Source organism: Malaya genurostris, chromosome 3, assembly GCF_030247185.1.
Source record: "Malaya genurostris strain Urasoe2022 chromosome 3, Malgen_1.1, whole genome shotgun sequence".
In the NCBI taxonomy this organism is placed as follows: Eukaryota; Metazoa; Arthropoda; class Insecta; order Diptera; family Culicidae; genus Malaya; species Malaya genurostris.
The window spans coordinates 197,974,303-198,096,198 of record NC_080572.1 but is presented as its reverse complement, the minus strand read 5'-3'; the positions used below and the strand labels follow the sequence as shown (position 1 = coordinate 198,096,198).

Sequence of the window (121,896 nt, the reverse complement as noted above, 5' to 3'; positions counted from 1 at the left end):
CTCTTGTCCAGTAACTCCTATCCCTACCCCAGCGCGGTGCCGGCTGGGGTACGAGCAACCATAGGAAAGATCGGGTAACCAACCCCGGTGGGACCTTGGTCGTATGCTGACAGGGAAGGGGGGGCTTGCCTTCTCTCTACAGAGAGCGAGCCTACCTGAGCGTCTGTTCCCCTTGTTAGGGCGGCTCGAAACAGCGTCTGTTCTCCATGTTAGGAGCGGCTGATTACCGTCCTTGTGTCAGTGTGGGACTCTAAACAGTGCTGACACGATGGCCCTCCGGCGAGACAGGAGGTTGGTGCAGGCCTAACAAGCCGCCCGGAAAACATATGTTACGAACGATCAAGAAGGAAATACGACTCGGAATAATCGGCAAAGACCTACGCAACGAACAAAGGACTACGATTGGAAGCTTGGCACATGGAACTGCAAATCGCTTGGCTTCCCAGGATACGACCGAATGCTGCATGATGAGCTTCTAATCCGCGGCTTCGATGTCGTAGCACTGCGGGAACTTTTCGACGGGACAGAAGGTGTGGAAAAGTGGGCATCGAGCGGCTACCTTCTACCAACAACCTGTGGCTGTGGCACAACCAACGTTCTAGGAACGGGATTTGTAGTGTTGGGTAAGATGCGCCAGCGCGTGATTGGGTGGCAGCCAATCAGTGATAGAATGTGAGTATTGAAGATCAAGGGCCGTTTCTTCAATTACAGCATCATCAACGTGCACTGCCCACATGAGACGAGACCCGATGACGAGAAGTAAGCATTCTATGCGCAGCTGGAACGAACCCACGACAGCTGTCCACGGCGGGATGTAAAACTCGTCATCGGCGACATGAATGCTCAGGTAGGCCGGGAGGCAATGTACAGGCCCGTGATCGGGCTGGAGAGCCTGCACGAGGTATCAAACGACAACGGCCAACGATGCGTAAACTTTGCAGCCTCCCGAGGAATGGTAGTTCGAAGCACCTTCTTCCCCCGCAAAGATATCCACAAAGCCACCTGGAGATCACCTGATCAATATACGGAAAATCAAATCGACCACGTTCTCATCGACGGGCGATTCTTCTCCGACGTCATCAATGTCCGCATTTACCACAGTGCCAATATTGATTCTGACCACTACCTTGTCGCGGTTTGTATGCGCTCAAAACTATCGACGGTGCACAACACTCGTCGCACAGGAACGGTAGCATTCGTACTGCAGAGGAATACGCGCAACAACTGGAGTTAGTGGTACCAACGGAAGAGCAGCTTGGCGCGGCGACTCTTGAAGACGGCTGGAGGAACATAAGGTCTGCCGTGAGTAGCGGCAGTGAGTGAGTGAGGTTATCGAATCGAGAAAATGACTGGTTTGACGGCGAATGTCAGCAGTTGGTCGAAGAGAAGAATGCAGCAAGGGCGAGGATGCTGCAACACCGAACGAGGGCGAACGAGGAACGATACAGACAGGCACGGAACAGACAGAACACTGTTTTCCGGAGGAAAAAGCGCCACCAGGAAGACCAAGATCGCGAAGCGATGGAACAGCTGTACCGCGCAAATGACACACGGAAGTTCTATGAGAAGATGAACCGCTCACGTAGAGGCTACACGCCACAGGCCGAAATATGCAGAGATACCAGTGGTAACCTTCTCACGAACGAACGTGAGGTGATCGACAGGTGGAAGCAGTACTATGACGAGCATCTTAATGGCGAAGCACAAGATACAGAGAACGGTACAGGAATCAATTTGGGTGCACGCTCAGCCGACGACAGATTCCCAGCCCCTGATCTGTCGGAGATAAGTGAGGAGATAAGTGAGGAGATCGGCAAGCTGAGGAACAACAAAGCCGCGGGCAATGACCAGTTGCCAGGCGAGCTGCTCAGACATGGAGGAGAGGCACTGGCTAGAGCGCTGCACTGGATGATTTCTAGGATTTGGGAGGAGGAGATTCTACCGCAGGAATGGATGGATGGAGTGGTATGTCCCGTCTACAAAAAGGGCGATAAGCTAGACTGTTGCAATTACCGCGCAATCACATTGCTGAACGCCGCCTACAGGGTACTCTCCCAAATCCTTTGCCGTCGTCTATCACCATTAGCTAAGGAATTCGTAGGGCCGTACCAAGCGGGATGTACTGGAGCCCGCGCCACTACGGATCACATATTCGCGATAAGACAAGTACTCCAGAAGTGTCGTGAATAAAACGTACCCACGCATCACGTATTCATTGACTTCAAAGCGGCATACGACACAATCGATCGGGAACAGCTATGGCAGATAATGCACGAATACGGTTTCCCGGATAAACTGACGCGATTGGTCAAAGCAACGATGGATGGAGTGATGTGCTACGTCCGAGTATCTGGGACGCTCTCGAGTCCCTTCGAATCTCGGAGAGGGCTACGTCAAGGAGATGGACTTTCTTGTAATTTATTCAATATTGCCCTGGAAGGTGTGATTCGAAGAGCGAGGATCGACACGAGTGGCACGATCTTCCAAAAGTCCGCACAACTTTTTGGCTTCGCTGACGATATTGATATTGTGACACGTAACCTTGAGAAGATGATGGAAACCTACATCGGGCTGAAAGCTGAAGCTAGGCGTATCGGACTGGCCATAAATGCGTCGAAAACAAAATACATGAGAGAAAGAGGCTCTAGAGAAGCAACACGACAGAGGACCAACGCGCCCTCAGTGTTTTCGAAAGAAAGGTACTGAGGACCATCTATGGCGGAGTGCAGATGGAAGACGGAACGTGGAGACGGCGTATGAATAACGAATTGCAACAGCTGCTAGGAGAACCACCCATCGTACGGACAGCGAAAATCGGACGTCTACGATGGGCTGGGCATGTCATAAGGATTTCGGACGACAGCCCAGTGAAAATTGTTCTTGAATCTAATCCGACTGGTACATGAAGAAGAGGAGCGCAGCGAGCGAGTGATCGACCAAGTGGAGGGTGATATCAGAAGCATCCGTGCCTTGAGTGGCTGGCGACGAGCAGCCATGGACCGAGTTATGTGGAGACGTATGCTTGATACAGCAAAGGACGCCCCAGGCCTATAGCAGTTAGGTAAAGTAAGTAGATTTTATATAGTCGATAACCAAATAAACTTATTTCAGTTTTAGCTGTATTCAGTTTTCGATATTGAAGGTACCCAAAAATTGAATCCGCGCTACGATTTCTCAAAGATGTCTACACTGATTTTCAAACATTTTGAATCCAATGTAAACTATACAGCTCTTCCGGTGAATTTAACTGACCTCGGCTACACCGATTTTCGAATTCCGGTTCCAGTATCGAATCGTTTCTCAAAGCTCAATCGTTTTCTCAAAAAAGACCAAATCGAATTTCAAAAACAAAAATTCAAATTAATAGATTTATGGTCCCATACAAAATTAATGAATTTTATACGATTCTGACTTCCGATTTTTGAATTACAGTGAGATGAGTTTTTAAAATTCAAACCGATATAGAAGATGACAATCCCAAAGGGCTTCAAAGTTTGACTACAAACCAATGCAATTTATTCGTCATATAAATATATACATGATATATGATTCTATGAATTGTTTTGGGTTATGCTGATTTTTGAATTGGATTCAAATTCCATCCGATTTGCAGTTTCGACATTACAGGGTATTGAGTGATTAAATTCTCAATCTGCCGCTTAAAACGACGGTCATTAAAATAATATGAGAACTAAAACATCGAAGAATATTGATGCAAATAACACATGCGGATTGACAAAACAAAGGTATCATCTCACTGCTAGGTGGATTTAGCACGTTTTTTACCAACCGGCAGATAGAGAATCGACAACATAAAGATGATGAACAGAGGATTGATATCATAAAATACTAAGCACGCCTTTCATTTTACATACATCAACGTTACAATTTGTATGAATATATCTGAATGCATTGATATATATTTCATTTGCCTGTTGTTAGTATATTCCGAGAGCTAGCAAAAACCGAAAAACCGATTATGAATTTGAAACAACATTGCCTTCTTCGACCACTTTGTACCAACACAGGCTGTATTGAACGATTTATTCTGCGATATTAGCCAAATTTTGACAAAAGTTTGCTTTTGTGATGCTCCATTCATGCGTGTTTTTTCATGCAGTTCGTTTAAGCGAATTCTCAAACACAAAATCAAAACCGGAGCAATGAACGCAAGTTAACGCGTTATGTCAAGCAGTGCAATGGTGTTCACGATACATATCGATTCTCTTTAGCTAAGATCCCAATGAAAAATCTTAAAATCCCACAAGAAGTTCTTCAATTTTATATCGATCATGTTTAATCCGGTTACGGAATCACGGAGTGATGAGCGTTTAAAAATTTTGAGTCATATATATATTTAATATGCCATTGGCAAAAATTTCTCTTTATTGGTCTCAAAAAAAAAAAACTTCTCTTCATTGATCTCAAAACTATTCCAATAGGTCATGAATGTCGCTGGCCACACGAACTGATTTTGGCTATACCGGTCTCCGGTTCCCAGTTCCAGAGGTACTGGTCAATAACTCCAAAATTGAACGCACTCCGATATCATTGTCATTGTCATGTCATTGTCATTTCACCAACTTAAATTCAAATGACGAATTTTATGATTCCTTACAAAATCACTGAATTTTTTCTTGACCCGCGATATTTGACAGTAGAACTGTTCGAATAAATAAAACTAAAACGGTTTGCTGGGGATACGTTTGTTTCAGTTTGAATTATATTATAGACCTCCCATATGAATCATGCAGCTACTGAATTTGCTCTAAGCGATTTACCACCAGTTACCATTTATTGAACAGCCCCTTTTTAATAACAAAAGAAAATTTTTCGAGCAACACTATCATGTTGCTTAGAGTGACTATAATCAGAGTGGCGACAGCTGTTCGTTTGGAATGACAGCTCCCAGTTCCAAACGAGCAAACGACCTGTCAATTCAATGTAAAGCTAATGGAATGTTTTGAATTGTTGCCAAAATTACGGATGAGATGTCGTCACTCTGGTTATAGGCACTCTAATGTTGCTATGAGCTAGTTACCAAGATACCTTAACAAAACAAAAACAAATTTTAATATGCAGCTCATTGCGAATATAGAAAGTGATTAGTACAGAAAGCTTCAGCAAACTGTAGTATATTTATTCAATAAGTTATTTTCTTGACCGGATTTAAGGAAATGAAATGTAGATACGATGATTGGAACACGAATAAAACTACTAGATCTCAATATTCATCGCTCTAATGAAACTATATTTTCCAGGTCTAACAATAGCCGATTGGCTTTAAATATCGGAATCACTAGCTCATGAAGAAGATTCGAGATTAAACGAAAACAGAAAAATATCAACACGATTTCAACAATATTTTCATTAATTCTCAGCCTGATTACTAGCGATAGACAACATCAATAACTCTCAACGGGTAGAAAGTCAAGAAATTTTCTAAATGGTGTAGAGGTCCTAATTTTATATCAAAATTATATTAAACTAAATAAATATGTTTGTAATATTGAATAGTTTATGAAAAATCCCAAAAACCCTGAATGATACGAAGTCTAATCTAAGATTTATTGGGAACCTCATTATCAAAACTAACGGGTGTTCTCTAATTCTTTCAAATGAAATACAATCGGATCCTCGATTAGTGGATAAATATGATCCGCTAAATCGCATGTTTTGTTTTGGAGTAGGATATATTTCTAGCTCTAATTATAACATGCTACACGGTTTCTTTCTTCTTTCTTAACATTTTACATTATAGAAAATTTCAAAAACTAACATATTTCAATACAATGAATAAATGAGAATTGAAGGAAACGCTTAAAAATCATTTACTAATTTCATACTATTACGTACATTAAACTATCTGAGGAGAATGACAAATACAGTGACGAATAAAAACAAAAGGATTTTCCCTAGTGAGTCCAAGCTTCTGCAGTACATTCGATCATTTCAATATCAGTGTAGTTTTTTGTATGTCCGTTTCCTTCAAGTAGATTTCATTTGAGGTATCATTATTTCTCGTTAGTAGCATGGCATAATTATTTTGAATGCCAAGCCCGTGTATTCTTTTCAAATACAGTAGTACTTTCTAGTCGTACCCATTGGCTAATTTCAAGCCACAAATGTGGCCAGAATTACTACACCAAGACCGACTCAATGATCCACTGCTCTAACAGCTAATGATGCTGGAGAACTTGTAACTGCATAAAACGGATCTTCCACTTGAATCCATACTAATTTTTTCGTAATAATATACCCGTTTTGCAGTTTCATTTGTTTACATTTCTTAAATCTTCAATATACAGTAACCAAGGCTATGGTAACTGTTATTCAAAATCAATAAAATATCAACTTGTGTTGCCAGTTTGAATATTTTTCCAAGCAATTTCTTTTTGACATTACGAGTTACTGAGGGGTAGTTAAATTTGCGATACAGTTTTAATAGACGAGTGTCAGGTCGTGTCGTCGTTAAAATTGTCGAGCGAAATTTAATTCTAGTTAAATGTTTTTTAATGTGCCTTCAAATGAACTTTGTTTGTAGTAATATTAAACTTAACCCATCTTATTTGGGATTAATGCGAATCTCAAAACGAGCATCGGAAATATATTAACTTTTTCATGATTACACAAAATTATTGTTACCGTAAATCTAGTCAGAAATATTTTCAAGCTCTACAAAAAACATCAATTGGGTGACTAAATCGTGATATCACTGTGTTGGCTATAGTATTACATAATCTTGTGTCCTACGAAAACGATATAAGAATAGGAGAGCCACAATTGAAAACAAAAAATATGCTCAGTCATCGTTAGTAATGGGTGATTTGTTTGCCATTCTCTTTCGATTTTGCCAAAATTCCAAGTGTTGTCAATCCATAATTTTCATACATGGAATATTAAAAATCCAAAGAAATGTTTATAAGACAAAATGCGACAACTCGCTTTAAGATGGTATTGGCATTAGTTTATTTATTTATTTATTTCGTCAAGCAAATGTAGACTACATATAAACGGTTTACAATGTTTACTTAGATACTACGCATTATATCTACGACTAAGCTGTAATTTCATTTCATTTTTGGACATACCAAGGTCAAGATGTTCGCAATATTGATTGTAGTGGCGCATTATTCGATTGATTGGGCTATATTTTGCATAATTTGTTCTAGTGTTTCTTTCTAAGAATAATTTCCTGGTTCGTAATTGACGGCTAGGTGTATAAAAATTTAATTGCGATAATAAAGAAGGTGATTGAATGCGTTGAGAAATAATGTCGCTGATAAAATAAAGCATTGCAAGGTCGCGGCGTTCTTTAGGTGTTTGAATATTGATGAGCATGCAGCGTGGTTCATATGATGGTAAAGGAAATGCTGTTCAGTTTAATTTACGAAGTGCATATAAAAGAAATTGTTTTTGAATAGATTCGATGCGTTCTTCGTGAATAATATTGTATGGATTCCATACTAGGCTGCAATATTCCAAAATAGGTCTGACATATGTACTGTATAATAATTTAATTGTGTATCGGTCCTGAAAGTTATGACTGAAGCGTTTAATAAAGCCCAGCATGCTATTTGCTTTATTGATTATGGTATTATAGTGTTCCACAAAAGTGAGCTAGGAGTCTAATACCGTTTTCGTTTTAGAATCTACACGCAGGCGACTCTGACTCCGAGTAAAACGAACACGTGGTACGCGCCCTAAACAACAACTCACATAAAAAATAAAAAATAAACAAACTCGCATGGATGCGTGGTGCGACCCGAGAAAATTTTCAGAGCGAAACTACGCGATTTGAGTCCGATCTAGAGCGACCCCAGGTTGCTAAAAACAAACTCATCAAAAGTCTCGGGCTGCTCTGATCAATAAACAGAAACGGTATAAGATTACGCCTAAATCTCGTACAATTTTACATTTTTCTACAAGTTGGTTTCCTAGATGTATGTTTATAGATATAGTTTCATTTTTCCTGCTGAAAGTTATTGAGTTACATTTTTTTACATTGAGTTGGAGTAGACTTTTGCAGCACCAAATGTGGAATAGATTGATTTCGTTCGGGAATATTACAGCGTCGCTGATATTTTTAATTTCCATGAAGAGTTTCATGGCGTCTGCATATATAAGCACTTTCAGATTGTTGAGTATGAAGGAAATGTTGTTTATATGTAAAATGAAAAGGAGAGGCCCTAAGTGAGAACCCTGAGGTACGCCAGAAGTTACATTAATTGGTTCAGACAGTATGTTTTGGAAGCGGACTACCTGTACACGATTCGTTAAGTATGATTTGAGCCATTCCAGAAGGTTATGCTCTATGCCATATTTTTGTAGTTTGTGTAGAAGTAATGGTATGTCAATACGGTCGAAAGCTTTGCTACAGTCAGTGTAAAGAGTTTCTACGTAGCTGCCAGCGTCCATTGCATTCAGAGTGAATGTCATGAATTCTAAGAGATTTGTTGTAGTTGAGTGGCCTTTAAAAAAGCCATGTTGTTTGTTTGTTAATACATTTTTAAGTTAATGAAAAAGTTTTTCGTTCACAATTTTTTCAAATAGTTTTGGAATGCATCGTCGGCTACCAGATTTAAATATTGGTACAAGAAAGGAAGATTTCCATGCTTTAGGAAATGTACATTTATTAAGTGATAAGTTAAAAAGTAGTTCCAGCGGCAAGGATGGCTTTTATCGTATCAAAGAACACTCACTGGCAACTCTTCATACGATTGAATCAGTGCCATCAAAGAGAGACGCATATCATCGCAACAACAAAAATCCGGCATGGCTCATTTAACATAGAATTGACAAATCACCATGCGCGAAATACATGTATTTCTCGGGCAATAGATTATACAAAAAGTTATTCAAAATTGGTGAAAGACCAACTTCTCAGATAGGATGTTTATTGATGCCATTCGAATTTCAATTGAGAGCAACGCAAAACAATCATTCGTTCCTTTGCCCCTGCGGATGCCGAATTGTGTATCTGAAAGTAAGCCATTAGTCTCGACCCAATTGTCTAGACGAAACAGAATCATTTTTTCGAACAATTTCCGGATACAGAAAAGCATAGCAATCGGCCGATACGAACGGATCGGCCGATTGCTATGCTGTGATCGGAGGCTGGTTTCCCTGGTTTTTGAATGGCAATAACTCTTACTTGTCTCCAGTCATGTGGGACAATATTATTCTCAAGAAGCTCATTAAATAAATTCAATAAACGTCTATTGGCAGAGTCAGGCAATTCTTTCAACAAGTTGAATTTGATTTTCTCTAACCCCTGAGCTTTATTGTTACACGATAAGAGCGCAAGTGAGAACTCTACCATCGAAAACGGTGTTTCGTTTGTATTTGACGTCACGACGCGGGAGATCCTCTGGTCCGGAGCAGATTCTGGGCATACTTTTTTAGCGAAATCGAATATCCAGCGGCAAGGATGGCTTTTATCGTATCAAAGAACGCTCACCGGCAACTCTTCACACGATTGAATCAGTGCCATCAAAGAGAGACGGATATCATCACAACAACAAAAACCCGGCATGGCTCATTTAACATAGAATCGACACCAGTGCGAGAGCAAATTTCTCTCGATGACATTTCTAGGAATCAAAGGTTAGCACGCTGCTGTGGAGATCCTCTCTGAAGCAACAAACGGTCGCTTATTCTCGTTTCGCGATCCGATTCTATACAGGCAGTTGATAATTGTATAGAATCATTTTACTATTGCCGCTTATTCTAACTATGTGCATATAACCCTTGTATAAGTTGTGTCTATGAAAATGTCTGTGAATGCTCCACACAAGGGTTTTGATATATTGCAACCTAGTATGAGAATCATCAAGTTGAATCATCGATTCGATTTTCTGCGATAATTGTCAACTTGCGATTCCCTCTTGGGTAATTCCACACAGCAACGATCATTATCAGACTGTAAAATTTTTTAAGGGCCGTGAAATACTCAGAGTATGAAGTGGAACGAAGAAATGTAGAAAAATTCTCTCGCGGTTCATGCATTGAGATACTCGAGTTCTGGTAGCATCTTCCTGGCCCGTGTGCAGGAATCATCGATGGGGTGGGTTTCAAGGGAAGAGGGGTGTCCAAAAAGGCGAAAAGGCGCCTCATCCACTATATTGACAATGTAAAACGAATTCTGACAGGCTCGTGCGCAGAAATCATTAAAGGGGGGGGGGGGGGGGGGGGGGGTGGTTAATAAGTACTCCATTGTTCATGAAAGGATAATAAGTACTCCATTGTTCATGAAACTTAATTTTAAAAAAATTCTTCATGGCCAAAACCCCCCCCTGCACGGGCCTGCTCTTAATCGTCTTCAAAATCTTACCACGCAGTTTCCGGTCGACAGTTACACTCCGATGATTGGCTTGAGGCTTTCGAATCGTCGTCAATGTTTCCTTATACCGTTTGATAACGCGCCATACGATATTTCTGGACAATTTTAGATGTTTAGCTAGCCTAGATGCAGACCACAATGAAATCCAAATAACTGTGCATAATTTTTTCCCTTCTTTCGGCTTCCATGTTAATTGTTTACAGAGTACAGTCGATTTGCGGAAGGTCAAAAATCATTCGTGAAGCTGACAAAATTCCCGACACGTGGGCGCCAAGAACTTCCAAATCCGTCCACCAGGAGCACCACAATATGAGCAAAAGTTTGTTCCAATTCTAAATGAAACAATCTTTACGCTTGGTTTGATAGATATAGTCGAATATGTGACATAAATGCTGAAGCATGCTTTTGTGAACTACCCGAATCAATCTGAATTGGGTGTCAAAAGTGAGTTCAAACTAGTGCCATGTTAATATTAATAAGAAGGTAAACAATGATGATTTTCATGAGACTGTGTCAATGATCGCGATAAGGATTGAATTATAAATTGCCGAGTCACGTGTAATCTAGCATAGAAGCGATTTTTATTGGTGTATGAAATAATAATCGCAAAAACTAATCTTGAAGAAAGGGGCTGTTTTATCGATGCTGATTTTAATTTAGAATACAACAACCTATTCTTAATCCACCTAGGGGTGTAATGGTGACTTTCTCATTTAACACCTGTTTTTATAAATATTAAAAAGGGATTCTTCAAAAATCTTTTCTTTGTATATTGAATACGAACAAAAAAGTTTGTTTGGGAATGAGCTAGAATAAACTTTCCTATTTATAAAAAGTTTGTAGCTAAGTTTAGAGGAACTCATCGGTTTTTGCACTGTCGCTCTAAATGACGGTCTGAAATTTCAAACTCACGTCATCATGTTGTTCTGGAACCGACAGTCGGATGCGAACAAAAGTCAATAGTAGTCTACCTTTAATTTGAGTCTAAGATTGGGAAAACCAACTTGGCCATCTCCGAGAAAATGAAGAAAGTTTTGATTTCGAGTTTTTTGACCACTATCTCCGGTTCTTCCGGAATCGGGAACTGGGAACTGGTATAGCAGAAATCGGTTCGATTGGCCAGCAACTATCATAACCTCACTAAAAGTACTGTTGTTGTACCGTTTAATTCCACTATGTCACGTCATTACACTCTCACAAAGTCACTATTTTCACGTAAGTGCATCAAACGTTATAATACAGATACGTATTTCGGAATGATATTTACATCCTTCTTCAGTGTATTGGTTTTATAAGTTTATTGAAAGAATACTGCAGTGAAGTTCCTTTTATACAAACCTAAGTACTGTTTTGTTTGTGTAGTATGATTTTTGCATAAAGCCAATTTGAAAGTTTTCTATGTTTGTTTTTATCTGGAAAATCCAAGAAGATCTATTCCCTTGGTCTCGGTTTAATAAAGAGATGGAGTTATTTTTGAATATTTCTAAACTTTCTGCTGAATCTAATTTCCATGGATTGGAAATTTGCCTTAAGATTTTTAATACATGGGTCAATAAGTCCCGAGACTAAAGCAAAGATGGCGCTCGTAGTAAACCAGTAACCACGTCTTTCTAGAGTACTAACCTTTGCTTGAAACAGGTCAAAATTTTAAGTCGATCCGACCAGAAACAGCTGAGTTATCGAGGTTGGAGTAAAGTCGTTTTGTAGTTTGTTTAAAAAATGGAAAAAACCGAGTTTCGTGTTTTGATAAAACATTGTTTTTTAATGGGTAAAAACACCGTGCAAGCAAAACAATGGATTGAAAAATGTTATCCGAACTCTTGTCCATCAAAAGCAACGATTTGTCGGTGGTTCGCCGAGTTTAAACGTGGTCGTACCGACACAAATGACGCGGAACGCTCGGGTAGACCTGTGGAAGCCGTTACACCGGAAAATGTGAGTGAAGTGACAAAAATTATAATGAAAGATCGAAAAGTGAAGCTCCGTGAGATTACTGAGATGGCACAGATATCATATGGAAGTGTATTTACTATCCTTCATGAAAAATTGAGCACGAAAAAGGTTTTTTCGAAGTGGGTGCGGCGATTGCTTTCGATGGAACAAAATGCACCCTGCCACAAGTCGATGAAAACAATGGCGAAATTGAACGAATTGGGCTTTGATCTGCTTCCCCACCCCCCATACTCGCCAGATTTAGCCCCCAGTGACTACTGGCTCTTTGCTGATCTTAAAAAAATGCTCCAGGGGAAAAGATTTGGCTCAAATGAGGAGGTCATCGCTGAAACTGAAGCTTATTTTGAAGCGAAAGATAATTTTTTTTTTAAACATGGTATTGAAAAATTGGAAAAACGTTGGAGCCATTGTATCACCCTAAAAGGTGATTATGTTGATGAATAAAAAAAAAATTTGCAAAAAAAAAATATTGTTTCCATTGTTAGTCTCGGGACTTATTGATCCATGTGTTAAGTCATTAGTAGTGAGTTCATGATCTTCAAAAAAGGCATGTTCTGCTACTTTTGACTTGAAGTGGTGTGGTAGTCCCTTTTCCAACTCTTGGAATGAATGCTTTCGCTATTTCTGAGATATGTGCCTTGAAACGAATGTCTAGTGTTCTCTTTGTTTGTCCGATGTATATTTTATCGCAATGAGAACACGAGATTTTGTATACCCCACACATTTTCAAATTCTCTGTACGATCTTTTGTAGGAACTAGTAAAGTTTTCAATTGGTAGTTCATACTGCTGAACACTAAATCTAAACAAATTTTTTTTAGTTTTGATTTTAATGGGTGTGAAATATTTCGATTGAAGTCCACCGATATTCTTTTAAAATTTTCAGAAGTTGTAAGTGATTGTTTTTTCAACAGTCTTAATTTTTTATCGAAGAAGTTTGATAAATCGTTTCGTTTGATGATGCAAAATATATCATCTACGTATCTCCACCAGCGATTAGGTAATAATCCCTGCTTTTTTAAAAGTTCTTGAAGGTTTGCCATAAATAATTCACATAAAAACGGGAAGAGTGGATTACCCATTGGTGCCCCTTGTAATTGTTTATAAAATTCCCCTCTGAATGTATATATATATATATATATATATATATATATATATATATATATATATATATATATATATATATATATATATATATATATATATATATATATATATATATATATATATATATATATATATATATATATATATATATATATATATATATATATATATATATATAAATGCAGAGATTATTCTTTGTAAACGCATCACGTAAGAAAGGATGGACGGATTTATATGATTCTGTTTTTGTTTGATCAGTTTTTACACCCACCGGACAACAAGTTCCAACGAGTGTTTGGCCATCGAAGAAAAGAATACTAGATCGTTGAAAAAATCGTTCGACGCGCTACGAGTTGTTTTGTGTGAAGATTTCACATACATACTTGATGTGATTTGATTCGTCATTATGTCGAACTACGTGCTTAATTGGGTATCAAAATTGTTGCTTGCCAAATGACTTAAGGGCTGAGGACAGTACCGTAAAGTGGTAGGTTTTTTGCTATTTTCCCGTTTCAAATTAAATTTTCTTGGAAACGGTACAGAATATAGAAAAACCCACCTGACAATGTCTTCGAAATATAGTTGAGAATATTCTGTGAAATTTTCAGAATGATTCATTGAGTTTAGTGGTCGTGTTGTATTTTTTTCTGACTGAAGAACTGCTGAAAATAGGAACGCTCGGAAATGCATACCTCTACTTGTTCATCGAATATCTCGGCTTTGAAGGTTTGTATCATAGATCTACCGTGACAAAGTCTAGATAATTTAGTTTAGATGCGATTAGTACATAAAAACATATATGTTATCGCGATAAAAATAAAGTCTTGTATTTTTCTGTGAAACAAAGTCAGTTTCAATGCATCCACCATTTTTTTTTTTCGCTTTGGTTTCCTGATAGCATTCTGAAAAAGGAGAGAGAAATAAAATATGCTCGACAAGGCTGCCAAACACACAGATTCAATCTTTGTGAAAGTTGAATATTTTTTAATTGTTCATTGGAATCCATGTTATGTCCAACCATACAATAGATTAATATGATAAAACTTCTCATCAAAATAATAAAATGTATGCTGGCAACCCGGTACAGTTTGCTCATATACGAGAGAGTACAAGAGAAATACGATGCGCAAAGAGAATTGAGCGAGCCACGTGGTCGATTTAAAACTCAACACGTGGCCCTGTGTCCTCGGACCTTAATGACGGAATGCTATGCCATATGTCCTAGAAAACCGCTGTAGACAGGAGAAAAAGTCCTAATATCATTTACCTGTTGATAAATTGGGTGTTCAATGGAGTCAGATCAATAGTATTGGTCATCGCGGGGGCAAGATAACAAATCAGAAATTTTTTTAATGAATGTAGAAGCGCTAAGGTCAAACTAAGAGATTTTCCTTGCCTTTTTTTCTTTCTAATGATTTAGATTAGACTATGCGCACACAGTTAGTGACTATTAGATATAAATGTTCAAGATGATTACCATAAAGAATATTGAGACTGTCATTTAATATTGCGTATTTTGTGAAGAATGATCGAACTGGTAAGATCAATATGAAATTAAAATTTAAGCGTCGTCTCCAAGCAATCAAAAGTTCCGCAGTACCTGAAAATATCCTCTAAATATTAGAGCTCTAAAGCACGCATGGTACGCTTTTTGATAACTTGAACGTACAGAACAGATTCTGAGAAAACTTCCTCGCTGCTTAAAAACTGTACACACAGAATTATTTTTTTTACGGATGTCGGTACAGTTTTACTGACTTTCAAACAGCTGGACACATTCGGTAATTTGTTCAGTAAAAGTTTTATTTGCTGAATGAGAGAGTAGAGTTCCACTGAACTTCGATCTGTCATAATTCTACTGACTTCTTCATCATTCAATACTGACGTTCGGCGAAATTTACAAAACAATCCTAACTCCTATGTAAACGTCTTGACCCGTAAAGTATTACTGTTTTTGGTAAATTTAGTTTTGTAGATCTGTGAAAGGAAGGAGCAATTTTGTTTTCAAAACATGTTTTTATCCGATTAATTAATTTATTTGAGTGTGATGAATGAATTGAATTATATTTGCTCTCCAGAAATAATTTATGCAAATAAATCGAATCAAATATCTTTCGGATGCTCAATGCATGTAGAAGTAGGATCACCCATCATATTTTTAGAATCCGGAAATTAAAAAGTTGAAGAAGGTTTTTTGAATATATTCACTCAATGAAAACTTACCGCCAGGAATCAGTATTATCTATTTTGTGCACAGAAATCAATTTGCACCATATTTTTTTGATGATGTTATTTGACAGATCTGTATTTCTGCTGAATATTTTAGTGATAATTACTGAAATTCTTCATTATTTTTTATTAATTTTCCGAATATTGGTAAAACGTCGTCAACTGAGTTCATCAAGAGAAATGACATTTCACACAGTTCACCGTGTCAGTAAATGTATCGTAACTTTCACATAGGATTTTCCGATATTCAGTAGTTCCGTAGATATATGACCGTAAGTTGGATGAATTTTACGTATCTTTCAGTAAAAATAATATTTTACAGATCGTTGCCGCAAAAATTATTACCGAACACAAAAATAGATTTTTTTTTTGTGAATAAGAAACTGCCTCAAAGTTTGTTGTTCTGTCGGGTGAATATTCACGTATGAGTGCCTGTTCCTAAAAAAAACGGACTGTTCAGAATAGAAATCTGAGAATTTGTTCAATTTTTGCTTAACAGAAGAATTTCACACTATTTTTTGTGATATTTCCTGTTTTGGGCTAAAGCGAATGTGTGCCGAATTTCGTTGATAGTAGGTTAAGTAATTAGAAAAATAATGGAGAAAAACGTTAACCACATAGTCATGAGTTGACAATTCTGCTATCCAAAACCATAAATTCGAACAATTCATTTTTTGACGAGACGAAGTTCAGCTAGTTTGAAATAATTTACATCCATGCAAAGCCGGGTTAGAGTAAGATAAGACCGTACTTTGCATTTCCATGAACTACTACTATTTTGTTGAAGTAACCAATCTTCAAACAGATTGATTGAGTCCTTCACTGGGACACTTGGGAATAAGGCGGTTACATCGAAAGATACCATCATTTCGTCTGAATTCTGAAGTTGAGTAGCGAATACCTGCGTGTGTTAGGAACTGATTTACTGAAGAATTTTTTTGGCATAGATTGGAATTCTTTTACTAGCCATTTGGAGATTTTTTGAGTTGGGGCCCCTACTGAAGAAATGATTTCCCTTATTTCGTTACCACGTTTATGAACCTTTGGTAGTCCTTTTTTTTGGATAAAGAGGGGTTAGAAACTTTGAGACTACTGAGATTGATATCGAAGTTTGGGTTGCATTCATGTAGAGTTATATCTACTTTTTTAATAATATCTGGAAGGGGGTCGGCTCTTTGTTTCCTATAAGGGACGTCATTGATTGTTTGGGTTATCAGATTGTCATAATCTTCTTCGTCCTTAATTATCACTTTGTTTCCCTTATCAGCCTTAACAAAAAATACAGGCTTTTCCCGCAATTGTTTCACTAGTTCTTTATCACCCATATTTTGTTGATTTTTCAATAAAGTATTTTCAATGATATCAACTACAATAGTTCTAGCATCATTAATTTGAGAAAAAGAAAGATTACAGTTATTTAGGCCTGTTTCTACGTCTATAATAACTTGTCCGAGGTTTACTTTAGAAGAAATTGCATAATTTAACCCAAGATTGAGAAGTTTTGTTTGTTCGTTGGTAAAATTCTGAGAAGAACGATTGACTAGAAAGTCTTCTGAAAACTGTATCGGAGGTTTTGGGGTCGGCGTGTGGAAGTTTTGAAACGTAAATTTTAGAATTTCTTGTGAAGAAGAATTCGTTTGCGTTCAGATTCGCAATATTCTGCAAATTTAACTTTGCTTTGGAAAATTTCGAAACCTTGAGGATATTGTTTCGCTAATTTTAAATGAAGATTATAACATTCCAAAGTTTTCACGTTCAGAATGCTAAACAATTTTTTAGTTTTCACTTTCAGAATTTCGTGTTGAATTTTATTTTGAATATTTTTAGAAAAAGATCTCCCACCCTTTACCTTGCAGCATGTGAGAGTGATTTTGTATCATAACCTGTAAATTGAAATAGTTCTGCGCCAAATTTAGAAGAATTTTTCCGTTTTTGCAATATCCCTTTAAAAGACGGGTTGCAATTTCATACACATTTCACCCTTTATTTCCGTAACCGGAAGCCGGATCTGAACAAAATTCTTGTTTTTAGTAATAATTCAATTGAAATTAACAAGACAGGACTTTTTTGACAGTTTGAAACAGGTGATTAAAAATTCATGAACATTTTCACTATAAAACAAAAAGATTTTTGCGATTCATTATTGATCAATAAATCATATGTTTGATGATAGCAAAGGAGTTTTATTGTTGTCAGGTCCAGTTCTCCGTGTACCCTAGAAAGTTTCTCCAACCGGTTTTATTGTCAACTCGTGAATTTGCACACGCGGCGGTGTTCCGAGTACATACAAAACACCATCGGCTATATCTTCTGCCTCAAGCAAAGGCATTCCCGTGGAAACGATTTCCGCTGGTAGTATTTCTGTCTTGACGGCACCAGGGCTTATGCTCTGCCATTTGAAGAAAAAAAAAGGCTGATCAAAAATGCAGCTAATCATATTGCGGCATTACTCACCGTAACTTTCACTTTACTTCCTTCCGTTCTTAGCTCATGACGCATGGTTTCCGTTATGGCGGTCACAGCGAACTTAGAAGCCGGATAGATGTTGAGATTTGGAAAATTTGGTACGGAATGTCCTGCAATGCTGTTGATGTGCACAATATGTCCATCCACTGAACGCTTCTTCATTAATTTGAACGCCTCTCGACTGCACAAAACCAATCCCATAACATTCGTGTCTAACACTTCTCGCAATTTCTGTGTCTCAGCTTCAATCAAAGAAGTTTCGCGCAAAACTCCAGCATTATTGATCAATACATCAACACCTCCGAATTTGTCCTCAACTAGTTTGAATGTTTTTAGAATTTCTTCTTCTTTCGAAACATCGCACTTGATCGCATGTAGACGATTGTGGTCCGCCGGCCTCAAATGGGATTTCAAACCTTCAACGCGTTCTACTCGACGGGCCAATCCGACAACAACCATTCCAGCGTTGACCAATGCCTTCGCTATAGCGGCACCGATCCCGGAACTGGCTCCAGTGACTACGGCTACTTTACCCACCCAACGATCCATTCTGATGATGCGGGAGAGGCACTATTCTGGCACGTCTGACTATTAGCAAGTTTGATTCTTGAATGTTTCTTTTTGCTGCTTTGCTCGATGGAGCTGCGCGTGTGATTCGTTTACTCATCCTCCAACTTTTGTATGTGTTAACACCGGTAAACGATTGAATTGAATTTAACTGTGACCAAGCAGTTTTTGTTATGCGATGTGTCTGGCTCCACACCTTCATATACCATATTCAGTCAGATGGACAATGATAACGCACAATTTTGACTACAGTGATGGAACGATTTTCTGCTGAATCTTTGCGGAAAAAATCGAACGTTTAAAATTATATGTTAATCAATGAAATTTTGTTAAGTAACTTTTTTGCAACATTACATTCGATTACAATCAATAATCAAAAAGTTCGCGGAATCACTACCGTGAGGCGCTCTCAGTCACCCGATTAGATTTTTTTAAGTCTGTCATTCATATTCTATCAAATTTTTAGATTGATACCCTGGGCATTTGTAAACGTTTCGCTGTAATGAGTACATCCGACGACACGACCAGGCACTCTGAATAAATATTGAAATTAAAAGTGTATCTTAACGAATCACCATCGGTTACCGAATATTGAATGACCCCTTGGTAATAAACAAAAATAAATTCTCGAGTAACACTGTTTTGGTTGCTATACAAAGTAGTCGTCAGGTTACCGCAGCCAAACAAACAAACAGATCCATTGGTATACCAATTAAAATACGGAACTTTTTTTTATAATTTCGCTAGATTAAGAAGTATTAAAAATAAATAACAGAAAAAAACCGCTAAAAGAAATGAAGAATCATTCGTCAAATAGTTTGGAATAATTCTTGTACTACTTATTTGTCTTTAAAATAAAACCATAGTTTTCGTTGCGGCCTTATTTGAAAAAGAAAATATTGGGGACATATCTACTTCCATGTTTAACATATTGCTACAGTGTTCCTGATAAAGGTTAGCTTGTTGGATTCTCATAATATGGAACGTTGAAAATACACTTCAATTACTGATTGTTGCTGACTTTGATATATGATTTAAATATTACAGAGAAATTTCTCTGGAAGCATTTTGCAGCCGTACGAACACAACGAAAGTAGTTTTCATCAATCTATATTTCTGCATATAATAAGGATTAACAAATGAAATTGAAAATTATATTGCTTGTTAACATAACTTCCCCGGAAATGCATAATCTATTAGTTCCAATATTGTTTTATTTTAAAGTTTATGAGAATCCAACAATTTATTATCTAAAGTACACAACATGTAAAAATAGTAAAAACACAAAATATTTATGGATTTATCGTCTATTGAATATTGTGAGAATTTCATGTACTTTAAAAATTATTACTGTGGCGGCACACCATAAACATTCGAGGTCGGAAGCATTCACTTGAGCGTTGCGATGAGAGACGGAGACGACGACATTTTTCCGTCCGCTGAGCATCACACCGTATCCTGTTTAAGAGGTCGTACTCGATATGGAGAGATGCTTTGACAGGCTGAGGAACAACGTAATGTACATCGAAGTAGGGTTGGTACTCGGAATGCAAAGTATCGATACCTAGGGTATCGGGATACCGAAATTTTGGGTACCGATACAAGGTATCAAAAGGCAATAAAGTATCGATATCTGTAAGTATCAATTGATACTTGCGCAGCAATCATTTCTAAATAAAATAAAATTGTCGACTGTGGCGTTATTTTATGATGTACAGAAAGGTTTTTCCATAATTTTTTTATGCCAACAAAATAAGCATATTTCTTGCCACATATATTGCACTTCGCCTTTCGCGACTCTTGATCCACGTCAAAGAATTTCCACGAATTTTGCCACGTCTAAGAATTTCCGCATGCCGCAAGCGCAACTTTTTTTCAAAAATTTTCATGTCATAACCTTTATGTCGATACACGAATACTACACTTAAAGGCAATTCCTATTGAACATTTAGGGGTTCTGTTGGTTTGTGCAAAAATCACATATTTTGTTTCTATTTCTTCGCGTTTTGCCTTCGACTGATCAGTGCTAAGCTAGTGGTTTAAATTGAACTGCTAGGCGCGAGATGGGAGTTCAACTGCTTTAAGCACTGATGAGCCGAAGGCGAAACGCGAAGAAATAGAAACAATTCCTGTTGCTATTACTACGGGACCAGGGACGGACGGAACGGAAGCACCAGGCTTGTGCATGTATTGGTATGACGTGGACTAGCCGTCGTTGAAATTCGTTCTCTACAATCTTGCGTCGTCCCATAGGCGCACTGAGAGAGAGTATAATGAGTGTGAAAAATTTAAATGATTGAATCCTCTGATAGTATAGCCTTTATGTGCGTGTTTTGTTGATGGTTTTCTCTCAGTGCACTTGTGGAACGAAGCGAGATTGTCGAGAACGAATTTCAACAACGGCTAGTCCACGTTATACCAATCCATGCACGAGCCTGGGACTTCATCGAAGCCGAAGAAAAAAAAAGTTCTTCTGGGGACTGATATAGTGTGCCCACCTGGGTTCGATTCGCAGTGCTCTTCTGTGAGTGACGATGAAACAACGAGCACTCCCATTGTGCATATTCCACCGCTCACTCTTTCGTTGGCCAACTCATTGACGTGCACACTCTTACTGAAGCTGTCCCCCATAGATAGTCGCACTTCTGCTCCCACTCGTACTCTCATACCGTATTTGGTTTTGATCCAATGCTCGGAGGATTAATATGCAATCTGATCAAGCTCGAAGCATGTTTCATACAACAGTTTCAACAATATTTACACTATTTACTTGAATTTCATACACAAAAGTAACAGGAGCGCAGTACTTGGCTAGAGCGAACATAAACAAACGTTCAAACTCGTCCTGTGGTAAGAATTGAGCGTTCTTTCAAGTGCTATTGTAGCCAACATCTCGGACGTTCGGTGAGTGAGTGCTCAAAAATGGTAAACAAGATTTCGAGCATTAATCGAATGAAGCCTTTATTTCTTGATCGTAGTAAATATATTCTGATCGATAATTTGTGAGAAAAAGGTACTGAAGGAATATTAAGTTAGTAATGACAAGTTTTTGTTAGTTATTCTTCTTAGTTGCTTCGTTTTTTGAAGAAAGATGCTTGTCACAGTTACATGTTACTTCTATAAATCAAATTCATGTTTGATCGGTTTTAATCTAAATAGATCATAAGAGTAAATCAACCCTGGAATTAAAACAAACTCTTTTGTCTCCATAATCAATATTAAGAAAATATTACTTTTTCGTTGAATTTGCATTGCATATTGCTATTGCGTATTGGACTTCCGACTTTTAAATATCATCATCTGCCAATGAACATCGCTGCATGACTGATAATCGTGAAAATGATCATTCAAAATGATGTGTGAATTTAGTACAACTATACAGCAAACTGCCATTTCAAACTCAAGTCTCAATTTAGGTTAAAAAGCTCAAGAGAGGCATTTTTTGCAAAGCAGGTGTAAAGATTGCATTACTACTAGAACATCTAGAATAAAATTTATTCCTTTCTTTCGTCATTGGCAATTTTGAGGATGATAATTTTTAACGGTACCATGAGCCCATGTCAGATTCAGCACAAGTTATGCATTAGAACTTTGTTTAGCAGCTAAATGTTGGTACAATCGGATCGGGCAGGATTGGGTTTACTTATATTCCAAATATTGCGTGATTACTATCATACAGAAGAAAACATTACTCGATGAACATTAGAAAAGGTCCCAAGAGCAAATTACAGTTCTCTTTCAATTATTACGGCAGATTTCAGTAATTCCCAAACAATTCTACAATGCATATCGAAAGTTGAAGGTTTTTGTCATTATCCTTTGTGAAGTGTTAAATGGGGATTGCTCTATGCATCCTCTCTCGGTAGCGGTCTATTATATATTTTCGAAGGATCAGCCATACTTGCGCGGCTATCATGATGCTACTATACACTTCGATTTACTAAAATGAAAACTAACCTGTGCACCACACTGCTAGCGTACAGAAGCAGTGCTTCTATTCCGTGTATATTGATGGGGCTCTCTTTTGAAGTGAGTACGGACATGATCTGAAATAGAGCGAGCTGACTCGCAGCAGTAACCAACTAGCAGTTAGTGTTTACTCCTACTGACTCCCACTCATCGTACCCAAGGAAAAAACAACACTCATGTTTAAAATGCACCTTTTTGTGAGTGACTCATAAGCGTGCGCGGAGGAGTGCGTGTAGTATAGACTCGTTCGCGGCACTTGCTCGAGAATGTGCTTCATGCGCTGGGTTCTCGCTCTAATAGCAGCACTGGGAATTGACTTTAATCTGTTGCGATACTGTAAGTATCGAGACCAAAAGTATCGATACTAATAGTATCCCACTTAGAAAAAAACGTTCAACGGTGGTCCTTCATTGGTCCAATACGTTGGATCATTGGTCCAATGAAAGTCCAATCAATCGTTCAACGGGAGGCAAACACGGGACCTTCGTTTGCCGATTTTGAAACAGACCGTTGAACCGAATGCCATTTTTTTCGTTCAACAAACCCGGCAGACAGAGGTCCATTGTTGAGCCATTTTTAACATGAGGAGTTGGAGCCCCGTTGGACTAGTTTTACTGCAGAATTTCTGAAGTTTTTTTCCACTTATTTGTTTAAACTAACAATACATACCTGCACAATACTTCTACTTCACGTAGAATAACAACAAATTTTCTTTCTATGGAAAGGTAACACTTAATTTTCACACTATTTTTGCAAGAGAAAAAACAACAACAAACCGTTCCAGCAAATTGAACGAATATTTCGTGCAATATATCGTTCAACAAGCGCTCAAAAAGCAACAAAATTGAACGGTCTGCTGAGAGGGATCGCTCTGATGTGATATCGATACCAAAAATACCCGATTCTTGAAAGAAAGTATCGATACCTCAAAGTATCGACTCGGTATCGCACATCCCTACATCGAAGCAATATTCAGCGTTGAACCGAGCAAAGCAGCAATAGAACAGCAGGTTACCACCAGGACCTAGATCGACTGTTCTTTAGCCGTAACAAGATAAATAAATGTAACTAGGGTTACGGCGCTGTTGTTCCTAAAACAACAATTCCTAAGACTGCGTTGCCAGTTTACACCATTTTTGAAAGATTTCATTTTGACATTTCGAGTTACTGAGGGGTAGTAAAATTTACGGTACAGTTTTGAATAGTGAGTGGCACGTCGTGTCGTCGGTACATCTGCGATTGTGTGTCCTAAATTTTCGAATTGGAATTGAATTTGCAACAACGAGTTTGCATTAAATTTTGCGTTAAAAACGGTTTCAATGGCGTGATGAATGTCAAATGCTAGAAGTGTGTTGTGTTGTGTATCATGAATTCCTTCCACAAGGCCAGACCTTCAACAAGGAGAGCGTTATGAGACGTTTGCGTGAAGAAATTGACCGAAAACGGACCAGATTTGTGGGAAAACAAATTCGTGGATCTTGCACAATGTCATCGTTATCCGTGAACTTTTGGCTAAAAACGAAACGAATACCATTCAGCAACCACCGAATTCACCTAATTTGGCTCACTGCGACTTTTTTCTATTCGTCGACTCGAGGAACCGCTCCGTGGAACGCGTTTTAGCACCCGAGATGAGATTATGGAAAAAAACGCAGATGGCTCTGATGGTCATACCGAAAACTGAATATAAAAATCTGTTTTAATCTACCTAGTGGTGTAAGGATGCCTTTCTCATATCAATCATACTGTGGTATCCTTCAAAATAATTTTCTTCGATTCCTGAAGGAATAACCGGAAGCGCTTTGTTTGACCGTCTACTGATAATGATTACCGATTGAAAAAGCAAAGTCTTGGCATTACATTCCTTTTGTGGAATTTTGCCTTTCTGTTTCAACAGACTTCGCAGCCGATTCTTAGTGTACAGAATCATTGCATGGCCATTACTATGGATCCTACTGACACTAAGAATCCTTCCAGGTCAGGGCTCGAACATACGACAACTGGCTTGTAAGACCAGCGTCCTATGCATTGAACCGCCAACCCGGGACAACGATTGAAGCAGATGGTATAAAATTTTAAACACACTGCACCCTATAATTCCGGAACCGGAAGTCGGATCCGAATAAAATTCAGGAATTCCATTTGGGACCTTTCATTTGAATCTAGGTATGTGGAAATCGGTCAAACCGTCGCTGAGAAAAGTAAGTGAGATCGATTTGGGAAAATATGACCACTATTTCCGGTGCATCCGGAATCGGAAACCGGGAACTATGACAGCCGTCTACTAATAATGACTATCGAATGGAGTGGTTTTGAGACCAGTTTTGAAAATTTTTCAAGTGCTTGTTTCGTCCATTTAAGTCATGGTATAAAATTTTTAGCACACTTCACTCCATAATTCCGAAACCGGAAGTCGGATCCAGAAGCAATTCAGAAGTTCTATATATATTCATAAGACCTGTAATATTAATCTAAATTTAAATAAATCGGCCACGCCATCTTTAAGAAAAATTAGCACATATATTTTTTATTATTTTGCACATATTACCCCATCACTCCGGAACCGGAAGTCCTATCCAAACAAAATTAAAAAATCTTGTATGTGACCTTTCATTTGGATCTAAGGATATGAAAACCGGTTCAGCCGTTTCTAAGAGATTGGAGTGATTTCCGGTTTGGAGTACACGATCACCTATTTTCGATACTTCCGGAATCTGGAACGAAGATCCGGTATACCCAAAATCAATGTATTTGGTCATCAACTAACCAAATCTGTCCAATTCAAGAATTATACGGCTATTTGAATGTATTTGATTGAATTTCTCGTTTCATATATAAAAACACGTTCCTGAAAATGCAATTTTTATACCTATTTGTCTGTAATTCCCGAACCGGAAGTTGTATTATGACGAAATTTAGTAGGATTATATGGGGTAGTTTTAAGTTCATTTTGCACATTTTACCCTGTAACTCCCGAAACATTATTCCGATCCGGGTAAAATTCAATAGCACCCTATGGGATCAAGAGACCTTTCATTTGAATTTAAGTTTGTGAAAATTGATCTAGCCATCTCCGAGAAAATCGAGTGCCCATTTTTGTTACAATGATTCTGTACGTTATGAATCGGCTGCGAAGTCTGTTGAAACAGAAAGGCCAAATTCCACCAAAGGAATGTAATGCCGTAATTGTCGAGAAAAAGGCGATTAAAATTTTATTCACGACTTTTTTGTGCTACAAAACGCTTAATCTTGGTTCTATTGAATGTATAATAAACAAATAAACAAATATATTCAGGTGCTTCAAAATATGAAAATTTCGAATATGAATGTTATTGAATGGTGTGTATTTTTGCGTGACTAACTGTTCACACTTGTATTATGTTATACGCATGACATTTCGTTTGTTATTGAGTTTGTTTATAAACAAAATGTTTATATTATGGTTTCAAATGTTTATATCACGTTAGTTGTCAACGTTTCGAAGGGTATTTGCATCGAAACTTTGGCCATTAACGTGAAATAAATATTTTTAGCAATAAATGACAAAAAAAGTCATGTCTTCAAACAAAAAAACAAGCATGGTTGTACAATAGGGTGGGACAAAAAATTGATATCAGCTCCACCAAACTTTTCGTGTTCCTTTTGGGTCCCATAAGCATCATGCAAAATTTTAGCTCGATCGGAGAAACTATATTTTCGCGCCCACGGTTTAAAGTTTGTATGGGATTTAGTATGGAGAAATTCACTTTTAACAAAAAAATCGGCTGGAGATCAACCTATGAACTCTAAAAATCAACGCATAGAATATTTTCGTAGGAAATTTATCGAGGAAGAAAACTTTAAAAGACAGCAAAACAATACGACATTTGTAGAAAAAGTTATTAAAGGAAAACCGACTCAAGGTCCGAACAATGGCTCACTCCTTAATATATCTAGCACCACTGCTGCTAGTGGTGGTAATATGATTGTGCTTTCTTTTATTATACTATAACGGTTGATTTTAGTTGTTTGATGTCTTCACAAAAGTTTCTCAGCTGAGTATGAGGACTATTTTTAAGTGACAAGTCATGCTCCAAAACTCACTGTAAAGACACTAAAAAGTCTAACTTGTTAATTTGAAAAAATAGGTTTTTGGAATCTTTTACAATATTTTAGATAAACTCAAATCCAAAAACTTTGCGGAATATATAAACTCTCTATCTCTTATAGTTTAGAAGATATAGATGGTACTATTTTATGCAAACAAAAACACAATTTGCATGACGTTTTGTGTCTTTACTGTAAGGTTTGCAGCATGGTTTGTCACTTAAAAATAATCTTTATACTCTGCTGAGTAACTATCGTGAAGACATCAAACAAAACGGATCAACCGTTATAGCACATTAAAGGGAAGTCACATCATGTTACTTTCACTAGCAACAGTGGTGCTAGATATATTAAGGAATGAGCCATTGTTCAGACCTTGTATCGGTTTTTCTTTAATAACTTTTTCTACAAATGTCGGATTGTTTTGCGGTCTTCTAAAGTTTTCTTCCTCGTTAAATTTCCTACGAAATATCATATGCGCTGATTTTTAGAGTTCATAGGTTGATCTCCAGCCGATTTTTTTTGTTAAAAGTGAATTTCTCCATACTAAATCCCATACAAACTTTAAACCGTGGGCGCGAAAATATAGTTTCTCCGTTCGGGCTAACATTTTGCATGGTGCTTTAGGGACCCAAAAGGAAAACGAAAAGTTCGATGGAGCGAGAAAATAAACATTTTCATCTTTTTCCCATACAACCTTGTCCCACCCTATTGTACAAGTTTCCTGTTCTGTTTTGTCATGGCTACTCTGATGGAAAACTGTTTCGATAAAAGCTTGTCAATTGACCCTGTCGAAAAATGACGGGAAATGCTAGCAGGGTTGTGCTTGACTGATCATTACATCATGTTATTTTGGGAAAACATGTTTTAATGTGACGTTTCTGAATATGGAATAACACGGAAAAAACATGTTATTTCGCTTAAAACATGAAATCAGAGTTAAAACTCGTTTTAACTCGTAGTGTAAACGTGGTATTAGCTTACATTTCTAATGCCATGAGTTCGAATAGTAAAATAGTGATAAGAACATAGCGAATTTCTTGAAAAGATTAAGTTCAATTCAAATCATCAGAATAATTTAAATATTACAATAAAAAACTGCATTTTTGCCTTTTTCATATAAAAAGACTATGCAATCGCTGTGAAAACCGACTTTACAACCGAGGCCGAGTGTCATATACCATTCGACTCAGGTCTTCGAGATCACAAAATGTGTATGGATGAGACATCATCATCTAGTTGCCGAATTTAGTCATCATCTAGTTGCCGAATTTAGTTGGTTCGAGGATACATAAACCTTCTTTGGGGCTACTAGTCCCCGGTTTTCGGTGCCGAAAGCACCAATAACAGTGAAGAAACATTCCAACTCACTCACTTCGATTACTCAGCAACGGTTGAACTGATTCTCACAAATCTTGATTCAAATTAAAGCCATCATTGGCTTAAAATATACTATGCACTTTTATCCAGATTCGAATTCCGCTCTTGAGATTATAGGGCGATGATTTTGTATGATTCAAACCATCATACAAAATGACGATCCATAACCGGTACGCATCGGTATGTGCTGGTACGGGAGAAGAAAACACTATCGCTTTTGCGAACGTAGCACGCGGCGTGTTTTGTTCAATTTCGTATAACGTGTAATCATTATCTTTTATGATGTAAATTCTCTGTCAGTCGGTGGATTAAAAAACCATAATCAATTTCAAATTATTTAATGAATATTTATCAGAATAAAGTAAACATTTTGAGTAGCTCTTGTTTTTGAATGTCTGGGTTTTGAACTGCAGGCAAACTGTTGCAAATAAAGTATTAATTCTAACACCAGACGATAGAGAAAACTTTTCTTCTTCATTTACTGTTATGGTACTCTTAGCGAGTACCGAATTCTTTAGCATTCGTCTTTAAAGTGAATGTGATAAAAGAACGTGACACATTATTCTTCTATTCAGAAGGTTCAAAGTGGTATTCTGGCAGTAAACTGGAGTAACCAGTTTTTAATTAAATACACTCCTTATTTTCTGGTTATGCACACGATTTAGATTCTTTTGATTATAAAGTCATGACCAATTATCAAGACTTCACGAGAAGATAACAGATCGGCTGAAAAGTTCGTATCGTTTCTATGAGAGGGCGCCACTAGAATTAAATCCATACCATTTTCAGTTAGTACCAACCTTCAAAAGATACGTGTATAAATTTGACAGCTGTCTGATTATTAGTTTGTGAGATTTTGCATTTTGAGTGAAGCTACTTTTGTTATTGTGAAAAAAATGGAAAAAAGGAATTTCGTGTGTTGATGAAACACTACTTTTTGATGAAAACAAGTGCCGACGATACCAAAAAATGGCTTGATGAGTTTTATCCAGACTCTGCACCGGGCGAAGCAACAATTCGTAAGTGGTTTGCAAAATTTCGTACTGGTCATATTAGCACCGAAGACGATGAACGCAGTGGACGTCCAAAAGAGGCTGTTACCGATGAAAACGTGAAAAAAAATCCACAAAATGATTTTCAATGACCGTAAAGTGAAGTTGATCGAGATAGCTGACACCCTAAAGATATCAAAGGAACGTGTTGGACATATTATTCACGAATATTTGGATATGAGAAAGCTTTGTGCAAAATGGGTGCCGCGTGAGCTCACAATCGATCAAAAACAACAACGAAAAACCATGCTGAAATTGAACGAATTGGGCTTCGAATTGCTCCCTCATCCACCGTATTCTCCAGATTTGGCCCCCAGTGACTTTTTCCTGTTCTCAGACCTCAAGAGAATGCTCGCTGGTAAAAAATTTAGAAGCAATGAAGAGGTAATCGCTGAAACTAAGGGCTATTTTGAGGCAAAGGACAAATCGTACTACAAAAATGGTATCGAAAAGTTTGAAGATCGCTATAATCGCTGTATCGCCTCTGATGGCAATTATGTTGAATAATAAAAACGAATTTTGGCAAAAAAATGTGTGTTTCTATTAAACGATACGAACTTTTCTGCCGAACTGTTAGAATGATTGGTTTCATGACTTTTTAATCACGGAAACAGTATCAAATTTCTTTCCGTGTAGGGTCAGGATGGTGTCTAATCCGAGAGACCAATGACAATTATGTATGGTTGAAACCTCTTTAATCGAGTTAAAAAATCTGTTTGTAAAAACATTGAATGCAAATACCGGATAAATACATTTGTTTTGGAAGAACCGGTTACGTTTTTGTCCGGTTTTTGCATTTTTACAGTTTTCACAAACAGACTTTTTAACTCGATTATAGAGGTTTCAACCATACCATAATTGTCATTGGTCCGAAAAAGATGTTTTTAAACGATTCTTGCATTGCAAAATCCATGTCCGGTTTTTGCTGTCAATGTTTTTATCCGGATTTTGCATTCAAAAATACTTAAACGGGTTTTCCAAACTAAATTGCACTTACCCGATTTTTGCTTTCAGCGGTTCATATCAGATTTGTTCAAACCCCCGTTGCTAAGTGCGAAACCAACACAGTTTCGTGAAAATTATTTGTTTGGTGAAAGTGCCCTGGGTCAGTTTCAGTTTTCTCAAGCGAAGACGACATTAGTAAGTATAATCGTAAAGAAAAACATCACGCGAAACAATTTTTTTGGGTACATTATAAAATTTATTTATTTACCAGTGATACGAACGTAATTTTGGACACATGCTTTATGCAGTGATTTCCGTGTCAAAAAACAACCTTTTTTAATCCACCTAGTGGTGTGTGGTGATGGTTTTCTCATTACTGTAATTGTAGAGTATAGATAAGCTTATGTGAGAAGTACGTAAGTAACAATTCGAATGCCTTATTGTTTCGATTATAATTTATAGGAGTGTTGTAATTGACTCTTCAATCATTACCAGTTTAATGACAACTATAATAAGTGTCACTTTTGACAAGTAACATAATAGTTTTAAAAACCTTTTACCCGGACTAACAACTGAACTAAAAATAAAACAACTTGTATTAAAATGAAACTTTTTGCCTTTCTCATATACAGGGTCCGGCACTCGAAGTGTAACCAATTGAAAAGGCCATAAATTCAGTTTGGAAAATTACTTTTACTTAATTCAAAGTACAAAATGTGTAAAAATAATACAAAATTCAGAATCCATTCACTTTTGCTCGATATGACCACCTTTTGCCTTGACTATGGCCTTGAGACGGTCAAAAAACGAATCGCAAGCTGCCGAATGTGACTTGCAGGTATTTTGGCCCACTCGCGGACAATAACTTTTTTCAGCGCCTCGAGACTGGTGTATCTTTTAGTTCGGACTTTGCTCTACAAAATGGCCCAAAGAGAATAATCCATTGGATTCGCATCTGGTGAATTCGAGAGCCATTGTGTGGACGTGATGAAGTTCGGAACGTTGTTTTTCAGCCATTCTCGGTTCACTCGAGCTTTGTGAGACGGTGCCGAGTCCTGCTGAAACAATACAACTCCGAACTGTCATTTAGCAAATTTCTAGAGAGCTGATGCCCGTGCGTCAGCTGCGCGAGCGGTCTGAAGTTGGTTACACTTCGAGTGCCGGACCCTGTAGAAAGGTGATGCAATCACTTGAAAAACCGACTAGTAAAAATTGGCCCGGAGGGCCAAGTGTCATATACCATTCGACTCAGTTCATCGCTAAACAGCGTGTGTGTGTGTGTGTGTGTGTGTGTGTGTGCGTGTGTCAAATAATCTCATTAGGTTTTCACGGATATGGCTGAAACGATTCTTACAAACTTAGATTCTAATGAAAGGTCTAATGGCCCCATACCCCCCTGAATTTCATTCGAATCCGACTTCCGGTTCCGGAGTTATAGGGTAAAGTGTGTTCAATATTGTACACCGTCACTTAAACCGGCGAAACAAAAAACGTAAAAAAAATTCTACACTGGTCTCAAAACTACACAAATCGATAGTCATTATCAGTAGGCAACTAAACAAACCGATTCCAGCTATCCTGGTTCCAGGTATCCGGTTCCGGAAGCACCGGAAATAGTGGTCATACTACCAAAATATCACTCACTTTTCTCAGCGATGGTTTGACCGATTTTCACAAACTTAGATGCAAATGAAAGGTCTTCCGGTTCCATACGGAATTTCTGATTTCTGGATCCGATTTCCGGTTGAGAGGTTATAGTGTGTGTTGAACATTGTACACCATCACTTAAACTGGCGAAACAAAAAATGTAAAAATGTTGTAAACTGGACGCAAAACCGTTATTCCCAATCTTAGACTCAAATGAAAGGTTTTATGGTCCTTCCAAAATTTACTGCATATTTTCGGATACAACAAACATTTAAATCGTCATTTAGAGTGTGATGGTAAAATTGTATAAAATCTTCAAAATTTGAATAAAAACTAGTAGCGTTTGTACGTCATGTTAGTTGGTGACCATACGAACCGACTTCGATTATACCGGTTCTCGGCTTCCGGTTTCGGAAATGCATATAAGAGTGAACCAACTTCATTTTCTTAAGGATGACCTACGCGAGCATAGCACTGTTTCGTTCTGTATTTCATACTAGTAAATGCACAAGCAATTTCTTCTTTTCTTTCAAAAATCGAAGAAAAAATTTTTGAATGGAATACCACAATATTATACATGAGAAAGGCATTATTACACCACTAGGTGGATTAAAACAGGTTTTAAATATTGCTTCCAAACATTAACTTTAAAACATTTAATCGGTGCAGCAACGACAAAAGCACTGGTCAATGCCGGAATGACCGTTGTTGGGTTGGCCCGACGTGTAGAGCGCGTGGAAGCGTTGAAGTCTGAATTGAAGGACACGGTTCAGCATCGTTTGAACGCCGTCAAATGCGATGTGTCGAAGGAAGAAGATATTCTGAAGACCTTCAAGTGGATTGAAGAGAAGTTCGGGGGTGTTGATGTGTTGATCAATAATGCTGGAATTTTCAGAAAAACCAAACTTGTAGAGCCTAGCAACACCGTCATGTTAAAGGAGGTAATAGACACCAATGTGATGGGATTGGTCCTGTGCACCCGAGAAGCCTTTCAATCGATGAAGAAACGATCATTCGATGGCCATGTTATTCACATAAACAGCGTCGCAGGACATAATGCTCATCTGCCAAATACGAATATATACTCGGCGTCGAAATTTGCCGTCACCGCAAACTATGCGTTTAGAGTTTAAACGGAAACTATGCGTTTAGAGTTTAAAAACGAAGGCACAAATGTTAAGATTACGGTAAGATAACGATGAAAAGCATTGTTTTTTATCAATCACAACTGGCATTGGTTTTAATTTCAGAGTATTAGTCCCGGCGCCGTGAGAACTGAGATTCTACCACAAGAAATGCTCACACAAGGTTTTCCATTGTTGGAAGCAGAGGACATTGCTGATGCTATCCTGTATGTGCTGGGAACGCCACCCAGAGTTCAAATTCATGAATTAACAGTCAAGCCTGTTGGTGAAGCTTTCTGATATGTTGGTTTTAATAAAAACTTTGTAAATTTGATTTAAGTCGTATTTTTCGTGAAGGAACGATGTTGAATTGAGTTACTAACTGAAAACTCGACTCGAAAAACATACGACACTTTCTAGTTAGATATGATAGAACTTTTGACACATATATAATGAACATTTAGGGTTTTTTTTGTTTGTACAGAAAAGCACATATTTTATTTCAGTTTTTTTCACGTTCCGCCTTCGGCTCATCAGTGCTTAAAGCAGTTCAAATTGATCTACCGTCTCCACCTAACAGTTCAATTTGAACCGCTAAGCAGACGCAAAGTTTACACTATTTATGTAACGATTTTTTGGATATTGCACCGAGATGCAATATCCTTTCTGATGGCTAGAACAAAAACGAGTGACGACTGACTACTGGCCATCAGAAAGGATATTGCATCTCGGTGCAATATCCAAAAAGTCGTTACATAAATAGTGTAAACTTTGCGTCTGCTTAGCGGTTCAAATTGAACTGTTAGGTGGAGATGGTAGTTCAATTTGAACTGCTTTAAGCACTGGTGAGCCGAAGGCGAAACGTGAAGAAAGCTGACAATTTTTTTTCATACCTGAAGAAGAAGGTGGGTTGGTAATATTTCAGACATAACTGGAGGACGTGAACTATTTCTGATATGTTTCTTTTCTATATAAAAGAGTCATTTTTCAAGAGGTATAGAATTCGATTTTCAAAAAAAAAAGTCCCTTGTCCTCCTAGCAGTGAGATGATAAGGGAAGGTGTTCAGTTGCCGGTACCCCACCGTAACTTTTGACAAAAAAGCAGATAGCGTCAATCCGACACATGTCATGTGTGTGTAATAGCAGCACGTTCTTTTTGTGCCGAATTGCGAAGCAAACAGTCACTTGTATTTTTTGCTGCGTTCAAAATAACTTTTTATTACGTGAATATCAACACAAAAGTTTTTCCTGACTTTTTTTTAGAGTATCATGAATTGAAGAGCATCAATCGAAAAGGTGAGTGGATTGAATATTTATGAGGTGAAATAGATCTGTTTCATGATTTAATACCGGATGCTATCAAAATTTTCGAAACCAAAGATTTTTTTTGTAATTTTCAAAATGTCTACCAATTTTGGTTACCTCCATCCCATTTTTTTCTACAAATCGTGAAAAATTGTCAGTGATATGCAAGCTGCTGTCGAGACAAACATCTAGCTGCTCATTAGGGTAGGACAAAATATTGATTTCAGCTCCACTAAACTTTTCGTGTTCCTTTTGGGTTCCATAAGCACCATGCAAAATTTTAGCTCGATAGGAGAAACTATATTTTCGCGCCCGCGGTTCAAAGTTTGTATGGGATTTAGTATGGGAAAACTAACTTTTAACAAAAAAATCATCTGGAGGTCACCCTACATACTCAAAAAATCAGCGGGCATGTAATTTTTGTAGGAAATTTAATGAGGAAGAAAACCTTCGAAGACTGTAACATAATCCGACATCTGTGAAAAATGTTATTAAAGAAAAACCGACACAAGGTCCGAACGATGGCTCATTCCTTAATGTATCTAGCACCACTGCTGCTAGTGGTGGTAATGTGAGTTTGCTTTCTTTTATTATGCTACAACGGTTGATCTGAGTTGTTTGATGTCTTCATAATAGTTGCTCGGTGTAGTTTGAAGATTTTTTTAAACTTAAAAACTATGTTCCAAAACTCACTGTAAAGACACACAAAAAACTAACTTTTTTTTTGAAAAAAATACAATTTTGAAGTCTTCAACAATATTGTAGATAAACTCAAATACTATAACATAAACCATCTGCCTCATATGGTTTAGAAGATATGGATGATTTCATTCAATACTATGAAAAAAAATATTGATTCCAAGTTTTTCTTTTTTTTTATTTTTCTATCGTCCATATCTTCTAAACCTTATGAGATAGATGATTTATGTCTTTGACAAAGTTACAGAATTTGAGTTTATCTACAATATTGTTGAAGACTTCAAAATTGTATTTCTTAAAAAAAAGTTAGTTTTTTGTGTGTCTTTACAGTGAGTTTTGGAACATGGTTTTTAAGTTTAAAAAAATCTTCAAACTACACCGAGCAACTATTGTGACGACATCAAACAACTCAGATCAACCGTTGTAGCATAATAAAAGAAAGCAAACTCACATTACCACCACTAGCAGCAGTGGTGCTAGATACATTAAGGAATGAGCCATCGTTCGGACCTTGTGTCGGTTTTTCTTTAATAACATTTTTCACAGATGTCGGATTATGTTACAGTCTTCGAAGGTTTTCTTCCTCATTAAATTTCCTACTAAAATTACATGCCCGCTGACTTTTTGAGTATATAGGGTGACCTCCAGACGATTTTTTTGTTAAAAGTTAGTTTTCCTATACTAAATCCCATACAAACTTTGAACCGCGGGCGCGAAAATATAGTTTCTCCTATCGAGCTAAAATTTTACATAGTTTCTATGGGACCCAAAACGAACACGAAAAGTTTGGTGGAGCGAGAAAATATTTTTTCCCATACAACCTTGTCCCACCCTACTGCTCATACAGCAGATGCTCCGGCTAAGAAAAAACGTTAAAATAATATCAAAGGCGCCACCATCCAAATATTCGACCAAGAGAGCCAAGGCGAAATCACAATCAGACAATAAAGACTTTTGTCAAAAACGTTTCCAAAAAGAATAAATTCAGGTTTTTTTTTTATAGCTGCAGTCTTTACTTATATTTTTCCATTTTTAATGAAATTTCTTGGGGTGCCGGTAACCGAACACCTTTTTTAAAATGGCCAAAATTTATAGCTTTACTAAATTGATAACAATTTTTTCCAATCAAATGAATCAACTTAGTTTCTTAATCAATTGTTACCCAGGGACTTTAGCTTTCCATTGATGTATAGATGTCCGCATAATGTGCACTAAGTCAGATGTTATGAGCTAAAAAGAAAAGGGTACCGGTAACCGAACACTCTCCCTTGCCTGTTTTTATCAATCCGCATGTGTTTTTTGCATGAATATTCTTCGGTGTGTTTAGAATTCATGAAATTGTTTTTATGATCGTCGTTTCAAATGACAGTTTGAAATTTCAATCACTCATTGCCCTGTAATTTTGGTATTGCAAGTCGGATCGAAAAGCAATGGAATCATAAAATTATTTCTGTGAATCTGAACGTGTGAAAATCGATTAAGAATTCCATGAGATGTCGCAGTGACTTCCACTGTTTTTTTGGTCATTTTAGTGAGGGTTTTTGGTAATTAATTACGGTACTTCCAGAACCGGAATTCAGGGACCAAAAATTACATTCCTTTTGTAGAATTTATTGAATTGCTAGTACAACGATCCTACTTACACTAAGAATCCTTTCAGAATTAGTCAAAACGGTTCGTATGGCCATGAATTATCACGTCGATAATAGTTTTGAGCTCAAGCGGTTCGAATTAAAAAAATCTCATCACCCTGTAATTCCAGAATTGGCAGTCGGAATTGGATAAAATTCATCAATTTTGTATGGAGCCATAAGTCTTTAAAATGGATTTTTTGTTTATGAAAATGATATGGTCTTATTTGAGAAAACAATTGAGCTATTCCCGAAGCTTTTGTTTTCGGGATTCGGAAATCTGTGTAGACCAGTGGCGTATCTAGAGGGAGGTGAAGGGGTGACTCGCCCCGGGTTCAGCTTGTATTTGCTTACTAATCCAACGATGGGGGCAGCAATTCTCATTTTGCCCCGGGCGCCATATTTCCTCGGTACGCCACTGCATAGTGGTTTGAATCGACAAAAACGTGAACTTAATTCTCTAGCTGCTAAACCGTTGATCCAATATACATAGTTCCTTTGAAGAACTCATTCACAAAAATATACCTCCCGATTTGATCACAATAAAACATGTGCAAAGCCTACTACGATAAAAGTTCATTTCAACAACTTTTTTCTTTTAAGAGATAGAGAAACGATGTCTTCTACAAAGTTTTAGAGCTTCTAACGAGAAAAAATTTTGCCGAAGAAACTAAAGGTCTAACTCATATAGTTTCTGATATATGAAGCATTTTCTTTAGAAACCACTTAAAATCAATTTTTTGTGCATAACTTTTTTCGCAATTATTTTCAGTGTCTACTATGTTCGAGACAATGACTAAAAACGTAAAATTACACATTTTTGTTGAAAACTGTGCACAGTTTGGCCTTTTCCCTAAAAGTTATTTAACATTTAAACTTTTATATACACTAACTTTAACTACTAATAGGAAGCAGGTTTGCAGACAAAAAAGCTAATACATATACTTTTTGGAAAGCTTAAATCAAGTAATATAAAGTTACAAAGTGCGTAGGGTGGCCTTTTTAAATTGTGTGAATGAGACTACAAAATATAGAGTGCTTTTTTGACCATTTTCTTAGGAAAAACGTACATTAATAAAATTGTTTTTCTTCATATCACGCGTTATTTGTGATATCGACCAATAAGTTACCTTTAGGCAAAAACTTGTGCAAGAAATTGCAGTCGAAGTATAAAAAAATAGAGCATTAGTTTTAACACCAGACGGAAGAGAAGACTTTTCACTATAGCTTATTATTATGACTTACTCTCAGCGGGTACCGAGTCTGTCGGAATTCCTCTTCAAAGTGAATGTTGATAGGTGTCTTATTGACCGTTATCACAAAAAAATCGCGAGATATTACCGACTTCAGTAGAAAATGTAATAGAATTGCAGTAAGGCAACGATTAGTTATAAATTTCCTAAAACCAAACAAACTTTTTTTTGTGAATTATTATTCTTTATTCTTAGTCTGTGCACGTTTTTATACTCGAGTTCAGGCATTTCTCTTTTAAAAAAATGTCTAGACTCATAATTTACATAATTTGATTTGATACTTTACCGTGTACGCCTGTATGTAACGTTATATTATCATTGACCAAATGCTCCAGCATTTGTATTATCAACCAACTCTTTTGTGTTCTTAAAAATAATATGCAGTGCTGCTCTCACCAACACCAACAGTGCATATTTGGAGCAGGAAATTTAATATAAAGTTACTTCACTGTGCTTCATTTTTCAATATACTTTAAAAGTAAAACTAAGCGTCAATATAAATAAACGGTCCAATTCATTGAAATTAATGTATTCCAATTTAGTTTTACATCGAGGATGGTTTTGAATCGAATTTTTTATTCAACTGATGTCCATTTCATAGTACTATTTATTTAAAAATGTGTGAATTTAATTTTTTTTAAGTGTATGGCTCAATTCATAAGAACATATTTCGTAGAATGACATGATTTTACAAAAAGGATTCAGCCTTTCAAGCAGGCTACACTTACACATTTCAACACATAAAAATTAATCTCAGAAGACTTAAATTTAAAATATGTTTTTGAGCGTACTGGTAATGGTGTAAGATATCAAATTATATTCAATCATAACACCATTGCACCAAAGCTACACTAACGACCGATTCCAATTTTTGAACATTTCCTAAAAAGCTCTTTTTAATTAACCAAAAATAGTCGTTTTAGTAAATGTTTTTGCTAAGAAAATGGTCAAAAAACCACTCTATGTTTTGTTATCTTATTTACACAATTTAAAAAGGCCACGTTACTCACTACGTATCTTTGTATTATTTGATTTAAGCTGTCCAAAAAGTATATGTATGTGCCTTTTTGTCTGCGACCCTGCTTCCTATTAGTAGTTAAAATTAGTGTATATAAAAGTTTTAATGTTAAATACCTTTTTAAGGAAAAGTCTAAACCGTGCACAGTCTTCAACAAAAATGGGTAATTTTACGGTTTAAGTAATTGTCTTGAACATAGTAGACACTGAAAATAATGCGAAAAAAGTTATGTACAAAAAATTGATTATAAGTGGTTTCAAACGAAAATGCTTCATATATTCGAAACTATATGTGTTAGACTTATAGGGAAAAAAGAGAATAAGTTTATTTGGTCATCGACTATTAAAATCTGTAAACCCGTTAAACCCGATTATTTATGTTAAATAAGGATTTTTACACTTTTCACCCTGTATTTCTGGAGCCAGAAGTAGAATCTGAATGCTGTTCACTGTCTTTCAGGTGCTCTACACAGTTTTTCAAGTACATATTAAAATCGTTTTTCACTTTGCTACCAAACATGGATTTATCATGAAACGCAAAACTCCTTCTACTGGGATAGAGAGGAAAAGTCATTCACACACAGCTGAATCGATTGGTATATGACAATCGGCCCTCCGAGCCTTGAAAAAATTTTTCTAAGTTTTAGCGATTTCTATAGGGGAAGATGTTCGGTTGCCGACACCCCACCGTAACTTTTGACAGAAAGCAGATTTTTGCTGCGCTCAAAACAAATTTTAATTGCGTGAAAATCAACACAAAAGTTTTTTATGAGTTTTTTATAGTATTATAAATATAGTATAGCATCAATCGAAAAGCTGAGTGGATTGAACATTTATGAGGTGAAATCGATCTATTTCGTGATTTAATAACGGATGTCTTCCAATTTCGGTTACCGGCACCCCATTTTTTTCGACAAATCGTGAAAAATTGTCAGTGATATGCAGAGATGCCAAGTCTGCAATTTTTCTGTAAATTGTCAAATTTCTTAGTTAACATGTAAACCTTTTTTCGTCTAAAAACTTTTTACAGATTTCTGAAACTTCGATTGTTTGAAGTCATTCGTTAGAATTTGCAGACTTTTGAGTTTCGGCGCGATTTTTTGTTTGTTTTTGCTAGCTAAACTTATTGTATTGCTTGGCATCTCTAGTGATATCCAACACGTGGATAAATTGACAGCTTCAATACATTCGTCATATGAGTAAAAACTTTGGTTCTCTAATTCTGTTAGCCATGGCAACTCCAAACAAATCTTCAAAGTCAAGAAAAATGAACTTTAATGCACTGAATAATGCGTTGCTTAGTGGAAAAAAGCCAATAAATTCGACTGCAGCAACGTATTCAATCCCGCGAAGCCGGTGGAAGACCGACCAAATCAACACCAAAGGCGCCACCATCCAAATCTTTGGCCAAGAGATCCAAGGCGAAGTCACCATCAGATAATGAAGACTTTTGTTCGGTACGCCTCCGTTTTTTCTTTGATTAATTGCAGTTTTTACTTATATTTTTTCGGAATTTCTTGGGGGGCCGGTAACCGAACATTTATTTTGAAATGGCCAAAATTTATCACTTTACTAAATTGATAATAAAATTTTTCAATCGATTGAATCAACATATTTTCTTCATCAGTTGTTAGCTAGGGACTTCAGCTTTCCATTGATGTTTATATGTCTGCATAATGTGCACTTAGTTAGAAGTCATAAACTCAAAAGAAAAGGGTGCCGGTAACCGAGCACTCTCCCCTATCTATTTTTTATGTATATAAAAATGTTAAACAACACAAATTTTTTCAGAAAATTGATAAAATCTTCATTGGAACCGATAGAACGATCAATATAATTTAATGTTTGAAGATGATCCAATTTTTGGACACTCTCTCCATCTCACCGGCCGGTATTTCACGAATAAATGCTTCAATAATGCCTTTGAAAAAGTACGGCCCGATGATGCCACCGGTCTATAATCCACACCAAACAGTGACTTTTTTTGGGACGCATTGGTAGCTTTACTTGTTGACGTACCAACCAGAAATGAGTTTCGTCGCTGAACACAATTTTTCGTTAAAAAAAAGTGAATCTTCCTCCAACTTTGCCAATAAATTATAGACCAAATTGAACAATCTTGACAATGACACAAGACACGAATCATGCGTGATCTGTCAAAAACAGTATTGCCAAAGAGGTACCAGCAAAAATCACTTTTATCGCTTGTATTAATAGATTGTAAGAAACTTCTATTGCTTTGCTTCCAGAATTGTAACGGTGAATCTATACTAAAGAATGACTTATTGGCGGCAAACATCCATACCATACAATGAAATAAAGTGGAACGAATACATTAGATTTAGATGCTTCAGTAGAGGTATTCCATTGGATTTAAAAGAAACCGATTTACGGAATTTATCCAATGTTTAGAACCGTTGAGTCTTTTTTGCCAACATTTATTTTTCTACACCAGAACTAAAAATCTGAGCCAGGACTGAATTCTGGAGCTGTATTCAAGAGCTAAATTCGAAATCTGGATCAAGCTTAGGATTCAGTTTCAAAATTCAGGTTCGGAGCTCAGGTCGAACATTTAGGTCCAGAATCCAGATCTAAAATACATATCCAGAATTTTGTTCATGGATTCTGAAGTTGAAATCCTACATTTGAATTCTGGATTCGAATCCCATACATAAATTAAGGAACTAATTCAGTCCACCGTGCAGTGAGTAGAAGTGATTTGCAACCCAATTACAAATTTTATTATTAAAACGAAACTTCTCAAATTGAAATAAGAATTAAAAATATGAAAAATCATAGCAAAGTCTGCATAAACAAAAAGCAATGAAATATAAAACTCTGACATTGTAATATCAAAGCAAGAACAACATATTTATAGAAGACGAATGTTTCAGTTAATTGGTATTCTAGCATTCAGAATAGAATAATATCATAATAATTTATCTTATCTGATTCGGATGCATATTCTTCAATAGTATATTATTTGAAGATAGAACTACAGGATTGATTGAACTCAATAAAATTGGAATAACTCACCAATAACGAAATGAGAGATAATAACTAATTTGGATGCTAAACAGATATTGTACAATTTCTTGATTCCTTAGATGAAATATCACTATGACAGCACAGAAACATCAAGACAAGATATGACAGCAAAATTAGTTATTATTTTGGGCTTTGTTTGCTGTTTACATTTTCTCGTTTAGGTGGTAATATCAGACCCGTACGCAGGAGTTATTCAAAGGGGGGCGTTCAAACTTTCAAAAATTGGCTGCATTTTCAGTAACACTTGACAGAAGGTGGGGAAGGCGCTAAAATTGATTTTTGCTGTGTGAAGAGGCTGTGCACACTCATTGAAAATATACGAAACTGTTGTCGACGTTTGGGGAGCCATGATAATGGGTTGATAAATAGGGAAAATATATATGAGAAAGATAGATTGTTTGTTATTATTTAAAGTTTCGACCACCAATTTTCTAAAACATATAGTCATACCTACTCAAATCGATGCGTAGAAATATTTTCAAGCTGTAGCTGTAATGATTTCGAAAATCTGTTTAAAATTGGTTAAGCTGTAGAAGTTCGAAACCTGATTACTGTTTGTACGGTTTCATTTTCCGTATTTACGTCAAAAACCTGAATTTCAACTGAATACTGAAAACAATACAAGCTTTTGAAAGCATAAAGTAGAAAATGAATATTGTGCCGCTAATTCGAACAATGAAATTTGAATAAACTGAATTCTTCATCTGAAATTTGCAACTGAATTCTATAATCTCCGCTTTGGTGGTGTGAGGAATGGATTTATGCCATATTTAGTAATAAAGTACGTAATACACATACATAACACATGGATCAATAAGTCCCGAGACTAAAGCATAGATGGCGCTCGTAGTAAACCAATAACCACGTCTTTCTAGAGTACTAACCTTTGCTTGAAACGGGTCAAAATTTTAAGTCGATCCGACCAGAAACAGCTGAGTTATCGAGGTTGGAGTAAAGTCGTTTTGTAGTTTGTTTAAAGATGAAAAAAACCGAGTTTCGTGTTTTGATAAAACATTGTTTTTTAATGGGTAAAAACACCGTGCAAGCGAAACAATGGATTGAAAAATGTTATCCGGACTCTTGTCCATCAAAAGCAACGATTTGTCGGTGGTTCGCCGAGTTTAAACGTGATCGTACCGACACAAATGACGCGGAACGCTTGGGTAGACCTGTGGAAGCCGTTACACCGGAAAATGTGAGTGAAGTGACAAAAATTATAATGAAAGATCGTAAAGTGAAGCTCCGTGAGATTGCTGAGATGACACAGATATCATATGGAAGTGTATTTACTATCCTTTATGAAAAATTGAGCATGAAAAAGGCTTTTTCCAAGTAGGTGCCGCGATTGCTTTCGATGGAACAAAATGCACCCTGCCACAAGTCGATGAAAACAATGGCGAAATTGAACGAATTGGGCTTTGATCTGCTTCCCCACCCCCCATACTCGCCAGATTTAGCCCCCAGTGACTACTGGCTCTTTGCTGATCTTAAAAAAATGCTCCAGGGGAAAAGATTTGGCTCAAATGAGGAGGTCATCGCTGAAACTGAAGCTTATTTTGAAGCGAAAGATAATTTTTTTTATAAACATGGTATTGAAAAATTGGAAAAACGTTGGAACCATTGTATCACCCTAAAAGGTGATTATGTTGATGAATAAAACAAAAATTTGCAAAAAAAATGTTGTTTCCATTGTTAGTCTCGGGACTTATTGATCCATGTGTTACACATACATAATTTCGAACACCAAAAAAATTGGTTTGTATTTGAACCTTACCTAATAGACTATTCACACCTTTCCGATCAGGTTCAGTGCTGGCATAGTTCCGTATACGGGTGGTAATATTTTTTCACACTTGTCCGGCTCAGTGCCGACACGAAACGGTGCTGGAAAAGTGTGGAAACACGCATTGAAGCGTGTGAAAGAATACCACCGTTCGTGCACGGAACTGTGCCGGCTCTGAACCTGATCGGAAAGGTGTGAATAGTAAAGGACTATTCACACATATCCTATCCGGTTCACTGCCGGCACGACACCGTGCACGTACACTGATATTATTTCATTCTATGCGCGCATTCACACCTATCCGGCACGGTTCCGTTTCAGTGCAGCTCGCCGTCAGTGTAGCGTCCGCCGGCAAACTCAAATTCATCGTCACCGTTTTTTTTTAGTTTCACTGAAGTCGATCTGTCACTGCCTTTGCTGTGCCGAAGCGAAATCTTTATTTTCTATATAGGAGTGCAAATCAGAAACTCAAGGAAAAATAGACGTAGAAATGTGGTCAGGTTTTAAACACTTGCAGCTCAGTCTATTTTGTATCTGTTGTATCTTGACAGCAGAGAACTGTATTTGCGTGTCCTTACAGACAAGTAATAAATAGACACATTTTAAAACTGAACTACTATACTTTAATACTTAATAAAGACATGTTACACAAGACACAATAAAAGAAGTTGTCTTTACTGTAGACAACTGTTCTGAATCTCTCTCTAGCCGGACTGGCGGAAATCTAATGACAGCAACATATGCGTCAACGCAGTGGCAGTATACACTCAAATAAGAATTCACGTTCGATTCACTTGAAAAATCACGTAAAATGGTTTCAAGTGTCAAACTGAATATTTTACGTTACGAAAATGAATGTTATACGAACATCCCCTAAAATGAATAGAGTCATCACATAAGGTTTACGTGAATTGACCAAACGTCAAACAATCTACGTGAATTTCCAGTGTGAAAAACTCGATTTTGAAAATGGCGAGCCGTGGCCCTCGAAGTGTAAGTAGTGTAAATATTTGCGAGAAAAGTTATTCAATTACAATTTTTACTCCATCGACCGGACCATTCCAGTATGAAAGTTTACATGTATTCAACTGGACCGAGCGCCTGCGTGAGTCCGGAAGTTTACCCGCTCCTGCCGAATGCTTCAAACAGGCCGTCGGTATGAAGCTAGAGACACTGGAACCATGTAATGCGACTTCAACCTGCATCGGTAATGTTGTGGGATGTTCTTGGATCTCGGCTTCGGCTTCGGTTGGATGGCAGTGACAACAAAAACGATTTCTGGAGGCTTGTCGATTTGAGATACCACGACGTTATTAGCTGCTTTTTAAGCCATTGGAATTATATGACAATTTTCTGAAATAAATGTTTTATATTTCATGGCATTTTTCATTTCATAGATTCATATAAAAATCTGAAATCTCCCTTTTGACTTCAACCAATATATGAAATAGTAATTTTCTGGTATATAAATTTGATATGAACTGATAGATAAATGTGATATGAACAGTACATTACATTTTACCTAAGAAACACGTAACTTTTACTGGATTATGCGTTAAACAGCTTTTAAATGCCAGTCCATTAAAACCTACGTGGAAAGTGGGGTGGAAAATATTCACATAACTTTTCACGTAACTATAATATGATTATTATTTTGAGTGTAACTGTCACTCGAGAGCATAATGGCAGTGTAGCCAGTATTGCCGTTTGGTTGGCTGCAACATCTCCCCTCTTAATAAAGGTGGTACGGGTCGAACCATTGTGGCCGACTTCTGGTCCGGGTGGAACGACGCGGTAAAGTCTCCACCAGGTCTGCTTCGGTCGCTGACTCGAACTCCGTTGATGCTGCTGTAGATGAAGATAATGACGAGGACGACGGACTTGCCACTAGCTGAGGTAGTGGAACACTTGTGGGAGTAGAAGACAAACGTGTCGGTGTCATCGGCTGTAACGTCGGCGATTGTGAGCTGTGCGTAACCAAAGACTGCGGTGAGCCAACGGATGATACTGCGGATGTACTGTCTGAAAGCTTCGGTAGATCCCAGGCACCAAGAAGGACGTCGAGTGGCAACAATTTAGTACTACTGCTGGCTGACGATAAAGGACCGGTGTTGGGTGAAACAGTCTCAGTACGACATCGTAACTGGTTGATATGGGAACGCAGAACTCGACGATCAACCAAAACGTTGTACATCACATCACCTATCTTCTCCAGAATAACACCAGGAGCCCACTTCCAAGTGTTTCTGTGATGAACCTTTGCGAAAACCAGTTCGTTTCGATTGAACGATCTTCGCTGTTGATCTTGCTGAACATGCGGTGTCATTGGTAAAATTGCTGATGATGGGCGAAGTAGCTCCAGACAAGTCCGTATACGACGACCAAACATAACCTCAGACGGTGATTTACCTTCAGGCGCAGTGCGGTTGAGCATGCTTCTGTAGGTTAGCAGGAAGGTGTCTAGAGCTTCAGCAATGGATCCTCTCCCCTCAGGAATTTTTTTGACGGCCCGCTTGAAGGTGTCAACGAACCTTTCAACTTGGCCGTTAGACTGGGGATGGAACGGGGCGTTGTGACATGCTCGATACCGTTGAGAGCACAGAAGTTGGCAAATTCCACACTCGTAAACTGAGTACCGTTATCCGATACTAGCATTACAGGCATACCGAGCCTTGCAAATAGACTTCGAAGAATACTGATGGTTGCTACTGCAGTGATTCGTCGGGTTTGCACAATCTCCGGCCACTTGGAGAAGGAGTCGACCGCTAGCAAATAGTACTCACCGTCGATGGGACCGGCGAAGTCTACGTGAACACGATGCCAAGGTCCCGATGCCTTCGGCCATGGCACTGGGACGGCGTGAGGCGGTGACTTGGCAGTCGCTGCACAATGCCGACATGTTTTCACATAACCGGCGATGTCTTCGTCGATGGATGGCCAATAGACGTAGCTCCTGGCGATGGCCTTCATACGCTGTGTACCAGGATGACCATTGTGAAGCTGATCTAAGCAACGCTTGCGGTACTGAGTTGGGATGACGAGCCGATCAGCGAACAGTATGCATCCACCGGTAGTGAGGGATTCCTGTCTGACTTGGAATCGTTTTAGCTCCGGATCGATTGCTTTCGTTTGAGGCCAACCGTCGGTTATAAAACGGTAGACCTTCCGGAGAACTGGATCAGCTTGGGTACTTCGAGCGACGTTTCTGAAAGTAAGAGGCAACGCATCTACTGTATCAACTGCTACTGACCTAACATCCTGCTCGAGAATTATGCTGGCGATGACGTAGTCTTCATCTGGTCGCGCGTGTCGGTTTATCAACCGGGACAGCACGTCGGCGTTACCGAACTTATCAGTGGGAACGTACTCGATGGTGAAATCGTACAGCAGTAGAGTGAGGGCAAAGCGCTGTAACCGGTTGGCTGTGTATACCGGTATGCCCTTCTTGGACCCGAAGATTCGGAGCAGCGGAGCGTGGTCAGTTTGCAGCAAGAAGCGCCGTCCGAAGATCATTTTGTGAAACTTGGTGACGGCAAAGATGATAGCTAGACCTTCACGATCCGGTTGACTGTAGTTCTGCTCTGCCTTCGTAAGTGCTCTGGAAGCATGCTGTACTATTTTGATGGAGCCATCTGGGAACCTGTGACTGATTGTGGCTCCAACACCAACTGAGGATGCGTCAGCAGAAACGATGATCTCCTTTTTCGGATCGTAGTGCGTTAGTAGAAGATCTGAGGTGAGAATCTGCTTGAAACGCTCGAATGCCTGCTGGCACTCCGTTGTCCACTGGAATTTCGACTGCGATTTCAGCAGATTCTCCAGCGGGAAGCGAAGCATTCGCATGTTCGGGACAAACTTTCCGTAATAATTGATCGCCCCGAGGAAGGAACGTACACCGTGAACGTCAGTGGGAGGCGGAAGCTGCACTATTGCCTCGATTTTGGCTGGATCTGGACGCAGACCTCGATGGTCAACAATGTAGCCCAGATACGGTATCTGCTTCTTGCCGAAGGTACATTTTTCGGCTCGAATGGTGAACCCAAAATCCTGGATTCGCTGAAGAACTGCTTTCAGATTGCGGTTGTGAGCTGCTTCGTCTTCACCGCCAACGATAACGTCATCGAGATAACCGGAAACTTTTTCCAACCCGGCTAGCATGGTGTCTATGAGCTGCTGGAAGATACCCGGTGCTACCTTTACACCAGGTGGAAGACGATTGTAATGAAACAAACCACGGTACGTGTTGATGGTGAGCAGATGACGAAACTGCTCGTCGACCTCAACTTGCAAAAATGCATCCGAAAGATCGATCTGACTGAAAACTTTGCAGTTAGCCAGCTTAGCGAAGATGTCTTCCGGAAGAGGAAGCGGGTATTGGTGAGGCTGAAGAGCGGAGTTGAGTCCTGTAGAATAATCTCCGCAAACACGAATGGCACCATTTGCTTTGCGCACTACGACGATTGGTGCTGCCCACTCCGAGTAGTCGACCGGTGTAATGATGTTCAGCTGCTGTAACCGGTCCAACTCTTGATCGACTGCGTTGTACATAGAGTACGCAACCGGGCGTTTGGGACAGAAAATGGGCTTGCACTGATCCTTTACGTCTAACTTCACCTGTACCTTATTGCAGAGCCCAAGTTTCTCACTGAAAACTTCTGGAAATGCAGAACTAAGCGCTGCGCTGGAAGTCGAAGAACTAGATACCTGACAGCAAAAAGTATCCATTGGCACGGACCATAGATCGAAGCTATCGACCAAATCAGATCCGAGAAGTTGCAGCTGCTTTTCAGTTACACGGATAATTTCGCTGCGAGTGTTTCCGCCGATGGTGACGTCACATCGAAATTCACCTTCGAGTGGCAAAATGTTCCCAGATGCTGTTTTCGCCTTCACCGTAGATGGTGATAATCTTGGACTACCGACCTTTCGCCAGATCGGTTTGCTGATGACCGTGATGTCGGACGCTGTGTCTAACTGAAGATGGATGTGAGTTCCATTTAGCACAACGGAGACAAATTTCCGCCGCCTCTGCACGTTGCACATGTTGACAACGACAACCCTGCTGGCAACCGAACGTTTTCCACCTCTCTTCTTCTTCTTGGAACTTGCACAGTATCCTTGACGATGACCGTACCGACTACAATCGGGACATTGACGGTTTTTGTACGGGCAGTCACGAACATAATGGAACGCACCACAATACCAGCATGGAGTATCGGGTTTCCGTTTTGTGTTGTTCGCATCTGACCTGGGAGACAGCTGACGTCTGTTACGATTACTGTCATATTTCTGCTTGAGCTGATTAACCTGATCGAAAGATGCAGCAGATTCGATCATAGCATTATCGTGTTTGAGATTGATGAGACGCTGACATTCATTCGATAATTGCTCCAACGTGAGGTTATCGTTCTCCTCAATCCGTGATAGAAGTCGGGTCCGAGTCTCTGAATCACGCTCAGACTTTAGTCCACATACGAACATCAAGCACTTGAACTGTTGCTCTGACAACTTTCCCAGCTCGAACTCGACGCAGAGCTTATTCACCCGGCAGGCGTAGGCGATGTGGTCTTCGGTCGGTTGTTTAGCGATCTGAAGGGTTCTTTATCGCCTGCTGATCACCGACTCTTTCGCCCCGAACAAACTTTTCAATTTTGCGACCGTGTCTGCAAAAGTATGTTCTTTCGGTGTTCTCGGCAGAATAAAAGAGACGTACCTTTCGTGTTCAGATGTTCCCAGCTTTCTGAGCAGTAATCTGACCTTCGCTTGGTCGTCCAACCGAGCAGCATCCTTTTCGAACAGCTCGTCGTACCTCGTGAACCAGGCTGCAAACGTGATGCTACTGTCCGCGTCGTAGCGGAACTCCTTGATATTCCCAGCAAGGGAATCGAGAATTTGTTCCGGACTGGGTGCTGCGCCCGCATGCACTTCCGAAACGACTTGCCTGATGAAGTTCTCTTGTGACTGCTGACTGTTCTGCTGTTGCTGGAGAACTTGTGTCATCAGGTGCAAACACTGACGAAGGAGCTCATCCGTAGCTGGAGGAACTTGCTGCTGTTGGCCTTGTTGCTGCAGAAAGGCATGCTGCTGTCCATTCGGGATACTCATCCTTTTGTCTTGTTGCACGTGGGTGAGGTGAAAGTGAGGTTAGCTTTTATCACTTTTCCACTGGACTCGTCGCCACTGTTGTATCTTGTGTGTGTGGTTGGACAGCAGAGAACTGTATTTGCGTGTCCTTACAGACAAGTAATAAATAGACACATTTTAAAACTGAACTACTATACTTTAATACTTAATAAAGACATGTTACACAAGACACAATAAAAGAAGTTGTCTGTACTGTAGACAACTGTTCTGAATCTCTCTCTAGCCGGACTGGCGGAAATCTAATGACAGCAACATATGCGTCAACGCAGTGGCAGTATAACTGTCACTCGAGAGCATAATGGCAGTGTAGCCAGTATTGCCGTTTGGTTGGCTGCAACAGTATCAATTATTAATATTATTTCATTATTTGATTGGAAATTTTTCTAAGATTCGACTTGAATTTATCAAGCCACGTATTTTCAATTATAAATGATTTAAACTTTGATTAGTAGCGATCAGTATCTTATTTTGTCTGCTAAAAATCTCCGGCATATCGGATTTCCCTGCCACAGATGACGGTTTTGAAGGAGTAAGCGATATATCAAAGGAAAAGCATCGCTCTGATTGGTCAATCGATGGAAAATGCGATGCTGTTGGAAGCACGCGAATCTATAAATAGAAGCAAAATTATAGCTAACGTTTCAGTCCTACGCGTAGCATGCTAGAGGTAGGTTGTTGCTAGAATGCAAAACAAAAAGTGCCATAAAACGATTTGAAGCTTCAATTGTTATGCTCTGATCTTGTGTCATGCAAGCTAGGTTGAAATTCCATGTTATGTCGTTTCGCATGAGAAAATGACAACTACCCTAGGGTAAATTTTAAGTGCTTAAGATTAATTTCTAATTTATATAAGATGAACGCGATTGATAATGAGAAAATGTTTATCACTTCAACCGAAATATTCGTTAAATTTGCTGGAACGGTTTGCTGTTGTTTTTTCTCTTACAAAAATAGTGTGAAAATTAAGTGTTACCTTTACATAGAAAAAAAAATTTGTTGTTATTCTACGAGAAGTAGAAGTATTGTGCAGGTATGTATTGTTAGTTTAAACAAATAAGTGGAAAAAACTTCAGAAATTCTTCAGTAAAACTAGTCCAACGGGGTTCCAACTCCTCATGTTAAAAATGGCTCAACAATAGACCTCTGTCTGCCGGGTTTGTTGAACAAAAAAATGGCATTCGGTTCAACGATCTGTTTCAAAGTCGGCAAACGAAGGTCCCGTGTTGGCCTCCCGTTGAACGATCGTTCGGTGCTGGTTCCTAATCAAGATCAATCTAAGCAGACTCTTGTGCAATTGTGGATTCAAAAGTGTGACGATTGATTGAACTGTTTGATTGTAGATCATTAGAAATTTTAATTGTCTTGTTCCACATCAATGACTCGAAAACCTGATGGGGCTGATCCTTGTAGTTTTTTCCTCATCGGCGATGACTGAGTTGCCGTCGTGTGCATGTATTGAAATGCCGGATCCGGCATAAAATCCATTTAGTTGCCACCGATATTCCTCGACGAGTTGTTCGCACCGGGAAAAACTCGGTGAGGAATATCGGTGGCAACCAAATGGATTTTATGCCGGATCCGGCATTCCAATACGCCGGCAGCTCAATTATCCTCGATGAGGAAAAAACACGTCCCGGATAGTCTCGGATCGGCCGTCCCGGCATGATGCGAATGGATTTTTAATCTGCGAAAATTGACATCTGAACGTAAGACCTTGTTTTTTGCCATTAATACTCACTCAGAGGAATACAAAAAAAAACACACGTATACTGTTTTCATCAATTCGTATGTATTACTCAAAAAGGTACACTTATTACATTAACTAAGAATATGACCAACTTACGACCAAACTAGAATACCAAAATTAATCAGGATATTGTGAGTACCGAAGTTTTATAGGGTATAAAACGAAAGTTCAGGGGAAAAAAAACTAAAAATTTGCAGTTAAGTACCAACGAGTAAATTAAGTGTTCCAACAAAGTTCAAAGACAACGTTATGAATATTTTGTTGATAATATCTATGATAGAACTTTCTTCTTTTTATTACGGTTGTACAAATTTGACTACACTTATTTCTACAGCAGTCCTTTCAGCATCAGACTTACGTACGAGACATACATACATTTGGTAAATCATCAGCGTCAACTTTACTGGCTGAAAATTCACACTGTTTTGTACTTGGAACACTTGAGTTAACTTTTAAAGCACGTGTGTTTAAATTTACTCTTACGATTACTAGTGGCTGTTTTAAGTAGCACTTGTGATGAGGTACGATTAAATTCCGTTTGAATCAAACGTTTCAGTAACATCCACAATACTAATAGCTATTAGTGATACTATCTGGTGAGGATCGGCCATAATGAGATGAAATGTGTGCAGCTTCTTGGTACTTGAGATACAACCAAACTACATAGCGGCTTCCTTGCTAGTTCTGTCGTGTTTTCGGTTGTGAGCCTGTAGTATAAGAAATTCTCTCATTATTCTATCTTCCACTTAGTTTAAAGAAACATTCTGTTGTAAACCTTAAAGTTAGTCTCGCAAAATTAAACGATTGCGTTACACGTACCTCTTTGGCAACTTTTAGTAAATTTTCAAAGGCACTTTTTCCCGATTGTTTGACCATTCCGTGGAATATACGTGGTCCGTCAGTGGTCGTCATCAATTCGTACGGTGTTCCAAACTCAATACAACGTCCAGCGTCCATTACCAATACCTAAAAGAGGAATGTATTTCTATAATATCTCCACTTTTCGGAATGTACGGGAATTGTAGCGAACCTTATCCGAATCCATCACCGTGTTCAGTCTGTGTGCTATCGTTAACACAGTACATGCGTTGAATTTTTCTCTAATTGTTTCCTGAATTAGTTTGTCCGTTTGAGGATCTACATTTGCCGTTGCTTCGTCCATCACCAAAATTTTGTTCTCCCTCAGAATAGCACGGGCAAGGCAAACTAGTTGTCGCTGACCTACACTGAAATTGCTGCCGCCTTCGTTGATTTTGGAGGATAGACCAGATGGCAACTCATTGACAGCACTCTCCAGTTTTACTTCCTTAAGTGCACGCCACAATTTTTCATCCGGGTATTCGTCGAACGGATCCAAGTTGTAACGTAATGTTCCGGAGAATAGCACTGGTTCTTGTGGGATGATGGAAAGTTTGCCACGCAGATCGTGCAGACCCATTTCGTGAATATTGCGAGCATCAATCACAATCGAGCCCTCGTTGTAGGACAATCTGAACAGCGCACTTATCAACGAGGACTTGCCAGCACCAGTGCGACCAACTATGCCCACTTTTTCGCACGGTTGAATTTCAAATTCCAATTCCTTCAGAACGTAATCCGTACCGGGATCCGGATGATAACGCAGTGATAATTTATCGAACTTAACTCGACCTTCCTGTGGCCATTCCTTCGGTGGTTTCTTGTCGCCCTCCGCTTCCAGTGCCGGCTCTGGATCAACCGTGTCATACTCGACTACTCTTTCAACAGATGTCATTGTGTTTTCTAATTCGGCCGATTGACGCATACCCCACTGAACCATTCCGGTCATACCGAGAGCTTGGGTAATTGCCAATCCAACGTTTCCGCCGCTGTCACCCTTAACGAAGAATGTCAACGTTACTATAGCGATGTAGATTACACAGAATACATCCAGATAGAATCCGAAAGCTCGCGACGTAGAGATGAACAAGTAGAACGATGAACTGTGCAAATCTTGGTGACTGTCGAATTCCCGGACGAGAACTTTTTCCGCTCCGAAGGCACGTATGGTGGACAGTCCCGAGAGGGAAGCCGACAGATGTGAGTAGATTGGCGATCGTGCTGTTGATAGATAGATAGAAAAAGTTTGAATCGTACAAGTTTTTAATATTAAATATGTTGATTCGATCCGACGAATCCCTTAGATTTAAGAAATTCGACACTTTAGATGGGAATTGAATCAGACGTGCGAAGGACCATTGTCTCAATCATCACGCTATCAATGTTCGGGTGATGCAGAAACCATAGGTTACTAACATTGCTAATAAAAAAAGGCGGGTGGGTAATGTCAGAGACATAACCGGATTGACGCGAATACATTTGCTCAAGAGATATAATAAATAGATCGTTACGCAGAACTTGGCGGTCCATGCATCTAACTGAGTTACTCAGAGGGAGTACAGCAAACAAGGTACATCAACTAACTAAAAGGTTTATTAACTTCTTCTTGTTGGTCCTAGATGTTGACGACGAGTGACCATGACCTGAGTAGTTTAGAGTTTTCTGCTTATGCAGCTTAAACTGATTACTAAGAAAAATAAAGGAGAATAATAAGTTACCTTCAATTTGGGATTCTTAGGTTTCCCAAAATGTAATAACCAAATTAGAAACTAGTTTCTTAACCATCAGATTCTCTTTTCTTTTCCCGCTTTCAGTCATTTATTACATGACCATTGTTGGTGATTGCCGATAATTTCTCAGAGAGCAGCTCTATATTTCTCTACATTGTATACAACATCCTCATTCTGGTAGATGATGCTATAAGAACTTGCTGCCTCTCAATGCATGATTCCTTCCACCTCATACTCTGAGTATTTCACGGCCCTTACCAAAATAGATACAGTTTTGCAATGATCGGCGCTGTGTGTAATTTACCAAGAGAGAATCGCAAATTGACAATTATCACAGAAAATCGAATCGATGATTCGACTTTGTGATTCTCACACTAGGTTAAAATATTTCAAAACCTTAGTGTGGAGCATTCACAGACATTTTCATATACACAACTTATACAAAGGTTATATGCACATCAGCACTGAATGTCTTTTTTTTGCTCGGTTGGTTCTGTCCGGGGCCCTCTTAGACCGTGGGCCCGGGGCGCTTGCCCCCACTGAACCTATGTAAATATGCACATGGTTAGAATAAGCGGCAATAGTAAAATGACTATCGCAATTATCCATTACCCATATAGAATCGGATCGCAAAACGAGAATGAGCAACCGTTTGTTGTTTCGGAGCGAATCCCCACAGCAGCGTGCTAACCCGTGATTCTCAGACGGGTGCTAGAGAGCGTTCTTTGATACGATAAAAGCCATCCTTGCTTCTAACATGTGTTGTAAAATATGTGATTTTTAGCATAGGATCGGGATCATAGGAATTCTACACAGCGCCGATCATTGCAAAACTGTATCTTTTTCGGTAAGGGCCGTGAAATACTGAAAGTATGAGGTGGAACGAAGAAATGTAGAGAAATTCTCTCACGGCAGAAATTCTCCTGAGAGGCAGCAAGTTCTTATAGAATCATCTACCAGCATGAGGATGTTGTATACAATGTAGAGAAATATCGAACCGCTCTCTGCCAAATTATCGGCAATCACCAACACTGGTTAGAAATCATGTAATAAATGGTAGAAAGCGGGAAAAGAGAATCTGATGGTTTAGCATAGGATCGGGATCGGAATCAAAGGACAAGGTCCAAGTCTGTACATAAAGATTGACCCAGAAGAGAAGGGCGCAGTTTCAAACCAAAAAAAGCTAAAAGCTGCCATTTTGCAATAATGAAGAATCTGTTAATTTTTATGGCTGTTGTTTACATTTTCCTCTCATCACATGAGCAGTCGTTAACTTGTTTCAACCAGTTTGTTTCAAAATGCGCACACTTTCAGTAGAACAACATCAAAAAATTGTGTACAAATAGCTCACAGAACCCGGACTGTCACAGAAAAATTTAAGGAAGCCGTGCGAAGAGCCGAAGATAACCCGAAAACGAGTCCCAAAAAAGGTCCTTCTAACTCTGGTTTGGATAATCGTTTGGATCACGCTATAACCGTCCCCAATATGGGAAATTGTTCCATTTAACGAAGCGTTGCATACGATAGTTTTCTTAAATTGATGGTTACAAATCATATGAGTTATTTGTGGAAATTATGAATGTTAGAAACCGTCGTAAGGGTTAGATTTTTGCGGTAAACGAGTCACGACGCGTTATTTTTAAGAAAGCAATTGGTGTTAGAAAGCGTTACATGCGTTACTTTTTAGTAAGTTAGAAACATTACGAAGCGTTACATGCATTACTTTTTCGTAAGTTATAGGCGTTACGAAGCGTTACATGTTTTACTTTTTTGTAAGTGGTAGTTGCGTTACGAAGCATTACTTGCGTCATTTTTTAGTAAGTGACAGGCTTTATGAAGCGTTACAAACGTTACTGTTTTGTAAGTTATAGGTGTTACGAAGCGAAAAATGCGTTACTTATTTGTAAGTTATACGCGTTACGAAACGCTAATACGTTACTTTTTCGTGAGTTATAGACGTTACGAATGCGTTACTTTTTAGTAAGTTATGAGCGTTACGAAGCGTTGCTTTTTAGTAAGTTACAGACTTTACGAAGCGTTATAAACGTTACTGTTTTGTTACGAAGCGTTACTTTTTATTAAGTTATAAGCGTTACGAAACGTTACATGCGTTATTTTTTTGAATCAGACGCCATGAAGCGTTACATATATCACTTTTGATGAGTTATAGGAGTAAGGAAGCGTTACAAGCGTTACGATGCGTTACTATTTAGTAAGTTCTAAGTGTAAGTTTTTGTAAAACATAGGCGTTACGAAACGTTACATACGATAATGAATCATAGATGTTACGAAGCGTTACATGCGTTACTTTTCAGTAAGTTATAGGCGTTTCGAAGCGACACATGCGTTACTTTTTACTAAATTACAGGTGCTACAAAGCGTTACAAATGTTAAAATATAGGCGTTACAAAGCGTTACATGCGTTACTATTTTGTGTCATAGGCGTTGCGAAGTGTAACATGCGATACCTTTAGTAAGTTATAGGCGTTACATGTCATTTTCTAAATGATAGTTGTTACGAAGCGATACATGAGTTACTTTTTGTAAGTTATAGGCGTTACGAAGTGTTACATGTGTTACTTTTGGGCAAATTACAGGTGGTACATAACGGTTCTAACGTTACTGTTCTGTAAGTTATAAGCGTTACGAAGCGTTACATGCATTACTTTTTATAAGTTATAGGCCTTACGAAGCGTTACATGTGTTACTTTTTCGTGAGCTATAGACGTTACGAAGCGTTACATTTTATGAGTTATAAGAGTTAGAAAGCGTAACAAGCGTTACTCGTTTGTAAGTTACAAGTGTTATGATGCGTTACTATTTAGTAAGTCTTAGGCGTTACGAAACGTTACCCGTTGTAAGTTACGAGCGTTACGAAACGTGATATGCGTTACTTTGTTGACTTTTTTGTTAGGTTGCAAAGCGTTACATTTCTTACTTTAAATAAGTTTTAGCCGTTACAAAACATTGCATGCGTTACTCTTTAGTAAATTATAGGCGTTACGAATCGTTACATGCGTAACTTTTTTTTTGTTAATTTCAGGTGTTACAAAACGCTACATGTGTTACATTTTTAAAAGGTATAAACGTTACGAGGTTTTACATCCGTTACTTTTTTTGTAAGTTTTGTGTGTTACGAAGCGTTATATGTGTTAGTTTTTGTAAGTTAAGTTGTTGTTAAAAAGCGTTACAAGTGTTTTGGAATTCCAATTTTAAAATATTTAACAGCTTATCGAAACAAAAATTTGTATCTAATTTTGAAAGAAAATGAACATGAATATTATTCAAGAGAATTAATTGTTCTATTCCATCCGTAAAGAAATCATTAGTTCTTTTCTTGATATAAGTGTATTCAATAAATTGAAATGTTATTTCACATGATTCAACGGTTTCAATATTTTAAAAGTTACCGACAGCCACGTACCCAGAGGGAGGGCCCGAAGCCCCTTCAAAAATTAGAAACATAAACGAAAAAAAAGTTTGAGCAATATTATGGGGCTGTTGATCTTGTAGATTACATCGGAGGATAGATTTTGAGAGTTTTGTGATGGTCAAAACTCCACTGCCGATAAAACACGTAGCGGCAGGCCCTATGAAGCAGAATATAGTCAAAACCACATAAAATGGAGGATGAAAGCGGGGTAAAATAAATGACAATAATAATAATATATAAAATTGTACTGATATCCTGCCGCTGGATCCTGCACATACTTATTTAGGGCTAGAAGGACGAACGCAAGCGCACATCGAGTACATGTTTGGCTGAATCTATTATTATATACGGCAGAGAACAGAATGATTACCCGATAATAGACTGAAATTAACAAGAGTGTTTCGAAACGGTACGAGTGTCTCAAAGGGCGTTTCAATGGGACGGAAGGATCACAATGTCGTTTTTCTGGGATCGGTATAGTATACCTTTGAAGGACTACATCAAATCAGAAAAAAGCCAGTATTAGCGCGCATTATTGAAGCGATTGCAGACCAAAATCGCTGTTAAATGGCCTTACATGAAGCACATGAACATCGCTACCATGGTTAAAATCAACGGTTCAGGTTTCTATCACTTGTGCTAAAACGTTAATTTATCTCTGAAAAATTTATGTGAGTTTCGTTTCGAAATTTAAGACCACTGCTTTCAGAACCTGAATCCGAAACCAGTATAGCCAAAGTAAATTTGTATGACCATCTACTAATATGACCTATAAATTTAGAAGATGTTTTCCGTTCTCTACGAATCGGCTGTGCTACTTTAAGCAGTGAGTTGACGTCATTCAAAGTAGGAAATGATCGCAGAATATATGGCATCATCACAAGTCTTGTGGGTTGTTGTGCTATATACATATTTAGAGGGTCTTCGATATGCGATACAGAAAAAAACATGACAGTAAAGGAATGTAATACCTTCTCTCGGACACAGTCACAAATTTCATTTGAATACTCTATAGTGACAGTTCCAGTGGAAAAGTTTTTGTAGAGTGTCTGTTAGAAACACCGGTAGAAGGCACACCGAGAATTAGGTACATAAGTAATCTTCAGTGACATTATTTTTTATCTGAAGGTCCCTCCCGAAACGAAACCCTCACCATATTTACCGGCCCCGACTACTTCTCTTGTGCAGGCCTCAAGAAATGCTCCAAGGAAGAAGATTCTACTCCACCGAGGAACTCTTATCTCGAGGCAAATGTGAAATTGTTCTACAAGAAAGGTATTGAAATGTTCGAGAAGAGCTGGACTGGATGGGATAAAAATTTGTCAGACCGAGACTTGTTGATCCACTTGTTCTTATATTAATCGTACTTACTTGTAGCTTCCACGCGTTTCACGTTGCGGGATGTATGCAGGTACAGCTCACGCATGAAGTAGAAGATTATGCCAATGACCACCGTGGGAATCAGGTTATACGGATTTACGATAGCAACCACCACCACAATACCGAGAAGTGACAGGAAAATTTGTATAACATCCACTGCAACCGATGGCAGGTACTCGTCAATTTGTCCCATATCTTTGGAAAAACGGTTCAAAATTCGACCTGTCGGGTTGGTGTTGAAGAAATACATGGTGGCTCGAGTTACACCGTTGAACATAGCGTCATGTAGTTTACGAGAGGCTCGCATCGCCGACTGAAATAATGGAATTGGTTGAAAACCCTGTTGGGCATGATAGTAACTAAATCAAACCCACCTTGAAAAACAGAATACTTCTACCGAGTGTTATTATGATGGTCGCCAAGGTTAACCCAGTGAAGATGTAGATATCAACATATCTATCGTCATCATCCGAGCCGGTAAACTGTCTAAAAGTGTGCAACAGATCCGTGAAAAACCCGGTTGTTTTATTAGATTCCAGTTCAAATGCATCTTTCACTTCAGTGCCGTTGTCAATAGTATTTACTACAGGGTTTATTCTTGATTCCTCTTTGTTTACCCAATACGTCAGGAAGTAGTCTCCACCGGAAGCAGACAGTTGCGACAGTATGAATGTTACAAAAAGGAAAAATACAATAGTATAACCTCCACTGGCTTTGCAGTACGCCTTGTATACCCCGTATCCAATCGAACCTTCCTTTCGTTTTTCTTGTTCCATCATTGGCTCGGTATTTTCGCCTTCAACGGTGCTGGAGTCTATGCTGGACTCGCTGCTTTGTCTTCTGTAGCTAGTTGATCTTTTTAGAGATTCGTTATCAGTGCTGTCGTCGTCTTCTTTCCCGCTTGGTGCTGCCAGTAGCTGTGCAAAGTCCAGACCGGTGTTACGCAAGCTATCATAGCTTCCCACGGCTTCTACTTTTCCATGCTTCAAAATAACTATTTGATCAGCGTTTTGCAAATACTGAAGCTGGTGTGTAACGAGAATGACTATCTTTCCTTTCAAGTACCCTCGCATACAATAATCGAACAAATGCCGCCCAACGTGGGCATCAACCGCACTGAGTGGATCGTCAAGAAGGTAAACTTCAGCATTCCTGTACACAGCCCGCGCCAAACTAATCCGAGCTTTCTGTCCCCCGGATAGCGAAACGCCTCTTTCCCCTACAATTGTTTTATCACCATTGGCAAATAGCTGGAAGTCTCTTTCCAGGGCACAGGTTTTCACTACCCTTCGATATCGGTCTTTGTCCATCGGTAATCCGAAAAGAATATTTTGTCGAACCGTTGCCGAAAATAGCCAGGGTTCCTGAGAGGCGTATGAAATTTCGCCGCTAACTTTGATACTACCACCTTCCAGCGGAAGTTCCCCTAGTATCGCATGAATTAAACTCGACTTGCCCGCACCAACCGGTCCAATGACAGCAACCAGAGTTCCCGGTTGCACGTGCATATTTATACCTTCCAAAGTATACTCCGTCGCCTTCGGATCCCACCGAGCTGAAGCTGAATCTACTACCACACCCGCTTCCGAAAGATGCGGGTTCAAACCGGGCTCGGAGTCCGATTTAGGGATCATTTGATTAGTAGGATCTGTTGGAACTTTTTTATCCATCCCATTAGCCCAATCAACGCTACTGCTCTGTGGTGAAGAGTCATCCAAATTCTTCTCTGGATCGGTCATCGATACGCCTAGTGCAGATTCCACTTCTTCGTAGGACATGAATTTTTGAATTCGGCCGACGGATACAACGGCTTCCGCAAACTGAGCGATTCCTTGCGGAAAGAAGATGGTCATCGTAGCTCGTAGGATGTTGTAGTATGCCGTTATAACAAATGCTTTCTCCGCTGTTACGAAGTTACCCAGCAGTGCGTATGCAATCAAACTGATAAAGATTGATACACGGGTGGTGAACATAATGAACGAAAGCAGGATACCCTTGATATATGAAACGTAGCGGATGACTTTGATTTCCTTCCTTGAAAAGACATGAAAAAATATTTTAGAAATAGTCGCAGTATTCGGGGGTAAACAATAATACTATGAATAAAGGAGCATAGGCATCAGCATATATAATGGAAGAGAAAAACAAACGACCCAATATCCATTGTTCTCAGAATATATAGTGAAAGACATACGTTTAGCCGAGTAGCAAACATTTCCTATTTTCCTGCCAAGATTTTTTTTTAAACTTGAATTAAATTAGAAACTATTTTTTGGTATAAACTAGCATAACCTTTTCAATTTGTAAACAGTTATGTCAAGTTAATATGATTTTTTCGTTATTTCACATCGTCGCACTAAATGACGGTTTGAAATACCCTATAGTTCCGGAACCAGAAGTCGGACCTATGAAAACCGGAACCAGAAGTCGGACCTATAAACCCTATGAGACTTCGACACCTTTTATTGGAGCCAAAGTTTGTGAGAATCGGTCGAGCCATTTCCGAAAAAATTGAGTGAGTTTATTAAGTAACTAATATGGCCTACAAATTAAATCAGTTTTGAGACAAATTTAGAAGAATTTTACCCTCTTTTGTATCGTCGCTCTAAATGACGATGTGCAATTTTAAACACACTTTACCCTATAACTTCGGAAGCGGAAGTCGGATCCGGATGTAATTCAATAACAACTAAGAGACCTTTTATTTGAGCCTAAGTTTGCGAAAATCTTAATTTGGTGGGTACAAATTAAATAGAAGAGAATATCAAGCATGCAAAATTTCTTCTGATAGGATGGAAAAATGGTGGACTTGGTTATAATGTAAGATAGTAATAAATGCCTGGGACAGGTCCCCGCAGTCCGCCTGGGTTCGATTTCCAACTCCGCACATAGGGTTATAGCAAAGACATCATATTAATAAGATATCCAGCTCTCACATTTCCCGAACAAATCATTGGCAACATTCTTTTTTGCCAACATGGCGCCCTCGGTCGAGTCCGCATCGAATCTCGTACATAGAAGTAGGGGAGAGAAATGTCAAATTCGTGCGCGTCAAAATAGCAGCACTTAGCACCCATACAATTGACATGATACGTTGAATGTGATGCCGTGCGATGGCGTTGCTGAACTGAAGATTGATTTCGCTCTAAGCTGACAAGGTCTGGCTATAGGGACCATTCGAATCAGTTCGTCGAAATCAGCAAATGTATGTAACATTTTTGTTCACCCAATTTTCTCAGATATGATGAAAAATAATAACTAGATAAAGAGTAAAGATTAGGAGACCCATTATCTTCTATAATCTATCGTTATCGTATCGGTCGAGATTAAAAGGCGAAAATTCCCCTCAAAGCTGAATCTCCTTAAACTTCGATCCTCTACTGCCAAGTAGAAAGTTTTGACAGTACTTAGGATTGATTATCAGATTCTTCCAAGCCAAAGAGCATACTATTCTTTACGTTTCGATTTCAACTCGTCAGCGCGGAGCAGTTGAACTTGAATTACTTGCACATTTAAACAGTTCAAATTAATCCGATAAGCAGACGTAGAGTTAACACTATTTGCAAATCGGACAAGTTATGGATATCACAAACCACAAAATTGTATCCGCTATACGAAGACTTCTGTAACATTTATGTATATATTCTATTTGTGTTTGTATGAACTTTTCATTATTAACAACGACAATTATGTATGTATTATGCATCAATTTTAGCGTAATTGGAAATAACAGTAGTTTTATGCCTCTTTGAGAATATTGCCTTTGTGCTGGTACACTCAAATGGGATTTTCCCACTCAAATCATTCAGACTAAAATGTCCGTTGATAATAAATGAATAAATAAATAAATAAATATTACGAAACATTTTTTTCAATGACGTCCCGAAGGAAACGAAAAGGCGACTTAAACTAGTCGGCCCACGTATTTTGGTGATTCAGTAGTTTGGCTAAAAGCCGTTTTTGTGCTAAGGACACATAACCGTGTTCACGATTCATTACGTTTGTGTTTGCACCAAACAGTTGAATTTGAACTATTCCGCACTGACGAGTCGAAGACTCTTTGTTTTCCTATATAGGAATGAAAATTCAAAATACGAAATATAAAATCGTGGAAACAATGGTCACGTCGCTTCGATTTGAGTAAATAAAACTATATATTTGAGATGATTAGTGGTTGGAATTTCAATTGATAACGAGCAAAGTATAATTTTTATTACTATCTTTACGTTTCGTCTTAGACTCGTCAGTGCATAACAGTTTATGTTGTGCTGTTTGGCGACCTGCAGTTCAACTTAAACCACTAGGCGGGAGTAAGTCCTTCCTGACGTTTCGAACGAAAACAAGTTTCAGCTAATACTAATATTAATATGTAATGACATAGATGACTACTGCCATGCAAGTCACATTAGGAAGGGAAGCAATGTTATTTCAACACTTGTTCCTACTAGTGACCGAGGAATTCTAGGCCTTACCAAAAGTGTCACAGGCAAATGATCGATATTTGAAGAGTGAGAAAATGATCAGAATTTATCGCTCATCTCCGATCACGAATAAAAAATATAAATTAATTATTTCAAGTTGGATGGCAATTTGCCAATAATATTATAAATGAATGAAATTCAAAATTTAACAATGATGTTAAATAATTATTTGAATATTTTAATTTGCAATGTTCGATATTTAAAATCGAGTGAAGATGCATTTTATAATTTTTTCAGTTTTTTTTTCTTCATCGATATATTTAATGAAGCACACTGCCTTAGCTCTAAGATGCCGACGACTTTTTTTTTGCAAAGTTTATAAAGTTCATATTGCTATTGTGACTAAAACATTTCTTAAACTAAATGTCAAATTGATAAGCAACCCACATTATGTGGATCATCGATTTGACAGGTTCACTTCAATGGTCGGTGGAGCTGCCATTTTTGTCCAACGGCAAATCAAACATCGAATTTTATCTTCTTTCAATACTAAAATGATCGAAAGCTGTGGAATCGGAAATGAAACCATTCATGGAATATATTTTATAGAGTATAGCTGTAGTATATTTGCCATTATATGGTGAACACATAATCGCTCTCAATTTTTTGTAACAGGGGACCTTGTACAATTCCAGAATCGGAAGTCAGAATTGGAAAAAATTGGATTTATTTTAATTTGAAATTTTGTTTCTGAAATTCGATTTGGCTTTTTTGAGAAAACAATTGAGCTTTGAGAAACGATTCGATACTGGAACCGGAATTCGAAATTCGGCATAGTCGAAGCCAGACAAATGCAGAGAATGTTCGATGGAATTGTGGGCAAAATAACCGGAATAGAAAATATACATCATAATCAAACTTTTCAGTTCTATATCCCACTAGTACTACTTATTTATCTTCCTAGAGAAACCACTCTACAATTCTAACAAATCAAAATCTAATTTGTAGTGAACTCATTATTCATGCTGACTTTGATTCAGATCATCTTCCTGTAACATTCCGAGTTTCCTGTAATATCCAGAGCTACAATTAATCCATTGATTTCTATATTCAACTATCATAGAGCTAATTGGCTTGAATACAGATCTGACATTGTAAATCATGTCAATCATGAAATTATTTTAAGAAAATTTTATGCACGTTGACGCAGCAAAAGATCATTTTAATCATAAAATTATCGAAACTAGGAATATTGCAGTTTCCAAAGCTCAAACTAAATTAAATTATCCTATATTTGCGAAGCGAAAATTTCGCTAAAAAAGTTGACCAAATTGAATTTAATTTTTTTACCAGAGTAGTTTGGATTTCGTCATGAACATTCAACTACTCACCAACTTGTAAGAGTAACGAACATGATAACAGCAAATAAATCTTCTGGGTTATCCACTGGAGTTGCTCTTCTAGACATAGAAAAAGACATTCGACAGTGTTTGGCACAAAGGTTTAATAGCAAAAATGTCTGATTTCCAGTTTCCTATTTATTTGATCAAAATGATACAAAATTATTTAACTGATCGTACTCTTCAGGTTAGCTATCAGAATTGTAAATCTGAATTGCTACCCGTACGAGCCGGTGTTCCGCAGGGTTCGAGTGTAGCTCCAATCTTGTATAATATTTTCACTTCTGATCTTCCAAATCTACCCGTTGGTTGTCAGAAATCGCTATTCTGTGACGACACAAGTCTGTTAGCCATAGGTAGAAATCTAAGAGTGATCTGCAGTCGCCTACAAAGAAGTTTAAATGTTTTCAGTGATTATCTGTCAAAATGGAAAATTAAACCAAATGCAGCAAAAACGCAATTAATTATCTTTCCTCATAAGCCAAGAGCTTCTTTTCTTAAACCAAACAATAATCACATTCTCAAATTGAATGGCTTGGAATTGACATGGTCTGATCAAGCTAAATACTTAGGTTTAACGAATGACAAAAAACTCACTTTCAAGGATCACATTGAAGGAATCCAGGCAAAGTGTAATAAATATATTAAATGTTTATATCCTCTTATAAACAGAATTCTAAGCTCTGTCTAAAAAACAAATTGTTAATTTATAAACAAATTTTCAGACCAGCCATGCTTTATGCAGTACCAATTTGGTCGAGTTGTTGTTCCACCAGGAAGAAAACGCTTTAAAGGATTCAGAATAAAATTCTGAAAATGATTTTGAAGCGTTCTCCCTGGTTTAGAACAAATGAGTTACACAGACTCACAAATATAGAACCATTAGATGTAATGTCACATAATATTATAAGCAAATTCCGACAAAAATCGATGCAATCTTCAATTGAATCGATTCGCTCTCTGTATTAGTTAGTAAGTTAGTATATAAGTTCCTTTTCCCCATTACACAATACAAGTAGGTTTACAATTTTCCCTTCACAAAAATCACAGAATTGCGGAAGCAAATGATGTCTTCATGGTAATAACCAAATCATGTATATAATAGAGCTGAAAAGTCACAATTTGTGGCTGAACACCCAATTTAAATCTTAATAATTTAATTTTAACTCATATTCCAATAAATAGCTATAAAAAATAAAAAAAGGTACCCAGGACATGTATACAATAAATTTCGAACGGTTTTACTGGACGAACGATAATAAAGAAGTAATTAAAATCAACAATTTTACGGCTGGAAATAATTTGCAGGTTCAATTTCAACCTCTGGAGTGTATATTTTAGCAAAAATTCAATTCCGCAGAATCTTATGTTTTTGGAATTTCCGTTTTCTTCCCCGTTCTCTCGCAATTTTGGATAAAGTACGTGAAACCCCGGGATAGGCAGCGAACTTTACCTGACCATGGCGAAGCGCTACCTGAAGATGCCATAAGAAAATCCCGACTTTCGGTTTCAGAGATAAGGTGCTAAGAATGAAAAAGTAAATTTAATGAATTGTTTAAATTGTCTAACAAGTTTCTCGAAGATCATGACAGCTTATGACCAATTTTTTCAATGTTGGTTGAGATAACGACAATTCGGAATCGATTTAACGTAGGTCTATACTGATTCTTTATGTTTCTTTATAAATCTGATGAAGAATTGTCCACTTGGCTGGAAAGTGATAATACCTTATGATAAAAAAAGAACCGGAATTTTATTAAAAAACGTGATTAATCCACCTAGCAGTGAGATGATACCTTTTTTTATCAATACGCATGTGTTTTTGCATGGATATTCTTAGGTGTTTTAGTTCTCATGACATTATTTTAATTATCGTCGTTTTAAACGGCAAATTGAGATTTTAATCACTCATTACCCTGTAATGCCGAAACTGCAAAACATATCGAATTTCAATCTTAGCGTGTGACAATCGATTGAACATTCCATGAGATGTCGAAGTAAGTTCCACTTTAGAGTTTTTCGTCATTATTTATGGTACTTCCAGAATTAGCATAGGTACTTCAGGAATTAGCATAGCCCAAAATGATTCGAATGGCCATAAATTATTACGCCAAACAATTTACATGAAATTTATAAACTCATCATCTGTAATTCCAGAATCGGATAAAATTCACCGATTTTGTATGGGACCTTAAGTCCTGTGATAATTGTTTTTGAAGTTCGATTTGGTCTTTTTTGAGAAAATGATTGAGCTTTGAGAATCGATTCGATACTGGAACCGGAATTCTAAAATCGGTGTAGCCGAAATCAGTTAAATTCACCTGAGGAGTGTGTAGACATCTTTGAGAAATTGTAGTGCGAATTAAAATTTGGGGGTACATTCCGAATCCAAAAACGAATACCGCTCAAACTGAAATAAATTTATTTGGTAATCGACTATCCAAATCTGCAAACTCGATAAACCTGATTAATTTATGTGAAATGGACATTTTTATACTAATTACCCTGCATTTTCTAAACCAGAAGTCGGATCTGACTAAAAAGTAAGAGGTTTTATAGGATTTTAAGACCTCTCATTTGAATCATAGATGATTCTTAGATTTCATTTGAATCTTAGATCGGTACAGCCATCTACGAGACAAATTAATTGCATTATTTTAATCTCGTTTCACATATCATCCTGTGGTTCCGCAATCAGAAGTCGGATCCAAACGTAATTCAGGAACCTTGTTTGGGAGTATACGACTTTTCATATGAATCTGAGTTTGTAGAAAACGGTTTAACCATCTCCGAGAAAATTGAGTGAAATTATTTGTCACACACGCATTTGCTGATCTCGACGAACTGAGTCGTATGGTATATGGAAGCCATGTTCTTCCAGCATTTATTGCTGTAAATAGTTTAAAGCAATATAATTATGGAATTACTTCCAACTCGATAATGCTGGTATCATCTGGTTTACATATGCCATATTCGAAAGATTATGTTGCCAAAAATAAACCGTGCTAAAATTGGTCCGAGGCAAATTGTCATAAAAAAAGATGCTGTACACAGTATTTTTGGTATGTAGAAACAATTATATGTAACAGTATAAAAAATCGTGTTTCATGTTGCTCCCAAGCCTTGCTTTTTCATACAGCGCTCAAAATTCCTTCTACTGGAATAAGACTTACACAAAAATATCGATATCTCCGTTAAAAATGGACGGATTTTAACAATCTATGGCTTGTTGGATAGGTATTACCGAGCGAAATCTAAGTCTGGAAACATATTCTGTTTTCAAGGTCAAATGTGACAGATACTGTCAAAAAGAAAATTTTGACATAAAACTTCGTATAACTCAAAAAGTAAACATCCGATCTCAAAACCATTCAATAGCGTTCTGGGTGACGGGGAGACCTTTCATTTGCGACTAGTTTGATCAAAATCGGTCCAGCCATCTCTGAGATCTCGACCTCTTAGTTGACAACACACATACAGACACACACACATACACACACACACACACACACACACACACACACACAGACATTTGCTCAGTTCGTCGAGCTGAATCGATTGGTATATGTCATTCGGCCCTCCGGGCCTCGGAAAATTTTTCGAAAGTTTGAGCGAATTCTATACCTATTTTTTATATATATAAAAAAGGTAAAACGCAAAATTTCAATTTTTAATGAATTTCTTTATTATCGCCTTCAAAGTACTCTCCTCCTGCGGCAATACATGCATGCCAACGCTTGATCCAACTTTCCATACAAGTTTCATAGGCCGCCGAAGGTATGGCCTTTTGTTCACGCAGCGAATTCTCTTTTATGGTCTCAAAACGCGTTCCCCGCAATGGCAATTTGAGTCTGGGGAAGAGGAAAAAGTCACACGGGGCCATATCTGGAGAGTACGGTGCTTGGTTGATGATATTGGTTGAGTTTTTGGCCAAAAACTGGGACACAACCGACGCTCTTTTTGAATGAAATTCAGCTTTTTTGGCACCAGCCGAGAAGCGACGCATTTCAAACCCAAAACATCAGTTAAAATGTGTTTGGTTGATCCATAAGAGATGCCCAACAACACAGCAATCTCTCTAATCGGTACAGAACGATTTTGCAACACGATTTGCTTCGCCGATTCAATGTTTTCTCCAGTAGCAGATGTTGTTAGACGGCCAGGGATCTCATCATGATCCAAGCTTGTACGACCACCTTTGAAGCGTTTATACCACTCGTATGCCTGTGTTTTTCCTAAACACGATTCATTTGCAACACAAAATTTGATGCACGCACGTTGCTCTAAATTTTCATCCATTATAAAAATCGCCACACGAAAATTTTTCAACTTCTTTGTATAGACGCCAAACAAAAACTAATCGTACGATATGCGTCAAAATTTGACAGAATGTGTATAAAAGTGTTGCCAACGTTGAGAGAATAAAAGTTTACCGATTGGACAAGCGCGGGAATTTTAAAATGAAAATTCCGGTTCTTTTTTTATCATAAGGTATAATGGTTTTCAGTAGGCTAACATAACAGGTGTTCGTCTTCATGGTGTTTTTATTTAAATTTGGCAGGGCCGAATATTTTTGAGTTTGTCTCGGGGGTCAAAACGCTCACTACGGCTCTAGTTCCGAGTCTGGTTTTTGCTTTCAAATAAAATTAAACGAGTTTACCAAACTAAGTTTCTCTTATATGTTTCTTGTTTTACTTTTAGGCGTTCATGTCATAATCAGTTTGAACTTAACTTATTTAACTTTTTAGACATGACTTTTGCGAAAAATTCTCTGCGATTAAGCTTCTCAGGGTGAAGGTAAACTTTATTTCAGAAGCAACCCTAGGAAGCAGGACTGAGCCCTAACATAAATCCGAAAAAACAATGCTGAGCTACCTTTTGAATTATTCTTGAGATAAATTTTGCCATCCTCAAAAATGAAATTAAATGATTAAAAAAGCGATACTTACTTTCTAGCCATGGCAACAAGTTTGGCGAACGGCTTTTCCCATGTGTACATCTTGATCACCTGGATTCCCTGGATAATCTCGTTCATCAATCGAACCCGTTCGTCCGTTCGTAGCGCTGTTTGGAGACGCAGTACTGAGGTTTTCTTGCCCAGGTAGGCTTGCAGCGGAATGAACAGTAACAGAAATATAACACCAAATACTGCGGATATTCCAATTTCCCGGTACATCAAATAGGTCGCCACGATAGTCTCCACCGGACCAATCCACAAGTAATGCACAAACAGGACGGCTAAATCCAACCGTCCGACATCGTTCGATAGAAGATTTACCACCTGCCCGGCCGTCGTGTCTCCCAGTGCCGTCTTACTCAGTCGCAACGATTTCCGGTAGATCATACTGCAGGCAGCGATCCGCAGTTTCATTCCTAAGTGCAGTTGAGATAACATGTAGGAGTGCATAAACAGTACACTGATAGCACTGCATAAAACGACTGCAGCAGCGTACAGATAAGCATCGTTAATGTTGCCATTTTGTTGGGAATAGTAACCCACAAGGGCCCCGAGAAAGATCGGTTGAGTCAATTTGAATGCCATCTCGAGCACAAACAGTATTAGTCCCAGCAAAGCTATGTTCCAGCCAAACACTTTGATCATCGCCCGCATGAGACTCGGAGTTTTTCCTTTCGCCCGTTTGTTGGCTACTTCATCTTCCCATGCCTGGCACAGCTGATTCCCTAACGAGTCCGATTTGTGAGTTTTCATGGGCTGGTACATGTCCTCCGGGCCCAGTTCTTTCTTGTAACCTTTGTAGAAGATCGGAATCACCCAACCGAACACGATGTACGAAACGAAGTTGGCTTTCTCAGCGGGACAAACCGGGAGGACAGCCTGCTTTTGCCCCTCCATGATTCAGCGCTGCAACGATAAGAACAAATGCGATTGGTTAAATGACTTGTATGTAAATATAGTGATAACGGTAACGGTTACGATGCAATTTAGAGTTGTGATGGATGTTCTGGAACTATGAAATGCCGACTTATGGGTCTATAAGTCAGCAGAAGGTGGAATAGAGTAAACATTAAAGTACATTTCGTTGAAGCTGGAGATCTGATATTGAACTCAAACCCTGCGCATCGGGCTCGATTCATTACAATCAGCGAAAAGTTGTCGTCAATTTAGTTTAAGGTTTTGACATTACAAATCCAGGTTTCGGACGAACCGGGAAATGTGATCGTATAATCAACATCGGGGAACACTCTACGTTCTCAGAACCGGCTTGACCGATTTTCACAATGATTATGATATCATAGGCAGTTTTTGAATTTCATCTGGATCCGACTTCCGATTTCGAAACTACAAGTTAATGTGTTCTCAAAATCTTAGAGCGACGATGCAAAAATCGCTTAAGTTAGTTGCTGAAATGAACCGATTTCGGCTACACCGGTTTCCAGTTCCTGGTGCCGAAAATACCGGAAATAGTGGTCAAAAGCTCAAAAGCCACACTCTTTAGATTTTCTCAGAGGCGACTGAATCAATCCGAATTTTATTTGGATTGAAATCTCGGTTCGGGAGTAACAGGATAAGATGTGCAAAAAAATGAATGTGTACTCGATATTCTCAGAGACAGCATCACCGATTTTCTTCAACACAGATTCAAATGAAATGCCCTATAGTCCTAAAGCTTGCTTCATTTAGAATTGGAACAAACTTTTGCTCATATTGTGGCGCTCCTGGTGGACGGATTTGGAAGCTCTTGGCGCCCACGTGTCGGGAATTTTGTCAGCTTTACGTATGATTTTTGACATTCCGAAAATCGACTGTTCTTTGTAAACTATCAACATGGAAGCCGAAAGAAGGAAAAAAATTGTGCACAGTTATTTGGAAAATCCATTGTGGTCTGCATCTAGGCTAGCTAAACAGCTGAAATTGCCCAGAAATACCGTATGGCGCGTTATCAAACGGTATAAGAAAACATTGACGACGATTCGGAAGCCTCAAGCCGATCGTCGGAGTCGAACTGACGACCGGAAATTGCGTGGTAAGATTTTGAAGACGATTAAGAGGAATCCTAATCTGTCGGACCGTGATTTTGTTAGAAAATTAGGTGCTGCCCATAGTACCGTGAGGAGAACTCGACTCCGGGAAGGAATCAAGTCGTATCGAGCTAGCAAACAGCCAAATCGGACCATGAAACAGAATAGTGTGGTCAAAATTCGTGCTCGGAAACTATATGACCAGGTGCTGACCAAGTTCAACGGGTGTCTTCTGATGGACGATGAAACCTGTGTCAAGGCTGACTTCGGTCAAATCCCAGGTCAAAAATTTTACTTGGCAACGGCTCGGGGGGATGTTCCAGCCAAATTTAAATTTGTTTTTGCCGACAAATTTGCAAGAAAATTTATGATTTGGCCGGGCATTTGCAGCTGCGGCAAAAAAACGAAAGTTTTCGTTACAAATAAGACAAATGACATCGGAACTATACCAAAAAGAGTGTCTCCAAAAACGAATTTTGCCGTTCATTCGATCCCTCGACCATCCTGCAATGTTTTGGCCAGATTTGGCCAGTTGTCATTACAGCAAAGCCGTTTAAGAATGGTATGAAGAGAAAGTGGTTCAGTTTGTTCCGAAAAACCTTAACCCACCCAACTGCCCCCAGTTCCGCCCTATCATGAAGAGGAGACTCAAGGCAAAGGGAAACGTTGTCAAAGACATCAATCAGATGACGACCTGGTGGAATAAGATAGCTAAAACGATGGACGAAGAAGGTGTGCGCCGCCTACTGAGCCGTGTTACAGGAAAAATTCGAGAATTCCTTCAAAACCGTGACGAATAATTTTATCCGTATTTTTTCTTAAAAGTATGAAGAAAACGCTACATTTGTATAAAAAAAGATCTTGAATACAATAATAAATAACTGAAATACAGGCAATTGTCTTTGTTCCAATTCTATTTGAAGCAAGCTTTATGGCTTGCTATTGAATTTCATTCGTATTGGATTTTCGGTACCGGAGTAGATTTTCTCAGAGATCGCTCGACCAATTTTCATATGCTTAGGTTCAAATGAAAGGTTTTACAATTCTACACAATCCTACCGAATTGCATCCGGATACGACTCCCGGTTCCGGAATTACAGGATGATAAGTGTAAAAAGCGTGTTTTTATAATATGACACGGGAAATCGAGCCAAATACTTTCAAATAGACGTATAATTGTACAATTGGGCAGGTCTGGTTATTTTATGACCAAATACATTGACATTTTGTATAGCAGATGTTCGTTCCCGGTTTCGGAAGCACCGGAAAAAAAACCAGAAAATCACTCCAATTTCTCAGAAACCACTAGATCGATTTTCGCAAACATAGTTTCAAATGAAAAGGATTAAATTTTCCTAAGTCGATGAATAATTTTATCCAGATCCGGCTTCAGGTTCCGGATATACAGGGTGAAGTATGTATGAAATATGTGCTCGGAAGTAAGAAATGTAATTCCCGGACTTTGCTTTTTATGTATGAAACTGCAACCCCGTCATTTAGTAATAATGCAAAAACCCGAAAATTTCTAACATTGGCTCAAAATTGTTGCAATTTCTAAGCTTTCAAAACTGTTCGAAAAATGAGCAAATGTCTGTGTGTGTATGTATGTATGTATGTGTTTCATGAACTCAGATTCAAATGCAAGGCCTTATTATCCCATAGCTCGCTATTGAATTTTATCTTCATTCGAACTCTGGTTCCGGAATTACAAGGCAATATGTGCAAATCTATGAGAATATGCGCACTCAATTTTCTCGGAAATTTCTCAACCGATTTTGGCAAACTAAGATGCAAATGAAAGGTCTTGTAATTCTTTAAAAAGTCCCCGAAAAGTTGATCTAGATCGCTCTTTTGGTTCCGGTATTACAGAGCGATAAATGAAAAATGTTCAATTTCATGCGTATTTTTTTAAAAGTGATGGCAAAACGAGGTACAAATTTTCATAAAATTTACTGATAAATTCATCTAGTTGGCAGACCTTGTTGGTTAGTGGATATATAAATCTACTTTGGCACTACTATTTCCCGGTTTCTGCTTCCCAACGCACCGGTAATAGTGAAGGAAAGCTCCAACAACGGAACTCACTTCGGTTTTTCAGCAACGGTCAAACCGATTTTCATAAATCATGATTTAAATTAAAGCTCTCAGTTTCCTTAAAAGATACTATGCACTTTCATCCAGATCCGAATTCCGCTTCCGAAATTTTAGGCGATGATTGTCAAAACTTTCAAACCATCATACTAAATGACTATACAAAACCGGTAACAATATGTTCGTGCTGGTACGGAAGACAAAAAACACCACCACCTAGCACACACCGTGCTTTGTTCAATTTTCTATAGCGTGCAGGGTTGCCACATTTAAATCTATATTCACTTGACATAACTGTTTACAAATTGAAAATGTGATGGTAGTTTATACCAAAGAAAGAGGGTAGGGGATAAACAGTTTCGGAAAATCGTTTTTTTTTGTGTCAAAATTTCAAAACAATCGGATAAAAACTGTCAAAATACTGCGCCCCAGAGTGGGGCCTCTTTTATCTCCGAAACAAATGCGTTTTTCTGAAAACCAATTTTTCGAAGTCCGTGAACACGATCCTGCCAAATCTACTGAACCGATTCTTTTCAAACATACTTTCTTGGTATAAAATGCCTCCCCCCTACGTTTTTGAAATTTTTCCATTTTCATATTATGATAGTATTTCACCTCAAAATTGGCGGAAAATTTAGCGTAAAATCGCGTTTTTGCTTGAATATGCCATGAAATGGTAAAAAATCTAAAAAATAATAAATAATAATAAATAATAATATGAAAACGACGAAGGGGGGAGGGAGGAATAACTCGTACTTTAAGTAAATTTAAGAACATTTATGATTTCAGATAATTCTACGCAGAGTTATCGTGTTCACCGCACAACGTGATTCTCAAAACAGGTTTTGGAGAATGCTCTGTTACCGCCTTATTTTTCAAAATTAATATACGGAAATTTAACCAAATATTCATGAAACGATGGTTTATAATGTTAAAAAACGTTTGAATAAATGTGTTTAAGCTGTTTCTCCGTAAAAATTACTTAAAAATTTATTCAAATTATCCCTCCTCTTAAAAAAAGATATGTCACCTTTCAAGCAGATGAGTAAACTTACATGTTTCAGCACTTGAAAATGTATCAGAATGCATTAAACTTCAACTCAATTAATTCAATTAACTGAAAAAATGAGTCATTTTAACGCTCGGTCTCAGAAGGCGTGAATTTACACGATTTGTCCCTACACATTCCTTGTGATTTTACATCTTATAAGATGCACAAAAATGAAGCATCGCATTTTACCTAAATGAACTTGTTGTAGATACTACCGGAAGTAATATCTACAACAAATTTAGGAATTCCGTATGAAACTGTAAGACTTTTCCTTTGGCCCTATAAGTTTGTGAAAATCGATGTGGCCATCTTGAAGGAAAGCGAGCGAGACCCTTTTGCAGTTTTTAATCACCATTTCCAATTCTTCCAAAACCGGATTCAGATGACCGGAATAGAAAAGCTAATTTTTTTATCAACCGCAGCACCGTCTTTTTCCAATATCACACACCATTAGCATACATCCATAACCGTTTCGATTCCTTCATAGCGTGTACGAAATAGAACAAAGCACGCATCGTTTGTTTTGTGTTTTCTTCTTCTTTCGGTGTTGTACATATTGTCAATCTATATGGCGATTTGAAAACTTTGACATTCATCGCCCTGTAACTGCGGAACCGGAAGTCGTATCCGGATGAAATTTTACAGTATTTTTAAAGATAATATGAGCTTCAATTCAAATCATGATTTGTGAAAATCGGTTCAAGCATCGCAGAAAAATCGAGGTGAGTTCTATTTTTGGAGTTTTCCTTTACCACTTTCGGTGCTTCCGGAATAGAAAAAGGGGGACCAGTAGTACCGAATTAAGTTTTTTTTTGTTTTTGAGTCGATTGAAGAGGTTTTAACCTTGAGGTCATTCACTTCTTCGGGCCAGAAAAACGTTCTGACCCTAGGTGCGGGGTTAGGAATCGAACCCAGACGGGCTGCGTGAAAGGCATCGACTTATCCATCACGCTATACCCGTCCCCTAAAATTAAGTTTCTATGCCCACAAACTAACAAGCTCTGCCAACTGGAATAATTTATCAGACAGTTTTATGGGATTTGTACCTGTTTTTGACCTTCGTTTGTGAAAAACTACTAGTGAAATTTGAAATTTTCCAATTATCACACTTTAGTTCCGGAACCGGATGAAATGTTCTAGATTTTTTTGGAAACTATACGACCTTTCATTTGAATCTGTATGAATTGTAAAAATCGGTTGAGCCGTTTCAGAAAAAATGTGTGCACACTTTTTCTCTAATTTTTACATATTACCATGTTACTCCGGAACCGGAAGTCCGACCCAAATAAAATTAAATAGCAAGCTATGGGACTGTTAGTCCTTTTATTTGAATCTAAGTTTGTGAAAATCGGTTCAGCCATCTCTGAAAAAAGTGAGTGCATATTTTTTCCATTTTTTTTGTACATATCATCCTGTATTTCCGGAACCGGAAGTTGGATGGGGATGAAATTCAATAGCAGGCTATGGGACCATGAGACCTTTCATTTGAATCTTAGTTTGTTAAAATCGGTTCTGCCGTCTCCGAGAAAAGTTAGTGCATATTTTTGTTACATACATACATATTCGGCTCTCGGTTAAAAAGTCGGTTTTCACAGTGATTGCATAACCTTTCTATATGAGAAAGGCAAAACGTTTCGTGTTAAAGCGGTCGTGTTGGAAACACAGAAATTCGAGAACTAATAATGTTGTCAACGAGGATTTCTAGTTGCCACAATTCACATGGAATTGCGCAATCGAATATAATAAAGTGGAAACCACACAGCTGATATGTAACTGCTAATCTAAAACTACTACCTCTAATGTGAACATCTACTGGCTGATTATTAATAATTAATCACATTAATACGTACATTTGCTTCTGTTTTGTCGTCACTATCAATCTACTGCACTATTTTATTGCTGATTGTGACCACTTCAACGGAAAAATCACGTAAGTCATTCGACGAGTTTATTTGCTCGACTGTAAATTATAGACTGAAACTTGACTATTGTTGAACAGAGCTATTTTATACAAGAAACTGATATGATGCAATTGTTAGGTATATTTGCCAAAGCCATTGCCAGCAGCTACTTCTTCTGTTTTATCAGTGTAATATAGAATACTCGGCAGATAGGAGATCTAGATAAGTGAGTTGTTAACATAAGCAAATCATTTTGATTTAGTGCTCGCGAAGACTTGACGTTCCCTTTCAGTTGAGTTCCACTAGTGGTATTCACGCGTTTTTTTTATAACGGCCAATAAACCAACTGTTAACATCCTTTTTGAGAAGGAATTCCGAAGGATTCAATGCTCGCTGGGAGATAATCATAATAGTAAACAAAAGAGAAAACTTTGCTCTTCCGTCTGGTGTTGAAATGTGTACTCTATAAGTCTTAGTTCACCTGCAATTACTTTGCAAAGTAGATGTAGACAGATAGCTCATAGGCCGTTATCACAATAAGAACTTGCCTTTCTCATATTGCTTTTATTTCCAAAAAATATCACTAGAAGATTCTGCAAAGAATTTTTTTTTCAATCTTGAATAAAAAAAGAAACTTTCTTTGAGTATGAACTAACCTCATCTTCTCAATTTGTAAACAGTTATGTCAAGTTAATAGGAATTTTTCTTCATTTTGTATTAAATGATTAAAAACACTTTACCCTATAGATTTGGAACCTGATGAAATTAAACCACAACCTATGAGACTGTAAGAACTTTTATTTGAGCCTGAGTTTGTGAAAATCGATCAAATCAACTCTGAGAAAATTGAGTGAGTCTCGTGTTAGAGTTTCTGAACACTGAACACTGCTGGAACCGGGAACTTGGAATCAGTATAACCGAATAGCCGAGGTCGGTTCGTTTAGCAACTAACTAATATAGCCTACAAGTTGAATCAGTTTTGAGGAATTTTACTCTTTTTTGCATCGTCACTCTGAATGGCACTTTACCCTATGAAAGCATGATGAAATTCAATAGCAACCTATGGGACTATGAGATTTTTTTATTTTATGAGTGACATTATTTGGTACATTTTCACACACACATAGACACACTCAGCTTGATGAACTGTGTGGAATGATATAGAACACTTAGGCCAATTTTCACAAGTCAATTTTTTAAGTGATTGCATAAACTTTCTATATGAGAAAGGCAATAAGTGTACTTTTATAGAAAAGCATCGTTATCATGATCCTGTAGTAACACTAACAAGTAGGAACAAATTGAATAAAAGAATTAGAAATTTACATTTTTTTCACCTGAAAAATATAAATTTTAATGTGGCAACACTGCACGCTATACGAAATTGAACAAAGCACGCTGCGAACGGAGCAAAGCCGCACAATTTGAATGTTTTGACACTCATCGCCCTATAATTTCGGAGCCGGAAGTCAGATCTGGATGAGATTGCACAGTACATTTAAAGACAATGAGAATTTTAATTTGAATCATGATTCGTGAAAATTGGTTTAACTGTTGCTGGGAAATTTAAGTGAGTTCTTTTTTGCATTTTTTCTTTACTATTATCGGTGCCGAAACCGGGGACTATTCACTAACTAACAAGATGAATTTAGCAGTAAGTTTTATAAAAACGTGCACCTCGTTTCGCCATCGCTTGTGAAAAAATACTCATGAAATTAAAATTTTTTCTCTTATCGCACTGTAATACCGGAACCGGAAGTCGAATCTGGACCAACTCTTCGGGGACTTTTTAAATAATTTCAAGTTCTTTTATTTGCTTCTATGTTCGTGAAAATCGGACCAGAAATTTTCGGGAAAATTGAGTGGGCATTTTTACATAAATTTGCACATTTCCTTGTAATTTCGGAACCGGAAGTCAAAAAACTTGTATGAGGCTATAAGGCCTTTCATTTAAATCTGAGTTTGTGAAAATCGTTTCAGCCTTTGCTGAGAAAATTAAGTGACATTATTTGTCACATACACATACATTCAAACACACAGACATTTTGTGGTCTCAACGAACTGCGTCGATTGGTATATGACCCTCGGCCCTCCGGGCCTCCGGTGTAAAGTCAGTTTTCTGTATGAGAAAGGTAAAAACGCGAAAATTGTTGAATAACAAGTTGTTGAGCACTGATGTCTGGACATATATTGATAAACAAAATTCATCGGGAATCTGTTGCAATAAAAGATCGATTAATTCGTTTCAACATTCATTTGATATGCAAATTCTGCGGGTAGCTAAAAGAAAAAAACCTAGTCCTAGTGGCGTGATAATGTCATTGACACAGTTTCTTTGCAATATTTGTTTTTATTAAGCTAATTTCTGACCCCAAGTTTGGGTTTATTTTTTAAAGAAATTCATTCGAGTAGTTCACGAAACATGGCAATATGCGTTTTATCTTGATCATTGGTCACTTTCTGAAATAATTAAGGAAAAGATTTCTCGGCTACTTCACTTGTTCGATTATATCTCCGAAACTTGAAGTATTGGCCATATGATCTTCGAAATCAACCAACATTGACTTCGAAAGAGCCTAAAATTATTGAATTCGATTCATTGATATTCGAGTAAATTGAGCGGCAAAGAGCTTTGTCGGTTGAGTCACTTATACCATCATATCACTGTAACCGTGAGTGAACGCAATTTTGTCTTCGAAATGAGCCACAGCTTCCCGAAATCGGCTAAGAAATCTCGAGAAAAATTGTGCGGTAAGAAAAACTTGCATTTTGTCGGTTACGTCACTTATACCATTATATCTCCGAAACTAGCAGTGATAGTTATTTGATCTTCGAACTTAATCTATAACCCAGTAGTAGCTTTCGAATGTACCTAAACTTATTCGAATTGGTTCAGTTACCTCCGAGAAAATTTAGCGGTAAGAAAAAATGTAGGCTTTGTTGTTTACGCCTCTTCTACCATTATATCTCCGGAACCAGAAATGATAGCCATTTGATATTCGAACTTGATCAATGAACCGAAAGTAACTTTCAAACGAGCTTAAGCTTGCGGAAATCGGTTTCAATATATACAAAAAATAGCGGTAAAAAAGGGTGTTTTGTCGGTTACGTCACATATACCAATTTATCTCCGGAACCAGGAGCGTCGAAGAGAAAAGTATAAAATATACTTCTTTTGTGACACATTCTGGTCAGTTTGAGTTTCTCAAGACGCCATTTGGTTTGAGCATATCACCAACGGTATTTCAACGTTTTATTTACGACGTATTCCGCGATTTAGTACAAAGGAAGGTTGTCATTATCTATATTGATGACCTTATTATTCCCGCTGCCAATGAACAAGACGGATTGGAGAAGTTGAGGATGGTTCTAAGTGTGGCAAGTAAAAATGATTTATGGATCAAATGGGCGAAGTGTCAACTTTTGTGTGGAAAAGTCACCTATTTGGGCTATGAAGTAAGCGAAGGAACTGTTCGTCCGTCGGCGGACAAAATCAAAGCAGTAAAACAGAATCCTGAACCTAATAATTGTAAGCAAATTCAACAGTTCCTCGGATTGACCGGTTACTTCCGCAAGTTTGTGGAAGCTTACTCAATCATCGCAAAACCATTAACAGACTTGCTGAAAAAAGATGCAATCTTCTGCTTTGGACCGTCGCAGCAAGAAGCGTTTGAAAAACCTAAAACTGCCCTGTCTACGCCACCAGCCCTTCGTCTTTATCATCCCGGTAAAATAACCGAACTTCACACTGATGCCAGTAAAATCGGTTATGGTGCCATACTACTACAGAAATGCCCGCGCGAGAACTTGTTTCACCCGATCTATTACTTTAGTAAGAAAACGCATCCCGCGGAAGAAAATTACCACAGCTACGAGTTAGAAGTCCTCGCCATAATTTCATCTTTAAAGAAATTCCGAGTGTATCTACTAGGTATTTCATCCGGATTCGACTTTCGGTTCCGGAGTTATTGGGTAAAGTGTGTTAAATACTGTACGTTGTGACTTGGAGCGGCGAAACAAAATACGTAAAAGAATTAATTTCTAAATTGGACTCAAAACTACGCAAATCGATTGCCACTATCAGTAAACAGTTAAACAAACTATCCAGCAGCAAAACAAAGCTAAACGGCTATCCTGGTTCTAAGATTCCGGTTCTGGAAGCACTGGAAATAGTGGTTATATATTCCAAAATAGAACTTACTCATTTTTCTCAGTGATGGTTTGACCGGTTTACAAAAACAAAAAGGTTCAAATGAAAGGTCTCGTGGTATACGAAATTCCTGAATTTGATTTGGATACGATCTTTGGTTCCGGAGTTAAAGAGTAAAGTGTGTTAAAAGTTTTATACCGTATCTTGAGCGGTGGAGCGAATTTCTACATTGGCATCCCTTCTTAATCCACCAATCGGTAGTTATTATCAGTAGGCAGACAAAGGAATCGATTACGGATATCCGGGTTTTTTTTACATAACACTAAATCTCGACGTTTCATGCAATTTTAAGATTTTCGGCATCAACAAAAAATTGTCGATTTCGGAAAGTTCATGTACTCCCCCCTATGGAGCTTTTTCAAGATCGAAAATATTCAAACTTTACCGCTGGGCAGCACCCCTTACTCATGTCCGATTTAGCTCAAATTTTGCATGAGGACTTTTTTCGAGGTGCTTAAAATTTTGAACAATAGCGCTTTACGAAATTAGAGGTGATCCCAAAATATTGGCGCCCTCATATACATTAGAGCGGTAAAAAGCAAGGTGTATTGTCGATTACGTCACTTATACCATTATATCTCCGAAACCAAAAGCCACAGCCATTTGATCTTTGAACTTGATCAATGGTCCGACAGTAGCTTTCAAACGAGCATAAGTTTGTGAAAATCGGTTTCAGCCATCTCTGAGAAAATTGAGCGCGTAGAAATATCTTCGAAAAGTACACACACACAGATATTTTCCGATCTCGTCCAACTGAGCCGAATGGTATATAACACTATGGGTCTTCGAGGTTCCGTCCGAAAGTCGGTTTTCCCAGTAATTCTAATACCTTTCTATAGAGAAAGGCAAAAATGAATCATCAGGTATCATGTATCAGAGTAAATTGGCTCATAACGGCACGTTCCCCATATTTTCGGGGATTTGTGCCTTGCCGTGACTTTTCATCATTTACTTGAATGATGGTGGGAAATAGAAGAGGATGAAAAATAAAGGAACGGGAGGAATACGGAATGAAACACGCACACATCATAAATGTGTACAGAAACCAGTCGCAACTTACGAGACGTAGAAACCGCTTGCGAGAGTAATTAGAGCTCTTTTCCACATTGGGTTAAAAACCCAAGAATATCTCTGAGTTTCAGTTGCTTGAACATAGGTTCTTCAATGTAAAAACAATCAAAAACCCGATACCGTAGTTGAGATGCTGCAGGGCAGTTACATATTAGGTGATATGAAGTTCCGTAATCGGATTCACAGAGATCACATGAAAATGATTCAGCAAGATGTATGGTAGCCATGTGATAATTAAGTTTACAGTGGCCAGTCAGAGCCCTCACCAGAACAGCACAATAGCGCTTCGAGAAATGTAAAAGATTCTTCGAAACTCCAGGGCATGGATTTTCCAAGAATACTTTTGTTTGATGACAAGTCTAAGAATTTCGCCAGTAGTTTGCATGCTCAGACGAAGCCCAAGACAGAGTTTTTTGTTTTATCCAGCATTTGGAAATTGGTAGTGCTGGTTCAGGACCTACAAGATCGTTTTCTGCTCCCACTCTGACCAGTTCATCCGCCCATTCATTTCCAATTATGTTGGAATGACCAGGTACCCAGACTAGATTTACAGCATTGAAAATGCTAAGTTCTTCGATCTGAGTACGGCAATCGATTACAAGTTTTGAACGTGAGTCACCCGAGCTAAGCGCTTTAATTGCAGCCTGACTGTCGGAGCAAAAATCTATTATTTTACCAGATATACCTTGCCGGAGGGTACACTGTACTCCACACATGATTGCAAAGATCTCAGCCTGGAAAACGGTGCAGTATCTACCAAGTGAGTACGATTGCTCCAACCCCAGTTCACGACAGTAAACACCCGCACCAGCTCGGCCCTCCATCAGTGAACCATCAGTGTAACATACTATGTGCTCTTGCTGTAGTGTTTCCATAAATCCAGACAGCCACTCCTGTCTAGATGGAATTTTTATTTGAAAAGTTCTATACGGGAAACTACACGTAAGTGTTAAATCGCTAGGGGCAAGAAAAACATCATCCCATGCAACCAATTGGGACCACAGACTACTTTTCGATATTATATACAACATCGTGAACTAGTGTGATCGTGGATTTTCCACGTTGATAAGCATGTTGTTTAGTATGAAGCGGTCGTTCAATTAGGCACTTATCTCTGATGTGATGATCGAAAATTCGTTCCAAGGATTTTAAGCAAAAAGAGCTTAAGCTAATGGGTCTAAAGCTCTTGGCTTCCTCGTAACTCTGACGTCCGCCTTTTGGAATAAATTTGATGATTATTTCTCGCCATGCTTTCGGGATGTACCCAAGAGCAAGGCTGTTAAGTAGAATCTTTCTCAGGACATGTTTCGTAATATCAAAACCTTTCTGCAATAGAATAGGATAGATGCCATCTTTTCCAGGTGATTTGTATGGTGCAAAACTGTCAATTGGCCACTTTATCGATTCAAAAGTGATCAGCGATCTTGCTATTGCCCACGAATCAAGATTGTCTGTGCACGGTTCGTGAGCATTTAGAAAATCAGGATCAACAACCTTGCTACCTGGAAAGTGTGTCTGTCGAAGAGACAGTTAAGAACGTCCAATGATGAATCATACTCACCTTTCTCAGAGATGGTAGAATCGATATTCCTAATCTAAGGTTTAAATGAAAGATCTTATGAACTTACCTAAAATTACTACATATTTTTCGAATTCAACAAAAATTAATACCATTGTTTAAAGTACGATGTCAAAACCGTATAAAATCTTCAAAATTTGAATGAAAATTAGTAGAGTTTGTACGTCGCGTCGGGTTAGTTGATGGCCATACGAACCGACTTCGATTATACCGGTTCTCGGGTTCCGGTCCAGGAAGTACCTACAATAGTGGAACTCACTTTGTTTTCTCATGAATAGCCTATACTAAGGAGTGTATCGATAAGTAGTTAGCAACATTCAAACAGTTATTACTCTGAAATGGCTTAATTTTTTGCAGCGTGTTTCGCGGTGACATGTTTGTTTACATGTCAATAACAGCTGCGCAATCGATTGGTTTCGGTACGGCTTATCGTTTCAATGATGAGTCGAATTGATCCGGAAACGCGAAAGAAAATTCTGCACACTTGGTGCTCAGAAAGTGATGTCACGTACAACGAAATTGCAAAACGGGTGACAGTGCACCACACCAGTGGCAAAAATATTATCGAGAAGTTCGGTAAGACCCTTTCCATGAAGGATTTGCCCGATCCGGTAGGAAAACGGGTCCCAGCCAGCCCGGCCGGGACTTGAAAGTGGTTGAGTACATTAGGAAAAACCCATCGGCATCTACGCGGGATTTGGCCAAGCAGTTCAACACCAGCATCGGGATGATTCAACGAATCAAAGTTCGGAACTCTCTGAAAACATACAAGAAACAGAAGGTGTCGAAAAAGTCCTTGGTACAGCAAGCTCAGGCCAAAACAAGAGCGCGAAAACTGTATAACCGGATTCTACAGAATAAAGACGGATGTATTCTGATCGACGACGAAACCTACGCCAAGGAAGACTTTCGAGCGCTGCCAGGACCGCAATATTATACGAAATCGGTGTACCAGGACCTGGATGACGCTCACACCACGGTAACGATGGAAAAGTTTGGACAGAAGGTGTTGGTCTGGCAAGCAATTTGTACCTGTGGTTTGCGGTCGTCGATTTTCTTAACGAAGGGCACAATTAACGCCAAGGTGTACGAGGAAGAATGTTTGAAGAAGAGAATGCTGCCACTGTACAGAAAGCATAAGGCTCCTCCTCTCTTTTTTTTTGTTTCAATTAACATTAATGTCATTCGCCTCTTCTGGCCAGAAAAACTTTCTGACTCTATGTGCGGGGGTTGGGAATCGAACCCAGGCGGGCTGCGTGAAAGGTATCGACTTACCCATCACGCTATACCCGTCCCCACCTCCTCTCTTCTGGCCGGATTTGGCTTCAGCCCACTACGCCAACTCCGTTCTACAGTGGTTGTCAAAAAATAATGTACAATTCGTGGAAAAAGACATCAACCCACCGAACTGCCCGGATCTTCGACCAACTGAAAGGTACTGGGCAATTGTCAAGCGGCACTTTTGGAAGGAAGGTACAGTGTCCCGAAACATGCAGGAGTTCAAAAAAAATTGGCCAGCTGCCACCAGGAAAGTCACAAAAGTAACTTTGCAGAATTTAATGAAGAATGTCAAGTCCAAAGTGCGAGCGTTTCACAGAAACTACGATTTTCTTCAATAAAACATAATCAGTGAAATTCAAAAAAAAGTAATTTTTCTACAATATATCGAAAACTGATGTCAAAATATGTTTTTTTTCGCTTTTTTATTCAATAATCAATGTTGCTAACTACTTTCCGATACACTCCTTAGTTAATGCACAATCTCATTGGTTTCTTCCAAGAATCGAAAAGAAACAATTTTGAATAGAAGAAAAGAACGGGTGTGTAATGTCAGAGACATAACTGGATGTCGTGAATACGAATATGACACGCTTTATTTATGCTTCCGAATTCGAATTGGTAGTTCATCGATTGTTTGAATTGTGCAACTTTCCCCTCTTTCATTACTAGAAATTTAAACGATGCGCCTAGACTAAATTACAGATTAGTTACATTAAACATTCTGAAACGTACTTAAATACTATGAAATAAGCAGTATAGTTCTTTATAATAAAAAAAATGGTGACGATTTGAGTTAGTTCAGCACGCAGACTCTGAATTCTAAACCCATATTCCAGAACTAAGCTCTAAAACATGAAGACGATTTTTCGCCATGACTACCAGAATGGGTTTTATAGAGTACAGTAAAGTAAATTTCCGCATAATTCTTTAGGAGTATTATTATAGTTCTAAAAAGAACCGAATAGAAGAAGTCTGGAATAAAGAACTGGATCCTGAGTTCAAGAACTAAATTTAGAACCAATAACAGACTCAGAATCCAGTTTCAATTCTAGAATTGCAATTTTGAAACTCAAATTAGTTCCGGAATACAGTTCCAGAATCCAGTTTCAGCACGCAGGCTCTGAATTCTAAACCTATATTGCGGAACTACAATCTGAAAATTGAATTTCTCGTTATGATTACCGAAAACCAAATGATGGCAGGTGCTCTCTCCGTCGCTGATGGTTTAACTCCCGCGATGGCAGTCTGCTTGCCTTGAAGCCCAGCAAGCGAATGAAAGTTGCTACCTGAGCGTTTGAGCTTTTAACCACGCAGAAGGCGCTCTCTCCGTCGCTGCTGGTTGATGGTTTAACTCTCGCGATGGGAGTCTGCTCGCCTTGAAGGCCAGCAAGCGAATGAAAGTTGCTACCTGAGCGTTTGAGGTTTTAACCACGCAGAATGCGCTCTCTCCGTCGCTGCTGGTTGATGGTTTAACTCTCGCGATGGCAGTCTGCTCGCCTTGAAGGCCAGCAAGCGAATGAAAGTTGCTACCTGAGCGTTTGAGGTTTTAACCACGCAGAAGGCGCTCTCTCCGTCGCTGCTGGTTGATGGTTTAACTCTCGCGATGGCAGTCTGCTCGCCTTGAATGCCAGCAAGCGAACGAAAGTTGCTACCTGTGCGTTTGAGGTTTTAACCACGCAGAAGGCGCTCTCTCCGTCGCTGCTGGTTGATGATTTAACTCTCGCGATGGCAGTCTGCTAGGGATGTCCGATACCGAGTCGATACTTTGAGGTATCGATACTTTCTTTCAAGAATCGGGTATTTTTGGTATCGATATCGCATCAGAGCGATACCGTTAGTATCGATACTTTTGGTCTCGATACTTACAGTATCGGAACAGATTAAAGTCAATTCCCATTACAACGGAATTTTTTATTATAGAGGCTTCAACCTTAAGGTCATTCGCCTCTTCGGGTCAGAAAACTTTCTAAGGCTATGTGCGGGGTTAGGAATCAAACCCAGGTGAGCTGCGTGAAAGACATCGATTAACCCATCCCGCTATACCCGCCCCCAATGTAACTTTTTTTTCTTCGGATTCGACAAAGTGCCAGGCGCGTGCATAGATTGGTATGACGTAGACTAACCGTCGTTTAAATTCGTTCTCGACAATCTCGCTTCGTCCCACAAGTGCACTGAAAGAGAGTGAAATGAGCGAAAACCATCAACAAAATACGCACATAAAGGCCATACTCTCAGAGGATTCAATCATTTCATTTTTTCTTACACATTGCAATCTCTCTCAGTGCGCCTGTGGGATGACGCGAGATTGTCGAGTACGAATTTCAACGACGGCTAGTCCACGTCATACCAATACATGCGCGAGCCTGGTCCCGTCGTAATAGCAATAGCAATTGTTTCTATTTCTTTGCGTTTTGCCTTCGGCTCATCAGTGCTTAAAGCAGTTCAAATTGAACGGTCATCTTGCGCCTAGTAGTTCAATTTAAACCGCAAGCTTAGCACTGATGAGCCGAACAAAACTCCTAAATGTTCAATAGGAATTGGCTTTTAGTGTAGTATCCGTGTACTGACATAAGGGTTAGTACATGAAAATTTTTGAGAAAAAAAAGTGAAATGTGAAATCATGATGGCTCCAACACTCCAACAGTGGCTTGCGAAAATTCTTTTAAGTGGACCAAAAGTCACGGAAGGCAAAGTGCCAAGTAATATGCGTATACTAGTGGCACAACAAATTTATGGAGAAACCTTTCTGTACATCATAAAATAATGCCAAAGTCGACAATTTTATTTTATTTCGAAATGATTGCTGCGTAAGTATCAATTAATACTTACAGGTATCGATATTTTATTGCCTTTTGATACCATGTATCGATACCCATAATTTTGGTATCCCGATACCCTAGGTATCGATACTTGACCTTCCGAGTACCATCCCTACAGTCTGCTCGCCTTGAAGGCCAGCAAGCGAATGAAAGTTGCTACCTGAGCGTTTGTGCTTTTAACCACGCAAAAGGCGCTCCCTCCGTCGCTGCTGGTTGATGGTTTAACTCTCGCGATGGCAGTCTGCTCGCCTTCAAGGCCAGCAAGCGAATGAAAGTTGCTACCTGATCGTTTGAGGTTTTAACCACGCAAAAGGTGCTCTCTCCGTCGCTGCTGGTTGATGGTTTAACTCTCGCGATGGCAGTCTGCTCGCCTTGAAGGCCAGCAAGCGAATGAAAGTTGCTACCTGAGCGTTTGAGGTTTTAACCACGCAAAAGGCGCTCTCTCCGTCGCTGCTGGTTGATGGTTTAACTCTCGCGATGGCAGTCTGCTCGCCTTGAAGGCCAGCAAGTGAATGAAAGTTGCTACCTGAGCGTTTGAGGTTTTAACCACGCAGAAGGCGCCCTCTCCGTCGCTGCTGGTTGAAGGTTTAACTCCAACGACGTCTGCTCCCATCGAACGCACGAAAAGAAATGATCGATTTTCACCACGGTTCCCCTTTTATACGCATTCAGTTGAAGATATGTGCCTGACTACCTCAATATCGTCGTCCTTGCGCGAAAAACCGAAGCGAAAGTAAAGAGTTTTCCGCATTATTTTGAAATTTTGAGAAAACCTAATTTTTGAGTTGTTTGTGGTTATCTCACACTGCTCAAAATATTATCCTAAATTCCTGATCATATTTTTGATGAAATGGTGAAAGAATTATGTTGCTACCATTAATACAAGTCGAGATATTCACGATTAAGTTCTGCCCATTCTTCCATATGGCTAATTTTGAAAAGGCACCCCATAGTAAAGTAAGTCGTATTCACGACAATAGAAACATTTTGAATAGAATAATACCACATTATTATATATGAGAACATGATTGATATGCGAAAGGCATCACTAGGTGGATTAAAACAAGTTTTTTGTAATAATAAAAATACATCATGAACATTCTCCAAGCATATTCTGTGTAATCAACGTCTCTAATCATGAATGTTAAACGGATCGAACACTTCTGTTCATGCTAGTATATTTCAGAACTATTAAAATAGTGGAAGTTCATTGATCTTGGCGGAAGCATGAAACTAGGCAACAATGCCGCGATTTCACTAAATTATTTTCAGAGTCGGTTGATTATCAGTTTTTCTATTTAAAATGTGTTTATAAAACAGTCCAGAATAGCCCCCTAATCAGTTTGAGTTATTCCTGTATACGCAACTGTTTCGGTAGTATTCTAAAAAAACTCGAAGTCAAAGCGAAAAGATTACAGAGTTTTACGTAGTATACGAAAAGTGTACGTTTACAGCATAGTTCCCCATTTTATATATTGTGATGATAATGCAATTATAATGTTCAAGATTTCTTACATTTATTCTCGTACACAGTTCAATATATAAATAAACATTTAAATATTTAAAATACGTAACCAGGCGATGGAGCTTCTCTAGTCGTCGCGTTTACGAACGTTGATTATAAATTCAACGGTTATAGTTGATAGACGGATTGACGTCGTCCTATCCCCAACCGAACATAATCGCTGATAGTCAGTAAAGAATGTCAAGTGCGGAGCACCGGGTCTTGTTTGGTAGCAGGCAAGACATGCACCGGTATTCGAGAGGACAAGACTGCAGTGTGCATTTTTGCCGTAATCGATTGCCGCCTAAGTGGAGGTCTCCGATTGTTACATTTGAACTCATCCAATCAGAACATGCAACAGTCTGTTATTAATCGTATGTTTACACTTGGGAGTTAACCACCCGCAAACAACAGCAGGGCAGTGTGAGGTCGTGCCGATTTGCCGGTCAATTAACGACTGATTGTAGACTTTATTTTACATGAATTAGCGCTCGGTTGCGATTGTGATTGCGAAGAACGCCAGGCCGGAATTGGAATTGTTATACATTTGGTAAATAACGCGTTTTTTTCGGAATTGAAAAGTCAGTCTGAGCTAAAAGGTCTTTTAAAAGTACACGTATTTTCAAACATATTTATAAACAGCTAACCGTGGACAGGAAGTTTTTTCATGCGCCGGTTTTATGATTTTGATGTACCATACATTATAAAGGCTTGTATTAGAAAAAAATGAATCCGTAATTCAAGGATTGAACTGTTTGAATTTCAAATTAATGCCACGTGATTCATCTGATCAGTTGTGCAGTTGTAGAATGCGACATGTTGTTGGATAGTATGAACATTGAATGTTAACTGCAGAGAACACATAATTAGCTCATTGAACTAAGGAGTGTATCGAAAATCGAAGCTATCCACATGCATTTGTGTTGTACGGTGATGGTTTGGTTTGATGCTCAGATCACAGCATGCTGTGCGTTTGGCTTTCAGCTTTCGTTTGTTTACTTGTTTGTGCGGTTGAAATTCTTCGTTTTCAAAATGTAGCGAATTGAAAAGGAAGTGAAAATTAAGGTTCTGGACACATGGCTAAGTGAGAAGGGTATTACTATGCGAAAATTGGCGAAGTGGTTTGAAATTCATTATGCCAGTGTTAAAACCATCATTAATAAGTTTGGTTATCACTATTCTTTGGATGAGCTACCAGGAAGAGGCAGAAAATCCGGTTCTTCCAACCCGAAACTGAACCAGAAAGTTGTATCTCTAATCATGAAGAACAAATCAATGTCAATACGCCAAAAAAGGAAGAAACGAGTGTCGGAATGATCCAGTGTATCAAGAGGCGAAATCACCTGAAGACCTACAAGAAACAGAAAATCTCGAAACAAAGTGTAGAACAGAAAAAGCGAGCGGCAACAAGGACCCGAAAATTATATTCGGGTCTTTTGCAGTGTCCGGATGCATGCGTTTTGATGGACGATGAGACTTATGTAATGGAGGACTCAAAAATCCTTCCAGGTCCACAATACTTTACTGTCGTCATTAGGGAGGATGTGAGCGATGCGGACAGGTCGATTCAAGTGGAGAAATTCGGTCGAAAGGTACTGGTATTATGTTCCTGTGGTTTGAAGTCAACCATTTTTTACACTACCGGAACTAAAAAAGCAGAAATCTATCGAGCTGAGTGTCTCCAGAAGAAATTGCTGCCTTTATATAAGAAGCATAGTACACCTCCACTATTTTGGGCGGATTTAGCATCGGCTCACTATGCCAAAACCACTCTCAATTGGCTTGCGGAAAAGAGTATAAATTTCATTGAGAAAAATATCAATCTACCAAATTTCCCTCAGCTTCGACCCATCGAACGTTACAGAGCAATCGTGAAGAGGGTCTTCAAGAAGACTGGTAAGGCAGCTGGGAACATGCAGGAGTTCAAAAAAAAATTGGGCTCAAGCGTCCAAAAAATGCGATGCAACACTTGTCGGGAACTTGATGAAGAGCGTTCGATCAAAAGTTCGAAAATTCGTGAAGGAATAACTAAAATTTCATCCGGTTTTCATTATGCTCAAGTTAAATCTCGTAGAAAAAAGGATCAATTTTTAGTTTAATAAAATATCGTTTTTTATCATAATTTGAAAGAAAAATTTGTGGGTAGCTTATTCTCGATACACTCCTTATATTAGATCGATAAGCAGTAGTACTTATTCGGTTCAACATATTGAAGAGGAATGTATTTGAAAAAGTTCAGGAATTCCGTATGAGACCACAGTACCTTTTATTGGAACCTGAGTTTGTGGAAAACGGTCATATCGTTGAGAAAAGTAAATGAGATCAATTTGAGAAATATGACCACTATTTCCGGGAACCAGGATAACCGAGATATGTTTGTTTGGCCGTGAACTGAGAATGACTATCGAATGGAGTAATTTTGAGGCCAGTTTAGAATTTTTTTACGTGTTTTATTTCGCCCCTTAGGTGGTGGAATAAAATTTTGAACAAACTTTACACTATAAATTCGGAACCGTAAGTCGGATCCAGGTGTAATTTAGAAGTTTTGCAAAAGACCATATGACCATTTATTTAAAAACTAAGTCTGTGAAAATCGGTCCCGCCATTCCTGAGAAAAGTTAGTACACATATTTTCATTTTTTGCACATTTTACTTCATAACTCCGGAAACGGAAGTTAGATACAAATAACATTCAGGAATTTTATATGCAACTATAAGAGCTTTCATTTGAATCTAAGTTTGTGAATATTGTGTTCTGCCATCTCCTTGAAACACATTTTTTTACATTTTTTTGCACATTTTACCACATAATTCCGGAACCGGAAGTCGGATACAAATAATATTCAGGAATTTGTATTGGACTATAAGACCTTTCAGTTGAATCTAAGTTAGTGAAAATCTATTCAGCCATCTCCGAGAAAAGTTAATGCAAAAAAAACCCTTCTTAATCCACATAGTGGTGTGATAACGCCTTTCTCTTCTTTCATAACAGTCTCATGAAAATATATTTCATACTTTTATTATATAATTTCGGATACAAATTTTGACACCCAATTGGTGTTCAGATTGATTCAAGTAGTTCACAAAAGTATGCTTCAGTGTTTATGTCACACAGTCAGATTTATTGTCATCTCGAAAAATTTTTTTGAAAATGTCGACTTTCTGGGACTTTTTTTTGAGATAACACTAAATCTCGACGTTTCATGCAATTTTAAGATTTTTGGCATCAAAAAAAAATTTCGATTTCGGAAATTTCATGTACTCCCCCATGGTGCTTTTTCAAGATCGAAAATTTTTAAACCTTAACCGCCGGGCAGCACCCCTTACGCATGTCTGATTTAACTTAAATTTTGCATGAGGACATTTTTCGATGTGCTTAAACTTTTGAGCACTAGCGCTTTACGAAATTAGAGGTGATCCCAAAATATTGGCACCCTTATTACATATAAAAAACCCCTTCTTAATCCACCTAGTGGTGTGATAATGCCTTTCTCTTCTTTCATAACAGTATCATGAAAATATGTTTCATACTTTTATTAAATAATTTTGGATACTAATTTTGACAACAATTGATGCAGATTGATTCGAATAGTTCACAAAAGCATGCTTCAGTGTTTATGTCACACAGTCAGCATCTAAATAGCCACTTAGTGGAATTTTCATATATCTTGGAAAATCACCATAGGGGGGAGTACATGAAATTTTCGAAATCGAAAAAAAATTTTTGATGCCAAAAGGCTTAGAATTGCATGAAACGTCGAGATTTAGTATCATCTCGGAAAAAAAAATTTTGAAAAAGTCGACTTTTTGGGACTTAGAAAAAATATGAAAATTTTTCTAAGTCCCAGAAAGTTGATTATTTCAAAAAATTTTTTTTTCGAGATGACACTAAATTTCGATGTTTTATGCAGTTTTAAGAGTTTTGGCATCAAAAAAAATTTTCGATTTTGGAAATTTCATGTACTCCTCCCTATGGTGCTTTATCAAGATCGAAAATTGCCAAACCTTTACCACCGGGCAGCACCCCTTAAGCATGTCCGATTTAGGTCAAATTTTGCATGAAGACTTTTTTCGAGGTGGTTAAACTTTTGAGCACTAGAACTTTACGAAAATAGAGTTGATCCCAAAATTTTGGCACCCTTATATATATAAGAGCGGTAAAAATCAACGTGTTTTGTCGGTTACGTCACTTATACAATCATATCTCCGGAACCAAAAGTCACAGTCATTCGATCTTCGAACTTGATCAATGGCCCGACAGTAGCTTTCAAACGAGCCCAAGTTTGTTAAAATCGGATCAGCCATCTCTGAGAAAATTGAGCGCGTTCAAATACAACGCTTTTTGTCGGTTACGTCACTTATACGATCATATCTCCGGAACCAAAACTCACAACCATTTGATCTTCGAACTTGATCAATGGTCCGACAGTAGCTTTCAAACGAGCCCAAGTTTGTTAAAATCGGTTCAGCCATCTCTGAGAAAATTGAGCGCGTTCAAATATCTTCGAAAAGTGCACACACATACACACACACACACATACACACACACACACACACACACACACACACACAGACATTTTCCGATCTCGACGAACTGAGTCGAATGGTATATAACACTATGGGTCTCCGAGGCTCCGTTCGAAAGTCGGTTTTTCCAGCAATTCTAATACCTTTCTATAGAGAAAGGCAAAAAATCAACGTGTTTTGTCGGTTACGTCACTTATACCATCATATCTCCGGAACAAAAAGTCACAGCCGTTTGATCTTTGTACTTGATTAATGGCCCAATGGTAGCTTTCAAACGAGCCCGTTACAAAAAAAAAAAAAAAACGTTACATACATACACAGACATGTTGCGTACTCGACGAACTGAATCGAATGGTATAATGTAGGAAAACTTGTTTTGCAATTAATTCTGACGTTCTCCTGCATACATTTACTTACATGAAACGGTCACTACTCAGGTAACCAGTAAGCACTAATAATGGCTGAAAAATAGCCTTTTATGAGCACCAAAAAGGCTTATAGCTCAATATCTGCAATTTGAAAGCTCATATGTTGTGAATCAATTCATCTTTCAGAATGCACACTAATCATAAAAAAGCATTATCTATGAATAGCCGTATATTTTGCCTAAGTCGGCCTTAATTTAGTCTCAAGTGCTATTGAAATGCCAATTAAAGATTACCTGCTGTCCTAATGCGACATTAGTATGTGCTTATTGGTTATCGGGGTACGTAACTGACATAAATGAATTTCATTTGCCATTGAAAATATGAAATGTTTCTGATGAAATGAAGAGGATTTTTGTTCTGCGTTTTGCCATCTTTGTTCTCCACCAAGTGACAGAATTTGAATACTGCAACTTCGTTCACCTCTTTGGTTATGACAAAATCAACAGATATGTTAGTTAAATCAACAACATTTTAGTTGAAACAACAATTGCAATATTGTAATTTTGTGATCTGTGGGTTCTCCGTGTTCAGCAATTAAAAAGAATTCGTTCTTTTTTAACTTATAAATATTCAATTCAGGGTCCATTTTATTTCCGTATAAACATATAAAAAATATACATTACATAACTGATGTTTCGAGAACGTAAAATATGGTTGAAATGTCGTTGAATTCTCGACATTGACAGCTTTCTATAAATAATCAACGATAATTTGTAGTTGTTATACTTACTATATAGATCGTAGATTCTTACGTCTTTCTTTTGGACTAATTTCATTTTTTCTAATGACCACCGTAAACTTTCTTCGAAATGTTTCGTCAGAAAATAACTGCGTGGTGCCAAGTGAAAATGTAAAAAGTAAATGACACTTATCTCGAATTTCACAAAATCCAATTTTGAGATATTTAACAAATGAAAACAGTTGAAAGTTAAATCTTATGATAACAATATAATAACAAAATCGTTTATGATGCTTCATTTTCGTTTGCAAGACTTATGATAACGTTCATTAATTGGAAAAAGAGTTCTTCTGTTGCTTTATATCGAAATATAATGATCAGAGTTTCAAAAAACTAAAGCAAGAAACCAGATTACTAAATAAAATCTTCATTTAATAAAAAAATCATTCAACAATTTTGGATTGAAACAATGCTTAAAGTTGACTGTGATATAGTGTTTCTGTATTCCCCCGGTGAACGACCAAAAGGTTAAAGCCGGGGTAAAATAAATGATATTAATAATAATAATGTTTCTGTATTAAATTTGCTATCTAATTTATTACAACTATTGTTATAAATTTCTGCTTTCGGACTTCTTCAATAATAATTGTGATACAAACGATTTTGTTCCATCCGCGAGAGTCTTTTTGTTATGATTTTAGTAATTTTAACAGCTTACAAACCAAAAATATTTCAAAATTTGTTACAACATATTTCTGAAATAAATTACTCCAGTTGTTATTACCATCTGATCGGGGTGAAGCTGCTGATGGTATTTCTTCTAAATTATTTTCCGATGTTGCTGGCAAAGCTGTCATATAATCTGACATCTCGTTGTCGCTGGAAGCTAGTTGCTGTGCACTTTCAACAGACACAGGTCGTTATGACTATAATCAACATGAGTCGCAAATATGCATTGTAGTATTTACAGTAATAGCGCACTGCTTGAAAACAAAGTGTTCAATGTTACTTTACGACGCTTAGACGAACAAGGTTTTCTTTTTTCAGGTCTACAATAATTATATTTTCCCATCATTAAATCACACTCATTGAATACTGCAGTTCGTTGATGCTAGTTTTCACACTGACGCTTTATATATTTCAAAAATTTGCTTTTATAGTTGGGTGTAGCTAACCTTTTATATTATAGGTAATCTTTTATACCTAAAAGTAGGTATTTCTTTTCAATATGGAGGCTTACTCCCTTGTTGAACCTGCAATTTTTGTTCGATTTAGATTTTAGATTTCTCGAAAACAGCTACTCGCATCGTCTTGATGTCAAAGAATAATTTATTGAAAATTTCATGAGGATTACAAAAATAATAAATTGGAACCCAGACTAATTAAAACAGGCGATTTAGTTTTCGATTTAGTTCCTCATATATCTAGAAAATGACTGCATTTAAGAAGTAGCTTTCTATGAGTTTTTTTTATTGAAAGTAACTTGGAGAATAATATTTCATTGCTCAAATAAATTTATTCCTATATAAAACATCGTTATTCGAAAATTGTTAAAAAGTTTTTCTTTGGGAAACTTTTTTATTTATAATCTCTCCAACTTTCTAAATTATGCATTAGTTTCCTTGAAACTTGACGTTTTCTGTGATAAAAAATTAAAAAAAAAATCGTGCGGTTAAACAAGTGAGAATTTTGAAAAATGAATGTAATGTTAAAAACTTTCATCGTTTCTTTTTCATTGCAGTCCAATTTGTTTTGTTATTGAACACCAATTTTGCACAATTAATAGTTTTCGAGTTAGGACGATCTAGAGAAAATTTTTCAGAGTGCCTTGATTGATTTCCCGGACCCTTCTTCCGGTCACCACTTTTGAATAATTAAATGCTTCCGAGTTGTGTTAACAAAAAATACTTTCGTCCTATATTCAACATTAGTCTTGAATCGGATTGATCTTTCCAAACAATTTGTATGCCATATACGTGTGCAAAATTTCATTTAAATTTGATCCTGTTTCCCACCATTTTGCCTTTCTCTATAGAAAGGTATTAAAATTGCTGGAAAACCCGACTTTCGAACGGAGCCTCAGAGACCCATAGTATTATATCTTTCGACTCAGTTCGACGAGATCGGAAAATGTCTGTGTGTGCACTGTTCGAAGATATTTTTACCGCTCAATTTTCTCAGAGATGGTTGAACCGATTTTAACAAGTCTAGGCCCGTTTGAAAGGCCATTGATCAAGTTCGAAGATCAAATGGCTGTGACTTTTGGTTTCGGAGATATGATGGTATAAGTGACGTAACCAACAAAACACGTTGTTTTTTTTTATCGCTCTAATGTATTTAAGGGTGCCAATATTTTGGGATCACCTCTAATTTAGTTAAGCGCTATTGTTTAAAAGTTTAAGTACCTCGAAAAAAGTCCCTATGCAAAATTTGAGCAAAATCGGAAATAGGTAAGGGGTGCTACCCAGCGGTTAAGGTTTGAAAATTTTCGATCTTGAAAAAAAGTTAAAAATCAAAATTAAAAATGAGCCCAAATTAGTGTCAGAAATTATTTTATAAGAAGATAAAAAATCATGAGACTATTTTGAAGAAAGACAAAGGCATTATCACACCACTAGGTGGATTAAGAAGGGTGATGGCGCTCACCACACGATTATGATGAGGCTCATCTGAACCCTACGTTGTGTTTAAATTGTACGGAAATATGAAGTCTGGGACGGCTTCCAACTTAAGCCTGGGACGGCTTTCGTGCAGATTGGGACACTGCGGACACTTCGAATACATTAAGCCATGGCACGGCTTTCGCACGGATGGGGACACCGCGGAATAGTTCGGATGTGTTGTTATAAACTGGTACGCGTTTATTCTTAGTTAGCTGACTAATATATTTTACTGAACTAGGACAACACTTGGACGGCATCGAATTACGACTAGGACAATCACGACGAATATAACGTAAACTTAATGTTCTATCGAAGTACTTTAGTACTGTAGTACCGTAATACCACAGTACCGTGATACCGTAATAGGTATCGTAATACCGTAATAGGTATCGTAATACCGTAAAGAACAGTATCGTATCTGATCTGATCTGCACTGCCCTTATATAGTCTGCGTACATTATTATATGAACAAAGTTTGTCTCTACCGGAAAGCATATTACGTAGAATATGCCGGAAAGCCTATATCGCAGACGAATGTAATCGCAAACTCTCTCAACTACTAATAAAACTGCTCGAATAATAACGTTGATCGATTTCTACTTCATGTACAGTGAAGCTCACTTAACTTGTCTTCTGACATGCAATTGTGCATCAACATACCGCCCGCCTTGAAAGACTACGCTTTCAACAAACTTTATCTGATATCAATGAACTGACCTATCTTAGCATGACACAATTGAGACTCATTACTGCTGTGTGTGCGATTTCTGAACTGCCTACTGTTATCACTTTTCAAAATTACTGTACGAGTTCTATTTGCCTAACTAGCCTGTTCATTACAAATTCTCTGTATTTGCTATTCACAATAATTTTAGTATGCTGCTTGCTGGTACTCGATGATCCTTTGGCGAACCATAGGCGTCGAGGACGGGAGACTTGAATTCGACTCCGTCAACTGCTATGCAGCCGGCGTCGATAAGACAAGACCCGAGCGACTCCGCTGGTTCCACCACTGCGATGAGCCGCGATGATTGATATGACCGTAGCAATGTTGTTGACTGGGATAAACTTCCTCGAACAGCGTGTTGTTGCATGGAAACAGACTGTTGCTGCAGGACAAGTGAGCTGATGATCTAGTAGACTACAATTGATACAGGGATCCACTTGGTTTGATGAAAATCTGGTAGTTGAATTCCTTCTGTTAACCGTCTTTGTAGTTCTGCTTCACCCTTGGTGGTGATGAATTATGATCTGCGGTGATGTTGACTATTACAACGTTGCCTGTATGGGAGGACGGATCAGTTTCTGCTGCTTTCAATTTAGATTGTATACTTAACTTGGAATAGTGCTGGGATGGTAGTTCTGATCACCTCGATCAAAAACTGAACCATCCCTACTTGCTTCGTTGCTGGAACCTCGAAACCACTTCTGGCATGTGGTTGTCAACCGCTGATTTTGTTGGCATTGTACAGCATACTGTGGAAGAGTGCATCGATGGCATCGATGATGATGTTGTAGACTGAACTGCTTCTTTTACGTGATGGTGATTATATGCAATTGTAATGATCCTCTAACTGACGAAACTGTTTGATGCATGAAGTTGATGCTGACGATCGGGAAAGTTGACTATGGATTTCCAATAAAACATTGCTGATACTCTGACGAGAATAGTGCTTCGACTTTTGCTGAACTGTTTCCTAACATACGATAATTTTTGTGTACTTTTGTTCCGATGATACGAAAGAAGAATTGCTGGTTGAGGCCTGGAACAGCTTTCACTCTTAAGCTTGAAACGGCTTGCAAACAGTGAAGTACGTCCTTTTAACCTACGCCTGGGACGGCTTGCGAATTAAAAGCTGGGACGGCTTGTTAGCGGATAGGAACACCGCCGGAAACTGTTTCTCCGAATTATAAAGAATGCTTCAACACAATGATAAACTTTGTTGACTGGCGACGCATCTCCTACGCGAGCCTTTGGAGTTCGTACTTGATCGGATGAGTACGCTGATGGTTCAATATAGAACTTGATTGAATTGTGCTGAATTCAACCCGAAGTGAATGAATGCCGCTGCTTGTTGTAGAAACAAGCCCGAATGACTTACTGGCACGCACCGCTGTTGAGTCATTTACATTTCGCAAAATGGATTATAAAACCATCCAGATGATTGGAACACCTCAGCAGGCCTGAACGAAACAAAGCACGAACGATCCGATACTGCAGAACTTAACAACCGACATTTTGCAAAATTATCAGCTTGACAGTTTGCTTTTGCTCTTTACGTGAGGTCATGACGTATGACAATAGATGGCGGAGATGGATTCTGCTCGTATTTCATGATGGGTGAGTGAAGGTGTGCACATTTTAATATTCGATAGGTACCACAGTTAGAGTGACATTACTCAACGGATATCTGTGGCGATTTAACTTTACACGTGCATGCAATTTTATTATTCGATGATTAATTTCAAGACAAAATGGGAATGTTTTAATTGCGGGCATTTTGGGCACATGTCGCACACATTTTCTAAACAGCATTTTCGTTTTGCGGAATAGTTTTACACTGAATTGAGTACTTTCTGGTTATCGTTTCTATCGATAGTTGGTTTTCGCCGCACATCAAACAGTGAGCAAAATTGAAACACAGACAGCTGCGTGCTGTCACGAATACTTCCAGTTCATTGTGAACAGAACGTAAACGACAATGAAGGTCGTTCTGAAACTTTAACAATGGCGATTTCGGGCAGGCAATCGCCCTTCCACGTGGTGATCATAGATTATCGTTTTCTTCTTAGGAATTGCACTTATTTCTTCTTATTATGAACGGTAATGAAAAACCGCATGGCAAATTGAACTGCATTTTCACATTTCCACCGTCGCGTCCGATACATTACATTACACTGGTAACTGATTGTTCGTCTCGCAAGGAGAATCCTTATAACTGAATGTTCGTCTTGGAATGAGAATTCTGGTAACTCTACGTTCGTCTCGCAAGGAGAATCCTGGTCACGGCACCAAATTTATGATGGCGCTCACCACACGATTATGATGAGGCTCATCTGAACCCTACGTTGTGTTTAAATTGTACGGAAATATGAAGTCTGGGACGGCTTCCAACTTAAGCCTGGGACGGCTTTCGTGCAGATTGGGACACTGCGGACACTTCGAATACATTAAGCCATGGCACGGCTTTCGCACGGATGGGGACACCGCGGAATAGTTCGGATGTGTTGTTATAAACTGGTACGCGTTTATTCTTAGTTAGCTGACTAATATATTTTACTGAACTAGGACAACACTTGGACGGCATCGAATTACGACTAGGACAATCACGACGAATATAACGTAAACTTAATGTTCTATCGAAGTACTTTAGTACTGTAGTACCGTAATACCACAGTACCGTGATACCGTAATAGGTATCGTAATACCGTAATAGGTATCGTAATACCGTAAAGAACAGTATCGTATCTGATCTGATCTGCACTGCCCTTATATAGTCTGCGTACATTATTATATGAACAAAGTTTGTCTCTACCGGAAAGCATATTACGTAGAATATGCCGGAAAGCCTATATCGCAGACGAATGTAATCGCAAACTCTCTCAACTACTAATAAAACTGCTCGAATAATAACGTTGATCGATTTCTACTTCATGTACAGTGAAGCTCACTTAACTTGTCTTCTGACATGCAATTGTGCATCAACAAAGGGTTTTTATGTTAAACTTCGGAATTATTCTGTGGATAACAAAGTAAAATTTACACCACAACAGGCGCAATTTACAGCACTTAATCACTTCAAATCCGTGTTTTGCCGTTATTATTGTACTACAATCACTATTTCAGTAGGATTTATCTTCATGCCACTATTATAAAACGTGTTGGACAAGGCTAATTCGATGCACATTGTTTATATTTTCCACGATGAAGCAGAAGTTTAGGAATGCCAGAGAGAGAGTAAAAGATTCAAATGAAATGATGGAGGATTAAATTGAAACACGACTATAGCATGTCGCAAACCTGTCTTTTCCACAAATTCTACAATGATTGATCCATTGTATGTAAACTGATCCTAATACATGAATTTCCAGCAAATTTTGTTTTTATTTTGTGATTATTGCTTCGATTTTATGTTTCGTGTTCATTCTTCACATTCTAATGTTCACAGTATCAAAAAATTAATAAGATAATAATAATAGAAATTTCTAGAATCGAACCGAATATCTTGCTAGCAAAGCAACGAATTTTACTAGCCACCCTGTGTCACATTAGAATTTCCCCTCAGTTAAAAATCAATAAGTCGATGGTCTCCAAGAATGAAGTACGTGTATGCAGTCAAATAACAATAACATGAGCTCTGTGGATATTTCACTGTTTGCTTTACCGGTATCAACTATCATCCACTGGGTATTGTAGTAGATAACAGCAGCGACAACAAGCGCCGAGATATGCATTATTAACAAGTCACTTTAGTGGTCGCAATAAAGATCGATTCCGAGACACAATCTTCACACCAAACAACAGCTGATGATAACGAAACGTGTGTTTCGTGTGAGTGTTAGTTACGTGTCGAAATGAAATGCCAGCCGATTTTTCGTTGTCAGCTTCCCTACAGCAAGTAGAATCGAATTGATCAGCATTTCAAATGCACTCTTTCAGTTTGTATAATCAATTCCTAATTGAAACCAATTGGGCTTAACAAATTGTTATTCGCTTTCTGATTTGACAATATCATGAGCATTGAAATTACCGCTCACTATATGTGAGAACAGATATCTTTTTCAATCAGTATTATATGGTGTTAGAAATCGTCTTTCATTATGTGCATTGTTAGTCGTTTATATGCTTCACCTAAGTTGAAAGTGCGACACTGCTTCCGATTTTGAAGATTACGACGCAGTTAACGAACGATCAGAAATTGATCAACTTAAACATGATGCATTTTTGTATCATCTTACATTAAGGAGCGTATAGTAAAACATTTCAAGAATATTCTGTGAAATTTTCAAACCTATCGGAACAAAACTCTGGCAGTATTGGGCCTTTATCTTTGCTTATCTCATACTGCGAAGAGACAAATCACAGCTCAACGCACAGGCCAAAGAGTTCTGCTTCGATTGACTAGAAAATTTGACAAAACATTCTTGGAATGTTTCATTATGACAAAAATACAAATTTCATAGTCAATAAACTTTAAACGCGCTTTTCTCCAAAGCAGGTTTTAAAAGTCCGTGTCTATCATCATTCGAAAACTATTTCACCATTTTTTTCTCAAATTTTGCACGAAGCAAAGTTCACATAATTTATGTTACCCTTTAAGGATATTACACTAGGTGGCATATCCTATCTGACGTCTCGGGCGAAAACGAGTGACGACCGACTACTGGCCGCCGCAGAATTTGATAGTTTAGGGGTTTTTGGTTTGTGCAAAAAGTACATATTTGAACTCGATGAAATCGATACAAAATATTGTTCGAAAATTGCTTTTTATTATACAAAACATTTGAATTTTTTTTAAGGAATACGCTAAAAAAATTCACAATTTTTTTTCATCAGAGCTAAGGCAGTGTGACTTATTAAATATATCGTTGAATGAACAAAAACCATACCACCCCCACCCCCTCAAAAAGAAACCTGCGAGCCCCTCAATATGTGTGTCTGTGTGTGATTACAAAAAAATATTTTTTTAACGCATCGCAAATGTTCGAATTACTTGGTAACCAAGTTTACAAAATTGTTCTGTTTAAATTCGAAGGTCGTTTTTACCTTACTCATAGAAAGGTTAAGCAATCACTTAAAAAATCGACTAGTAAAAACGGCCAAGTGTCATATACAATTTTGATTAGTAGATGAGCATGAAATTTTTATTGGTAGCGAGCAGTGTCCTATTTTGTCTGCTAAAAATCTCCGGCATACCGGATTTTCCTGCCATAGACGACGATTTTGAAGGAGTAAGAGATATATCAAAGGGAAAGCATCGCTCTGATTGGTCAATAGATGCAAAAGCGAAGCTGTTGGAAGCACGCGAATCTATAAATAGAAGCAACTTTATAGCTTACGTTTCAGTCCTACGCTTAGCATGCTAGAGGACGGTTGTTGCTAGACAGCAAGACAAAAAGTATCATAAAACGATTTGAAGCTTTAATTGGTATACTCTGATCTTGTGTCATGCAAGCTCGGATGAAATTCCATATTATGTCGTTTCGCCTGAGAAATTGACAACTACCCCGGGGTAAATTTTGAGTGCTTAAGAATAATTTCTAATGTATATAAAATGAACTCAGAAAGTTTATCGCTTCAACCGAAATCGCAGAATGGTAGAGAAACTTAACGCTATAAAAATAACTGCTTGCATACAAAATTTGAACACAAGCTTGGCGAAGAGAAGCTCAAATATCGAAATCCGTATCGCAAGTATGTACAAAGATATAATTGCATACATTTGGGATATTGATGTAATTTCGTCGGCTACAAAACAAATACACATCTAAACAAACAGAGTCTATATTCTGAGTTCACGTATTCGGTGTTATTCCTAATAAAGATCAGAAGACTCTTGTGCAATTACGGATTCCAAAGTGAGACGATTGATTAAAAACGTCGATCATTAGAAATTTTGGTTCCCTTGTTCCACATCAATGGTTCGAACAGCCCTATGGGGCTGATCCTTGTAGTTTTCTACATTTCTTCGATCCACATACTGTATTTCACGGTGCTTAAAAAAATTTACAGTCTGGTAATGATCGGTGCTGTGTGGAATTTATTAAGAGAGAATCACATGTTGACAATTATCGCAGAAAATCGAGTCGATGATTCGACTTGATGATTCCCATACTAGGTTACAATATTTCAAAACCCTTGTGTGGAGCATTGCCTAACGGTTTATGTTGAACCGTCAGGTCGGAGGTAGCAGTTCAACATAAACTGCTACGCACTGATGAGTCTAAGACGAAACGTAAAATCAAGTGAAATTGGTTCTGTGCACCTAGCATAAATTAGGGGGTAAAAGCTCTTTACCCCTCAAACTTACCAAAATCTGTACGGTTAGTAAGCCGAAACTTGTTTCGTTCGGGACGTCGGTTTTGATATTACACTTAGGTGTAATATCAAAGAAGTGTTTTGCAAATAGCATTAACTTTACGTCTGCCTAGCGGTTTATGTTGAACCGTCAGGTCGGAGGTAGCAGTTCAACATAAACTGCTACGCACTGATGAGTCTAAGACGAAACGTAAAATCAAGTGATTCACATACAGTTTCATAGACACAACTTATACAAAGGTTCTATGCACATAGTTAGAATAAGCGGTAATAGCAAAATGATTCTAACGCAATTATCAACTACCCATATAGAATCGGATCGCGAAACGAGAATAAGCGACCGTTTGTTGCTTCACATAGAATCCCCACAGCAGCGTGCTAACCCGTGATGCTTAGACGGGTTATCGAGAGAAATTCGCTCTCGTACAGGTATTTATTCTATGTTGCATGAACCATGCATGTTTTTTGTTGCTGAGATGATATCCGTCTCTCTTTGATGGCACTTATTGAATTGTGTGAAGAGTTGGTAGAGAGCGTTCTTTTATACGATAGTCTCGGATAGCCATCCCAAATAAGTATCATTTCACTGCTAAGTTGGATTAAGCACGTTTTTCGACACCACTTCATTCAGATTGATAGTAGTTCACAATAGCATGCTTCAGCGTTTATGTCCCATATTCGACAACATTTCTCAAACGAAGCGTAACAGCAATAATACATTTGAACGTGATGATAGGTAAAAAATCGTTGAAATGTGCACGCTCATACATACACAAACATTTTTCGATCTCGTCGAGCTGAGTCGAGTGGTATATAACACTACGGGTCTCCGAGACTCCGTTAGAAAACCACGTTTGCCAACAATTCTATTACCTTTCTATAGAGAAAGCTAAAACTTTCATTAAGAAAATCTCCATAACATCATAAATCATACCACAGTTCACGTGCCTTTGCTAAAACGTGATCTGCCGTACCGCTTCGCCAATACAACTATTGTTTGTACAATCGAAAACATTATGTGCTGGTCGTTGCGATTAAAAAAAATAGTAACAATAGACTATTATCGTGCGATCTTTTCAATACCAGGATAGCTTGCTGTACATCCGCAATTAGCCAGAAAGGGTTCGAACAAATAGAAACATGATAATACCAGACCTAACCCGCAACGATGCAACATTTCTATCGCTTCTCTGTCAGCAGTCGGGGACCTATCAGTAATCGGTAATGAAATGTGTTTAGAATTATTTGCATGAGAGCATGTAGGCATAGTATAGGTAGAAGGTGCGGAACATACGCCGCTACACACTCTGTGTATTTATATCTACGATTACGAAACACTTCCGTATATCAAGGGGCTTGGCAGATGGGCATTTCCCAGTGATCACTTCGACATTTTCCCTTCCATTTTACACTTAGTACTAATTTACATGCTATTAGACACACTACCTCGGAGATGATCGGCTTAATGGAGATGAATCTTCACTTGCACAATAAAGCTGCCAATTTACACTACGGACTTACGAAAAAAAGAGCAACTAATAAGCACACCAAGAATGAGCTTCTCTCGTTCGCAAAAATCACCAAGAACAGGTTTTTCACTTTTGTCGTAACTATGAAGAAATTCTTCCGACATTTCACTGATCAAATTGAGTTCAACAAACACATTGCTGCTTCACCCACATTAGGCTTTCTCGATTTTTCGGCTGAAAACAGATTCAACTCCTTTAATTTTAAAACGAATATCGGCAATCACTCTTAGAATATCACTAAATCAGAAATGTGGCATGGAAGTAGTGAAAAAAAAACTGCCTACTCATCAACTACTAAGTATGTGCATTTCACATGTATCACACTGTACTGGTACGATTGGTATCACTATAAGTGCGAGTAGCAAACGACAGCACCAGCTACTTGGCAGAACCGGCTTCGACTATGCACGAACTGATACTGAAATCGGAATATCATCAGAACGCGAACGACGAACGATTTCGTCGAAAAGCAGGCTATTGTCAGTTCTGTTTTGATCACTACTTCTACTGACTGACGGCATCGAAGCGCACACTCGCTATAATGTTGCGAACGGGTTTTATAGTGCTGCCTTCCAAAAGTCGTTCCTCGCAATTATGAAATGATGTACTGTTCTAATTTGATCAAATCATTTTTAAACAATAATTATGATATATTTGGCCAACACGGCAAACCGGATGGACCTAGAAATAAATACTTTTGTAGTACTTAGAAAGTTTGTAGAAAAATAATGTAGAGTTTGGTGCAGGAACGAAGCGGTTATTCGCCACTGGCGCAACGGTTTTTGGGGGGCGGCAGATCATTCCTATGGGGCCTTTTTATTTTATTTTTAATGTGGAACATTTTCTATATAAGGGTGCAAATCAGAAACTCAAGGCACTTCCGGTGAATTCCTCAACGAGTGAACACGTCGTATCGTGTTAGTGCGGTGAAAATTCGAGTATTTCTCGAGAAAGAAAGGATTTTCATCCGTATTTCGGTGACTCCACGTTGTCACATAGCGAGGGTTTCACTTGTAGTCCAGTGAAAAGAAAATCCATTCGACTATAAACGAAAAATAACTGGCAATATAGCTAAATCGCTGTGCCATCAATCGGCGTCATCTCAAGTGAGGTGACGCCACCAGAAGTGAAGAAGAAGAAGAAGAAGAAACTCAAGGAAAAATACACGTAGAAATGTGGCCAGGTTTTAAACACTTACAGCTCAGTATATTTTGTATCAATTGTTAATATTATTTCATTATTTGATTGGACATATTTCTAAGATTCGATTTGAATGTATCATGCCACGTATTTTCAATTTTAAATGATTGAAATTTTGATTAGTAGCGAGCAGCGATGCCAACCCTACGGATTTATCAGTAGATCTACGGATTTCTGTCTCTTTTACGGATCTACGGATAGACCACTCAAAATCTACGGATTTAACACAATTTATTCAAAAAATTATTGACTATTCAATTTTTATTGTTTCTCTACATAACAACGAAAAATGATTCAATATTGTCACATCGTTGTTAAAGATATTTTGTCCTCATGTCTAGTTATCAAACATCTATCGTCACCGATTACTCATTTCTGGAAGTCTGTCTTTATCGCATGGAATTCGAAACTGTTAATTTTACGTACCTTTTGTTGTTTTTTGTATTTGGTATTTGCTAATACTCATTCTAAACATGTAGACGCATTTATTGAGTTGTTTTGTCTCTATAGGAAAGGATGATTTGACGAAAGAGTTCCGCACGGAAAGTTCGTCTCAATGGAGCATATACGAGCATAAGTAGACTTGAAGCCAAATCTACGGATTTGACTTCAGGGAAAAGTGGCATCACTGGTAGCGAGTCCTATTTTGTCTGCTAAAAATCTCCGGCATATCTCCAAATTTCCCTGCCATAGACGACGGTTTAGACGGAGTAAGCGATATATCAAAGGGAAATATCGTTTCGCCTGAGAAATTGACAACTACCCAGTGTAAATTTTGAGTGCTTAAGCCTAATTTCTGATTTATATAAGATGAACTAGATTGATAATGAGAAAAAGTTTATCGCTTCAACCGAAATCGCAGAATGGCAGAGAAACTTAACGCTATAAAAATAACTGATTGCATACAAAATTTGAACACAAGCTTGGCGAAGAGAAGCTTAAGTATCAAGAGTAAACCAAGTTCACTTGTGTTGGTAATTTGTGTATTACGTACATTTTATTTGGTACGTACACTGAGCTAAATTTTCATTTTCACATTATATGATATTCTAATGATTTTTCACTATTAGCTTTTCCAATGATAGCTACAAAGTGTATTAAACATCATGTCAAAAATAAAAGATAATATTATGAAACATAATAACACTCTTGGTAACGTTATTTTTTACAAGATTTTCAAATAACGAATGAAATTTCCAGTCTGAGTCAAATTCATTGACACGCCCTACCGCTGTCTTGTCAGCGATTTCAAATAACAGAACTTCCTAAAAAACTGTCTGGAGCAGTTGATGAATATCGAGGACACAACTCTTTCTTCAGCTTCAAGCAGTACGATTCAAAACTATTCTTTTGTAAAAACAAACTCCATTATATGTCCAAGTTAAAATATTATTGTTATTTTCTTCAGCTGCCTCGTTTTCTTTCTTGTTGCAGATTTGATGTACGCTTCCAATGAAAATTATAAGTTTTCACATGACTTTTATTAAACATAACCAGCATGCGATTAATAGAAAAATGTAATGAATAATAAAATTATATTGACTTAAGTTTTATCGACTTTTCGCATAACTTGTATATGGTATGTTTATCAACATCATAAAGATTATGAAGATATAAAATTTATTGAACATCATTTAGATTTTATGTAGAGTTCCATTAAAGATCATAAGTTGTCATATGTCTTTTGTGAAATACCATCTGCGTACGATTCATAAGACACATCCAATGAATATAAATTATGTAACGAGTTAGGTTTCATCGGATTTCAATATACATTATATGGAATATTCATATAACTTTCATTATAATAACGTCTATTTAGATTTAACGTACACTTTAAATAAAGATTATAAGGTTTCATATAACCTCTATAAATTATATTCTGCATACGATTCATATGACAAATCTGATGAATATAAGTAAGATTTTCATTTCAGTGATTGACATGATATCACGCGTTTTTTTTTTGAGAACGGCCAATAAGCCACCTGTCAACTTCCACTTTCGAAATAAATTGCAAGCTATGAAAGATAGAGTATTAAATTTAACACCAGACGAAAGAGAAAACTTATCTCTGCCGTTTACTATTATGACTTACTCTCAGTGAGTGCCGAGTCATTCGAAATTACTCTTCAAAGTGAATGTTGATGGATGGGTTATTGGCCGTTCTCAAAAAGAAAATTCGCGTGATTTATTCAATGTGATGCCGTGCGATGGCGTGGCTGAACTGCAACTGATTTCTATCTAAACTGACAGGCTCTACTATATGCCATTTTGGGATCTTGATTGATTTGATTATGTAGCCAATGCAATCCAACCGGTATAGTTGAGTCTTTTTGTTTTTGAACACGTCACACTATTGCTATAAAAATCATTTCAAGGGACAATTTACAATCTTATGAAACTCTGCTGGTTTTGAGCAATAATTGGAAAAAGAAATATTGTTTTATTTATCTATCGGTAGCGGAGAAAACTGCTTTTGCGTTTCTCAGCGATGGCTGTTTTCCCGAGATTGTAAGTAGAACCGTAGAACCCTAATATCGTTCAGAAAAAGTACGGGCGTGTAATGTCAGAGACATAACTGGATGTCGTGAATACGATTAAAACTGACACGATTTCTTTATACTTTCAAATTCGAAATTAAAGTTGATCGATTGTGTGAATTGTGAAACTTTCCCCCTTCTCACTACTAGAATTTTAAACTTTTTTACGTCGATTATCTCAATTCGGATTTTCATATTTCATTGAAAGAAACTATCAAAATGTTGTACAGGATTCATTTCTGCCTTTTAGAAGGACAAAATTGTGGAATTCTCTACGATATTTAGCACAGTTCAGAACATTTTTCTCGAACGATTTTCGCACAGCGAAAAGTTCACGAAGCAAACCAAATTATTTTGGACCAAATTATTTGATGATTTTTACATTCGATTTGCAAAGAAGTAATCTTAATTGTTCTTTAGATAACATTTAGATCCAGAAAAACGGCTGATTTTATATAATGTCCACTTTCTCTCCAATGCAAACCAGAAGCTCTGTAGCATGATGCAATCGCTCTTGTTTGAGTTGAAACTAGCTTTGCGTACAAGCCGCAACACATCCAACACTCGCAGTGTCAAATGATGCGGAACTGGTTTAATGCGTCTTCTCGCCTTGACGACCGGAAGGCAAATGAGAACTACGACCTGAGCGTTTGAGGTTTTTAACCACGCAGAAGGTGCGCTCTTCGATGCCGCTGTTTGAATGCGCTTCTCGCCCCAACGTCTTCTTCCATCCAACGCACAAGATGAAATGATCGATTTTTGTCCACGGTTCCCCTTTCATAACGTCCAGTTGAAGATATGTGCCTGACTACCTCAAAATCGTCGTCCTTGCGCGAAAAACCCAAGCGAAAGTAAAGAATTGTACGCGTTGTTTTCAAATTTTGAGAAAGCTTAATTTTTGAGTTGTTTGTGGTTATCTCACACTGTTCAAAATATTATCCTAAATTCCTGATCATATTTTCGATGAAATAGTGAAAGAATTATGTTGCTGCCATTAACACAAGTCGAGATATTCACGATTAAGTTCTGCCCATTCATCCATATGGCTAATTTTGAAAATGCGCCCCATAGTAAAGTAAGTCGTATTCACGACAAAAATAACAATACAAACCATCAATAGAGGGCAGCCTCTTCGTTTGAATCTTAGATACCCCAAATGTGAGTTCTTTTAGTCTATATTATCATGGAGACAATTCAGTAGGTGAGCCTACGTTTAATAGTATGTAAAATAGAGTCATTTATGCAAGATACAAATTGTTTTCTTCTGCAAAACTCCCGAAACATTATTCAATACAAAGGCTGCTGCGCGCTCCGATGGATCGCGGCAATTTTTTTCATCTTGATCAAATCGTTCAGCAACATATGAATCGTCTGTTTTGTTTTGGGATAGTTTTTAGCCGTCGGAGATTCCAGCAGTTCTGATTTATCGTCATACGCCTCGAGAGCTGAAACGAGTATATTTTAATTTATCCTGTATGAAGTAGTGAAGTAGCTTAAAAACAACATACCAATAATTTGAGCTTCTATCGCTTGTAATCGGGCCATGGCGGCATTTTGTTGCTTTTGAATGTGCTCCAACAAAATAGCTTGACATTCGGCTGGGTCAATCGGTGCCTCCGGAACGGGTATTTGAGAAATAGGATTCGGCTTCGGCCTGGTAGCGTGCGAAGAAGCTGCGGCACCTCCGGTTGTGGTTATCGAAGCTGAAAGCAGAAAGATTATTGGAATGTTGCTGGATGTTTAATTGAAAAGGTAAACAATACGAGATTACTTACAATTTAATGGTACAATACCGGATAAGTCTCCGTTCCCGCCTCGAGGAGGGCTTTTTTCCCACTTCTTTGACCATAGGTACATTTTCGGATGATCTTTTTTCTCCGCAATGTTGATCTTCACTTTCAGGCTGTGCATAAATCGTTTTAGTTCCAGTAAGTTTCCTCCCAGAGTGTGACTTTGTTTGAGTATATCAAATCTTGTAGCGTGTTTCGGATTTGGTGCGTGGTAATTGGCCACCGGTAGTTTTCCCTCATACAACCAATCCTGGTCGTGCATGTATCGTCGAGATTCTCTTACGCCATGCGGGTTGCGGCATATGTAACAGATGTACTTATCTGGAACTTGATTATCCCGTTCGAACCCATTGCAAATACCGTGTTGCCAGCACAAACACAGCTCGCATTGTACCATCAATCCATCCTCTTCTCCGTACCCGCAAAGACAGTTGATAATTTCTTCTTTTTTCATCGATACAATCTTGATTACCTCGCCATTCTCACTGATAAATCTGGGACTGTTGAATGCAGCATTAATCGAATCATCCCCGTACTGTCCACAGGTGCTAGCGTTCGTCGTTTGACTGGTCTCATTATCTTTCTCGTAGCCATATCCTTGCCGATAGAAACTATCGCTCACACCGGAAGCAGCAGCAATCGGAAACGAATGTCTCGTCTCATCTGCATCCATGTAGTCCATCGATTTTCGAGCCAATTTAAGCTTTCGCTTCTTTTTCCTAGTAGCGGCTGCTGCAGCCGCTGCCGCTGCCCGTTTAGAAATGTGACCCGACTTGGTCTTTTTGGTAGTCTTTTTCTTCTTCCGGGAGAACAGTTTTATTTTGGTCACGCGCTTACTCGGTTTGCTGACGGCATGACTCTCCGTTGTTTCGTCCGGATCAAACGACAAGCTACCACCATCTGTGGCCATTAGGGAACCGGAGGTCTCCGGTTTCGGGCTCTTAACATCGAAACTTGATGCCATTGTTGGTCGTTCTGGTGTGATATCTCCCTTTTCGACTTTAAGTTTTTTCGCGTCTCCATCCGTGGAATCCGTGTTATCTCTGTAAGGGATAGTGTTCAGATAGTTAGGAGAAAAGTAATACTTGAGAGTCGACTGAAATACGGACAAAAATCCAGATTCATGAGTAAATTAAAAACCTGTTTCAATCCACCTAGTGGTGTAATGTGGTCCCCTCAATTCCCTTTGCTCCTTTTTCCGAACGCTACCAGGAAATTAAAGCGGATAAAATGGCGAACACCTTGAAACTGTCTGTGTTTCACAGAAAAATATAAGACTTAAATTTTATTGTGACAAAATATATGTTTCTATGTACTAATCGTATATAAACTAAATTATCTAGACTTCGTCACGATAGATTTATGATATGGGCCTTGAAAGTCGGGATGTTCGATGAACAAGTAGAGATATATTCTCCAGTCAGCAAAAAAATACAACCCGAGCAGTAAACTCAATAAATCCTTCTGAAAATTTCACAGAATATTCTCAACTAACTTTGAAATACATTGTCAGGTGGATTTTTCGATATTCGTCACCGTTTCAAAGAAAATTTGATTTGAAGCGGAAAAGTATTCAAAAACTTCGTCTTATATGTAATGTAATATGTAATAAACTTATTGAGATAATTTCTCATTTTAAAGATGTGTGGGAGCACTATATCTACTGTTTTACTTTGACATTTGCTCATTTGTTAAAATAAGCAACTCGCTAAATTCAGCTCGCGCATCACGAAAACTAAGCGCATGCCAAGGAGAACTCGACAAACAAATAGATGAGATCAGGGGAAATCGATACGGAACGGAGCAAGATCATGCGTGAACTATGCAGCCTCCCAAGGTTTGGTAGTCCGAAGCACCTTCTTCGTACGCAAAGATATCCACAAAGCCACCTGGAGATCACCTGATAAACAAAAAGGAAATCCAAATCGAACACGTTCTCAATCTCGAGCAGTTACGTAGCGTTCGTACTGCCGAGGAATACGCGCATCTACTGGAGCTAGTGCTCCAAACGGAGAAGCAGCTTGGCGCGGTGACTCTTGAAGATGGCTGGAAGAATATAAGGTCCGCCAACATTAGTAGTTAGCAACATTGATCATTGAATAAAAAATCAAAAAAAGACATATTTTGACATCAGTTTCCGATATATGGTAGAAAAATTACGTTTTCATGCATTTCACTGAATATATTGAAGAAAATCGTAGTTTCTGTGAAACGCTCGCACTTTGGACTTGTCATTCTTCATTAAATTCTGCACAGTTACTTTTGTGACTTTCCAGGTGGCAGCTGTCCAGTTTTTTTTAACTCCTGCATGTTTTGGGACACTGTACCTTCCTTCCGAAAGTGCCGCTTGACAATTTCCCAATACCTTTCAATTGGCCGAAGATCCGGGCAGTTCGGTGGGTTGATGTCCTTTTTCACGAATTGTACATTATTTTTTGACAACCACTATAGAACGGAGTTGGCGTAGTGGGCTGAAGCCAAATCCGGCAGAAGAGAGGAGGAGCCTTATGTTTTCTGTACAGTGGCAGCATTCTCTTCTTCAAACATTCTTCCTCGTACACCTTGGCGTTAATTGTGCCCTTCGTGAAGAAAATCGCCAACCGCAAACCACAGGTACAAATTGCTTGCCAGACCAACACCTTCTACCCAAACTTTTCCATCGCCACCGTGGTGTCAGCGCCGTCTAGGTCCTGGTACACCGATTTCGTATAATATTGCGGTCCGGGCAACGCTCGAGAGTCTTCCTTGGCGTAGGTTTCGTCGTCGATCAGGATGCATCCGTCTTTATTCTGTAGAATCCGGTTATACAGTTTTCGCGCTCTTGTTTTGGCCTGAATTTGCTGTACCAGGGACTTTTTCGGCACCTTCTGTTTCTTGTACGTTTTCAGGGAGTTCCGAATTTTGATCCGTTGAATCATCCCGATGCTGATGTTGAACTGCTTGGTCAAATCTCGCTTCGACGCCCATGGGTTTTTCCTGATGTACTCAACCACTTTTAGGTCCCGGCCGGGCTGGCTGGGACCCGTTTTCCTACCGGATCGGGCAAATCCTTCATGGAAAGGGTCTTACCGAACTTCTCGATAATATTTTTGACACTGGTGTGGTGCACTTTCACCCGTTTTGCAATTTCGTTGTACGTGACACCACTTTCTGAGCACCAAGTGTGCAGAATTTTCTTTCGCGTTTCCTGATCAATTCGACTCATCATTGAAACGATAAGCCGTACCGAAACCAATCGATTGCGCAGCTGTTATTGACATGTAAACAAACATGTCACCGCAAAACACGCTGCAAAAAATTAAGTCATTTCAGAGTAATAACTGTTTGAATGTTGCTAACTACTTATCGATACGCTCATTAGTAGCACTGCTGCAACGCTGCATGAGAACGAACGAAGAACGATACAGATAGGCGCGGAACAGACAGAACTCGGTCGGAGAGAGAAAGAAAAAGCGTACCGTACCGCATAAATGATAAACGGACGTTCTATGAGAAGGTGGAACACTCACATAGAGGCTACACACACCGCAGACCGAAATGCGCAGAGATACTGAATGTGAGACAGACAGACAGATTCCCAGCACCTGATCTATTGGAGATAAGTAAAGAGATCGGCAAGCTGAGGAACAACAAAGCCAGTCGTCACTAATCACTAATACCTATGGAATTCGTAGGGCCGTACCAAGCGCAGGGTGGCAAGTAAATTAACGATTTCAATTTCTCGGTTTTTCCCGGTGCGCGAGATAAAAAATTCCCGGTTTTTAGAACAGGCCCAAATATCCAAATATAGAAATCCCATGTCCAAAAGAACGTCGATAGTTGAGAAATTAAGTATTTTTCGGGTATCTCCTTGGAACTCGTTTGAAAATCTCATCCACAGTTTGTTCAAACGTTCATCTTCTGGACTGACAGTACCACCCAGCGCAATGATTTTTTTTTGTTTTTTACTTTTCCTGTAACTTCGATGTAGCAATAGGATTAAAACAAGAAACATATCTTGCTAACGGCGATGAAAGTGATCATTTCAGCTGTCAAAGAAGTAAATCAAATACTCCTTGAAAACGGTGGATAAAGTGAAAGTCGCCAGGCCTGTCGATTTTGTGAATTCTATTGAAATCACTACCAAGATTACAACACAAGTATTGTCACAATTTTAAATTACTGAGACAAATTCTGATGAAATTACGGTAATCATTGGCTGGCACTTAAAAACAGGAAGAATTCTTAAAAAAAATTATTAAGCATGTTACCTTCACTATTATGAATACTTATTCTAAGATTTGAGGACAAACACTAGAAAAGATCCTCAGTGCAAATGACAGCTCCTCCTTCTTTACTCTCTCTTTCGATTGTTACGATCTTATCGGCAATTCTTCTATCTGATAATTTGAATAGAATTACGACTGAAACCATCAACTTTCGATCTGCTGTCGAAAAAGTGTTGGAAAATACAGGAATTTTCCTAATAATTGATAGAGAAAATAAACAAAGAGAAATTGTCAAAACAAAGAGAAATTGTCATACCTTTTTTAATATTTATCGAAATTTAATAGAAATCCAACAGAAGTACAGCATATCTTTTTCCAATAAATCATCTTTTCTGTTAGATTTTCATTCATTTGGCTTCTCCAATATATGTTTCCGTTCAGTCATTGCAAAAACTGAACTTAGTTATGGCGGCTTTACGTCAAACCAACTACAATTTAATAAATCGTTAACAACAGAAAAATCCAAATTATTCTTATTTTTCATTATAAGCATTCATTATGCTATGATTGATGACAACTAAGAAAGCCCACACAAGTTCAAACACAACTTTTAATTTGTTGTATCAGGAAAATCATGATGCTGAAAATCGTTACTAAATAGCTAGTAAATTTTTTCTCGGATTTACACTAAAATTCCCAACTTTTTCCCGGTGAAACCAAATTCCCGAGTTTGTACTCCATGCACAGACTAACAGACATGACAGTATGAGTAAATTCTTATAAAAATATTTTTTCGTGATACACTAGTTCCACCTATATTGTACTGCGCGAACTATTTACTATCGGTACACCCCTTGTGTTATGTAAAAGTTTTTTTACTAGTTGGTTTTCCCTCGTTTGTCAACACCGATCAGCTGCATGCCGGGATGCCTGATTTCATCATAATATTTGAAAATGAATCGCCGCAATAAATTATTGGATTACGTTGATAATATATTTAACTTTTTCGCGATGTTGGAAGGTAACCATTTATTTGACTCAACGTTGTTCATCTAGACTATTTTTTATTGGGTTGGTAATTTTTACCTGAAATAAAGTGGCGGCAGACCAGAAGCAAGTAAATATTGTAACAAAACGGGTTCGATTTTGTATTGCGTTGGAGGATGAGAAGTTGGCAAAATTATGTATGTAGTTTTGGCAATATGTATTAAATCTGTATCCTGCATGAAATTCTCATGTACGTATACAAATCAATACAATACAGGTAATTCTGTATGAATGGCAACTCTGTTGGTAAATGAAAAAATAAACACAGTCTAGATGACAGACAGGATGTTTTTGATAGGGTAACGTGGCGCCATCATGACATATGCGAGTATTGTCCCAACTAAAGGAATATTCGAAATGACCGCTAAAATGATTGAAGAATCTAATTTGAGTGTCCTGTCTGTTAGTCTGTGCTCCATGTACTCATATACTCCAGAAGTGTTGTGAATATAACGTTCCCACGCATTACCTATTCATTGACTTTCAAGCCGACACAATCGATCCAGAACAGCTATGGTACATTATTCGTGTGATTTGCGTGAATGCGGTTACGGTACTTCATATCATCTGTTATGTAACTGTCCCGCATTGACGTAACCACGTATCCGGGTTTTTGGTTCTCCATACATGGCTGAATCTGTGTATAGGGAGCTAAAATTGAAAGATATTCTATCGTTTCTCACCCAATGTGATAAAGAGCTATAGTCAGAGGCAGCGATGTCAACCGTACGGATTTATCCGCTAATCTCCGGATTTCTGTCTTTTCTACGGATCTACAGATGAGCCTCTTGAAATCTACAGATTTTTCATTATTTTCTAGGAATATCCAAATTCCGCATTATTTTTCCTGACATCTAAGGAAAATAATTAAATTTTGCATTTTTCCCTGATAACCCCAACAATTCATCTGTCAAAATTCATTTTGAAGAACAATTCTGGATTACTCGGTGCTCATAACATAATCAAAAAGGAATTGTTTTATTTTTAGTCTGGCGTTGAAATCAATATTTGGGGAACCGGAAACCGCGTTAAATAATGTTACATCATCTTCATAATTATTTTTGCTTGACAAATTAGTAATCTTACATCTATTCACATTCGACCATTCATTTCTTAAAGCCTGCCTTCATAGTTTAGAACTTCAAGCAGTTTATTTTATGTAGCTATATGAGTACACTAATCTAATCTACGGACTTGATCTAAGGGAAAGATGGCATCACTGGTCAGATGGGTTCATAGTTCCTCCTGAAGTGAATTAATCCTTTCTGTTTCTGCCATATATATTGCGAATCGTTCTGAATTTTTCCGGGTGTGCAGAATGGTGTCGCTTTTGTAAAATCTCTAAATCCTCTCGGGGGTTGGAAGTTTTATTAAATGTGCAATTTGGCACCTGTAGATCATTTAGCATCCTTCCGGGGATGCAGAACGATTTGTTTCTTTTTGTTTTGTACTGTTTTCTTAATTCAACGACTTTACAATTCCCTTCCATGTTCCTTTTATCCTTCCCTTCCCATCAGTTGGATGATAAGAAGCCACGTCAAGCCTGAGTTTAAGCTGAAGCGACCATCTCTGGTTGCTACTTCGGTACTGATCGGGATTAGCTGAAATTGTACAGGGAATTTTTAGATGATCCGACCTGGGACTGGTGAATCGTCCTTCAATGTACATCTTCTGATAATCCAAGAATTTATTGATCAGGACCGGAACCGGCTAGGCCCGAGTGAAGATCGTCTAAGGAATGGAAGGGATATTAGTCCAACACTTGTTGTTACTTGAGACTAGTTTCCGCTTTTTCCGGTGCCAGATAAAAAGTGTTCTGTTCAATTTTAACTGCTCTGCACTGACGAGTCAAAGACGAAACGTAAAGAAAAGAGTGAATGGGATTTAGATAAAATAGTTGATCCATTATAGTGACACGTTCTATAAGTTATATCAAATAATTACAAGTCACCAAAAAAGGGTCAAAAGATTTCACGCGCTTCTTGGTTGTTTATTGTTTCCATATTATTATTTTCCGCTTACCGGCTACCGAGAAAAATTATTAATTTATCAAACAAACAAGTATCTGTGCTTATTAACATTGTAATATTAACGGATTTTCTCAATGGTTGATTTGTATCATTCAATTAATAATCGTGAAAGACAAGCAATAACATAGAAGAATAAAAAATACCAAATAAAACTTTGCTCAGAAGCCAGCCGGAAATTGATAAGTTGAATGAAATTGAATGAAGAGATCAGAGACAGTATAAGAGAGCAATAAGATGTGAAACGTTGGAAAATCTGATAACTGAAGGTAGGAAGGAAGGAAGGACGCTCTCGAGTCCCTTTGAATCTCGGAGAGGGCTACGGCAAGGTGATGAACTCTCTTGCACGGCTGGCAATAATCAACTCAGTACTTCATCATCACCGAGTTCAGCTTACCTGCAAATCGGTTTCAAAAGCATCGCTGAATGAGTTGAGTAACTGGGTAACCATTTGTGTAGAGAAAACATCGTCTCAGAATCGTGGTGTCAAGCAATCAACAGATGAGCGCTGAGTGCACATCAAATATTAGAACCCACTGAGAGACGATTTGTGAGTTGTGACTTGATGTGTTTGTACATCAACACATTGAATCAGATTCTTATGACTCTGTCTCGCTTGTATCCCCCTTCCACCAGGGTTGCCATGGGTGGCCAACGTTCGAATCGATGCCATTTCAATCCAATTCTCAAGCCATGTTCTCGTATGCTGGAAAACGCATTTGGTTCAGTAGCCAGTTGTGTTTAGCTCGAGACATGAAATTCAATCGTTTATCACATTATTTACATCACGCTACGGCTCGACATTTGTTTTCGTACATTAAGGAGCTAGACTCTTTGCAAGCCTATGAGTAATGTCAACAATGTGTGCGTAAAAACAAATTCCTGCGCTTCTTTTTCTGGTTTTAATCAATAAATCTTCCATATGGTTGAAAAAATAAACCAATCAGTTCATTCTGCTTTAAATTGCAATTCAAGAAAAGCGAAAATCTTAGTCTAAAACTCTTCCGCTTTCCTTAAAACTGCTCGAGAAAAAATATTTCAGTTTCAGCTTACATCCACTAACACATTTGATTAGCAGCAAACACATTTTTATGTGGATTTCCTCTTGCAGCATTTATTGCGATATAAAGATTTACGTACCTTCTATAAGTAAACCCGCAAAATAGGACCCTTTAATTTAACATACGACACGCAATGGAAATGGAAGGTTCTCGTAAAACTATTAATTTTTCCGGAAAACTGCTTTTGAAACAGAAAATATTTAGTTTTGTTTTTTTTTGTGTAGCGCAATCTAATACAAATACATTGAAGCAGTGTTGCTAAGTTTTTTATTAGGGAATTAAAATCTACATTCATAAAATGTAAGCAATTTTCCATCAAACGTTGGTGCAAAATTGATAAAAACTGATATATCATCCAAAACTCATCCAGGCTTAACATTCATTTGAGAATAAATTATTGTTAAAAAAGATTGTATGAAACTCAATCGTGCAAGCCACTTTTAAAAACTCGGTGCACTGCATATATGAATACATAGATCTAAGGCATATGTTACGTACCAAATAAAATGTACGTATTACACAACTTACCAACACAAGTTAAATTGGTTTACTCTTGATCATTAATGCTCGTGTTCATTTTGAGTACCAGCAAAAACAAAATCGAAAATCTGGGTTGTGTTGGCAGCTGTGTGGTTTAAGCATACACTCACCGGTGTAGCTAGGTACGGTGATGCCAAACTCAGTACTCACTTTTTAAAACTAGGAATGAAAGTTAAATGCTATGAAATCAAAACTAAGAACCATCAATACCATCATAATTTGATGTCAGCGGTGCTTTGTATAGGTGAGTGTGTTTGTTTAGATCAGCGATGATTTTCATCTTTACCATCATTTTACGGATTGCATCGTAAATCATGAGGTGCTCTCTTGTCTCTTGTTCTATATTGCTTTGGAAGGTGTGATTCGAAGATCGAGGATTGACACGAGTGGTACGATATTCGGAAAGTCCGTTCACTTTTTGACTTCGCTGACGACGTTGATATTGTGACACGCAACCTTGAGAAGATGACGGAAACCTACATCGGACTGAAAGCTGAAGTTAGGCCTATCGGACTGGTTATCACTGCGTCAAAAACAAAATACATGAGAGGATGAGGCTCTAGAAAAAAAACACTACGCCTCCCACCACGAATATTGATAGACTGTGACGATATCGAGGTGGTTGACGAGTTCGTGTATTTGGGCTCACTGGTGACCGCCGATAATGATACCAGCAGAAGCATATTTTGGCTGTAAATCGTGCGTACTTTGTACTCAGAAAAACCCTTTGATCTAGAAAACTACGCCACCGCACGAAATTGACCACCTACAAAACACTCATTAGACCGGATGTTCTCTATGGTCACGCGACCTTGACTATGTTGGCAGAAGATCAATTTGCCCTTAGTGTTTTCAGAAGAAAGGTGCTGCGGACCATCTATGGCGGAAGAAAGACATAACGTGAAGACGGCGTGTGAACCACGAATTGGTACAGCTGCTTGGAGAATCACCCATCGTACGGACAGCTAAAATTGGACGGCTATGATGGACTGGGCATGTCATTAGGATGCCGGACGACAACCCAGTGAAAATGGTTCGTGAATCTTATCCGGTAGGCACAAGACAAAGCATACAAAAATGGTATAATTCAAGAAATTATTCTATTATTAAACACCGTTAAGAAACGCCCTCGGCATCGTAGAGCTAAAGCAGAGAGCCTTATTAAATAAATTGTTAAATAAAGACAAACACAGGACTAGGCTGATGGGTTACGTAAGTCAAAACCCTTTTTTACAGGGTTGAAGAAAATATCCCTCTAACAAAAATGCCAATATCTCGGTTAAAAATAGACGGATTTCAACAAACTATGACTGGTTTGATAAACATTATAACGAGGTATCTAAATTTTAGAATCTCTTTAGTTTTTGATGACAATGGAATCTGTTTCCATTGTCATCATTGTCGAAAAACTG

General features: G+C 38.2%; 5 protein-coding genes and 1 pseudogene across 7 annotated transcripts in view; 1 reads left to right on the top strand and 5 right to left on the bottom strand.

Moving 5' to 3' along the window:
* Nucleotides 1–17,792: 17,792 nt before the first annotated feature.
* Nucleotides 17,793–18,725, bottom strand: LOC131436356 (farnesol dehydrogenase-like). Its single transcript, XM_058605033.1, has 2 exons — nucleotides 18,085–18,725; nucleotides 17,793–18,019 (listed from the first exon to the last, which is right to left on the bottom strand). The coding sequence occupies exons 1-2, from the start codon at nucleotides 18,643–18,645 to the stop codon at nucleotides 17,846–17,848; spliced, it is 735 nt and encodes a 244-aa protein (XP_058461016.1). The 5' UTR covers nucleotides 18,646–18,725; the 3' UTR covers nucleotides 17,793–17,845.
* A 4,173-nt stretch (nucleotides 18,726–22,898) lies between these two features.
* Nucleotides 22,899–33,200, top strand: LOC131434162 (farnesol dehydrogenase-like; annotated as a pseudogene).
* Nucleotides 33,201–45,334: 12,134 nt separating this feature from the next.
* Nucleotides 45,335–46,036, bottom strand: LOC131434161 (uncharacterized). Its single transcript, XM_058600812.1, has one exon. The coding sequence runs from the start codon at nucleotides 46,034–46,036 to the stop codon at nucleotides 45,335–45,337; it is 702 nt and encodes a 233-aa protein (XP_058456795.1).
* Nucleotides 46,037–46,062: 26 nt separating this feature from the next.
* LOC131434160 (uncharacterized protein K02A2.6-like) lies at nucleotides 46,063–49,707 on the bottom strand. Its single transcript, XM_058600811.1, has 3 exons — nucleotides 49,316–49,707; nucleotides 49,222–49,265; nucleotides 46,063–49,169 (listed from the first exon to the last, which is right to left on the bottom strand). The coding sequence occupies exons 1-3, from the start codon at nucleotides 49,705–49,707 to the stop codon at nucleotides 46,063–46,065; spliced, it is 3,543 nt and encodes a 1,180-aa protein (XP_058456794.1).
* Nucleotides 49,708–51,513: 1,806 nt separating this feature from the next.
* Nucleotides 51,514–106,471, bottom strand: LOC131434898 (probable multidrug resistance-associated protein lethal(2)03659). Of its 3 annotated transcripts, XM_058602151.1 has the most exons (8): nucleotides 106,353–106,471; nucleotides 105,986–106,242; nucleotides 69,665–70,578; nucleotides 59,269–60,928; nucleotides 58,886–59,207; nucleotides 52,524–53,572; nucleotides 52,313–52,459; nucleotides 51,514–52,200 (listed from the first exon to the last, which is right to left on the bottom strand). In XM_058602151.1, the coding sequence occupies exons 3-8, from the start codon at nucleotides 70,567–70,569 to the stop codon at nucleotides 52,153–52,155; spliced, it is 4,131 nt and encodes a 1,376-aa protein (XP_058458134.1). In that variant the 5' UTR covers nucleotides 70,570–70,578; nucleotides 105,986–106,242; nucleotides 106,353–106,471; the 3' UTR covers nucleotides 51,514–52,152. The 3 variants fall into 3 exon arrangements, with proteins under 3 accessions (XP_058458134.1, XP_058458133.1, XP_058458135.1); XM_058602150.1 differs by having other exon boundaries at nucleotides 105,986–106,471; XM_058602152.1 differs by having other exon boundaries at nucleotides 106,061–106,471.
* Nucleotides 106,472–111,009: 4,538 nt separating this feature from the next.
* The window catches only part of LOC131435506 (uncharacterized), a 13,499-nt gene continuing 2,612 nt past the window's right edge, over nucleotides 111,010–121,896 (bottom strand). The window contains exons 3-5 of the mRNA XM_058603486.1: nucleotides 111,587–112,644; nucleotides 111,320–111,514; nucleotides 111,010–111,256 (exon numbers count right to left, since the gene is read on the bottom strand). Of these exons, the coding sequence (XP_058459469.1) occupies nucleotides 111,099–111,256; nucleotides 111,320–111,514; nucleotides 111,587–112,644 (1,411 nt within the window). The 3' untranslated portion in view covers nucleotides 111,010–111,098. The remainder of the gene's footprint in view (nucleotides 111,257–111,319; nucleotides 111,515–111,586; nucleotides 112,645–121,896) is intronic.

Bases quoted from the DNA above. Each gene is read 5' to 3' on its own strand.
- LOC131436356 (XM_058605033.1), bottom strand. From the start codon at position 18,645: ATGGATCGTTGGGTGGGTAAAGTAGCCGTAGTCACTGGAGCCAGTTCC. The intron at 18,020-18,084 runs GTGAGTAATGCC...TTCAAATGGCAG, and splicing joins GAAGTAAAGTGAAAGTTACG to AGCATAAGCCCTGGTGCCGT.
- LOC131434161 (XM_058600812.1), bottom strand. From the start codon at position 46,036: ATGCTCAACCGCACTGCGCCTGAAGGTAAATCACCGTCTGAGGTTATG.
- LOC131434160 (XM_058600811.1), bottom strand. From the start codon at position 49,707: ATGAGTATCCCGAATGGACAGCAGCATGCCTTTCTGCAGCAACAAGGC. The intron at 49,266-49,315 runs GTACGTCTCTTT...ATACTTTTGCAG, and splicing joins GGAACATCTGAACACGAAAG to ACACGGTCGCAAAATTGAAA. The intron at 49,170-49,221 runs GTGATCAGCAGG...AACCGACCGAAG, and splicing joins TGTTCGGGGCGAAAGAGTCG to ACCACATCGCCTACGCCTGC.
- LOC131434898 (XM_058602150.1), bottom strand. From the start codon at position 70,569: ATGGAGGGGCAAAAGCAGGCTGTCCTCCCGGTTTGTCCCGCTGAGAAA. The intron at 60,929-69,664 runs GTAAGTATCGCT...TGTCTTTTCAAG, and splicing joins CTTGTTGCCATGGCTAGAAA to GAAGGAAATCAAAGTCATCC. The intron at 52,460-52,523 runs GTTCGCTACAAT...TTCCTCTTTTAG, and splicing joins CGGTGATGGATTCGGATAAG to GTATTGGTAATGGACGCTGG.